This window comes from Cryptomeria japonica, chromosome 6, assembly GCF_030272615.1.
Source record: "Cryptomeria japonica chromosome 6, Sugi_1.0, whole genome shotgun sequence".
In the NCBI taxonomy this organism is placed as follows: Eukaryota; Viridiplantae; Streptophyta; class Pinopsida; order Cupressales; family Cupressaceae; genus Cryptomeria; species Cryptomeria japonica.
The window spans coordinates 125779377-125923555 of NC_081410.1; the positions used below are offsets into that span (position 1 = coordinate 125779377).

The 144179-nt window shown below is 35.2% G+C and overlaps 1 protein-coding gene across 6 annotated transcripts; it reads left to right on the forward strand.

Annotated features, from left to right (window-relative positions):
* Positions 1-35412: 35412 nt before the first annotated feature.
* On the forward strand, positions 35413-105767 carry LOC131040449 (uncharacterized). 6 transcript variants are annotated; one of them, XM_057973378.2, is made up of 48 exons: positions 35413-37308; positions 37942-38047; positions 38148-38249; positions 38336-38431; positions 38536-38621; positions 40641-40761; positions 40904-41014; positions 41285-41347; positions 41485-41628; positions 41715-41926; positions 42020-42557; positions 42863-42955; positions 43052-43135; positions 67430-67507; positions 67626-67673; positions 67878-67955; positions 68054-68107; positions 68229-68288; positions 68463-68549; positions 68863-68954; positions 69658-69760; positions 80361-80422; positions 80513-80612; positions 80857-81006; positions 81117-81191; positions 84675-84749; positions 84895-84962; positions 86534-86645; positions 86954-87085; positions 87343-87447; positions 87532-88212; positions 88441-89021; positions 91830-91953; positions 92055-92126; positions 92290-92326; positions 92437-92491; positions 92623-92682; positions 92774-92863; positions 98457-98628; positions 98857-98982; positions 99156-99323; positions 103893-103976; positions 104064-104172; positions 104289-104407; positions 104543-104620; positions 104714-104824; positions 104936-105007; positions 105092-105767. In XM_057973378.2, exons 1-48 carry the CDS (start codon positions 35945-35947, stop codon positions 105371-105373), a joined length of 7620 nt encoding a protein of 2539 aa, XP_057829361.2. In that variant the 5' UTR covers positions 35413-35944; the 3' UTR covers positions 105374-105767. The 6 variants fall into 6 exon arrangements, with proteins under 6 accessions (XP_057829361.2, XP_057829366.2, XP_057829367.2 ...); XM_057973383.2 differs by having other exon boundaries at positions 88441-89000; XM_057973384.2 differs by having other exon boundaries at positions 88441-89000; positions 92055-92111.
* Positions 105768-144179: the final 38412 nt, after the last annotated feature.

A 144179-nucleotide genomic window follows, 5' to 3' on the forward strand; every position in this document is an offset into this window, starting at 1 on the left:
TGTGTGGAAAGCAATCCACAATCCTCATCCAAGGAGCAAATCAAGTAGAGCAACAAGGGTGACTCTACTTCATCAATCTCAATCAGAGGAAGAAGTGAAGAACTAAGGTATAATGGTTTATTTGTGTATTTGAAAGTATTTACTTATGTTTTATCTTGGTTTATGCACTAACCATTAGGCTTTAGATTTTCCCCTCTTCAGGTTCATTATAAAAGATACCACTCAATAAAGAGAAGAATTTGATGAATGGTTATAGACTTTAGACATTAAGGAAGAGCTCTAAATAAGGATATGCACTTATAAGGAAAGGATAAGATATTCATCAGTGATACTTGTTTCGATAAGAGGAAGGAGATCCTCGATAAGGATATACACCTCCACAATCGATAAGTGATCCTTAATAAAGGCCCTACTTCACAAAGGGAAAGTAAGAAAGGATGATTAAAAGGCTACTCTTGCCAACCAAGCATGGAGACAATAATAAATAAATAAAAATAGCATTATGTTTCTACCAAAGTATGATTGCACAATTAAAATTGTACCACTATGAATGACAATGAGCCCCCAATAAACAAGATACCAATGTCACATAATGAGGACCAACATAATAGGAACTTAAATGTTATGTGGAAGGAAAAATATGAGATTCCAACTTATTGTCATCCAGTATTTGAATGGTACCAGTGACAATAAGTTTTTGAATTTTATCTGCCAAATCATGACATTCATTAGTGGCATGGCCAGTGATTTGATGATACTTGGAAAAAGAAGAATCGAGTTGATTTTTCTTACGATTTTTTCTTTGATTTTTTAAAGGGGCAGTAATCAAGTTGGCTTTAAAAAGCTCATACAAAATACACACTTGTTGTGATGAGAAATTGTAAGAAGACATAGATGTATTAGACACTGGAGGAAGGGATGTGAACAAAGGCGGACTTTGGAAACCTAGATCTTCTCTTGAAAAGTGTGGTGTAGATTTCTCATGACCATCAAAACTTTTTTGCACACATCCTAAACCATATTCATTGTGTCCATGCATAGATATTGAAATGTCTAGAGGAGAGGGTTCATTCCTAATATCATCATCAATACATGTTTGGAAGGAGAGGTGTGGATTGCTTTAGAAGACGTTTGGATAAATGACACACAAGGCTTCTTCAAGGATTTCTTCTTAGATTGAGATATTTTGTACCCATTGATGGATGTCATAAATTATAATGTACTCCAATTCTTTGCTAAAGAAGCATCATTGATAGGAGATTGTGTTGTTGAAGGAATCTTATTATTATTAAAGGCAGAAATGCATCCAACTTCATCATGAACCAAAGCATAAGGATGAGGATCAACTTTGATTGTGTGAAGTTCATTGTGATATATGACTTTGATTGTGTGACGAAGAGTAGAAGGGATACCTTCATAGCATGAATCCACGGTCTACCTAGAAGAAGGTTATAATTAAGATGATTGGGCATGGCATGAATAGGAGTAGGTAAAGTCATAGGTCCTACTTTCATAGGTAATATGACTATACCAAGTGTCTCTCTAGGAACATTATCAAAGAAATGAACACAAAGAGATCAAGTTAAATAGAAGAATGATCCCAATCTGTCTTGTCTAATACTTGTCAACACAACAAATTTTAAGTGTTGACCTATTATCAATTAAGGTACCTCTTATGTTTTTATCATAAATGCAAGGAGTAATCATAAGGGGATCATATCTATTTTTAACCTCAATAGAAGGCAATTCATCTTGTGAGAATGTGATATTATTTGGTTTAGAAGAAGGATGTGGAACCACTTTATGAAAGGCTTCTTTGATCAACCTATGGTGTGAAGGGGAAGTTTGATCAAGTCCCAAAGGGAGATCTTTGCTAAGATAGCATGGAGCTTCTCAACAAGATCCTTATCAATGTGTTTCTTAGAGTGAGAGGGGGAAGAAAGAGAAGTGAGAAGAACATTGGGATCTTTTTTTTTTTTACACAAGCATTAAATGTTCAATGTATTTCAGAACCATATTTTTATTCTAGTTGTCTTTCCATAGCATCTCTTTCACATATGTATTTTGCAACTTTTAGGATATTGGGAGGTTCCTTGGGTTTAGGCTTCTCATAATTAGAAACATGAATGGTACTGACTTGATTAGGCTCTTTGTTCTCCAAGGATACATCTCTAGAAGGGAGAGTGTTAAGGAAATCGCTAATGATTTTGTCCTCTTGTGCCAAAGTATCTTTGTGGGGGAGGTACATTTTAGGATAAACATAATTCTTCAAAGATTCATCTTTAGGAGGGGGATATTTGAAAGAATTGATCATAACCTCTTTTTGCATCAATGTGCCCTCATTGGTAGAACCAAATTTAGGAGAGGGTAAATCAGTGTCCATCAACACTTCTTCTCTAGGAGAGATACCACGTATGCAAGATAAAGTGACATCAAGGAAGGTGTTTATGATATCATCCTCTTACTCTAAGGTATTATTATAGGAGAGACGTTTAGGAGAAAGATCAACATCAATCTTCAAAACTTCATCCTTGAGAGGAAGAGTTGTAAAAGGAGTGTTAATAGTATTTTCTTGCACCAAAATATCCTCACAAACAAGAGAATATTTAGGAGAGGAATTATCATGGTTCATTAGGGTGTCATCTCTAAAAGGCAAAGCTCGATAAAGAGGATTGTCCACCACATCAACTTCTTTTATCATAAAAGCTTCTTCATAAACAGGATTGATAGAAGGTAAGGGTTCGTAAAGTGGGTTGTCATGCATGATATTATCCTTGTGAGTTTTTAGAGATTTAGAGGGAAGAATGAAGTCATCAAGAGTTTCATCCATCATCTCAAGGTCATCACTACTAAATGGATTATGCATTATGTTGATTATCCTTTGACAAAAGGATGGTTTAGAAGGCTTATGATAAAGGAAACCATCAAGAGCCTCCTCAAGTTATTTTCTACTATATACTTCTTTGAAATGATAGTCATCACAAACAAATGGATTGTCAAAGGCATGATAGTCTTGCAAATAGTAATTTGACATTTTGAAAATAAATGCTAACTATTGCAATGAAATAAGCTAAAGCATGCAAACACACAAAGTGCATAAAACAAGAATTTTTTTATTTTTTTTTCTTTTTTTTTTGTAATTTTCTTTTAAATAAAACTATGAAATGAATGCATCTAAATCTAAAAACACACTTGGAAAACTATGCAACCCAAAAACTCAATTTTAAATTTAAAAATTAGGGCTTTTTCAAAAAAAATTAACCTCTAATTTTTTAAAATTTAGTTGGAAATTGATCTTGTAAATGAAAATTTGAATTTTAAAATTTGAAAGCACTCGAAACTAAAATAATTATTTCAATTTTAGCAACCTACAAGCTCAATTTTAAATTAAAAAATAAGGGTTTTCTGTGAAATTAACCTCTAAATTTTCTAAATTTAATTGGAAATTGAACTTGTAAATGATAATTTGAATTTGAAATTTGAAAACACTCAGATCTAAAATAATTAATCCAAATTTTAGCAACTCGCAAGCTCAATTTTAAATTTTAAATTTTAAATTTTAAAATTAGGGTTTTTTTTTGGTGAAATTGACCTTTTAATTTTTAAAATTTAATTGGAAAATTGAACTTGTAGATGAAAAATTTAATTTGAAAATTGAAAACACTAGGATCTAAAATAATTAATCCAAATTTTAGCAACCCAAAAGCTCAATTTTAAATTTAAAAATTAGGTTTTTTTTTGTGAAATTAACCTCTAAATTTTTTATATTTAATTGGAAATTGAACTTGTAAATGGAAATTTGAATTTGAAAATTGAAAATACTCAAATCCAAATTTTAGCAACCCACAAGCTCAATTTTAAATTTTAAAATTAGGTTTTTTTGTGAAATTAACCTCCAAATTTTTAAAATTTAATTGGAAATTGAACTTGTAAATGATATTTTGAATGTTAAATGCCTAAAGAATTCAGATCTAAGAACATAAGTCAAAAAATACGGTGTAAGAATGTCGGGTTCACCAAAATGTAATGATGAAAAATTAGGGTTTCCACCCCAATAAAGATGAAACCACTATTTTTTTCTTAAGGACCAATTACATTCAAAATAGGGTTAGAATCATTAGATTCATTCACAAATCAGCAAGGATTGAGACTAAATACTAATTGGATTAAAGGGAGGAATTTATTTAACCTCTTTTGTGAGTTGAATTGCTGAAATTAGGGTAAAGTGCTAAAGATGAAGATAAAAATGCAGAAATAATGAGCTACAATTGTCAAATAGAGCCACGCGCCTCGATATGAGCAATATAAGAAAATTCATATCTAATCCTTGAAAAAGCTCCAAAAATGTTGGGATCGGAATGCCCATCATTCTGGTCCTCCGAACTTTTCATACACCAAAGGGGGATTGATTCATCATGTAAATAATGCCTATTTTGAAGATCACAACTCTGTACTCGTTTCCTGCATACAAAAAGAAAGGGAAATAGGTTGGGAATAGGGTTTTCCTAAGTCAAGCCCCGATTTATGAATTAACCTTGATTGAAATATTGCAAATACTAAAATAAATAATGGAAAGATATACCTCAGATCTGCAATGACTAATAATGATGTTTTGCTTCTTGAATGTAATTACATATGTTGTATGAAATGGCATGAACATGACAAAACCCTAATCACACACACATGCTTGCATATGAATGATGTAATGTTGCTCCACGATTGATGAATGAAGAATATGCAACCTTAAAGACCTTTAGAGATGCTTGATGATGAATAATTCAATGCTCGAATGCTTGATGATTATAATTTTGCCCTTGTATCCTTATCTCCTTATTGTTGTATATCAAAATGAGAGGGGGAGACCTCCTTATATACTTGCTTATCAAAAAATATGTTAATTTTTTGACATAGGCCGACACAGGGCTAGATTTCCCACCCAATTTTGAGACTGTAAGAGGGGTTCAAGATGGGGCCCAATTAAGGAGGACCGGAGCATGTCCCCTTGGTCCTGATGAGGACCAGAGCATCATGCCCTAGTCGCACCGTATTTTAGGGTCGGGACAAGGGGCCATGTGATGCATGAAATGAAAATGAAGCCATATTTGCATGATGCAAGCATAATCAAGTCTTAATTAAGCATTGAGAGACAAACACTAAGGTGAGGGCCCAAAATATGGACTAAATTGTAAGGGAGTACAATTTAGGATACTACACATACATTTTTCCCTTATGCCAAAGTAAACCATTTGGTTCAAAACAAAACCTATCATACCTTGGATCAAGAGGGTTGACTGAGAGCAATGACTTGACTTTCTCATAATACTCATCCCCTAATAATTTACGCAATACTTGATTCCTTAAATCTAAATGTATGAAGACCATAGATGTTATATGTCATCTATGACTTAAGGCATCTGCCACTCAATTCTCCTTACCTGATATATAGTTGATCTCAAAATTGTAATAAGAAATCAACTCCATCCATCTTCTTTGACATGCATTAAGGTAAGGTTGGGTAAATAAATACCTAATACCATGGTGGTCTATCTTTAACTCGAATTTATTTCCTAGCAGACAATGTCGTCACATTTGCAAAGCATGTACGATTGGTGTTAACACAAGATCATGCAAAGCATAACTTTTCTCATGTATTTAATTTACAAAACTCAAGCAATGACTCGCCCTTCTTGCATAAGCACTCCTCCTAATCCCTCTCATGAATCATCAATAACAAAAACAAAGTAACCTTAATAATCAAGAACTTCAAAAATTAGAGTAGAAGTCAACATCTTTTTAAGAAGATCAAATGTTCTTTGGTATTTCTTTGTCCATTCAAAACATTTTCATTTCCTTTGAAAAGAAGTAATAGGGTATGCAATCTTGGAAAAGTTTGACACAAACTTCCTATGATAACCTACGAAACCCATGAAACTCTTGACCTCATGAACATTCTTTGAAGCATATCATTCTTTAATTACAATGATTTTTGTCAAGTCCACTACAATTACCTTAGCTTAAATTATATGGCCCAAATACTTAACTTATTTCTAGAATAAGGTACATTTCAAGAGCTTGGCATATAATTTGTCCTCTCTGAGACATTGAAGAATGAACTAGAGATATCAAATGTTTTCTTCCTCATTCTTGGAATAAATGAGTTTGTCATCCAAAAATACTAGGATGAACTTGTCAAGATAATCTCTAAACACACTATTCATCAAGTTCATAAAGGTTGCCAGCACATTAGTCATTCCAAATGGTAAGTTTGTGAATTCACAGTGTCCATGCTTGGTTTTAAAGGTTGTTTTATGAATGTCCTCATCCTTGATCCTCAACTGATGGGACCTAATATCAATCTTGGTTAATGTAGTTGTCCCATGCATTTGGTCAAAAAGATCATCTATATGTGGCAGTGGGTACTTATTCTTTATTGTTGCCTTATTTAACACATCATAATCAATGAACAATCACAAAGTTCCATCTTTCTTCTTAACAAAGATAATTGGGGCTCCCCAAGGTGAAACACTGGGCCTAACCAAACCTATACTCAGTAGTTATTGCAACAGAGCCTTCAATTTCATCAACTCTATGGTGTTCATTCAATAAGGAGCCTTGGAAATTGGTTTTGTTTTCGCTACAAGGTCAATATCAAAATCAAAGATCCTCTTTGGGGTCAATCTAGGAGGTCCTTATGGAAAAACATCCTATTAGTCTCGAAGGAAAGGGTAATCCTCCAATCTTGGTTTCCTTTTCTCTTCAAGTTGTTCCTCACCCATTCCTTGGAGTAGGGAAGAGTTACTAAAAACTAAATCATCCAAGGTATAATTCTCATACAATTCCTCTACCTTCTCCAATTTGACTGCAAAGAGTTGACACCCTCTTCACTTGTCCCTTTTAAGTTGCATGATTGAAATTTGTCTTAACTTTACTTTCCTTTGAACTCCCTAAATAAAAATTGTGTTTTCTACGTCATCTAGACATTCAAATGTTTTAGATTAGCAATCCACCTTAGCCCCATGTCTCCATAAATAGTCAATTCCTAGGACTACATAATACGAACCTAAGGGTGCTACATAAAGATTCACCTTGGTAGAGAAACTCAAAAGTTTAACCAAGGCTTCAAACAAACTGTTGGAACTCATAAAAATTTGAGTTAGTTATTGAGGCCCATTTCAAAGAAGGGTAAAATGAAGTCGACATTCTCCCCTACGTGCAGTGAAGAGGGTTTTAAAAGGCCAAAGAAACCTCCAAGTAAATGTCGGTAGGCATAAACTTTTATCCCACATTGGCTGCGTGGAGGAAATTTGTTGTATTTAGATACTTGGATGCGCACACCCTCAGTGTCAAAGCTTAAAGGCTTTTGGCAAGTGGTCGATCAAGCAGGTGGTGCGCCCCCTGTGTGCGCTTGCATCTCAAAGCGACCTAATTTTGTAGCAAAAGGGGTGAGCGACAAAGACCAATTTGAGACCTCGTGACTTAAATTTAGTCTCCAGCTCGCTAGCATAAAATGCTCATCCCCAAAAGACTCGAGACCTCGCGAGCAAGCAGATCATTAGATGATCCAACAGTGGTCGCTAGGTCACGATGAGAAACTGCTAGTTGGCATATCCCTCACGACCCCATGACAAAGAAGAGCTCCATTCCAACGATGAACCATGGTCGGCCAGTTAATGCAAGCGGTTGAGGTAGGCGGTTCATTCTGGCTATTAGTGGGGGTCGTGCTAAGGTGTCAGAGTGGAGAGCCCAGAATGAATGCCCTTGCGACAAGTGGCACCCAGTTGTGAACTTCGGAGCCAATCAAAGGGTGCCACGTGGTGACACCATGGCATATGATAGAGCCACTCAAAAAGAGATAAGGTTCGAGCAAGTTGAGAAAGATCCAACGGTCGACCGAGTTGATCGGACGATCATGGTTTCATTTTGGTCGTGAGTCCAGGTCGTGTTGAGGCGGCAAGACTAGGACCCTGAAGCCAATTAGGGGATGCCACATGTCGAGCCCGCTAGAAGAGAAGGTGATAGAGAAAGTGGCCCAAGCGAGGTAAAAGTCGGACAAGTCAGGTTAGATCGATGGTGATTCGAGGAAGATCAACAGTTGTCACCAAGTCGCAACTGTTGATCAACTCTGACACCTTAGCAGAGCCCCCACTAAAGGTCGTGACTTGGTGACCAAGCGGTGGGGCTCAGTAGAGAATAAAATAGTCCAGAGGAAATAAAGAAAAGAAGAGCCAAGGAAGGAACAAAGGGCTTCATTTCGGCGGTAAACCCAGGCGGTGCTGAGGTGGAAGGATATGGGCACCAGAATGAACCAGAAGATGCCACGTGGCAGCGATGCATGATGGATACCTGCGTGGCAAAATCCAAAGATTTAAATACGATTTCTGACTGTGGTGGGCAGGTAGAAACTTAAACGGTTGACCTGCAAAAAGATTGATGACTAAGGGATTTTTTTTGCCTAATATATAAGTGTTATATATCGTTGGAAAGTTCTCAATCTGAGAAATTTGATTATGCAGTCAAGTGTAGCCCATGACAAATAGTTTTGGGGCAGTTACCTTAGGATATCAGATTGGATTTTCAGTCAAAAAGATTAGATTTTCTAGAGGCCATGTTGTGTGGGCAGTTATTGCTGAAGGATAAGGTGGTTGCTGTGGTCAGAGAATGGGATCTAATTTTGTCCTCCCCTGCCTTCTTATTTGGGAGTCTTCTCATTTTGTAGGGGTTCCAGATTTTTGTGAGCAAGGCTCCATAATCTTGGTTTTCAATTCTAAGCTTTTTGCCAAATTTGTAATACAATGTCCCTTTTCAAGAAATAGAGTATCTTCTTGTTGCAAGTGTTTTCTGTTGCAAGTCACATATATGTAAGGCATATATACAGTTTATTGGATTGTCTCTAGGACTTCTCTTATTTTCAATGAATCCATTCTTCAAGGGAGTTTGGGTTTGTCCTCTCAAAGTGGGAGTGTAATGGGTGTTCTTAGGTACTCTTCAAGGAAGGGTTTAAATTCTATGAGCAATCATTTTGAATTCAGGATAATGTTTGGATATGTATGATCCTCCATTTGAGTTTATAATGTATTAATGTCAGGCATTGATACAGGGATATCTTTTTTAATAAATTGGATTTGCAATTGAGGTTTTCATTTTCAGTTTGATGTATGACTCCATGCCCTTGGATGAGGCACTGGTCTTACAGATTCTAGGGATTCTCAGAGATTTTGAAATATCAAATATCCTTTTGGTTTTATGTCTATAGTTTTATTTTGTTCCATATATCTCATGCTCCGATCTTGTTGAGATGTCAATGTAGATCTAGCCCATCTGCAATAACCTCCTTGTTGTTGAGCTCTGTGAGATTAATCTGCTTTTATTGATGCCATATGTTTGTAATTGGTTGTACTTTGTGCATCAAAGGGTGTCCCCCCCTAGGTCTTGCAGAACCTGAAGTGTAGGAGGATCATTAAGATCCTATGTTATGTTGTCTAAGCCCTGAAGCTTTTCATTGATTGAGATTGGCTATTTCATAGATAGATTGCAGGTGAACTTGGGTGTCTTTTTTGAGACCAACACAAACATTGCTCTACCTTGGCTTTGCATTGGTTTTCATATTCAATAGTCTAAGGATTCACCATATAATCAAATTTTCTAGGTATTTTACTGAGTACTCTAGGTGTAATAAAATTTCAATTGCGTTGATATCAATTAGAATTAGAGATAGGAACTTCGAAAAGTGTACCTAAAGTTTGATGGGAGTGATCTGAAATTTTGCTTAACAATTGTCAAGAGCAGCATGAATTCTTTGTTGGAAGGTCGCTTGTTGACTTAGTAGTGAGTTCTCTTAGGGTTGAGAACCCTGGTTCCTATTTGGGCATTAATTAGCATAATTATCACCACCACAATAGAAACACCCACTTCAAGGCCCACATTTTTCAACAGTCTTTCCCCCATCGTCTTCATTCTTCTTGGCATTAAAGTTCCCTTTCTTCCCATTCTTACCCTTATCATCATTTTTCTTAGATTCTATCTTATATGCCTTTTTCTTGAAGGACTGATTTGATTGAGACCAACTATACTTCTTTTGACTCTTCTCCCGTTGAGTAGCTAAGGACTCGAGATGTTGTTTTTGTTTTATGGATTTCTCATAGACTTGGTCCATAGTTATTGGGGTAAGGACGTTCACTTGTCCTCAATTTGGGTATTCAAACCCATGAGGAATTTCCTTATTTCGAGTCTTTCATCTATTTGATATTGAGGTACATACTTTAGAAGATAGGTGAACTTTTCCCAATACTCAATCACATACATACTTCCCTAGATCAAATTTTGAAAATCGACTAGCTTCTAATCAAAAAGCAATTGAGGTAGCTATATTTGGCTAACAATATGAGAGGGGGGGTGAATCATACTAACTTAATAATCCATAAAATCAATAGATTCAACCTCGGTAACTTATAATTTAGCAATATAACCAAAAACTGCTAAACATGCAAACTCATAAACATATAATCATCATAACACATATAACACCAGATTTAACGTGGAAACCCAAATAGGGAAAAACCACTGTGGGATTTCGGACCCACTAAGAAATATACTCTTCTAGAGTATGCTCTGTTAAAAGCAAATCCTATTAAAGATTACAAACACATTGCTAGATGTGACCCGATTAAGGGATTTCCCTCAGATTTGTTAGGATCTTCACTTTGTTAGAAGTGACCTTGTCAAAGGATTTCAAACACTCATTTAGAATGTTACCTTGCTAGAGGGTTTACAAATAAGACTGTTAAGTCCACTCGGTTAAGAGATTTTTTGTCACTTATAAAATAACAGTAATAAAATATATCTGCAACTTCACATCTAAAATGCTAAAGCGGATTCTTATTTGCTCAAAACAATCTTGTCATAGGACTTATCTTGTCCCTCTGTTGGGCTCTCTACTCTATTATTCAAATAGGTCTTCAAGCTTCTGTGCTCGGTAATCACTATGTAGCATCCCTGTGCTTACATTTGCCCGCATACATTGTTTACCAACAATTTTTTATTTATAAACAATTTGCTAACCGCTTAATCTCCTTAATCACATTTCTCATGATCAATCTTAGCCATCAGGTCTTCAATCTTGACTAGGTTCAATGCATCCTTTGATCTGAAAATGTTTTACCTTGCCTAGGGACTTGCATTCCTTTCTTGGAACTTGCACAAGGTTATTGCGGTTCAATCTGCGTTGTAGATCTTCATGCCAATCTTCTATTGCCATAGATTCTTAACAAACTTCGTGCACGACATACCAATCATTTATACATCTCCAGCTAATCATTGTCCTTCGTTAAATAATGCTTGTATTCATCCAATGCGCTCTGTCATAACTCGGTTGCAACTCGATAAATACTAAACTTTACTCGGTAGACATTCCGCCTTAATTAACCGATATCGATAACCTTGGGGTTTACCGACTAGGTTCCTTAGGGTTTACCGACTGGGTTCTTTGCTCAGTGACATAGTATAGTTTTAACCTTACAATCAACAACAAATGTAGGATATCAAAACAATCTAAACATCATGATCTCATCATTGTCTAACTCGGTAATAGTTGCCCGTTGAATAACTTATTCCTTCTCTTTCTTATCATATTCTTTCTGTGTCTTTTACCGACCACTTAATTTTCTTCAAATCAATCTTCTCAAGATATGGCAACATCATGTTGAATCAGAAAGTCAATTTCTTGACATCAATGACAAAATAATGTTACAAAGATAGTTATCATCCTTTTTCAGTTATATCAATAATCTTCAACAACCTTCTCAATATCCTTAATGAATATCAACAATCTTTCTTTCTACTAAAATGCCAACAATCTCCCCCTTTGGCATTGATGGAAAAACCAATAATTAAATGGTAACACCAACAAGATATTCAAATCGATTCTGATTCAAATTGCTATTAGACTTCTCTTGTTATCTTTGAGCTGTTACAATCTTCTGAAGTCTTCTCCTTTTTGTAGCCTTCTCCCCTTGTCATTAGTCTTTTGTTATCTTCTGTAATCTTCTTCATTTAAGGCTTTACCATTCAGTCAACCATTTAGTCTTCTCCTCCTTTGACAACAATGCCAAAAAGTAAAAGAACTAAATCATGATTTCTTCCTATGTGAAGTGATTTGCCTTGTTGTGTATCATCTCAGTCTGGGTTAGAGCAACTTGTCTCTATTCACTATTTCCTGCACACTTTCAGAAAACCTTCCAAAGTGCGTAAATCAGTATCAATCCACGTATAATATTATGTAGATTCATCAAATTGATGCTTTCACCGAACACTGTCAATGAGTAGAAGATAGGGGTAGGACCCCTAACTTGCTTCGGAGATATTCAAAAGTGTCCCTTGGCAGTGGCTTTGTGAAAATGTCTGCTAATTGCTCCTTGGAATTGATATATTCCAGCACAACCTTCTTCTCTTTAACTTCTTCTTTGAGATAATGATACTTTATAGAGATATGCTTTGTCTTAGAGTGCATTACATGATTCTTTGAAATGTTAATGACACTCGTATTATCACAGAATATAGTTACTGGCTCGGTAACTTTCTCATTTATACCTTCCAATAGTTGTTTGATCCATGCTATATTGGTACAATTCAATGTTGTAGCAACATATTTAGCTTCGGTTGTTGACTGTGAAATACATCCTTGTTTCTTGCTAAGCCAACTTAGTAGTCTTTCTCCCAAAAAGAAAGCTCCACCACTTGTGCTTTTCCTGTAATCAATGTTGCCTGCCCAATCAGCATCAGTATAAACTTTTAAATCAAAATCATTTCTCTTTTCATATACTAAGCCATAATCTTCAGTGCCTCTTAGGTATCTGAAAATTCTCTTGATTGTTGTCATGTGGGTTTCCTTGGGATCTGCAAAGAATCTTGCAACAATACCTACTGCATGTGCTATATCTGGTCTACTATGCACAACATATTGCAACTTTCCAATCATAGATCGGTAAAGTGTCTCATCAACAGATGCAGATTCATCATTCTTTGATAGTTTACAATTAGTAGTCATAGGAGTACTTACTGGTTTAGAATCCTCCATTCCAAATTTCTTCAAGATTTCCTTTATGTACTTGGATTGAGTAATGAAAATCTCATCTTTCATTTGCAATATCTGTAAACCTATAAAATACTTTATCTCATCGATTAATGACATCTCAAATTCTTTGCACATTTCATTTCCAAAGTTCTTGCATGAGGAGTCATTACCACAAAAAATAATATCATCAACAAATATGGTTGAGATCAGTATTCCATTGTCCTCATTATTCTTCATGTACATATTGTTGTTTTCACTTGTTCTTACAAAACCAATCTTGATCAAATAAGAGTGCAGTCTCTCATACCATGCTCTAGGTGCTTGTTTCAGACCATATAAAGCTTTGTTCAATTTGCATACCTGATCTTTACTCTTGTCTTCAACAAATCCTTCTGGTTGTTCAATGTAAACTTCTTCTTCTAGTATACCATTCAAAAATGCAGATTTAACATCCATTTGATATACCTTGAAATTTTTGAAAGCAACATATGCCAACAATGTTCTTACTCCCTCAAGTCTAGCCGCAGGTGCAAAAGTATCTATTCCTTCTTCTTGAGCATAACCTTTGCAAACTAGTCTTGCTTTGTTTCGAATGACCTCACCTTTTTCATTTAGCTTGTTTCAGAAAATCCACTTAGTACCGATTACAATTTTGTCCTTCGGTCTTGGGATCGATGTCCATGTGTCATTCTTCTTGATTTGATTAATCTCTTCTGTCATAGCATTTACCCAATCTTCACTGTTAAATGCCTCTTTTACTATTCTCGGTTCAAATTCAGATATCAAACATGTGTTTTGTCTTAGTCTGTTCCTTGTCATTACTGGATCATCCTTGTCTCCTATAATCTGACTTGATGCATGATGTATTCTAACATATTTAGCTAATATAGGCTTGGTAGACTCTGCATGATCTTCTTCATCACTCGGTAACTAGACATTATCTTCATTTTCTTCAGCAGCTTTCTCGAAAGGAATTCTCGGTTGAACATAAACAAATTCTTCATAATCTTCTGGTTCTTTGGAATTTCTTTCATCATTTCTTTCTGCAAATTCATCAATTTTCACATTTACACTTTCTACTATTTTGTTAGATGATTTGATCAGACATTTAAATGCTTCACTTCTAGAAGAATAACCAAGAAATGTTCCTTCTTCACTTTTCTGATCAAACTTTCCATTTCTATCATCTTTGTGAACATAGCATCTACTTCCAGAGATTTTAAAATAACTTACATTAGGTTTCTTGTCATACCAGATCTCATATGGTGTCTTCATAGTTCCTTCTTCAATTGAACTCGGTTCAGGGTGTAAACTGCAGTGTTGATTGCTTCTCTCCAAAATGTTTGAGGTACCCTCTTTTCTATCATCAGGGTTCTGGCACAATCCACAATTGATCTGTTTCTTCTCTTGACTATCCCATTTTGCTGAGGTGTTCTCGGTGCAGACACTTGCCTTTTTATACCATGATCATTGCAGAATAAGTTAAATTCATCAGAACTGAATTCTCCTCCTCTATCAGTTCTAAGACATTTCAGTTGTCTTCCTGTTTCATTTTCAACTCTTGCCTTGTACCATTTAAACATTTGAAAAGCTTATGATTTTTCTTTTAAAAACATGACTGACATCATCCTTGAGTAATCATCCACAAATAATATGAAATATTTATCACCATAATAACTTTGAACTTTCATAGGACCACAGAGATCAGTATGTACTAGATCTAAAATTCCTTTAGAAGTGTAGGACTTACTTGTAAATCTTGATCTTGTCATCTTACCCATTTGGCATCCTCGACATATACCATTCTTAGGTTTTTCAAGACTCGGTAAACCTCTTACTTGGTGCTTTTTGCTTATTTTGATCAGATTATCAAAATTTACATGACAAAACCTTTTATGTCATAACTAGGTATCTTTTATCTTTGCATAAAGACACTTGTTCCGAGTTGAGTCAAGATGAAATGTATTACCTTTTGTTTATGTCCTGGCAGCAGCTAACTTTCCATGCTTGTCATGAACTTTGACAATTCCTTTATGAAATTCTATTCGGTATCTTGTATTGTTTAGTTGTGCTACACTTAACAAATTGTATTTCAATCCTTCAACCCAGCATACATCATCACATTTATCTTTTTCAAGAAGTGTTATAGATCCTTTACCTTTCACCGGACATGGTGCATCATTACCAAATCTTACATAGCCTCCATCATAGTCTTCTAGTTTAACAAACTTGTGTTTATTACCTATCATGTGATGTGAGCATCCACTGTCTATGATCCAAGAATCATTATTATTTATGTGAGATGTTAGAGCTTTTTCTTCATACCTTTCTTCATCATATCCATCTTTAATAGCCACATAAACAACTTCCTCAGTATCAGTTTCATCAGATTTATCATCGTTGGATTCCTCATCAGCTACTAGGCATGTCTTTCTATCTCTTCTTCTGAAGTCTCAGTGTCCTCTGTATTGGTTGTCTGTCTGCCTATTATCTCGGTATTCTCTCTTTTCACTAGATTCTTTATCAGGGCAGTTAAAAGCCATATGTCCTATTTTATCACAATTGAAACATTTTAAAGGTATATTTCCTTTATACTTACCTTTTCCTCTCGGTAACCTTCTGGCCAATAGTGCTTCAAACTCTTCTTGCTTCTTGATTTCCTCATACAGTCTGTCTTCCATGTTCTTATGAAATCTTTCACTTGCTCCACTATGATTCCCTTCAGAGTACTTACTCATTCTATCATTGTAATCATCAGACTCACCAATATGAAAAGAACTAAATGCAGATTCAACTTTATTTACTGAAGACCCACTGTTATCAAAATTACTTAACTCAAATGCATGTTGCTTACCAACAGTAGCATCCAAAGAAACTGGCATGTTTGGTACAGACCTTAGTTCATTGATTGCAGAGACTCGAATGGCATAAGCAGGTAGAAGGGTTCTTAACAACTTACTTGTTACATCCTTTTCTTCAATAGTTCCTCCTGCTCCTTTAATTTGATTGACAGTCTCCTTTAGCCTTGTACTGTATTGGGTTATGTTCTCACCTTCATTCATTCTCATGGATTCAAGTTGTCCTCTTAGACTATCTACTTTTGCTCTTTAAACATGTTCATCACCACCATACATAGATATGAGTGTAGTCCACATTGCCTTTGCAGCATTATAGCCTTCTACGTCATTAAATTATGAGTCGGTCAATGTTGATGTTATTTCAATCATAGCTTGGATATGTTCTTGTTTTGCCTTTATCTCTTCCAAGGTCATTGGATTGGTGCTCAGTGGAATGTAATCATTCTCCAAATAATATGTTGCATATTCTCCAATTCCTGATAAGTGCAGCTTCATCCTTTTCTGCCATGTGGAGAAACTTGACTTGTTCAGCTTTGGTGCATCCCTTTTATACATCTTCGGATCTTTTCCTCAAGTACCTTTAAACTTTTTCTTTCGAAGTCCAAAGCTCTGATACCAATTGATAGTTCTGATACTAATTGTAAAGTACTGATGCCAATAGCTAACAAGATTGGGGGGGGGGGGGGGGTGAATCATACTAACTTAATAATCCATAAAATCAACAGATTCAACCTCGATAACTTATACTTTAGCAATATAACCAAAAACTGTTAAACATGCAAACTCATAAACATATAATCATCACAACACATATAACACCAGATTTAATGTGGAAACCCAAATAGGGAAAAACCACTATGGAATTTAGGACCCACTAAGAAATATACTCTTCTAGAGTATGTTCAGTTAAAAGCAAATCCTATTAAAGATTACAAACACATTGCTAGATGTGACCCGGTTAAGGGATTTCCCTTATATCTATTAGGATCTTCACTTTGTTAGAAGTGACCTTGTCAAAGGATTTCAAACACTCATTTAGAATGTTACCTTGCTAGAGGGTTTACAAATAAGACTGTTAAGTCCACTCGGTTAAGAGATTTTCTGTCACTTACAAAATAACAGTAATAAAATATATCTACAACTTCACATCTAAAATGCTAAAGTAGATTCTTATTTACTCAAAATAATCTTGTCATAGGACTTATCTTTTCCCTCTGTTGGGCTCTCTACTATGTTATTCAAACAGGTCTTCAAGCTTCTGTGCTTGGTAATCACTATGTAGCATCCCTATGCTTACATTTGTTCGCATACATTATTTACCAACAATTTTTTATTTATAAACAATTTGCTAACCGCTTAATCTCCTTGATCACATTTCTCATGATCAATCTTAGCCATCAGATCTTCAATCTTGACTAGGTTCAATGCATCCTTCGATCTGAAAATGTTTTACCTTGCCTAGGGATTTGCATTCCTTTCTTGGAACTTGCACAAGGTTATTGCGGTTCAATCTATGCTGTATATCTTCATGCCGATCTTCTATTGCCATAGATTCTTAACAAACTTCATGCACGACATACCAATCATTTATACATCTCCAGCTAATCATTGTCCTTCATTAAATAATGCTTGTATTCATCCAATGCGCTCTATCATAACTCGGTTGCAACTCGGTAAATACTAAACTTTACTCGGTAGACATTCCGCCTTCATTAACTGATATCGATAACCTTGGGGTTTACCGACTAGGTTCCTCGGGGTTTACCGATTGGGTTCTTTGCTCGGTGACATAGTATAGTTTTAACCTTACAATCAACAACAAATGTAGGATATCAAAACAATTTAAACATCATGATCTCATCATTGTCTAACTCGGTAATAGTTGCCCATTGAATAACTTATTCCTTCTCTTTCTTACCACATTCTTTCTGTGTCTTTTACCGACCACTTAATTTTCTTCAAATCAATCTTCTCAAGATATGGCAACATCATACTGAATCAGAAAATCAATTTCTTGACATCAATGACAAAATAATGTTATAAAGATAGTTATCATCCTTTTTCAATTATATCTGTATGTGGGAAAAGCGGGTCGATAGAACTCAATATGTGGAAAAATGGAGTCTAAGGAGCCTTGCTCACACACCCACAGGACTTCTTGGTGCAAGCTATGGAGTCATGAAGCATGGCTTAGCTTCCCAAGGTTGGTCCCATGGTTCTCTATCTCACAAGGTCCCTCAAACCAATGTCTCTGCTCTCAAATCACTGAGCAAAGTGGTTTAGCGATGACAAATGCAAGAACGAGGGATGCTTTTGTTGATTTTAAGATGAGATGCATCCTAACTTATACATGATCCTATAAATACAACAAACTAGTTATAAGATGACAAGATTAGTAACAAGACTGTCCTAACATGCTATATTAGTCTATCATTAAGCTAAATGATAAGGAAAATACTCTAAACATGCCTATTTAGATTAATTCCTATTGAAAAGAGAGGCTAAATGATGAGCACAAATGAAATATTAAATCTTGGATGGATTTTAGTATAAGTGTGATGCTAAAGACTTGGATCTATGAAAATGGAGGAATGAGAGCTCTATTTATAGAAAAAATAGGGCAATGGATGGTCAGGATTGAAAGAGTTAATCAAGGGTTGAGTTTGAAAGTTGGGAATCCATGTTTGCAATTTGCACCAATGAAATGGTGACAAATGTCAACATAAGACTGGGTTGAGAAGAGGGGTAGGAAGCATTAAATGCTTGAGAAGACCTCGTGGTTATCTTGGGGGGTAAGGGTTATGGTTAAGTTAGGATTACCCATTGGATAAAGGTTTTACCCAAAGGATAAACTCTTGTGCAAAAGATTAAGAATTACCACGGTCAAAGCAATAAATGCTCGATGAGACCCTCGGGTTACATGGAGGCTGAGTCTAGGGAAATTCTTTAACCATGCTAGAGGGTTGAGTTAACCATTAATGGTTTGGGAGACTTTCAAAGTTAAGTGGTTGAAGCCTTTAAGGGTTTTCAAAGACTTTGAGGGTTTGAGAAGTGACTTCCCTTTGTTTAGGGTTGTGACAAAGTTTAGGAAATGAGTTAGGTTAATTTAGAAGTGATTAGAAGAGCCTAGAAGGGGTTAGGAATCGGGTTTAGGAAGCAAGTGGGAGATGTAGGATTTTGCAAGTGGATGAAGGGATAATAGGATTTAATTGAATAAAATGAATTTAATTCAATTTGGTTGCAATTTGGGGAAATCAAATAAATTAGATTTATTCAATTTAGGGTAAACTATTTAATTAAATTTGAATTTAATTAAAAGTGGATAGAAGGGATTTAATTGAATAAAATGATTTATTCATTAAATGGCTAAAGAGGCCTAGTGAATTTAATTTAAATAAATTGAGTAATTTACTTAATTTAAATAGAGGAATGTGGGTGATTTAATTAAATTGGATTTAATTAAATAGAGAAATGAACATAAAATATTCATTTAGGAATATGGTCATTTTTATACGTCTACAATATCAATAATCTTCAACAACCTTCTCAATATCCTTAATGAATATCAACAATCTTTCTTTCCACTGAAATGCCAACAAAATGCTCCCCAAGTTGCCTTAGAAACTTCTGAGTAATTCCTAATGTCAAAGCACTTCTCCATCTCAGGGAGCCAAGATTCTATTGCATCATCGCTTACTGACCCATCAAATTTAGGTAGAGTCACCTTTTTGATATCTCTTAACAATTCTCAGACTAATTGAGCCCTCTTGTTACTTTCATCCTTAAAATTGTTATCATTTTGTCCACTATGGTGAGTCCAATGATGCCTAGACTCCTCTTCCTCTCAATCAGTTTCCCCTTCTAATTGTCCTCAACCTTCTATTATTTGCTCCAGGGTACCAATTCTCTTGATTGTTTGGTCAAGCCTTGCTAAGATCTGGTCAAGCTTATCATTGAGATTTTTAGTGTGTTGTGATACATCCTTACTTCCCCTAGAGTTAGTTTGAGTACGCACCATAATGAGCTTTCTTTAAACCTTGATTGTCATTAATAAAGCTAATTAGGATATCAAGTGAGTTTCCTAAGTATAGAGGTTTAAAAATTTCATCATTCACATAAAATCAAATAACATTAGAATGAAACTTGCAAAAGTTCCACATCTATATTATATTTCATCTTGGAAAATTACATCCTTATTTATAGTAAGATTGAGATAAATGACTACTCATTCTAATCAAGAGGGGTATATCCATTGGATTCATTTGAGATAATCACTATCACCTCAAGGGGTGTGTTATGCCTTTCATACTCCTCCCCTCCATTTTGGCCTTTGAAATGGGGGTCCCCCCTTTTTTTTACTTTTCTTCTCCTTTGTTTTCCTCTGTTTTCTCTTTTCTTTGTTTTCCTTCTCCGGGATTTTGGGTTCCCAAAGTTCCAGAGTGCTTTGTTTTCCTCTCACCCTTTGAAACCCTGGGATCCCGAGATCCTGGAGTGCAGTCTTTGTTATTTTCTTTTGTCCGCTTCGAGATTCTAGGTTTCCGAAACCCCAAAGTCTTTCTTTTGTTTTGTCTTGTTTTCTGTTTAGTACTTCAGAACTTTGGAGTCCTTGAGTTTTACCTTGTGTTGGTATTTTGACCTCGAAACTCCAGAACCCCTGAGTCCTGAGGTCCTCTCTTTGTGGTGTGTTTTGGTTTTGGAACTCTAGAGTTCTGGATTCCCGAAGCTTTTTCCCCATGTTTTGTTTCCGCTCTGAAACTCTGGAATCCCGGAGCTAGGTTTTTGTTTCCCATGTCGAGGGGCTATAAATTTCCTTCATGGGCTGATTTAGGCTCATTTGCGCGCCTCTCTTCCTTGAAGCCCTCTCTACTCTTCGATGATCTTGATTCTCTTCGACACATTTTCATCCTTCCTGTCCTCCCTCTTTCAAGTTGGGCTCTTTCTTGGGCTTTATTTTTCTTTCTTCATTTTCTGTGCGTGTTAGTTTTAGGTTTAGTTTAAGTTTTCTTTTTCAAATAAGTTGATTTTTCAATATTAAGGCTCTTTCAATTTCGAAACTTCAGGTTCCCAAAGTTCCGAAGTCCTTCATTTGGCCTCCCGTTTGAACTTTGGAATCCTGAAATCCCGGAGTTCGCTTGAGTTTTCTCCCTGCTTTTGGGATTATGGGACTATGGAGTCCCAAAGTTGGTCTCCTCACCTTTTCAAGCACTTTGGGACTCTAGAACCCCAGAGCTTCCGCCTTTTATTTTACCCAACCTTACGGGATTCCAAAACCCCAGAATCCCAAAAAATATTGTTTTGTGTGTTGCTCTTGTTGTGGGATTCTGGAGTCCCAGAATCTCGAGGTAATCCCAGAATCTCGAGGTCCTTGCCTTACACGTCTATTTCATTTCAGGATTCCAGAACCCCAGAACCCTGGAATGAAAGCCTTTTGTGAGATTTGAACTCTAAGACTTCGAAACCCCTGAATCCTGGAGTAGTCCTCCTATTGAGCCTTTTGAGCTCCAAGACTCTAGAACCCCAGAATCCCAAAATGCTTTCCTATTCGAGCCCCACGACTCCAGAGCTCCAAAATCTTGAAATATTGTGTTTTGAGAGTTATATGGATTCTGGAACCCCGTAATTCTAAAATGTCTCATTTAAATTGGTTTTAAAGTGTTGATTATGAATTTTCTTTGGTGTAGATTAGCAAAACCTTATGGAATCATTGACCACTCGCAAGAAGACTAGGAATGAGATCAAGCTCAAAAATAACTCTCCAACCATGAAGTACCAATATAATGTCCCATGGATTACAAATACTGAAGTTCATCATATTGAGATAGATGACATCAGGAAATAAATAGCTCAACCAAACCTTGAAGCCCTGTATAGAAGAATAAAAAGATCAGGGCTAGTTGAAGCTACCATTTTTCCTTAGGCATTGCAATCACTTGAGCTGACCCTTGCTATAGCTCAACATTATGACAAGGTCACTAGGCAATGCAGGGATGCAAACAAAAATGTGATAGTAGACCTGTCACCAGATATGATCAACGTGACTTTTGGGATCCCTTAGTTTGAAAAGGTCCTTCAAACTACAAATACTAAGGTTGTGTAAACATTTAATCACCATGCCACCACTCACAGAATACACATCAAAGAAGCATGGCTAGAAGAGCCTAGGGTATTAGGATTAAAATCTTTTGACAATATTCTCTGGGAAGATTTCAAGGTTGCCCCTATGGACATAATAATAATGTTGAGTCGAGCTTTTGGAAAAACTGACTGCAGGCAGTATCATCTATGGATGTATCACTACATTCATACTATTCTAATTGGAAAAGAATATTTTGATTGGGCTCAAATAGTTTCCAATAACATTCATGATCTATTATGTATAGTTCTCCAAACAAAGAAGTTCTTTATGACTTCTTATATCATATGGGTGGTGGCTAAAGGCAGAAAATACCCCGGGTTAAATACATCAGGAAGGTTAGGAGAGGATCCAAGCCAGAAGAGAGCATGAGAATACTACACTTAGCTCCCAATCCAACGGGCTAAATTTCATTTTAAGAGGATAAATGATGCGTTCATTTTTGCAGTAATTTGCAGATTAACAGGTGATGTAGGGTACCGTCTCTCTCCAAAGGCAATGAAAGTAATACATGAATGGGGCACATGGTTCTTGCAAAATCAATGCTCCACCTACTTCCGAGTAAGCAGATTTACAGGAAAACCTTTTCTCCTTCCAAGGTATTGCAATGATCGTATTGTCATTCTTGAGTATTCAAGACAAATTGTGGGACTTCAATCTCTTCCGACTCTTAAGCATAAAACTAGAGTCACATTTCCAATTGTCATAGGACACTTCACTTGCCGAAATATACAACCTACCAAGTCAGCCATTCATGAGTTGCAAGATCTCACTTCGAAGGAATTTGATTATGCTAGGGAGAGATAAGATCCATTTGACAAGTTAAAGAAAATGATGCCTGTAGCATTTTTGGGGCATATACTAGCTTTAGAGGATTTTTGGGAAAACAAGCAAGATAGTTTTGAGGCTAGAGAAAGAGGATACCACAAACTTACAGTTCCTCAAATCAAAATTTTAAAATTTGAGACAAATCTCTCCAATGACCTCAAAGATGATGGGGAAACACTTGATCCAATTTACAAAGAAACCGAGGTTGATCGGAAACCACTCTCTCCAATCAGGTGGTCAAAAAAAGAAAAGGTAGATATCAACATTGTAACCAAGAAGGTGGTTGAAAGGACGATGCAGTGGCTGAACTTAAGGATTCAACCTAGTGCATCTAAAGATAAGAAGAAAGGGAAAACTTCTAGTAATCCTCAATCAAAAAACACTAAAGGATATGTCAGGAGGACCAAATGATAGTCGCGGAAGAACACTCTTGTGGATCCATGAGCTGATACTCAAAATATTAGTAAAGAATAATTGGTGCAACAACTCAATGTTAAAATGTGAGAGTCCCAACTCCTAAAAACTACAATGAAACACAGAATTACTACCAGATTGCAAGCAGTACCGCAGGCTTTCATCACCCCTATTGTGCCCACCATTGGGATTGTACCGAGAGAGGGTACATCACAACCAAGAGAAACTAAGCAACATGCTCCTCCTTCTTCTCGAGCACCTACATCAACTATAGCAACACACTAATAACAGGTTATCATCCATGATATTGAAACATATTCAGATGAGGATGATGAACCTATTGCAATGTTAGCCCATTGTAAGAAGGGTGAATCAGTACAGAAACGGCAAGCCCTAAAGAATGATCAAGAAGCACCATTACTGCAACAGGTGGAACCTCCCAAGAACCAGGAAGATAATATTAATCAGATACAGGGATAAGATGGGCAATACCAAGATACAGACATAGATGAGCAAGATGAACGTTTGGTGTTGACTCCTTGGGATTAGGAGATGCTCTTGCAACAATTGGAAGGAGACGAGCAACAATGACAAGAAGAGACTGATAAAGAAGTATTTGAAAATGAAGTTGGTGAAAAGCTTGAGGAGTTTGCTTAGCAATAGAAGGTTGAAGAAGTATTCTTAGCAAACCTTGCTCAACAAGTCTCTTCACTACATCAGCCACAAGAGGCTCTCACATATCAACAAATTCATGAGCAACTTCGTGAGGAGGAACAACGGGAGATGATAAACAAGAACAACACATGCAGTTGCATATGCTTATGGTCGAGGTGACAGCTCAAGGAGGAGATCACGATGATAGCATGCCTCGATGGTTAACTTTCAACTTCCAAAAGAAGAAGAAAGTAGTTCTTCCTAGCATCACCTTATAGGATGCAGTTTCAAAGTCACCAAGGCAAGCCAAGAAAGCCAAGGTTCTTCATCATATGTCAAGTAGTGAATCAGGAGATGTCATTGCTAGTGTGGCAACCCCAACATATCAAGAACGTGAGGGTGTTCAAGGATCCCCAAAGTATCATATCTCATAGGTTAAACTTGGTAAGCAAACTAAATGGGGGGAGGTAGCCTCTTTGGATGCAGCCACCTCCTCAATCAAGTCAAGGATGGAGAAGGAGTACAAGTCTAAGAGTGAGGTGAAAGCACAGTTGCAACAATATAGACAATTTCTCATTGAAATGTCCAAACCTGTAGACTCAAGGTTTGAGAATGCTCTACCTTCCACTTCTTCGCTTTTGTAGAAAAAATTTAAAGCAGTTTACGAAATGAGAACGGTCGTGCCATCTCTCAAAACTTGGACTATTGACCAACTTAGCAAAGTAAGAGGATTCCTCTAGGACGCCATGGAAATACATGAAGACGCTCACCTCTTGGAGATGCTCTCATCTTTCGCAGTGAACAATAGAGAACCCAATCATATGGATTAGTAAAAGTAATCAAACTATTAAAGGGGATTAGTGAATTGGGTGAGGTTGTCATAAATGGAGAGGACATACTTAGAGGAGAAGACATCAACAATTTGCAAATGTGTGTTGACATTTTGGAAATGAAAGTAGACACAATAGATTAGTGACAGACAAAGGTATTAAAGGAACACACTCCCCTCTTGGATCTACTGAAATGTTATGAACAATATGTAGTTGAGTTACTAGGTAAGTATGGGACAAACTTGATGCAGACCAAAACACCCAAGATGGAAGAAGTTATCAAGCAATGGGAAGCATACGTTGCTAAGTACTTTTCTTCAACAGTTGATTTCAACACAACACTTTATAGATAGGTATATGTACATGATCTTACAATCATACCAAGCAACTCAACTGATTGAGAACTTGGTTATAAAAGTAGGAGAAGTGAAAGAAGCACTAAGGGTGGCAAAGTTTTGCATTGAATACATATCAAACCCACCATTCACTTCTATTGAGTGTTACATCAGTAATTATCATAGTTATAGGAGAAGCAAGAGACAAACATGTAGTTAACTTGTAGATGCAGAATCAAGGAGGCGTCATCCTAAAGAGGTCACTGCAGTTCACCGCCACACTTGTCGTGCATTAACACTGCCAGCTAGAGGTACTGCACACGTGGAGATTATAGAGCAACAACACTGGGGAAGGCTACTTTTGATGACTCTAGTTTAGTAGTAGTAAAGTGGAGTTCCAAAGGCAGCGACTTGCATGTCAACTGTGACTCCCATCGTTTTGTAACTAGGTCATAGGCATATTTGCTCCTAAAAAGTAGGAGCCATAATACTAAAAGTATGGTGAATTAGGCCATTTGAAGGGTTTGGAAATTAAAGATTTGAGGCCCTAGCCAAGGATTTCATTTCATCTTCAATACTTAGTTTTAAGTTTTGTTGAACTTCTTGAATACCACTGCTAACTATTACATTTATTTTCTCAAATGATCAATATAAGCTACTCTTTTGGATCACGTGTTCCATGAACAACGCTGAATTGAGTCGGTATCTCATGATTACGACATCTTCTCTCAATTTGGATGGCATGAATGTTCTATGTGTTATGCATTTTATTGTTATGTATTTGAGATAATTTAACTAGCTCTGTGTGCAAATGAGATCGTAGGTCTCTTATCCAAATAGAAATCCCACATGATGCTATTCGAATTATTATTGATAATATAAAAAATTTGGAACTCGCTTTCTTTAATTCAACAAGCTTGTATGGTCATCTTCCTTCCTCTCACCCTTATATCTTTTGAATTTTGTTTCTAAGTAATTCGTGCAAGTACCTTCAGCAACCACCAATATCGCCTTGTGAACAAGTGACATTACCCAAGCATTGTTGTGACCCAACTAACGAGACCTTGGGGAGCAAAGACTTCGTAATCCTTTCTCTTTTCAGGAGAGGTTCCGCATCTACAAAATCTGCATGTAGGTGAGTATAAAAGGCCCATCAATAGGGTGGTTGCACATGTCAGTGCTCCCTTAAACCTACAAGATTGACTTGCATTTTGGTGGTACTACACTCACTAAGTACATATCTGGAAAAGGATGGTTCCTCATTTACCATTGGAGGGGTATTAATTGTTTTTTTAGCAAATGATGCCACCTCTTTCAACTCTTTCCTTTGTTCTCTAACTTAAGAAAGGGCTTTGCTAAAAGTTTCCTCATCTCCCAACCATTCCTATCCTTAGGTGTTGGTTCCTTAGATATGGTTTTTATAAGAGTTGCCTGCTCTTTCTTGATCTCGAGTAATCTCTCATTGCTAGCAGCTAACTTTCTAGCGGTTTGCTTGAACCTTACCATTTTGGTATAAGAACATTCAAATATTAGCTTTTAGTGATGAGCTCAGAGGTCCATAAGTTCAACCTAGCACTCTGAGACCACATGTAACGACCACAAAATTATCACTAAATAAATAAAACATTTACTTTTCACAAGTTAAAAACCAAAAAGGTAGTAAGACATGAAAATTTTTGCTTTTATTTCTAACCATCATTAAATTGGATGCATAAATATATCCACTTAACACTTTATGGAGAGGTAATCATTCATTTTCATTGCATTGAAAATTTAATACATTACATACCATAAATGAAGATTACCAAAGTTACTTGCTTAGGAAATCTATATTTGTCTTGCAAGCCTCGTCTAGTCAACTGTAGGAGACAAAGAATTATCCAAGCACTTCTCCTCCAACCACAAACCAACAGTCTCTCACACAACTTCCTACTAGAAGTAGCCATACCCTCCACGAGGAGTATAGATAAGGGGACCTATGTCAAGACATTTGAGCACCAATGTTGTGTGCCACGTATCTCATTCTGACCATACTACTTTAGACTATCTTCTAAGTAAGTATGACCAATCTGTAAGGTCTATGTTTTGACAATACTTGTGAACTAACTAGTCACATCCAGTGATAAATACGATAGTTTGGCTAAAGTTTTATTTTAAAATAGTCATAAGATCACTCACCTCTTACTCGACTTGGAGACTGCACTCATCCTAGGGTTTAGAAAGTTTTGACTACCTAGTCAAATCACAAACTGTCACAAACTAAACATAGAGTTTTAAGTACTTATCTAAATTGCACACCCTCCTTTCTATTGCAACTAGGTTTGGGGTTACCACCCTTAGTCCATGCAAAAGTATATTTAAGACTTCTTAATAACATAAAATACAAACATAATTCTTTATCCAGAACCCATTTGATCAAATATTCTTAACTAGAATAATGAGTAACATCTTACAATGATTTGTAACTAGTAATTATACCATAATTTCCTCTCTAAAGAGGAGAACATCTCTTATGCTCTATAATCCCCACAAAATAACAAACATTGATATATAGACATGATTAAGAAGGAACTTAGACATGATTCCACATACATATCAAGCTACTTTTCATACTAATAACATAATAATATCTAAACCCAAACATGTTTTTCCATATTGTCATACAAGTATTTCAATAAAAGACATATTTACTATGCATAAAATGTGAATTTATAATATAAATTAAAATGAAGAAAAATGACTTCCAAGTGAATGGAGAACAAGCCTAGATAATGCTTCGAAAAACTTGAGATGAGAGAAGATGCGAGCCCTTGAATTCTTCACAAAGCAAGCTCCTCCAATATCCCTCCAAAACTTCTCAAGTAGACAAGGCAAAAGCAAAAATCTATCTTCTCTATTATAACTACGAAAGAGATAACACCAAACTAACTATTTTCCCTTGAAAAGCAAAGCTAATTCTCATTTCTTACAACTTCCCACCGAGCACAGAGCAAGTGTTTGCCTCTTCTCAAAAAAAATCTTTTATATAGGTGAGGGGGATGAGATAATTAAGCTATGTAAGTGTATCCATTCCCAATTAAAAGTTCAAAGGTTTTTTTTACCATAATATGTAGGTAGGTTTAAACTGAAATAAGCCCCACACTGTATTATTAAATTGGCTTAACAAAATAATTTTAAATGCCCTCATGCACTTTAATCTAACTCGTGGTGTTATTAATAAGGGTGGGAAATTTATAAGTTTTATTACCTTTACTCCATGAAAGTAGGGTGCACATGATATAGCCCCCACTCCCTTGTGAGAAGGGAGGGCCACCTATGGTGGTCACCCTCCTCACCAGTACCTTCTACATGGAACTTGCCACCCTCTCATTTACTCACCACTACGTGGTGTTTGCCTCACACCTCCTCATCCCTACTTGGTGATTAATGACCTTCTCACCACTACGTGGTGGTTGTTGACATCTCCAAAGAACCCCCACCATGTGGTGTTTGACCAAGTCACCCACCACGTGGTGATGGAGACTCTTTAATATGCCCCCCATAAAACCTGATTCATTAATATTTATTTTTCATTTTATTGATAATCTTTTATTAGATGTAAACAAATTATTAATGTAAGAGCAATAATATATATTTTAGATGAATGAATAGTTCAAATTGCATGTTTGGAATTAACCCTATAATTAAATTGAAATTGAACTGAAAAGCACACCCTAAAAAGGTCAGATACTAGATCTGAAATTGAAATGTTGAATTTAGAATGTTATACCTCGATGAGTCTTGCTTCGAAGTCTTCATACAAAGGTCAATGTTGTCATCTAGGAATGTAGAAATGGCTTCACAACATCTTGATCATGGAGGCCATCTTGAATGCTTGAAATTTGAAAACTTGACCTCCCCTTCACTTCCTTAATAATGCTTGATTACTTGATAACTTAAATTTTCTTGGTAGGAATTAAATTTGAAATTGTGAGGTGATGGACTTGTCTCAAAAGAGGGGCAAGGCTCACTTTTATACCTCACCTCATGAAACATGTTTGAATGTTTGGAGTAGGTAGACATGAGAAGGGAATTTATGCCTACATTTTGTGACTGTTGGAGGCTTCAAAATTGGGCCAAAGGTTGGGCACCCTTCTCTAGCCTATCAGGGTTGAACAAAGAACCACATGGTAAGGTGAAAACGAGGGTTGCAAATTTGATACGCGTGTGAGCGGAATTAGAGATAAACAGAGCACAAAAGGCCATAACACTAAAGTGAGGCCTAAGTAATTATGAAATTGTATGGGGATACAATTTATAACGCCACACTTTGTAATACTTTTCTTAAATTTAGTTGGAGTAGAGTTGAGAACTCTAAAATCCTACAAGTATTGTATCAGGTGGATATATTCAGATGGAAAGAACCACATGAGTGGCCTTGAGGAGTTTTGAAGGAGGCTTGGTTGAAGATTTTTAGGATTTTGGTTGAAAGAGTGTGTAATTTGTTGAGGGGAAGGGATGTTCTTGCTTGGGGTCTTGATCTAAAAGGCAAGTTCTCAATTGCTTTAGGGTATCAGGAGTTAGATAGACAAATTCTTTTGGACTATAGTTGTTCCTTGGTGGGAATAGGTACATGGAACAATTTACTTAGCCAAAATGCAATTTATTCATATGGTTGACTATGTAAAATAGGTGCCTCACCTAGGAGAGCTTATGGAAGAATGATTTTTAAGGTCCTTCTATCTATGCTATGTGCAACAATAATGAAGAATGTGCCTCACATATCTTCTTTTAGTATACCTTTGTTGGGGATATTTGACACTTTTGGTGGGGGGTGTATACACCTAAAATTGGCTATGAGTAATTAAATAAATATTTTATATTTATTTAATAATCATTCGTCTATTAAATAGTTAATTCAAAAAGATTAATTTATTTAATTCACTTTCATATCTTTCTATTAATTAATATTTTATTAATTAATTCATTTATCTTATTCCTCTAACCAAGTTAATTAAATATCTAATATTTAATTATTCCTCTAACCAAGTTAATTAAATATCTAATATTTAATTATTTCTTCTAACCAAGTTAATTAAATATCTAATATTTAATTATTCCTTCTAATCAAGTTAATTAAATATCTAATATTTAATTATCTCCTCCAAGCAATTAAATATCCAATATTTAATAGTTATTCTCCTATCCTATAGTCTCAAATATCAAATAATTCTTAAATTATTTAATCCCTTTATCCAACTCACCCTCCATCTCCACTTCATCTCCCCTTTGCCAACTCATCCAACATGTGGCTAAGGAAATTAATATTTCTAAATATTAATTCATGATTTATTCTCAACCTCCAAAATTAATGAAATTGTGTACGTACACATATTTCATAACCATTTCCTATATTCTCTCCAACACCCCCTACATCTTGGGAAGGACTTGAGTCCACTTGTCCTACCATGCCTAAATTTCCTCCAACCATCCCTAGATTCCCTCAGTCAGCAACCCAGTCAAGGTGAGATGAGTGACACTTGTCTTCTCCTTCCCCCTTTCTCTCAACCTTCACCTTTGCTCACAGCCATTCAAATCTGCAGATCTGATCATGACCCTTGATCTGAGCCACATTATCTTATCCTCTCAAGGTCTATAAAACCGAGAGCTTCAGTCGAGAGGAAGTTAGTCTTCAAAAATAGTTTTCAAGCCAATCTTATGCATCTGTGAGTTTTTGAAGCAAATAGCAAATATCATTTTTAGCAATATTATCATATAGTATCATTTAGCATAATCATGTAGCTTTGCATATCATACTATCAGTTAACTACAAGTTATCAGTCCATTCTTCATATGCCATCTTGGAAGCCAACAGTGCATTGTCTAAGAGCACACCATCTGCAACCAAGAACGGTGGAGTTAGGACACAATGAGGCATAAGCCATGAAGGTAAAATAATGATTTATTTTAGTATGTATTTCATGTAGTTTCATTGGTGGATTTTGGATTTCCTGTATGCATTTCCATTGTATTTTGTGAAACTAACTTATTACAGGTAACATTATGAGGATGGAATTCAAACTCACACAGGGGGCTTACAAGCAGACATGTGTTCATGCCACTTTCATGGTGGAGTTTAGGAGTACTTTGGGGAGGCCCCCAACTAAGACTCCTTTTTCCTCATGTGGCTTGGGATGTTGGTCCCCCACTTTCATCATATGACAACTTTGGCTGGAAAAAAATCCTAGAATTTTTTAGGATAGGAAAATGGCCGTTCATCAATTATGGTGGAGAGTTGTCAGTATGATTTAGGAGACCTTATTTGCAAAATGCAATGTTTTGGCTTATTTGGACTGTAGTGATTCAAATATTATTAATTATTTGGAAATAAATAAGCATGGAACATGTGAGCGTGCTAAAAATAATATCCAAAGAGATGGTCAATGGTCTCCCCCTCCTCAAGGAGTCTTAAAGAATAATACTAATGGCTCTTATATGGGTAATCTTGAGAATGTTGGGATTGGAGGTATCGGTAGAAATAGTTTTGGGGCTATCGAATTTTCCTTTTCTATATATAAAGGACAACAAACTAATAATTTCATGAAAAGAGGTTATTCCCTTGGCTAGTAATGGGTTAATTAGCATTTAGCTTCATTGCTTAGGCAAATTCTTAGTCTAAGTGGCTCTATGGATTCTATCTCTTTTTATCACATTCTTTGAGAATAAAACAAAGTGACTAACTATCTAGCTAAATGGATCTCTAATCACATGGGGGTTTCAAATATTGGTTAATGGGGTCAGTTACCTCTCGAGTATTAGCAAAATCTAGAGATGATAGTCTTGGAAGACATGTCAAGTTAATTTTTGGGCTGCTGTAGAATCTCCTTTGGGTGGTAGCTTTATTGCTTGTGGGTTCTTTCTTGGTCTTGTTGTTCTTCATGCTTTGTTTTTATTCCTTTTTATTTTATTTTTTAAAACCCTGTTTAAAAAAAGAACAAAAAATTATATCATTATTAATATCTCAATTCGAATGAATGAAAAAAAATACCTTTATTTTTTATTTAATTATTTATTATCCTAATGAGTTTTTTTAATATTCTCGTCGAAGTGTTGATCTTAAGGATGTCAAACATATTGAGTATGCAGTGTGTAGAATTTCAATTAGCATTAGTTAGGGTTATTTTTAACCATGTTTATTTAATCCAAAAAGTCTTGAGATAAATGATAACATTATCTTCTATAATGTTAAATCTCAAGATAACTTCAAGGTGCGTGTATATTAAAGATGGAGTAGTGGTATTATTGCAAATTTGAATCATGATTAAAATTTTTTATTTCTTATTTTGCCATGAAAGATGGAAGAGGACTCGATAGCCATACATCCTAACTTTGCACCCCTCAAACTCTTAAATGGCAAGTCATTTTCTGTAAAAAATTAGTATGTCGATAAAGGTAAATCAAGACCTTACAACTATTGTTTGAGGTTCTAGGCATCATGGTACATCATTTAAGCCTTTGTTGATTTGTTCAAAAATGCCCAAAAAAAGTTACATAAAAATATGTACATCAAGGCATGTATTATTGATCATTTGAAATGCATGTTATCACATGATTAGTAATTTCATGTCAACAATCTAAGGATAACATGTCCCACTCCCTATCTCTCACACACACACTCCCAATTTATCCCTCTCTATATCACCTTTTGTCTATATATCTCCCTCTTCTTCTCTCTTTTCCTCCTTCCCTATATCTCTCCCTTTCCACCTCTACTTTTCTTTTCCTCTCTACTTATGTCTTTCCCTCTTCTTTTCCATTTTCCTCCCTACCTATATCTCTCCCTCTCCCCCTCTACTTTTATTTTCATCTTTACCCATATCTCTCCCTCTCCCCCCCCACTTCTCTCTCTCCACCCCCTTTTCTCTCTTTCCCTCCTCTACCTATTTGTTAGGAAATTAGTGTCTCAACCTTGCATTTACATAAGTTTATTATTTGTAGTAAGTTTACATTTGAGCATAGATTGGTTTGAAATCTTACCCAAAGCTGCAAATTGGCTAAATAAGCATCTTGATAATTTTTTGTTGCAAGATCATGTCTAGACTTGAAGATATCAAAGTTTTTGTTTGAAAGTTTCAAAAACAAGTTTGAAGACCTTAGAGGCTCCAAATGGGTCTGAAAGTGGTTATAACCAATGTAGCAATTTAGAGCTCAATAGACACTTCACAAGCTTTGCAACGCTTCAAACTGTTCATTAATTGAACACCCATATCAAAAGTTATGGCCTCTAGAATTTGGCTCTTCTAAGATGGAAAACATACAAAATGTGTTGGAAACATAAATGAGTTGTAAAAGGGAGTTGCACATGTTGGTCTATGTTTTGACACGTCATAGGGCATCTTGGATTGGAGATAAGTTGGGTACCACTTTTTGGGTGCTTTTAGCTCTCATGGTTTTGTAACATTGTTTGATGATCTCATGTATCATGTCTCTTATATATTAGGTGTGTGAGGTGGAGGTTGCACATAACAATCTTATAACTGTCGACTTACCTCCAGATCTCTGGTTGGTCATACTTCTGTGAGAATCATGCTCTGCAAGTATATTGTATTATATTGTTGATTTCCAAATAATATATTGGGTGGATTTTTGGAGTGTGGATTTTTTTTCTCTAGAAAGGGTTTTCTCCACACAAATCACTAAGTTGTGGTATGCATGCTATTTATGTTTATTTTTATTAACTTTCTATAACCATGGTAAATATCTAATATTTTTTTTGCATAACCACCCTCTGAAGGGCAGTGTAGGAAACTATTTTGCTATCTTAAATTCCTTACACTAACTCCCTCCCTTTCTCTCTCTCCCTCTCCCCATCTGTCCCCATTTGCCCCTCTCTTGATTCCTTTCTCTCCCCATATATCTCTATCTCCTCCTTTCTCTTTCCATATATCCGTATCTATCTCTATTTCTCTTTGCATATATCCCCCCTCTCTCTCTCCTCTTATTTATTTCTCACTCTCTCAATCTCTATTTCTCCATCTTTACTTCTCTTTGTTTGATTGTCTCTCTATCTCTCTTCCTCTTCCCTTCTCTATACATATCCTTATATCTCTGCCTCTCTACAACTCCATGTCAACATTTATCTCTCATTATCTCCCCCTCTCCCTCTTCCTCTATATCTCTCCATCTCTTCTGCTCCATCACATCCTCTATCTCTCCTTGTCTCTCTCCATCTTTATCTCTCCTTTTACCTCTCTCTATCTCTCCATTTGTCTCACTCTTCCTGTCTCACTTTTATTCATCTCCACCTCCCTCTTCTCCCCCCTCTCTCCCCCACTTCATATGCTTGGAAATAATGCTTTAAATCCACATACATTTAATCCATTTCCTACATAACCCATGAGAGAAAAAGCATGCACACAAGCTTATTGAATCACCACAATGCAAATATCAAATAGACAATCAACACGATATCACAAGATATATATTGGGAAAACCCTCACGAGGGAAAAACCCAACCTCCAAAAGCATCCATGCTCCATCATATTATTTAGCCATAAAGCAACTTAGAGTTACGATGAATACCTTTGAATCATCAAGCCCTCCAATGCATTTCCATGTGTCCAAGCACGAATCCACACATCCCATGCCATGCTTCACAAATGCAATCCTCCAAAGGATTCAATACAATGACAACCCCAAACCACTAGCCAACCTTAACCTATATATCTACATCTTTTCCTTTCTATCTCCATTTCTACATATTTTTTCTTACATCTCTCCCTCTATCTACCTCTCAATAGACAACATTTGCTAAATGACTTCATCTAACGTCATGTATTACACAAATGCATGCAACAAATAAATCAAAATTTCTCCTACTTGACCTCTCACACCTCTTCGACATACCTATTACACACCAAAATGCAATTGCTAATTTATTATATTTTAATTTAAATTAAAAATTAAACTAAAAAAACAAAAACTATTTTTATTTTTAAGAATATAAAACATAAAAACTTAAATACACAAATCTTTTTTCTTCCATCTAACAAACTTGAAGAAAAAAATTAAGGAAAACTCAACATTCCCCATGAAGAACAAAATATTTAGGAAAAAAAAACAAAAAAAACACACACAATAAAAAAACATTCTAAACTTCCTTTTAGTCCATACCATTTGAAAATCTTATCTATTAATTAAAAAAATCAGCTGTTTTGGCCTTCTAAGATTGGTTGCTAACGAACCTTTAAGTCCTAAAATATGGAAACTAAAAGACCAAGGGTTCAAACCGGCTATTTCCAGTAAAAGAATAATCTACCGGGGAAGACAATCGCATACCGCGAAAGTATCAATTTGCCTGCTATTTTAACAAAAATCAACCCAGCCATTCTTTTTAAAAGGAGCATTCAAAGGTGAAGCGAAAAAAGAAAGTAAATACAGAAGGAGTGAGTCCGATGGATTGATTTCAGAGGGCACAAAACTTTTTTTGGCATTGTATTTTGTGGTGTATGGAAAGCCCAGGTTTGGCTCTGGTTTTATTTCTTTTTCTAAATTTTAACAGTCCAGGTGGCGTTTTATAGTTTCTTTCATCTGTACCCTAAACGATCCCAGATAGTTCCGATTGAGGGTTTCAAGCTTGCGCTCATTGTAGAAATATCTGAAAGATCTGCCTGAGTTGGAATAATTGTATTTTCGGGTAAATTTAGGGTGAATTGCAGGGGAATTGCGATTTTTTTAACCCTAATTGAGCGGGTAACTTATTGGGAGGTGAATGGATATTAGGGTTTAATTAGGGTTTCACCGGGCTTGGGGTTTGATTCTCTGGAGGTTGTTTGGTCTTTTCCATGGAGAAGGGACGGGACAGACACGCCGACAACGATAAGGGGCAGGACAGACATAATGTCAATAACAGGAGTGATAAGAATAGTGAGAGTGACAGGAATAATGAAAATGTGAATAATAAGGGACGGGAGAGGCACGATGAGAATGAGGATGATAAGGTGCGGGAGAGGCACAACGAGAAGGAAGAGGTAGAACCCTGGGAGAGTGTTTCTGCCAGTGAAGACGAGGAAGAAGAGTCATCTGCTGGGGAATTTGACGGCCAAGACATGGTGATGATGCCTCAGGCCGAGGTGGAAGCTGATGAAGGATACATTGTATTGGAGTTTCCTCGCCGTGAGTTCAATTCTGTGCTGGAAGGGATCCAGAGGATACCGTGGACTGTCTTTCCTCGACATCTGATCGAACTTATCAATTATGCTTGTAAGGTTCTGAGTATGGGTGTCGAGGTGCATTCTGATCTGCACAAGTTGCAGATATTGTACAGAGAGTTGATCCCGGCCTCTTTTGAGAGATGTCTTGATGATAAGGCACTTTGGAGATGGAATAATGATCTGCAGTTGCAGATATTTCAGGCGGCAGAGTGTTTGGTCGAATTGGTGGTGGCTAAGCTCGGGCAATTGCAGTTGCTGAGGTTTACCGATAGTTATGTAATGGATGATCTGCTACCCCTTTTGCAGACTTTGTCATTGGCATTTGATAAACATTGCCAGTTTCATATCAAGCACAAAGAAAGCTCAACTCCTGCTATGGCAATTGAGAGGTGGAAGTATGCAAAACCTCTTGCAGGAGCCCTTGTTAAGCAGAAGAATGGGGAATGGTTCTGTATGCGAAGGAAATGCCAGGTTACTGAAGCAGAGGATTGTGACTGTGAGCGGTGTAAACCACCTAATGTGTTCTGTGTGATTGCACATCTGATGAATCATTTTGGTCAATCTACGCATGGAAACGGATATAAGCTGGCAGCTGCAGTTCTCTGTTCCCCACTCAAATTATTTCCTGCCATTATTGAAGCTCTTTTGCTTCCTCTTGCAAGGGCTGTTGAATTTATGACAGATGAGGTAGCAGATATTCTTTTGGAACCTTGCGATATTGTGCTCAAACATGTAGCCAATTGTCTTGATCGGGATGTGGATGCACTGAGTGACAGAACAAGGAGTGATGCTTTTGGTACACTATCTATGATCTTGAAACATTTGCAGGTAATAATTTCTCGCTGCTTGTCTGGTGAAAAGGCTGAGAATGTTGTCAGCATGGTTCAAAGAAGAATGGTTGAAAAGATGCTAGGCTTTCAGTCCTTCAACAAACAACTCTGTGCAGTGCGAGAAATCAATAAGTTGTTAGAAAATGCTCGTGCCATTGCTTCCAGGTATGATGTAGTGAGTGTGTGGGTCGATAAACTATTAACCAATGTTTGTGCAGTGGATGATTATTACATGCTTATAGCTAGAGTGCTATTACTTCTGTACATTATAGATATCTTTAGAGTACCTCTCCTCTCAGATAGTACTTAATACCATTAATTAAAGATTATGAATGTGGAAGGAGTATATTAAATCGTAATTTCTGGTCATAAAATTATTCATTTTTTTTCTTTGTTATGTCAAATCAAGCACTTAGCTCTAACCCATTTCTTTGATGTCTGGGAAGACCTTTGCCACCCGTTTAATTAATGAGTTGTCAAGGGTTACTCTATGGAGAGTAACTTTAATTACACTGTATAACTGTTGGTTTGAGTATGTTGGGTTACCATTGCATTTGGGAATTTAAAGATACAATTTGCGAATGATTACTTGCCATGTATGAATGTTGGTTTGAATATTTTGGGTTACCATTGCTTTGGGAATTTAAAGATGCTTTTTTTGTGCCAATCTGTTATAGTTTTGTGATGCTCAGATAGTCACTATGCTTTGTTTGGTGAGTTAGTTAATGTGGCCAACCATGCTTGTAAATGTTTATTTAACCCTTTTGGTACAACTCATATTTTTACTACATTGTTTAGGGACAATGGAAAGTCAATTTCTACAGCTATAGAGTGGTTAGAAAGAAAGAATATTCTTCGCCTCATCTTAAGATCCAATCTACACCACAAGCAATATGTAGACCAGGTAGTAGACATTATTATATTGCAATCTATATCTATTTGTGTGTGGATTCTTTCATTCTTTTCTCTTGGAAGGATTGATTTCTTATTTTGGTGGATATCAGATCCAAAATATCATGAGGCTTCTCTTGTTGGAACATCGTCTGTCGGAAGAGCACTTAGATGCCATTTGGGCTGCTACTGAGAAGCCAGATCAAATTGAAGCGGTATTAAGAATATTCTCTTTTCTTTTTGTTCTTTAATTTCTTTGGATTTTCTCACTGGTATGTAACTGATTATTTTTGTGACGCAGGTTAAAACCAATGTCTTTGACCTCATTGCTGATTTAGCTTGGTCATTTTCAGATGAACAATTGGACAGTCTTTTTCGCAGGTTGAAGAATGTACAGGTATTCTAGATGGCCAGCTGTTTATATAGTGTTTATTTGGGGCCTGCTTGTTTTCCATAATGTTGAGCTAATGATCCTCAATACATTTTTGCTTATTCTTGTAGGGTCGGTCTGTAGGCGATGTTGTTAAAATTCTTGGTTTCTTGAAGAAGCTTGCACGAAGTGACAACAGAGGTATCATGGCAGAAAGGTACATATCAATTTGGCCTTTACGTTGTTGTTTTTGCCATGTTTGTCATAAGAAATGATAAACCAAGGCACAATTTAGCTAGAAGGAAATGTGCATTATTCAATCTATGTAATTCTTTCGAGTTCGTGAGATGTCATGAGTGATATTAACTTTGCAAGTTCACTTTTAAAAGACAGTCTTTGTAATCAGTCGACATTTTGGCAAATCATTATAAAGAAAGGAAGAGCTATTTTGCTTTAAAAATTGGTTTTAGGTACATAGAATCCAACTATGAATGTAGCTAGTCTTCTTTTCTTGCATGAGTAAAGTTTTCTTTCTCATCTTTGCATGAGCAAGGGCATGATGCAAGAACTCCTATATTTTGTATTAAATGCATGATACATCACAAAACCAACATGATTCCCAATCAGTTTATTTGGATTTCACATTCTATATAATCCATTTGAATGAGAGCAGTGGGTCAAAGAAGAATTATTAGGGAGATGCTAAGTGATGATAAATTTTTTCTCTTTTTTTAAAAATTGTTCGATGAGGACATTTTTTAAATATACATCACTCAAGTGGAGTTGGATTGTTAATGTGAATGATCAGATAGATTCTAGAATCCAAAGATAAAGAAGTTTTAGGTTAAAGGCAGTTTTAGATGCCTATAATGGATGAGGTTGATAAACTATTTGCAAAACCATTAGTATAATTAAATAATATCCATGCTTTTATTTGCATTTGTATGCTATTAATTATTCAAGTCTTAAATATGGGCTGCTTGTGAATTTGTGCTTCATTGAAACTACATTCTCATCTGCACCCACACTTCCAATAAATTAGCTTTGTGGTAATGATACAAGTATTTCCTTTACAACTTGAGATACGCACCCGGGTGAGCCAAAACTAGCAAACATTATTGTATATGAGGACACCCATAAACAGTTCCCTTTGTTATTTGACAATCTGGCTATGTGTACATAGATACATATTTGATTGTATTTTGGCCCATTAAGAGGAGAACCTGCACATTATTTTACAAATATGTGGGTGAATGGAGAGAAAGAGAGAGAGAGAGAGAGAGAGAGAGAGAGAGAGAGAGAGAGAGAGAGAGAGAGAGAGAGAGAGAGATGGCTCATAATTTTGTTGTATTTTGCCAATTATATAAGTGACATTACAGTTAACACTTTTTTTTTATGCCATGAAAGTGCTTTAAAACAGTTAAGTGTTATATAAGTTCTCCAGATTACTGAAGGAATATGTTTGTGATATAAATTATATAACAGTTAATGGTTATATAAGTTATCCAGATTCACAAAGGAAATTCTTTTGTATACATTATAGAAAGCTACTTTGCCATCAGGGACATCACCCATCTGTGGGACAGTGCCATTAGGGACAAGGATGTGGGTTTGAGGGCCAGGAATGTGTCGCCGTGAAACACATAAGCCATTTAGTGTGTCTGAGAATCAACGAAGTTGCCATAATATCAATGATTTATAGGCTAAACATGCAAACATTTCTGGCTTCCTCGACTTTTATATTTGTTACATTATCTTGTGATGTTTTAGTTTGGATGTATTAGCTTTCAGAAAATTGATTTTCCTACCTGGCATGTTACATATAAATTTTGTTATCAGGGTCCAGTATTTAACACATTCTTCTATATTGTACCATTTCCGTGTGATTGTATATGTATCCATGTTTGTAGAAATTTATACTAGAGACATTGTTTCATGTCTTTATTTTTTCCCTCTCATTATTGTTGTCTGTGCTCAAGTAAAACAAGTGTGGGAAGATAATTTGCAATCTTCAGTTTTTTAACCGTAATTTATTGTCACATTTAAAGTTGGATTGTGCCTACTATTTGATAGTTTTTGCTTTCACGCAAGTCATTCCCGCAAATGCATATGTTTATTGTGTAGTCAATGTTGTGGAGTACTTGAATGTTGTGTAGTAGTTCTGTATTTAGTTGTGGTTAAAGACAATGCTATTTTCTTTTTTTTAATGTTGTTTTAGTTCTCATGTTACATGCAGATTGCTTGAGTTACTTTGGAATATGATGTACACAGAAGAGGCACTAGATGAAGTGCTGGAGTCTGGAGCCTTTATTGAAATCCTTGGTCACTATATCTCAGTAGACCGTGCAAGTCAAGATGTGGGTTCAGAAGAGAAAACTATATATTTTGCATGCTCATGTCATGTGAATTAGCTTTTAGTAATTCCAACGACAGCAGTGATTATTTTGGCAGATAGCTCTTTTACAAACCTATCAATTGTTTATAATTTTCTTGTACCAGGTTTACATCTTGCAGTGTCTTTCAAAGGTCAAGGTTGGAGAATTTGTGATTCCTTCACTCAGACTTTTACGGGAAATCATTTGTTTGGACAATGAGAAACCTTTTTATAGGGTGAGCAAATGTTCATTTATTAAATTTTTAAAGAGTTGAATACTGTTTTAATGTTCATTTTGAAATTTGTGATGGGGTTGAAGACTGTCTTAGATGTAGTTCATTCAAACTTTTATGTGGAAATAATTTTAAGCATTTTCTATCAGCTTATCCAATTATTTTTTGTTGCTATTAGTACATAATATGATTTTCATTCTCACACTATTTGTTTGGTGTATTATTGTAACTTTTTGTGTATTGGTCTTGCTTTTGATATTTGTGATATTAAAGGGTCAGGTTTCACGCCAGATGCGTTTACAGCAGCTAATTACAGACCACAACTTGATTCATCTGGTAAGACATCTAAATTCAATAGCATTCTTTTTTCATTTTTGTTGTTGTAACATTTCTTGTGTTTTTGTTCTATTAACTGGTAGTCTGAATTCTTATAACTATAAATGTGTTTGTTGAAATTTTGGTCTATTGGTCAGGTTGTCAACAGCCTTGTGGAATATATTTCTGTGGCACGTGTGGTTTGTAGTAAAAAAACTCTCGATTCTGAAGTGTCTAATGATCATTTCACTCATGATGAAGATATTAAGGAGAGGCTCAGTTTTCTTCAGTTTGCATTGCAGGTATGACCCATTGCTTCACCTTTTTTCTTTTATGTTTGAGAGGTAAAAGAAATATCAGCCTTTTTAATCTTTGTTCTACACTGCAGTCTGGAAATGCTCTATTGCCATGGGAATCTTCTGAAATGCTATGGAAATGCCTAGTTGAAACACCAACATATTCTGCTGACAAAGAGAGTGGTTTACAATGGTTTTCTGAAGTTTTGGAGAAACATGCTTTATCTGTTGATTCATTAGAGAATTTGCTCACTAAAAAGATCACTAAAGTCTGTCCAGTATCTATGTCACAAACAGCCTGGAGGTGAGGTTGAGTTTCATTGAACTTAGATTCACTTAAAGATTTCTGCTTAGGTGTGGTTCTCATGACTTAATGTTTTGTGCACCTCATATGCAGGTCTTTCCAACTATTGTTTGTTCAAGTAAATTTAAGCAAGAAGAAACTGAAACAAGTTCGACATGAAGATGTCGTTATAAATGATCTGGATCTTGTAGGGTTGCCATATTTGTGGCAGATTGCTCTTCAGGCAAGAAATGAAAATATTGTAGAAGAAAGTATAAATATGTTGAGAGATATACATACATCCTTGGCAGAAAGTCTACAGCAGGAGTTGACTACCATTCGTCAAAACTTTATTGATGAGTGTATGGAGCATCTTATGCATGCTATGGCTACTGGGTCAACCTGGACACATATCAAGGATGTGAAAGATAATTGTATATTGGGTGGCCAAAAACCCACTTCAGATATTTCTCCAACATTAGATATGGCTAAAGAGGACAAGGCATCAGAAAGATATGTAGATCTTCAGGCTTCAGCGAGTATAAATAAAGAGGAAATGCTTTCAACTGTACTGACAACTGGTTCTACAGAAGATGCAATGAAATGCACACCAAAAATGGATCAAGTTGAACGTTGTCTGCGGCTTTTGAAGGTTTTTAGCACCATTCATAAAGATCCAAACTATCTTTGATTTATTTAACTAATATGATGTGGGAAAGAGGATTTTTCTACATTTATACATTTTTTCTATATGCAATTTTGCTATGTGTCCTCGAATATTTTAGCTCTGTTTTGAGAGTTGGAAATAAAGTCTATTCTTCCTTATGTCATGGGAATCGACTAATGTTCTGCTTGAATTATTCTTGTTTCATTATAACTAATGGAAGTGACCTTTTGGATTTACTTTTTACAATAACAATGTTTGGTGGAATTGAGATTGCAATATTCTTGCTGCAGATTTTTATAGTTAAATGTGAAGACAGTTTTGCAAGGACAGTTCCAGCCCATGGTGCTTCTTTTAAAGGAAGGCCCTATGTTGTGGTGGTATATGTAAATGTCGTTTTCCCTGTTTTCTTTTTGGTGTTGTACAATTTTAAGAATTATTAATAATATCTATGTCATTGATCTATGGATATGTTATTTCAGGTTAGCACTGCATCTGGCAAACAGTCAACGCGTTTTGAGATCATGGTTCATTCTAATGAATGTCTGGGTTCACTTAGAGCAAAGGTTATATCTTTTCAAATTTCCTTTTTACTATATTTTCTTTTGTGTCAAATTTTAAGATATATTAATTATTTTGCTACTGTTCATGATTCAAGCTAAGGAGATGCGTATTGTTAATGTTTATATCAGATTTGAATATAGGATCTTTTAAATCTTATTAATGCAATTTCCACTTCTTATATCAATATAAGGATTCCTTTGTATATCAATTAATTTAACATGAACTGTTGTACAATGATCAATTAAAACTGATATTAATCTTATTGCAATTTTACATGAAAATAGAATCAATTAATATATTAAATTTCCAACAGCAAATGGCCTGCAATATTCTGGGAGGCAGTCAATATTGTTTCTGCACTGTAATTATTCTGTACTTACACAATACGATTGTCTCCCTCCTTATATAAGGAGAGAGACATGCCTTCGTAGAGGCATGCCTCTACGTGGATCATGTCCACGTAGAGACATGTCTCTTGGCCGTGTAAGAACACGCCGATACGTAATGTAATGCAGTCGATAATTATTGGGACCCAATTTGCATTTGTTACATTGTTAATATGATTTGCTAAACGCACATAATCTGATCGATAGTAAATATCGATAAGCATATGATTAAATGTTATTTGATAGAATCAAATTAATTATATGTGTATATTTAATAGTGTATAGTTATACATTATTAAATATATACATATGATCGATTCATAATCATATTTCAAGATTAATATTTAAGCAAGAATCTTATTAAATACATAAAGCAAATAATGGATTAATACTTGTAGAGGATAGATATCAAATGCTTAAGGCCGATAGGCCAATTAAGCATTTGATTTCATCGATTAGAATTATCTGACCGAAGCTACAAAACATTAACACATATTTGGACAGGAAAAACCATTAATACATATATGCATCAATTACATACAGGAAGAGCTTTACATTGAGCTCATAGGTATCAACTATCAACTCTATAGATGAAGAGCTTTACAGAGACCCTCATCTAATTATGCCCAGAGGCATCACCTACAGTGATAATAAGGAGCATGTAATGGTGCGAGTGGATGACAAAAGCCTAAACATTTAGATAGCTGACATTCCAAAAGATTAAAATACCAAAAAAAGTAGCTGACAGCCAAAAAGTTTTAAAATTTTAAAATAATATATGGCCAACAAAATGGAGGGATGTAAAAATTGATTTCTATGACTGACAAAATAGAAGATGTAAAAAATGATTTCTGAAAAGTTCTTCTCAATGGCATTCATTTATAGTAGTTACATTGAATTAACTTTGAAATGAAAAAATAATGCATTACAGAACATAGCCTGACCTATGGAAGAGGCATAAAAAGTAAAATCTCTCTTCAAAAGTGATAGGAAGAACGAGACAATCAATGTCTTCTGGTGCTAAATTCTTACAAATGTCAAACTAAGGTGGAACTTAGTCTCTGGGAAAGTTACTGCTGAAGCATTGATGAAATGCTGAAGTGCTACTGAACTGTCACTTTTGCTTTGGAAGTATTGTAGAAGTGATAGAATGGCACAGACAACTACTGGATTGCTTCTAAAATGGAAACCCAGACAAGTCTCTACCCCGTCTATCTCTCCTTAACTTTGGATCCGAGGGTACTATTATGTGATCCACTTCCTCTTTTTGAATGGCATTTTTTTTATGCACAACCAACCAAACTTCATCTCCCATTGTTGCCTGCTCAAATCTCAGGACAGTTAAATGAGAACCTCTTTGAGAGTGAAATTGTTCTCTCAAAGACATTTGAAGACTGAAATGGGTTGTCACTAATCTGGAAAGATAAGTATTTAGCTTTACAAAGAAGTGTGGTGAATAGACCCTTGTCCCTAGAGACTAGGAAAGAAGAGGAATTCAGAGGAGACAAAAGGGAGGGTGCAATGGAAGCAAAATCCTTAGTCTCTACCATTTCATTTCTTGGGTCATTCCAATAATAATCTTGAACCCTATGCAAACAGGCAGCATTTGGAAGTGAATTTTATTGAGGTAGATTGAAGCACTGTTGTCCCTCATTGGTAGTGAGCAGTGAAATGAGTGTATCCAAAACAACAGTGACATCTTAAAGGCATGTTAATGTAGTCAAGAGCCTGACACCAGCATCCTTCTTTGGAGTGAGTGTCTCTTGTAAGCCATTGCTTAAGTCCATTTTGACACAATTTTGCGTGAAAGTGGTACAAGAGTAATATATAGTGTTGGAAGAAGCCTTAATTATTTTGCCTAAGGAGCTGCTGATATAATATACCCAAAGGAATATTTTATGATATTCACCAATTTTTAATCCACTTAAATAATTTCCAGGTTAGCTTCACTACTAAAATTAAATATTATTGATTGCTATTGAGTCGTTATGGATAATAAATCATCCAGTTGGAAGCAGCAGTTCAAGGAAGAGCACTATATGCTATCAATCCACAGCCAGAAATAAGAGTTAATTCCACAATTTAAAATGTATGCAGTCGATTCCAGCAATTTTATAATAAACAAATAAACTAGAATATATGATCAGCTTTAATTCAGCTTATGAAAATGGCAGATTTTATTCATACAAATCATCACCCTTTACTCAGTATCGTTGTGCCATTTCTGCAATGATTTGTTGCTGCTGCTGATTGAGGTCCCTGCAAATTGATACAATTGGCCCATTTAGATAACAGTTCTGTTTACTCAAATGGTCACGGCCTCAAATGAGAATCATACTATAGTAATCCTTGTTACCTTGAAGAATATGGATCACTGCAAACCAGTTATGAATTGTAGATTCGAAAGGATATTTCTTTAATTACAAAATGAAAATTGATCCAATCTGCACAACAGTGATTTTTGTGTGAAATCACTCCAAAATATTGTGGGTTTCCATCCTCCAATTCTAGACCTAGACGATTTCTGCCCTCAGTTAAATTTTGAACAGAATTCCAATGCTCAAACAAGGAATAGAAACCAGAAAATAGAATGCATAATTAATATGTCTCTTCCTCCTTGCTTGAAGGCCTGTCTTAAATAGACTTCTCCTCCAAAAGATATATGTCTTCAAATTTCCTTCATGACCATTGATTGATAGTTGAGAGGAATTATTTAAAATAAAATTTAATCATGATAAATTGTCATATTTTTCATTTTAATTCTACTTGAGGCTGTCTTTATTATAATCGTAAGATTTGGCTATAGATATTGCCACCCAAGATTTAAAGGTCTATGGGAAGCACAAGATACTTAAAAGGATCAATATGACAAGAATAAATTGTATTTCTATCAAAAAATGCCAATAGAATGAATGCACAATAGGACAACAATAGGGCAAGGTGAGACATAGGATAACATAAGATTATGACAAATGTCTAATTTTATGGTATAAGAAATAAAGTAATAGATATCCTATGTGTATCCTATGTAAACTTAAGTGATAAGATGTGAAAGGGAATAATAGTGGAACTAGATAGATAAACCCCTATACACACCAACACCCTCCCCCTTCCCCACCTTAAGTGCAACTTAGGAGGAAGAAAAAATATGCAAATATGAGTTCCAATTACTAGGCCCAATGAGGTAACCATGTACAAATTGTTAGTTTAGGAACAGACTGATAACAGAAAGCAGACAATAACAAATGCAACACACATAACACAGCAGTACCCTGGGAAAACCTCCCTCTTGGAGGTGAAAAACTCAACAACAAAAGATCTCAGATTTTATTAATTAAACTCAGTAGCAGATTTACAATCTTGCTTCACACATGAAGCATGCTTCAAATTAGGGCACACATTAGAGTAGACTTATCTGTAGTTGCTACAATAATCTGATTGTGAAGAATTCACTTGACCTTGAATGACTTGCAGCTTTAGATGAAGTTCACTGACACTGTGAACAAGTTTGCCAGCCCTAAATGAAGGTTCACCAACCTTAGAGGATATTCACCAATCCTAGATAATAGTTCGCTGATCCTGGATGATTATCAGAATGAATTCGCTGCACTGAATATCTGATTGCTAGAAGTAATTTGCTGAATAGACAGGTAGATCGCTGATGATGCAATTGATAATCTTGCTGAATGAATGAACTTGTATATATATGCAATTTGCCACCCAAATTGCTGTAGGTCAGCCTTGTGCAATTTGAATTTACCATAACAATTTGGCACTCAATAACTAATAAATAGGGTTTGCCCAATACGGTTTACACGTTCCATAAATTGGGGCCAGACGAATATATATTTCAAATTACAATTACAAGTTACATGCTGCCGCTCACATAGGGCCAGACCTAAGTATGATTTACATATCAAATTGTTGTCGTCATTATGGCTAAGGCCGACAGGCCACTTAGCCATCAAACATGCTAGGTCAGCTCTAGAAGGATCCGACCTAGCTACACATCAACACAAATCAATATTTCACAAATGGAGAAAAAGAGAAATCATAGTGGGACAAAACTACTTCCGAAAAGAGAAAAAAAAAAAGAAAAATGGTCTCAAAAAGATAAGGAGGAGAAAGCAGTATGTGAGGGAGAAATCTTTCCATCAAAGGGAATGAAGAGAGAAGGTCAACTGATCTTTCACCCGCAAGAGAGCTCGCAAATGATGACAATAACCCTTACTGAAGGGTTTGGTGAAGATATGTGCAACCTGCTTTGCTATAGGGCAATATTGCAAATCAATGTCGTGCTCTTTTATTAGCTCCTTAATGTAGTGCATATAGATCTCGGTTTGTTGATGTTGAACTGGGTTCTTCAAGATCTGGAATGGTGAAGCCAAACTCAGTCGGAATATTTTGAAGCTAAATAGCCTCAGTGGTTGCATTAACAGCTCTTTGATACTTATCTCAGTTAAAGAAAGAGTGATAGCAAGCTGCATCTTACTCCGCTATCAAATGGGGTTTGAACCAAGATGAAAGTAGTAAGATGTGGACTTATGATCATCAAGATCACCAACCCATTCAATATCTGTATATCCAACTAAGTCTACCTTTGTACCTGTTGCATAGGGAATCCCATAGTGATGAGTATCTTGTATATAATGCAAGATGCGTTTGGCAGATTTCTAATGAAGCTTATTTGGTTCTGCATAAAGTGTGAAACCATGCCAACTGCAAAAGAAATTTAAGAGTGAGTCTGAGTCAAATAAATGAGGCTCCCAACAAGTTGATGATACAAAGTGGCATGAACTAGTGGAGTAGAACACTTGGCCTCAAGTTTGACTTTTGATAGAAAGGGAGTTGGAGCCGGCTTACAATCAGCAATGTGGAATTGAGCAAGTAGATCATGAGTGTACTTGGGTCGAGCAAGAGTGATCCTAGAAGAAGATTGAGTGATCACTTTCTTGAGAAAGTAGTGCAAAGGGCTCAAGTCAATCAAAGCAAATCTTTCTTGTAAAGAAGATTTGACTCTGCCAATGATGGATGATCTCCTTGTAATGATTAAGTCATCAACATAAAGAACAAGATGCAAATGAGAGTCATCCTGTCACAAATGTAGACATTTGGATCCAAGTGACATGTAAAGAATCTTGATTGAGAGAAGAAAGGAGTCCATCTTGGCATACAAATCACTAGGGGCTTGCTTGAGGCCATCGATAGACTTAATCTACAAACCAAATGAGAATCTTGAGTAAATCCATATGGTTGCTTCATGTATATCTCCTCCTAAAGATCCCTATGAAAAAATGTAGTCTTTACATGCATTTGATGTGTAGCCCATCCATGTGTAATAATGGCAAGAGTCAAGCGAGTGGAATTCATCTTAGTGATGGGGGCAAAGGTCTTTCTGTAATCAACAACAAAAATCTATGAGAAACCTTTGGCCTCAAGCTGTGCTTTGAACTTGTCCACAATTCCATCTACTACTTATTTGGTCTTATAGATCCACTTACATCGAACCATTTTGTTTCCCTTAGGAAGAGGAACCAAGTCCCATGTGTTGGTTCCACATCAAGGAACTACTCTTCCTCTATTGTGGAATCCCACTCAATAATTCGAATCCCACTCAATAATTCTTGATGCTTCCTCAAATGATTGTAGATTAGAAGTAGAGGCAATGTAGACATGTGGAAGATGTTGATGTCAGCCCCGAGTCTAATGAGTGTTTGAAGGATCCTTGATAAAAGTGCTTGTTGCTTGTAGTTTGCCGAGCCCATTGAGGCAATGAAGATGAGTATGAAAGATGAGAATCCTCAACCTTTGAATGTGAACCCTGCAAAAGTGTAATCCTTTGAGATTGAGGCGAGGTAGAATCATTTGAGTTAAATGATGAAGAGACTTAGAGGGCAGGCTAGGAGAGATTTTTTCAAATTGAACACCATCTGACTATCCAACAAAGATGCAAGGGCTGGTTTGAGGTTCCAAATCTTTTCATATTTTTTGGGGAACGCATGCCCAATTTGGAGAGTCAAAAACTCAAAAATGCCTCAATTGGTTTCCTACCATAGCAAGCTTTAAAAGTACCTTTCAACGCCTTGTGGGGAGATTGATTTCGAATGTGTTTAGCCCATTAATGGCTTCAACCCAATATTTTGGACCAAGAGAACAAGCACGAATCATTTCTTTCAGCAACATCATTCTATTGTGGTGTGTATGCATTGAATGCTGAAGATCTATCCCTTTGATAGTACATAATTGCACAAGATGGTTTACACATTCTCGACCATTGTTAATGCATAAAATATTGACATACTTTCTAGATTGCTTTTTCAACATAACTATGACTTCTTGAAACTTGTCAAAGACATCATTCTTCTGGTGAAGAAAGTATATCCAAGTGTATTTGGAGTATTCATTAATGAAGGTGAGCACATAGCAATCCTTATTGAAATATAAAGTTGGACATGGACTTGGTAGATCACCGTGAACCAACTGAAGGACTTCTAAAGCCTTCCATGACTTCCTCTTTTCAAACTTTCTTTTCAAAGTTTGCTCATAGCACAACTTGGACACACAACATTTAAAAAACTAATTTGAGGGAGACTTGTGACCATAATTTGTGAGTTGAGCTGCAGAAGATAGTAGTAGTAAAGTTGGCCAAACCACTCATGCCATATCTTACTCATTGAATTTGAATGAGTGAGTAATGTTGTGGAAGGAGATTTTGGCTCAAAGTGGGAGAATGTATTTAGTCAAGAATCATTATCAGCCTGTCCTATTTCAACCAAGGCATCATCCTCAAGATTATTGACCGCAATTGTATTAGGAGAAAAATTTCTTACCATTCCCAAATTGAGTTACTTGATTGAAGGAAGGTTGGCACACAAGTCAGGAACACAAAGATCATTTTCAAATGATCCATCATCTATGTCAACCAAACATTTTCCTACAAATTCCACTTGAGCATCATCGCTTGCAAGAATGTATGTCACCATACAACGCTCCAATGAAGAGAAATGTTCTTTATTAGAACCCATGTGATGTGCAATACTTGAGTCAAGGATCCACTACTAAGAAGATTTTGTGGTTGCATTAGGTGCAGGTCCTCTAACTTTCCTTAATTTTGAAGTGGAAGAAGATGGAAAATTGATGTGATTTTTCTTGATAATGCGTGTCAACTCATCAATTTGCTTATTATGGCAACACTGATCTTCATGACCTAATTTCTTACAATATGAACTAGTCAGTCTCTTCTTTGATTGTGCTTTATCTTTGTGTGTCTTGTTTTTTGATTGCTTTTGTTTCTTACTGGATGTCGTCCCATGCCCTATCACCAAATCTCGTGACTTGGATGACTTGAGAATATCCATGGAGATCAACTTTGTTTGTTCAAGCATCAACATCTCTAAAATCAATCGAACAATAGTGTAGTATAGGCATTTTCCATAGTCAAATCACGAGTTTGGAAACTAGGAAGGAAAACTACATATTCTAAAGGAAGTTTTTTTGACAAATTGAAGATCAATTGTGCATCCTTCTTAACATTACCATAGTCTTTGAGTTGTGCTTTTAATTCATGAGCTTTAGATACATAATCTTGGATATTGTCAATTTTTTTTGGATCTAGATTAGTGAGATCATTATAAATTTTGTATCTCCCTATTCTTATTAGTGTGATTAAATAATTGAGCAAGTTTATTCCAAGCCTCCTTAATTGTTTCACGCTTATCAATCTGAAAGATGAAGAAAGACAAAGTCAAGAGAAACAAATTTACGTAGAGTTCAAAGAGCCATAGTCTTTTAATGAGCCAGTTCACTTTTTATTTAGAATTGGTTGGTTTTGGAATGGATCCATCAAGGCAGTGAATTAGACGTCTTTCCATTAGTCTACTCCAAGCTTCTATTTTCCATGATGAATAGTTATGTGAAGTTAAAAGAGGAAACTTAGAATGACCCATGGCTAATATATTGAGAGCACAAGGGAGAACTCGAATCACAATCACACAATTCAACCTCCCCAATTGCAAATATGATTTGGCACTTAGTGAGGTTACAATTGCCATTGCAAAAAAAAGCTAGTAGTCTTTTATCTCACTGCATTACGAAGCTACAATTTTTTATCACAATGACTATAAATCGATAACACCACTGTGAAGTACACAAAAAATCTGCATTTTTTTAAGTTGCACCTAAAAGGAGTTTGTATGAGCTTGAACGGAGCCCCAAAATTTCCCAAAAGGATAACGATTCAACACCACCTAGGACAACTTGCAATTTTTGGAAAATCTGTGTTATTTGCACCATTGTGTAGAGCACGATAGACTAGCCCAAACAAAAAAATTTTGCTCATAAATTGAAGTTTGTGAGTCAAAATATTTCGTTCAGAAGTTGAACTCCAAATTTGAAAGCTTCAATCAACAAAGGAGCCAAAATTCAAAAACAACTTGGTAACATCATGATGATGCCATTGCTAAATTTGGTAGAACTGTTTCTAGTTTTGTTATCAAATGTAAAATGTTGCTAGCTAAATTTAGAACACTGCTAAAAATTGGAACTTTTGCAAGATCTGGTTGTATTAGATCTTGTTGCATTGCTAAATCTGAAAATCTGTCAAAATAACTGCTAACTTTGGTGGATTTGCTTTATGGGGATTTTTTTTGAATTTACTATTTTTATTCTTTTTGTAGAGATTTTTGTTTAAATTTTGGAATTTTTTTAAATTAAAAAATATGGGTGGTGTGGGGGCAATGTGGGGGCCACATCACATGCCCAAATGAAGAGGGGCGAGGCCCTTTGAATGTGATTGTGACTTAGGGGTCGACAAACCCTGTAAGTGTTGCAACCTCTTGGTGTGGGGTTTGTGCCTATTGAAGGTGCTCCCTTGTATACTATTGTAGGGTACATAGGTACCTTGTGAAGCATTTTTTTTGATTTTTAATAATTTAAAAGACTTCTACAAGCTTTAAAAATTACAGTTCTATTAGTAATTTTTTTTTGTCATTAAAAAAAATTCATAGAGAAAAATATAATTTTTTTATTTTGAAAATTGTATTGCACAATAGAGGTTGGGCTGTATGACTTAGCTTGCTAAAAAAGTTTTGCCACAAAATCAATTTGTCCAAAATTGACGATTTGTTAGTCAATCTTACTTGCTTAGGTAGTCTGGATGCATTGGTAGGCTTTGGTTGGCTCCACCAACCTCCCAAAATGTACCTGCAATACAACGCTACAATAGGAACCCCCCAAACTTCTATCATACTTATTTGATTCTATAGATCAACCAAGGATGCAAGATAAGAGCATACTCAATGCTTGAAGAAAATACAAGAACTACAAGATCTGCATTTAAGATCTCTTAGAAGACTATTTGAAGGCAACTTGCTCTTATACCATGTAAGATTTGGCTATGGAGATAGCCACCCAAGATCTAAAGACCTAGGGAAAGCACAAGATCACTACGATAAGAATAAACTGTATTCTTAGCAAATAATGCTAGTTAAATGAATGTACAATGTATGTGAGACCTTTGGTTGTGTAGGCTAAGGTGAGACATAGGACAACATAAGATTATGACCTATGTTACCTTGAGCTTCTGGGATGGGAATGGTAGGGGACAGTGGGATGAGTTTCCGGGACGACAACTATTTTTTGCCAATTTTGGGAACGACGGGGGACAGCAAAGGGGACGGATATATAAAATATAGGGAAAATTTAAAATATATAGGGAAATTTTAAATGTTCATATGAAAAATAGATAAAGCATGTATATATACATTATATTTATATGAAAACATGGATAAAGCATGCACATGTACATTATAGAAACTTAACTGTAATGTCCCCTACTAAGAGGTTGTCTGTTTCCCAATAAATTAACCCATGTTACAATACGTTATTGTGGTTTCAATTCACATTTCTAAACCTAATGCATGAATTATTATTAGCAATATATTTGATATTTATTATATTCATTCCTATCTTAATTGTCTTTACTAATCCTAATTAGGGATGGGGATTTACTGTCTTAGAGCACTGACACCAACTACAAAGAGGCTCCCTCAAGGCCAAGACTATGATCCTACCCATCTTGGGCTCAGCATCACTTGTGATGGGTTTACTCGCCTTTCCCTACACACACCAACGTATTCTCTCATAGTCATTAGCAAATGAATTAAAGTCTAGGCCACTAATATTATAGTCTTCCATGTACTATGAATGTATATGAAATAAGTTTGACTGTCATACATATTGCAGTCTATATTAATAGTACTATTAAATTCTGCATAAGAACATTATCAGACTTCATATATTAAGCACATCCCTATGCGTACCACCAAGAACAAGGATGCTACTGCCTGTAACTTAATAACAGCTATTATTTAAACAGTTTGTATTAACAGTATTAGTTTTAGACTGCTATATTATGTTGACCATTATATTACGATATGTCAATAGTATCATTGTGTACCAACAGAATTGTATTAATATTGATTGTATTAGTATTCCTTGTATCCACAATATTAAGTTATATTAGAAATGTTAGAAATGTCAGTATTGAATTATATTAACAAGAGTTAATTTACTAGAAGTGTTAATTATTTTATCTATGCTATGCTAAACTGGCCTAATAAATCAGTATCCTAGAACTACTAATCTACTCATACAGTGGAGTTTTTCCCAGTTACTGTTCTGCAGTATTTCCATCCGCATTCCCTCCTCTTTCTCTTCCCGTATCCTCTTCTTATCCTAAATTTTCGTGTCCTCTCGGCTGGGGGAAAGACTGTCTATTTGAATTAAAGTTGAACTACATTTTTTTAATTAAAAATGCATTTTTTTTGCAAAATTTAATGAGAAGATGCATCCAATGAGTCAATAAATGAGAACAGAAAAGAAATAAGCTGATTCTAGATATATTTAAATGCAAAGTATCTACAAAATTGCATCCTCATGAGGAATGCTGATGGCTGGAAGCCTGGAAGCAAAATAGTAAATAGTTTTTGTAAAACCAAAAGTAAATACATCATTACAATTACAACTTCCTCTTCCTAGCTCTAGCAAAAACTGGGGGAGAGGTAGAACTAGAGGGTCTAGTCCTAGAAGTCTGCAGTGGGCATGAGGCACGTGACTATGCCTCCTCGCTCGGTATGGCTGGCTCATCCTCCATCCTAGCTGAAGCTATGTCTCCACCTTCTTTTGGCACTGACAATGACTTCTCATCCTCATCCTCTTCCTTCTCAATGTCGTCCAGCATGAAACCAAATCCACCCCCCTCCTCCTCCATAGCCTGCCTCTCGAAATCAGTGATGTCATCCTCGGAAAACAATGGAGGCTGCTCCTGTGATGTTTGATCATCACTATAAGGATCTATATCATCCAAGTCAATTAGACTGCCTTCTACTTCCTCTACCTTCCTTACGTGCAATCGAAGATTATATTGCACGAAGACAAGGTCATCGAGGCGTTTCTGTGCTAACTTGCTCCTCTTCTTCGTGTGGATTGCTTCAAACAAGCTCCAATTGCGCTCACAACTGGATGAACTACAAGGCTGACATAAGACTCTGAGGGCAAATTTTTTGAGATGTGGGGATTTTTTGAGATGTGGGGTTTTTCCACCTCAATTTTGCCACCAAGCATCTGCACAATATTTTTTTGTGAAAAGTTAAAAAGCAAAAGAGAAAAGAGAAACATAATTTATCAATTTATCAATCACTTTAGATCCCAAAATCCAAATGGCAAATGTTATACCTAGTGTTTGAGTGGTTTTTCCTCTCCTAGCCAGCTCTGAAGAGAATAGCTTACCCCTTGCTTCCTCATAATTTTGGAGTTTGCTCACAATGAGGTCTCTCTCCTCAACATCGGGTACCATCCTCTCAATGTATGTAGTGAGGCCCTCCATAACCTCTCCATTAAGATTTGAGTTTAGCCATGCTCCACTCACAAACATGCTCCACTGAGGCTTCTTTGATTATGGTGAGTTTAGCCATGCTCCACTCACAAACATTTGTTTCAAAGAAGTCAATGCAGCAAGAAGGCTTTGCAATGTGAAGAAAATCGTTGTAAATCTTGTGACACCAACTCTCACTGAATCTTTCCCTTTGTGTGCTCTCTCATCAAATTTAGAACCCAAGGGTGATTGTAAATATATTTGGTGATCCTCCTTGCACCTTCCATAACTAGAGTCACCCACTCAAGTTTTCCTGTGTCTTCCAAAAGAAGGTCAAGGACATGTGCTGCACAAGGTGTCCAAAAAAGAGTGCGGTGCCTCTCTTGGAAGATTCTACTTGCATCCAAGAAAAACAAAGCTACAACAAATGAAAATATTGCTAAAGGTGATAATTAAAAAGGATTCTACCTGTTGCATTATCTGTGATGTTTTGCACCACATTCTCTACTCCCATCTCCATGACAACGTGCTCCAACATTCTAGCCAATGTTTCTGCATTTTTCACCTTGCTGGAGGCATCAACCGATTTCAAGAACACTACATTTTCCTTGCAAGCAGCCAAAAAATTAATGATGGTGCAGTTCTTGCCATCTGTCCACCCATCAGAAAGAATGGTGTAGTCATATTTTGCCCATTCAATTTTTTGGTTCTCCACCACTTCTTTTGCCCTAGCAATTGCATTTGTGAGCAACCTACAAGAACAAAGTGAAATTAGTTCTTAACTTCTTATTACACAATTTTGATTTAATAAACAAGAAATTTAAAAACAATTAAAAATGAAATCAAGTGGACTATTTAGTAATTTACTAACCTCCCACTCAAATCCTTGCGAGAAGGGGTCTTGTACCCTTTTTCTGCAACTGTCATTGCGGTCACCAAATTCAGCCAAAAAGGATTTTCTGCCACATTGAATGAAATGTTGTTGAAGTCCCAAAAATCAGCACATGCAATGTCGACTTTCTCATGTGCTTGTGCCTCCCTATTCCATTTAGTTGCCTCTAATGATGGCTGTGCTCTAGGTGTGTTCCTGGGCACAACATAATCACCTATGGACCTTGATCGTGATGCAACAGTGCCACTGCTAGTGCTAGGTACTCTACTAGAGGAAGCAGAAGTGATGGGCGAGGTGGTGGTGGGTTTGCAGATACGTGGGCCACACAGAGAGCCCACTATGCCCTCAAGTGCTTGTTCTTCTTTAATGTCAATAGAAGCACCTTGAGATTCAACTATGGCTGATCTCATGGCTTGCTTTGCCCTCTCCCTTTGCAATTTCTTCTCTTCCTTAGCTGCAAGTAGGGCATTCATTTCTCATTTTATTCCAGGAGTGGTCCCTATGCATTCTCTAGCATCATGCCTATCTATATCTGCAAGGTGGTATTTGATGCGGTTGATGCCTCCATGAAGTGTTTTTTCACACTCAATGCAAATAACTGCCCCAGGTTCCGGTCCCTCATAGGTATACCTCCAAGCCCTATCTCACGCACCTTTAGGACGGGTGCCTATATATCCAGATGGGCATGGTTCTAGTGGCCAATCAAAACTTGCCATAATTAATGCTTAGTTAACCTACACATACAAAGTGAAAAAAAGTTTCATTTTAGTTAAACAATCTAGCAAACTATCTAAATTAGTTGAAAAAAATTTAGACATCATTCAAAGTTTAAAAAGAAAAAAAAACTATTAGGGTTTGATTTTTTTTGGAAAACTAGATATTCTTCAAAAAAATAGTGAAAAAATCAACAAAACTTGTCAAAACTAGTGTTAAATCTTGTTCAAATAACTTAAAAAGATTTGAGACTACTTAGGAATGATTTCTAACTCATCTAGATTCAATAACCTGGGAATCTGATTTTTCTTGAAAAATCACCTCAAATCCCCTTCAAAATCCCCTTCAAATCCACTTGGAATTCGCAAGAATCGCTCAAAATCACCTTGCAAGAGTGTTGTAGTCACCCTTCCCCCTTCCCAGCCAAAAACCCAAGCTAAAAATATGAAATGAAATGTATTTTTGACCTTTTTTTCTGTTATGATGGAGCGGCCGATTTTTTGTCTTGGACTCGCCGAGTTTGAGTTTTTGTCAAAAACTCAGTGAGTTAAAGTCAAAAAGACTCACAGGGTTAAAAAACTCAGTGAGTTTTTACAGCTCTCCGAGTACCCTGCGAGTAGTCCAACTATGATTTGAAGTATTGCAACGGACGTGTCTCTTCCTTAGAAGCGGTAAAACAAAAGTGTCCCTACAGCCTTACACTAAACTAGTTCGATAATTCCAAGCATGATATTTATCAATACTATGTGAATATTACTTAACAATATTTATTATTGATTGTATTTAAAAATAAACTAATATTTAATGTGTTTATTTAATAATTACTGTGAATATTACTTAACATAATTATTATTGATGGTAATTATAAATGCAAAATAATAATTATTGTGAATGTTATTTAACAGTGACAAATAAATAATTAATTTAGATCCTCTACAAATAAAGCGTAAACACCCAAAATTTTAAATGTTCATATGAAAAATAGATAAAGCACGTATATATATATATTATATTTAAAGTGACTAATCGGCCCACTCACCCCTTAACCCATTCAGAGAGCCTAGCCCTCATGGGCCAGAAGTTCAATAAAAATATTTTTCATCGGGTTTGGTTGAGTCTCCCAACTAGAGTGCCGGAGGGGGCCCCATCCCGCCTTCGCCCTACCATTCCCCCATATGAAAACATGGATAAAGCATGTATATGTACATTATAGAAACTTAACATATCACATTTGTGTTCAGAATTCAATGTCAATGCTCAACATGCACATTCATAATTCAGAATTCATTATCAATACTCAATATGCATTCATAATTGAAAATTCATTGTCAATATGCCAGCACTTGTTTGCATGTAGTTCATTGTTTCTTTCTAGTTGGAAGATATTTTGATAGTATTCCATTACTATTATGACCTATAACCGCTTTTTTATGCACTACCAAGTTTTGGGTGTTTGTGAAACTCATTACCAAGCTGTTATTAATATTTCTGAGTGCTTTTGGCTATGATTCAGACCTGTTTACCTTTCATATGAGTGAAAATTACCTAATCAAAATTACCTCCCAAAAATTTATTAAATGTCTGATCTGTAAATATAATGCAATATGCCTTCCAAAATGTGGGCAACCAATAGATTCGAATATGTAATAACCTATTTACTGAAACAAACTGAACAAAAATGGCAACCATCAATATTTTACTTTCAAAATATAGTACTATTGCTGAGGTTTGGGGAGCACAATAAGAAATAAAAAATGTTTTTTAAGCATTTTAGCTTTTTTTTTTCTTAAATGTGCTGGGAAAAGGGGGTGGCTCGCTGCCCCTGAGACGGTTAGGGGACGTCGCAAGCGTCCCCAATTGTGTAGGGGATGGGGGGGCCCCTTTGAGAATTGCTGCCATCCCCAAGTTTTCGGGATGTTTCCCACTTATTTTGCAATTTTGGGGATGGCAGGGGGACGTCCCGTAGCTATCCTCAAGTCCCCAAAACTTAATAGTGGAACTAGATAGGTAATACTCCTATATTCAGACCAACAATAATTTTATGTGAAGGGGACTTAATAGTGGAACTAGATAGGTAACACTCGTATTCAGATCAACAACAATTTTAATTCCATTTCCATTGTTCATAATTTCCAAAACCTACAAAAAATGTATGATGGCATTTTGGGTTTCAACTTCGCTTAATTTTGAAAAAAGTGACATTATAGATAATTACATTGAAAAATAAATTGAATGAATGATTCAATAATTGGATAATTACATTGAATGATATACACACGTATATATAGAGGTTACAAGACGATGTTCTATAAATAGAACTAGTCGTTAAAGTGAAATCAAGTAAGCTAAAAAACTTAAAAAACTAAATATAGCTTAAAAGGCTAAATAATAAAAAGCTAAATAAGTCGACTAAAAAGCTAAATAGCTAAATAAGTTGACAACTAAGATGACTGCTAAAAATAGAAAATGACCATTATAGAAGATATTAATATTATTTTAACACCCTCCCTAATGGTCATCGTACTCAATACCCTACAAAAGACACTGCAGGTGTTATGATCACAAATGCAAAGACCATCTGTTGCTACGAAGTCCCTTTCAAGATCTGTAGAATGTAAATGACCAAGAGTACCAAAAGCCATCCAAATTAGAGATTTGGCACACACGAATTATTGAAGCTTGAAACCATGATTTTGATGATAAAATCAGCAAACCTTTTTGCAGAAGAGTACCAACTCCAAAATTGACTGTAAGATACCACGGTTGTAGATGTTCGCCCTAGCAGGTGCGACCAAAACCGATTGCAAAAAAGCTTGATTTTTGAGGAGAAAAATCGATCAAAACCAAAGAACTTCACGAATCGCATAGCCCACGCGAACTTCGCGTATTACAGATGATTTTTGAGGAAAAAATCGTAAAAATCAGCAAACAATTTTTGAACAAAAAAATTATGAAAACCTAGAAATCCCACGCAAGCTTTGCGGATGTCAGACAATAATTTTTAAGGACAAAATTCTAAACCTTGTGAACAATTTTTGAGGAAAAAAAATGTGAAAACCAACCCATGAATTTTTGTGGAATAAATGATAAAATTCTAAACCCATGAATGTCAGACAATAATTTTTGAGGATAAAATTCTAAACCTTGTGAACAATTTTTGAGGAAAAAAAATGTGAAAACCAACCCATGAATTTTTGTGGAATAAATGATAAAACCGATAGACAATTTTTTTAGGAAAAAATCGTGAAAACCTTGGGACCTGTAAGACAAGGTTTGGCCTAAATCAATCTGATAAAGGTAAGGATATTCAGATATCGTGAACATGCACTGTTTCCAGGGGTTGTGGCAGTTGTTGAACTTTTGATTGTGTTCCAACATGATGTTGGTCAAAGATGACATCACGAAAATGGAGGTTGATCGAGGTCAACAAAGTGAAAGCAAGAGACAAAAGAATCTGATTTAAAAAAAATCAGAATAGAAGCATCTGTTGAAAAAACTGAAACCCTTTAGGAGAATTCTGGCACGAATTCCAAGGTGCGAATTTTGAGGTTTGGAAGAAACCCAGAAATTAAAATTTTCTGCAAACTCAAAACCTGAAATTAAAGTGACGGCACCAATACCCAAATTGAATACGTACCTAGAAGTGGAGTTTTTGTCATCCACTGATCTTGCCCAATCTGAGTTAGTATTACCAATCAGCTTTGGATCATTGCACCTGCTATACAGAATGCCATAGTCGAAGTGCCTTTCACATATCACGATACTCGCTTCGCTGCAATCCAATGATCAGCTTTTGGGGTGGTCATGAAGCGAGAGATGTAGCTGACAACAAAACTGATGTCAGGTCTAGTGGCAGTGAGATAGATGAGGCTGCCTACTAGTTGCCTGAATTCTATTTCATCTACTGTAGGTGAATTAGACTTGGCTGATAACTTTAGCCCTTTCTCCATAGATGTGGAAGCAGGTTTACAATCCTGCATTTGAAACATGTCAAGCAAATTGCGGGCATACTTGGATTGTTAGATAAAGATACTGCCATCAGTCTTCCATACTTCGACACCTAAGCAATAATGGAGAAGCCCCAAATCTGTCATGTCAAAAGCTTGGCACAAGTCTTGTTTAATGGGTGTAATCAAATGTGTGGAATTGCCAGTAATGATCAAGTCATCCACGTAGAGAACAAGAAAAAGGATATCATCACTAGAGAGTTTGACATACAGATTAGTGTTGGAGGGACTGCGTTGAAAACCATGTTCAACCAAATATTGATCAATCTTGAAGTACCAAGCCCGAGGGGCTTGCTTCAGGCCATAGAGAGCTTTTACCAATTTGCAAACCTGATGTTCCTTACCAAGAACTGTGAAGCCAGGAGGTTGAGTCATATAAACTTATTCCTGCAAGTCACCATTGAGGAATGTACTCTTAACATCCATCTGATGAAGTTTCCATTCAAACTGAGTTGCAATGGCGAGAAGAAGACGCATTGTACTCATCTTGGCAATGGGAGCAAAAGTCTCCTTGTAGTCAATGCCCTCCTGCTGTGTAAAACCCCGAGCAACTAATTTGGCCTTGTACTTGTCCAAAGTACCATTTGCATGAAACTTGACTTTGTAAACCCATTTACAACTGATAGGTTTCTTCGCAGGAGGCAAATCAGAAAGAGCCCAAGTGTTATTCTTCAGAAGACTATGGTATTCTTGTTAAAATAATATTAATATCTTCTATAATGATCATCTTCTATTTTTAGCAGTCATCTTAGTTGTCGACTTATTTAGCTATTTAGCTTTTTAGTCGACTTATTTAGCTTGTTAAGTTAGCTTTTTATTATTTAGCCTTTTAAGCTATATTTAGCTTTTTAATCTTTTTAGCTTATAGTTCTATTTATAGAACATTGTCTATTTATAGCCTTTTAAGCTATATTTAGCTTATTAATCAGAGCATGGAATCTAAAATTTCGATTTTTTTTTGAAATTTTTATAGAAGAGATTTTTTTAAAACTGTTTTTTTTTCAAAAAAAAAAAGAGTAAGTTCTTTTTCTCTTCCTAGGCAGATTTTTTTTTGCATGTTGAAATTTTTTCTAGGGTTTCTACAATTTTTGAGTAGGGTTTTGACCCTTCAATTCAAGTCGAAATTCTATTTTGGTTTTAGATTGTTGGTGGGTTTTTTGAGAGCTTTTCTGGGTTGGTCTCAAATTTTTCTAGGTGCCTCATTTTTGGTGCCTCGAATTTGCCTTGGAATTTACAAATAGTCTTGCGATTTTTGCTAATTTTGTGAATGTCGGGAATTTTGGTGTCTTTGGGCACTGTTTATGCTATACATCTGACCTAGGGTTTTGCTATTTTTTTTATATAAAAAAATCAGTTATAAAAATTTGACATTTCAGTCTTCCAGGAAATTTGGTTTTCTGGGTTTGTCAAAAAATCTTTTGGGTTTTCCAAAATTTATGCCTTGGATTTCATGCCAGCAGACATTCCTTGAGATCTGTGCCCATTTTTTTCTGATTATTTTTTTGTTCCCTAGGGTTTGCAGGAAATTTTGATTTTTTGGGTTTTTCAACAAACCTAAAAATTTGTGCATTGGGATTCGTGCCTCAAATTCCATTCCAAGATTTCAGTTTTCTTGTGTAGTTCATTCTATTATGTTTTTATAATCAAAATTCTTTCGTCTCTTGCCTTCACAAGGTTGACCTTGCTCAACCTCGGTTTTCGTGATGGCGTCTTTGACCAACATCATGTTGGAACAGATTGTTCTTGGCAAGGTTCCTCGTCCTATAGCAGCAGGTGAAGATCAAGACAAACATGATACGAAGAATCGAGAGGTTGTCATGCTTATCAAACTCTCAGTTACAAATGATCAACTCCCTCTGGTGCCTTTAGGTAAAACAACTACGAAGATCGGGGATCTTTTGAAGGATCTTTATGAAATGTTTGAAGGATCTTTTTGAAGAATATGCTGTTTTCTATCATGATGGATGAGAAGTCTTCTATCCAAGCACATCTCACGAAGATCAAGGAGATCCGTAACCAGTTGGAAGCTATAGGCCGAACCATTGTGGAAGAGGATATGGTAGTGATCACACTGAAAAGCCTTCCGAGATCGTATGAGCATTTCATTGATACTCTCAATATCTCATCTACTAGTGTTGATTTGAAGTTTCGTGATCTCTGCAACAAGCTTCTATAGTAGGATCGATGGAAGCAGCAGTTTGGAAGCAACGCTAGTTCGTCCACTGAACAAGCCTTCACAACTACACTTTTGGATAAGAACAAGGGTAAAGGTCAGTCCTTCCAGCAGAAGGGGCAAGGTTAATACTCACAGTCGTTAATACTTACAATCTTCAAAGAAGAAAAGTGTACAATGTAACTATTGTCACCAGTTTGGCCATATGAAGAAAGATTGCAGGAAATTGTTGGCATCTGTTGAAGAGCATTCTGGAGAGAAGGAGTCAGCCTTCTATGCTTTGTGATAAGCAAATTTCCTGTTTGGTTGGTTTTCACTTTATTTTTTCCTCAAAAATTGTTCGCAGGGTTTCAAATTTTTTCCTTAAAAATTATTATCTGTCATCCGCAAAGCTTGTGTGGGATTTCTAGGTTTTCATAATTTTTTCTTCAAAAATTGTTTGCTGGTTTTTATGATTTTTTCCTCAAAAATCATCTGTAATATGTGAAGTTCGCGTGGGATTTGTGATACGCGGAGTTCTTTGGTTTTGATTGATTTTTCTCCTAAAAAATTGAGCTTTGTTGCAGTTAGTTTGGGTCGCACCTGCTAGGGCGAACATCTGCAACCGGGGTATCTTGCAGTCAGTTTTGGAGTTGGTACTCTTTTGCAAAAGGGTTTGCTGATGTTTTTCCTCAAAATCATGGTTTCAGGCTTCAATAATTCGTGTGTGCTAGATCTCTAATTCGCGTGTGAAGGCTACATTAGCTTGGATGGCTTTTGGTACTCTTGGTCATTTACATTCTGCAAATCTTGGGAGGGTCTCCGTAGCAAGAGATGGTCTTTGCATTTGTGATCATAACACCTGCAGTGTCTTCTGTAGGGTATTGAGTACGATGACCATTAGGGAGGGTGTTAAAATAATATTAATATCTTCTATAATGGTCATCTTCTATTTTTAGTAGTCATCTTAGTTGTCGACTTATTTAGCTATTTAGCTTTTTAGTCAACTTATTTAGCTTGTTAAGTTAGCTTTTTATTATTTAGCCTTTTAGGCTATATTTAGCTTGTTAATATTTTTAGCTTATTTGATTTCACTTTAATGACTAGTTCTATTTATAGATCATCGTCTTGTAACCTCTATATATATGTGTGTATATCGTTCAATGTAATTATCCGATTATTGAATCATTCATTCAATTTATTTTTCAATTCTGTCTCCATAGCCTTTTCCCACTCAAGAATGCCTTTAGCCTCTGAATACGTCTGGGGCTCACAGATGCTGTGGATGTTGGCCATAAGTGCAAGGTTTACTTTATTCTGTTGCTTTCTCTTGCAGCGAACTGATCTATCCTCCAGAAGCTCATCATTACGAAGATCTCCTATTGTCTTGGCCCACCATTTAGGCTTGAGGGTAGAAGTACCAACATCTATCTTGAGGAAAATCAGGTGGTGCTATATCATGATTGATAGAATCCTCATCTTTAGAGTCAATGCTTTGAAGCCCTCCCATAATGGGAACCAAGAGGAAGATGAACACCAACATCAGAAGTCTTCACATACTGAGTTGCAAGACTAGGAGTAGTAGAAGGCATGAATGGACTGATAGTCTCATCAACCACAACATCACGACTGAAGATGAGACGATCTGTCTCCACATCAATCAACTTGTAGGCCTTGTGGTTGTCGTTGTAACCAGTAAACATAAGTGTTTGGCTCTTTGAATCCAGCTTCCTGGTTGCGTTCATCCCATTTGTCTTGATCTTTTCCGACAGTGTCTGGATGTTGAGACGTGCCTAGAACAACGACATCAAGCAAAAAACGAGGCATGGAAAACGATGCACCCAGAAAAATCCGATGACAACCTAGTTGAGCTCTCGAAAAAGCCACCCAAAATCTGTAATCAGAATTTTTTTTCGAGTTGAAACAGAGGGTTAAAACCCTAGACAAATTCTCAGAAATCCTAGGCGGCCATTAAAGCTCAAAAAAATTGCAGAAAGCCGTCACGCGGTTTAAAAGATAGATAGGGCACGGAAATCGCGAGATCAATCTCGATTTTTCTGAAAAAATTGCGCGTGATGAGGGCAGAAAAACACGAAAAATGAAAAACGCGACCCTGTCGAAAAAAACACCCCAACAAACTCTCGAATTCAAAAAAACTTTTGACGAAAACAGATGTGGGTAGGAAAAAGCAGACCCACGATGTAGGAAAAATATTCAGAAATTTTTTGGATGCAATCTTCACTAAAAATTTTAGAATTTTAAAATTGCTCCAAATTTTTTTAATCCTGCTTTGATACCATGTGAAAATCAGAGATGATTCATTGGTAAAAACTTAGTTTACTAACTGAGGGAAGAGATGCATTTATATGAATTACAAAATATCTTAGCTATTAAAGAAATTAACTACTTCTTACTACTTGTTACTGTAGACATTTAAGATGTCTAACCAAAGAAACGAGACTCGGACTCGGCTCGAACTTGGCAAGGCCGACCCAGACTTGAACTCGGGACTCGAAGTCAAACTCGGCTAGACTTGGGAAAGTGAAAAACTCAAGAAATTTAGAGATTTTTAAAGATTTAAAACTTGTTTCATGCACCCTTTATTGAATACACCTTAAAGACACAATATCATCATCAAACTCGGCTCATTTGATTACATACACAAGTATACATCAATCACATAAGCATAAACACAAATTGTAGCTGAAGGAAATAACAAACATAGATATATAAATATTGTCAAATGTATACAATATTACAAAACTCATGGAATAAAAAATCCATGTCATCATATGATCTTTATCAAATTTTCCATACAAATACCAAAGGTAAATACAACTACAAGCCTATGGCTCAGAGGAGCCTACACCCTCCGGCCCCAGCCCTCCGTGAAGGCGTCTAAGGTAGGTCCTAGATGATTCGATAGCCATAGGCGCTCCCCGTGACACCATGCCATGCTCACCAACATCAAGAACATCTGTGTCACTATCTGCCTCTGAATCTCTTGTCTCTACTCGTGCTCTCCGCTCCTCCTTTGCCATGGCTACAATGTCAGCCTCTATATCTACCTGTTCGATCCAATCAGTGTCAGACTCGGAGGTTAAATTTTCCCTACTTCTATCGACGCAGTTTCCCCCCATATTTTTCGACGGGGGTTTGGGGGCAGCGCCCCCAAGGTCCCTGTCAAGGGATCAGGTTGCGAGGCCAAAAAGACTTGTTATTTAATAAAGGTGTTGGATGTTATTTTTCTATTGGCTGACATGTTGTAACCCAAATTTTTCTCATTCTCAGGCGGAGGTTGTAGTGAACAAAGACAGGATCATTCATTTAAAAAAAACTTTTTAAATGTTTTTTTTTGTCATTTAATTTAACCCAGTCGGCGGTCGAGTTTCAGGCATTGGACTCGCCGAGTTTGGCGATTTTGCCTCTTGGACTCGGTCGTGTCCGAGTTCGAGCTCTGTAGACTCGGGAGGCATGACTCTAACCCAGACTCGCCGAGTTTGGGCGAGTCTGGGCGATTCTTGTTTCTCTGTCTAACAGTCGGTTACATTATTGACCATTAACATTAATAATATAAAATACTATTCTAACGCACGCAATGTCTGGTATGCAACATACTTATATGTGGTGAGAGGTGTATAATTTATTAATTAGGGATAAAATGTTGAATAATTGAATGGATTGTGGATTCATCATATGAAGTAAATAGCTTATGGAATGAAATCTGTTGTGTATTGTCTAATTGATATTTTTGTATTTCAGTTTCATGTATTTCTTCTAATTTATTATTGATTCAGATCCTAAAGAAAGTGCCTACATCAATTCTACACATCATATTTTTCATGTTAGGATGATCAGCTACCTGCTTGTTTTAGTAAACTAATCAAAATATATTTCCATTTAACATCCCTTCTTAATTTATTCCTAGTCTCCAGTAGCTTTAGTTCCAAGCTTGGATGTACTGAATGTTCAACATACACAGGGTCACTTAAGAACCTTAACATTTAGTTTTTATTTAGTTTTTAATAGGACTAATAATTTTCCAGGTTTGTCTTCTGAGTTATGCTGATCCTCTGGATTTCTAAATACATTTTAGTAGATTATCCTTTGACAGGGATGCTTCTGATCGAGAACTAGGAACTTTTGCTGAGTTTCTTATATATTTTAGTAGATTGCCCTCTGACAGATTATTAGGATTAATCTCTCATGTCAATATACTAGCTAATGATTATATTCCAGATGTGAGAACATACCTGATTTTATCTTTCTACAGGTTGCAAAGTTACTTGAATGCAAACCTTCACGCATTCGCCTCATTTATCATGATAGGGAGCTTACACAGGATTCATTGGTATCTAACTATAATAGGCTTTTTCTGGTGGCTTGTATTTGAGCAGGTTTTTCTTTTATTTTTTTCTACCAATGTAATTATCAATTATCTGTATAAGTCTTTCATTCATGTGCTACAGGTCCTTTGGCATTGTGATGTAACTGGTGAAAGTCCCATATGTGCTTCAGTAAGTTCTGTCCTTTCATATATAGTCCTGGTAACTGCATTTCTGATGGTCAAAAAACAATAGCCTTGGTAGCCCTTGGTACTTTCTTAATAGACTTTTGCAATGCATACTGCATATCGATTGTACTGGATTCTTGCAATGTTTACTGCATATACTGCATATTGATTGAACTGGATTATAAATGCTTAAATTTTGAATGTTTAGGTTAATGCAGTAGACCACAATATAAAAGTGATGGATGAACAGCAGCTACCGGGTATTTTGATTTCAAAGAACACACAGGTTCGTATGTGTTGTGTGTAAAATCCTCCTAGGTTTCTGTAAATGTTGCTTTGTAACTCAAATTTTACTCTACTGCAATTGTCTTGTTTTTGGAACAGATTTATGACATTCTCTTTGAGTTGGCAAACACTACTAATATTGGTGTTCGAGAAGTGAGTTTTTTATTTGAGCCATCTTTCTCTCAATGCACACCAAACACAACTACTCGGTTATTTATTTTAGTTGCATTTAGATCCAGATTTTGATTTAGGGTATTTGAATTCATTTTTGCAGGGTGCAAATGGCCTGCTAGCATTGCTACCAACACATCCTGTTCTGCTGGCAGATTTTAAGGTGTGCCATTTATCTAGCTGTGCATCTAGTTAATTATCTGAAAGGCATTTGAACTTTTTAGTTGTTTTTCAATGTTCGGGGGAAAAAATAGAGAGATTATATTGCATTGTGTAACCCATTCAATGCTTCCGTTTCTCCATTTCTAGTTCTGTTTTAACAATACATTTATGTTAGGGCTTGCATCAAAGAAATAAAACTGAAGCTCAGGAGCTATTACAAACACAATTTGCTGCTAACTCACACCTTCTTTACACTTTACAGGTCACTTCTATCTCTCTTTTGTATGGTTACTTTTATTTATATTTATACTATTCATATTTGGTTCCATTTGCTTTGCTTGTTTCAAGAGACTATAGTTATCCTTTATTGTAATATAATTTTGTTTTTCATTAAATTTTTTCTTCACCTGGAGATGATCTTCGTTTAACTCCACAGTTGTATTTTATGTATTTGAATTAAGTGATGGGTTTTCTTGTGCTTTATAGATGGCGTTGGCATTTTGTATGGGGCTGTGTTGTAGTTAAGATTGATAATAATTGTAAGCATCCCTGAAGTGGCTGTATGACTTGTGCAGATTCTAGATGGTATTGTCATGCCTGTAACCCATTCCTCCGATGAACATACACTTGATTTCCGTAAATGCTTTCTGAAATATGGAGGATTACAGTGAGTTTCTCTCTTATGTTCTGTCTAATATGATAGAAATACATTACTTGTTTAGAGTGAATATTTTTCTCTTATTAGTAATGAATTGCAGAGTTATGGGTAATATGAATCTTCTGAATTTATATTGGTGATAGGCTTTAGTGTTAGCTTGAAAGTAGATCGAAGACTTTAAACAAAGCAAATTTGTTTGCTCTTTCATTTTGATTTTTCTTTTTTTCTTGAGTGTTTATGAATAATTTCTGTTACCCCTTTTACTATAATTTTTCATATGATTCTTTGTTGTTTACACGAACTTCCCACCACATGAAATAAAATGAACTAGTCTGAAGTATCCATCAGATGCTATGTTTTTGTACAGTGGCCAAAAGCTGTACAGATATTGTTACAACATTTTCCTCTTCACATTTAAGCTACATTATACACTCAAATGAGAAAGCTTTCCTTTCCACTTTTATTCAGTGAATTGCCTATGTTTGCTTCCATGAAATGAAATATTTTAGGTAGTGTTCTATTTCATATCTATAAAAGCTAGATGATTTGACAAGCTTAATTTATCATTTAATGTAACAAAATTATGCATTTTGCATAATTTTACCATCTTTGGCTTCTGTCATACTGTGGATTTGTATTCCTTCAATTTGCTTCTCAGATCCAGGATGATTTTCTAGATGTCAAGCATTTTAATTTTTGATATTTTATGCAGATACGTTTTGACTGTGTTTGAGCCTGGAAAGTTAGCTCCAGGAGTAGATGATCACACAAGGCGTGGTTGTTACTCTAGTGGTTTGAGGCTTTTGAAGATTCTTGTAAGTTTTCAGTTTTTGCATTCTTTTTGAATTGTAAAATTATTAAGACTGTAGCGAGGTTTCTGTTTCAGCATCTTCAGTGATTTTGCTGTTCTGGAGACCAGGAAAATAAAAGGAAGATCATAAATTTTTTTATAATGTATTGGAGAACATTCTAGATGGAAATCTAGGTGGAATGTTGTAATGATAAATCATTTTGATTTTGTGGATGAGGTGGCAGCAAATTTCTTAAAGAGCTCATGTTATCAACCAAGTTAACCAAATCTAACTTGATTTTTCTTTCAGGGAGACCTTGGATATATTAAGTACTAGTCTCTAGTGATGACTACAAAGTAGCTGTACACATGTGCTTGGCCTTAAAAATATTCGTTCCATGAAATCCAACCAAAGATCTATTGATTGATTTGATATGCACACCAGCTGAACACTTTAGGGGAAATTAGAATTAATATAACTAAAACAATTCTTTTGTCAGATCCCTACAATGGTCACAGCGGAATCCATTCTTTGAGAATTTCTTATGAAGTTGTTAGCTGTTGTCCAGGAACATGTTTGAAATCATGCTATCTTGTTGAACAAAGTTACACATCCTAATCTTTATTGCTTGTGGTATTCCCTTCTACCCAAAATTGCATGGACACGGATATGGATACAAATGGCCATTTTCAAGACCCTCATATGGATACGATAGGATTCAACATTCATAAAAACCACATATACATACATATTCAGAATTTTGTAAGTTATTTGAGAAGATTTTCATTACTTTAGGAGCAATATAGACACGTAACTGCTACATATTCCAAAATGTTTTTATTTAAATATACTTTTATCATTAAAACAAAATTCAAATACATTGATACTGTTGTCTCAAAAGTTGCACCCTGTGATGATCAAAATTGATCATTAACCTTGTGAAACATTGAATCAACCTCCAAGTGTGGGACTTTGTGATGTTGTGAGGTTGAATTTCCGGAGAAGGCTGCCTTCCTTTCAATTTGATGCAAAGTGTTGGACCAACCCAACACATGAAAGTCTAATCTACTGATCTCACAAGGAAAAGGGAGAAAGAGGAAAGGGATACTGAAAGAGGGGAAAAGGGGTTTGCACCTAGATTGAAACTGTGATCTTCTTGCCTATGATTGCACAAAACACGAGTAAAATCACCCAATTTATACACAAAATCCTATCCTAACTAGCTACCAAGACGCGAAGCGAAGGTTGAAAATCAACACAATCATCTACAACTAAGGAAAGCAAACAAGAATGTATTGAGGCAACAGGGTAAACAAGATACACAAATTGTAAGAACTGGATAAAGGTAAAAAGAGTAGACTTTATTCATATGAAGGGAAGGCAATTTTTTACACATGTAGAGGAACATAAGTTTTCTATAGAGAAAAAGAAAGAAGATCCCCTGGAAATATATAAAAATTGCCTTTATAGTTGAGGCATAACTCAAAATTGAAAACCACAGCTAGAAACCCTAACCCTAACAAGGGTTAGGTTACAAAAAATCTGCAAAAGGGAGGAAGACTAGGTCGATTGATCTGATTGACAGAAGGGATCAGATTGTGTGTTGAATGTCGTCCTTGAAGATGTCCTTCATCTTTGGAAGGAGGCAAAAAGGGGTGCAAGAGGAGAGTCTTCGTGCACAAGTGCATCATGACAACATGACAGCCAAAAAGTCTTCAAAGTGCATTAAAGAGGCATGGGGTGGCGTCTGAGATCGGCCTCAAGGTCACTTTCTGGAGTAATGGCAAGCAAATCCGGTAGCTGCATGAAAATCTGATCCGATTTGGGGCACCGACCGAGCAAAATAAGAACCTCGATCATTGGGTCAACAACCACCTCTTGTAGAAGAATTGAATTCCAACAACCATTGAGAAAATTGAATTTCAGCTGTCAATTGAGAGATTTCGTGCATAGATGGACACACGAGATCTCACCACATAAGCATCCAAAAGAGCCCAGCGGGGATCAAAACGCAGCCGTTCGATCAGAGATTAAGTTATCATCAACGGTGGAGAAAGGTTGGGCCCACACTTGGAGGTTGTTTCCACGTTGCACAAGGTTGATGATCAAGGTTGTTCATCAAGCAGGTGCAACTTTTGTGACAACAGATATTTCGATAGAATCATATGCTATCAAATATATAATCACTACTCCCTTGAAATTATAGTTCTAGATCATCAAGATTATTTGAAGAGTTAGATTGAGTGCAATTGCCAATTGAGCTCTTTAAACCAAATGAAGATTCACTAAATGATCGTTTTTCTTTGTTAGAATTCTCAACAATGGGAGTGAGATGTGTCAATGCATTTATGGATACATCAATGTCTCTCATCTTAGATTGTACATCCCAAAGTCTACTAGGGCCTTTCATGTAGTTTGTGGAGCAATGTGACGAGATGTGAAGATTGGAATGAACCCATACGAGGTCCTTGGCTTTACTAATTGCCAACCTATTTTATTTAATAGAATGGATGAAGACATGTGCTCCGATTCCTTTCAGATGTAGAAGAACTCAATACTTGTTAAAAAAAATTGAAATTATAAGTAACAATGACAAGCAATCAAATAAAAAAAAAAATAACAATTAATTTAAATTAGAATATAATTTATATAATGTTAAACATGTGATAGAAGTTTGATGGCCAATGTTTAGTCATGGCACTATGAAAGTTACACCAATTCATAGGGTCCATTTCTTTTTTGTTTGCTATTGCATCAACAGTTGCATAAGTTCCATTAGAAAATGCAAAAGTTCCAAACTCATCTTGAATCTTTGCAGCAACTCTAGGATTCGTGAACTTTTTTTTAAAGGCTTCTTATATTTATCAACTACCTCAACATCCATATTTGGTGCTAGTTTGGGTTCAAAGCATATGCCAAGTGTTGCAAAGGAATTGTCATTTTATTCCATCTCTTCTTGATTACCTCATGTATGCTTATTAAAAATTCAGAAGGGTCTTTGCTCTTTTGGTATAATTATATCTCTAACCTGTTTAAACATTGTATCTATGCAATCATAGATGTCACCCAATATTGGCTTATCACTGTCACATCGACGAATGAGAGTATATATTGGATTAGTGAATGTGAGCAATTAGTTCACTTGAGCCCACCAATCATCATCAAGCATATGAAAAATCGATTTCTCAAAATAATCAGATGAATTAATAATGGATATACAAGCGTATATAAAAGAATTACAAGATGGTGTTCTAAATAGAACAAACCGTTAATCTAAAGCTTGAAAAAGCTTAAAACGCTAAATAAAGCTAAAAAGCTTAAAACTAAAAAGCAAACTATGCATTCTTATAAAAGAAGCAATAGTTACACTTAAAAGACTAAACAAACTAAATAAGTCGACTAATAAGGGAAAAAGCTAAATAAGTCGACTAATAAGGGAAAAAGCTAAATAAGTCGACAACTAAGATGACCACTAAGAATAGAAGATGACCATTATAGAATAGATATTGATATTATTTTAATACCCTGCCAAATGGTCATCATACCCAATACCCTATAGAAGACACTGAAGGTGATTTGATCACAAATGCAAAGAACACTCTGTTGCTACGGAGACCCTCCTAGGATTTGCAAAAAGTAAATGACCAAGAGTACTAGAAGCTATCCAAGCTGATGTAGTCCTCACACGCGAATTAGGGATCCGACACGCGAAGTACTGAAGACTAAAACCATAATTTTGAGGAAAAACCGACAAACCCTTTTGTAGAAGAATATTGAGCATTGTTTGCTCCAACAACTCCAAAACAGACTGCAAGATACCATGGTTGCAGATGTTCGCCTCAACAACTCTAGGCGGGACCCAAACTTGATTGCAACAAAGCACGATTTTTGTGGAAAAAACCGTTTAACTCTGAGAACTTTGTGAATCACAAAATCCCACGTGAACTTCACATATTACAGATCATTTTTAAATCGAAAAAAACCAACAAACATTTTTTGAGGAAAAAATTGTGAAAATCTAGAAATCTAAGGTGACAAATCATCGTTTTTGTGGAAAAAACAATAAATCCCAGATAACAAAATCCTACGCAAACATCGCGGATTACAAATGACTTAAAAATTATAAACCTTGCGAATAATTTTTGAGGAAAAAATTGTGAAAACCCTAAAAATGTTGTGTGGCAAAACACCAGACATCACTCGGCAAAAGCTTGATTTTTGAAGAAAAAATCGAGCAAAACCTTCCCATGATTTTTTGTGGAAAAAATCAGACAATTTTTTAGGAAAAATCGTGAAAGCCCTGTGACGTGTAGGACGAGAGGCCTTGCCGAGATATGATCATCATCCGCTGTTTCTAGGTGTTGTAGTTGCAGCCATTGAACTTTTGACTATGTTCTAACATGATGTTGGTCAAAGATGCCACCACAGAAACCAAGGTTGAATGAGGTCAACCTAGTGAAAGCAGAAGACAAAAAGAATCAGATTAAAAATCAGAATAGAAGCAGCTGCGCAGAATGAATTAATGCGCAAATTGCTGAGAAACCCAAACTTTTTCTGACAAACCCTAGGTCACGGAAAAATAGTCAGCAACAAAAAATGACAACTCCCAAGGCACAAATCTGGGCACGGAACCCAAGACAAAAATCTGGCATGGAATCCAAGGTTCAAAATTATGGAAAAAATCAGAAATTTTTTCTGCAATGTTGAAATATGTATATATATATTTTTTTGAAAAAAATTAGAAATTTTTTTTATTTGCAAAAATAATCTGATTTTAAAAAAAAAAATCAGAAAATAAAAAAAACAGCAGAAATGAACATGATTTTTTGTTTAAGAAAACTTGCTGAAGCCCTAGCTGCACACAGAAATTTTCGTGCCCTAGCCGGTGTGGGTGGCCCCCCCAAAAACACAGAAAATGGCCTCTGCTGCCAAAAAACGAAGCCTAAGTGGTAAATCGCAAAAAAAAAATCACGTTGCATTTCAAAATTTCGCCCAAAAAATCGCATCACGCGCGCCTAAAGCCAAAAATTGCTGAGAAAAAAAAGGAATATCACTGTTGCAGCTCTCGCTTAAAAAAAAATTGCGATTGGAAAAAAGTTGCAGATTGAAAATCTGAAGAATAAAGGTGCCGACCTCAGGAAAGAAAACACGAACAAAAGAACATGACCCAGTGAAAGTCGCACTAAAAATCCCGCTGTGAAAAAACCGCAGAAAGTTGTGTGCCCTAGGCAAAAAACACTTTCATTATGCAAACCAGAAACCCTCGAACTAAGAACCCCGCCCTGCAAAAAAAACTTCCTTTACCACAAACCCTATCATGCAATTTTCTCTCCAATTCAGATTTTTTTCATAAATTTTATTTTCTGGAAATAAATTCCAGGTATAGGCTTACAAATTTTTATTAAAAAATTTGCCAAATCCTAAAAAAGCCAATCGACCCGCTTTGATACCATGAAAAATTGATTGTTCAAAATAATCAAATAAATTAATAATGAATATACAATTGTATATTAACAAGATGGTGTTCTAAAAAGAACAAATCGTTAATCTAAAGCTTAAAATGCTAAATAAAGCTAAAGAGCTTAAAACTAAAAAGTAAACTATGCGTTCTTATAAAAGAAGCAATAGTTACATTTAAAAGACTAAAACTAAGTATCAATATCAAGAGATTTCCACAATCCATTAGCATTTCTATAATAGCTATGGGATTTGATTGTGTGAGCTTTTTTGCATCGACATTTCAGATCACACTCTGTGATCCATCATCAGGATGAAAACAAAGAGCACAAGGAGAAAATATGTCGACAACTAAGAATAAGCTAAAAAATTAAATATGTCGACAACTAAGATGACCACTAAGAATAGAAGATGACCATGATAGAATAGATATTAATATTATTTTAATAGTATTAATGTCCTAATTTTATTTGCTTTATTTGATTTTTGATTGTCTTCAAACCAACCCAAATATAAAAGCCTTCTAAGAACAATGTGGTTTGTGGCAAGCGTGTTTCAACCATCTTCAATTAAAACATAATAAATATTACATCATAATAATAATAAATATTTTTAAAAACATAGTGATGCAAAAATCTCTTACACAATCTATAATCTAGAAACAATTTAGCACAAATCTCCATGGATTGTGGAAATCTGATATCATTAAGTATTACATATATTTAAAAAAATAACATTTCATAAAAATGATATATTTGAATATTTATAAATTTCTGTTACAAAAGAAAATTTACTTTTGGTAACTCCATTTAACGAATTGTTTATAAATGACCTTATGATATGTGATGATTACAAATAAACATTTGAATTTTATTTGGCTTCTTTTGTATTTATTGAATTTTGCCAATTTTTGTGTAGCATTAAGTTCAAATAATGAACTACATAAGAGGTCCACCAAATATTTAAAAATCTTGTTTCCACGACCGATCTTGCTCCTCTGCATACTTTTGCATTATTTGTGATCACCTAAACAACATTTTCTAGCCTCAACAACACAATTGTTTTGATTAAAATATTGGCAATAAATTGGGTATCTTTTTCATTAGTCTTGCATTCCATTGCTTTCAAAAACATTACCCCGTCTCGGCTCATTGCAATCACATTGATTAGTGGCCTATTTCTAACATCTTTTCAATGAATCTTCAATCACCTACAATTGTCTATCAATATCTTTTTCTTTAACCAAAAGTGTAGTACAAACCTTCTCATAGCATAGGCTTTTTTATCCTTTTGGGGTCTCTTTAATTGGCTTGACCATCTCTTGCTAATATGGAGAATAGACCACATTAAATGAAATCCCATTTGCATACAAGCAGCGAACACTTTTTGATCTGTATCCTTTTGATTCTACAAATTAAATGCTTTTTCAAGAGGTCCTAGATTACTTTCAAATTCAAATCTAAGATTTTAAACTAATTTTAAAAAATAGTAAAACAAATATTTATTAATGTTATTAATTAAAAATTATTAAAATCTTAACATTTAAATATTAAAAATCTAATAAAAAATTATAAATGATAATATAAGTTTAGTTTTTTTTTTTTGATTGATAAAAGGCCGAGGCCAAAGAATTTTATTAATTTAAAAAATAGTTAGATTTACATTTACACCTCCATTCAGTGTGGGCACCGGTAGGAAAGAATGGAGGGAAGAAAACCTCCGGTCTAGCCTAGATCCCTCAAGGATCGGAAAAAATTAAGAATGAATTACAAAATGGAAATACAAGATCACAAAGGGATCTTGTCCAAAATAATGAAGATTGTATGTAGAAATCCTCTCTGTAAAGTTGAGCAGCAGATTGCCCATCTCTTGGGGTGATCCTGCTACTTGTGGGCGACAATTCTTGCTATTCTTGAAACACAAGGTTAAGCATGCTCTGCTCCCTATGCTGCACAAAATCTTGAAAAAATCTCTCACCAGAATGTTAGGAAAAGGAAAACCGAACAGGTCAGCTTATACAAAATATCATACCTGCCTGGATGGTACCCTGTTAGGATACACAGCTCAAAATAATAGTCTCAAAAAATCTCCAGAAACATAATGCGAGGAGTGATTACCCATCGAAGATCATAACTCAATAAACATAAATGAGGCAAATTCCATAAATAATCTTGCAAAGAGATCGTGGGGAGCTACCATCTTAAAGAATTTGATTCGAGAGCCTTCTAGGCCCTAATTGAGTGTAATGGGAAAGCTTAAAGTGAGATAAAATTTTCTCAGGTCGTCCCTCAATCTAATAATATAATGCTGGAGATTATTGGGAAGAAAGAGGAATATTGACATATGCATCTGAGTCTGATTTAACTCAAAACTGAGAGAATAATTTTAGTTCTTAATTTTCACCTCTAATTTTAATTTATAAATCTTAATTAAAATTAAAAATTGTAATAAAAAATAGATTTTTTATTAAACATATTATATAATTATTATTGAATTTCATCAAAATAAAAAAATAATGATACATAATAACTTATTATATAGAACTTGTTGATTGTAACTAGGGTTATATGGGTTCGGATTGCCTTAAGGCAACATTCGAACCCCCTTTAGGACCGGGTCCTATCCTAGGGTAACGTGACCCTATCCTATGCTCAATCCAATACCACGCAATGCAAAATACACACCATTTAATTATTGGCGCCAAAAACCCAAGGAGGCCGACTTGCATTTCAAGGAGTAAAAGATGGATATAAATAAGTGACAATTTGCAAGTCAACAGACGTTCATTCATTATTCACATATGCGAATGAGAAAACAGCTCTGCTCATCAAGTGCGAATTAATAAGGAAGAAGGCGAATTTATCCAGACTTATGCGAATTTGTGCAAGATGACCTAGGTGGTGTTGTGCAACTTGAAGGACATAGAAAGAGCAGATCTGCTACACATAGATCAGATCTGATGGAAGAGCTAAGTATTGTAATTGTGCATTTTAAGAGGAGAATATATAATCTGACCTGTGGGTCTTTCATGCTGGGTTTTTCCTCATTAGAGGTTTTCCCAGGGTATGCTTGTTGTCTACTGTTTTATTTTAATTTATGTTGGTCTAATAAAATACTGCAAATCTGATTACAATCTAGGGCATATTTAATTTATGTTGGTCTAATAAAATACTGCAAATCTGATTACAAACTAGGGCATAATTAATTATCTAAATCTGATTAACATACCTAAGGTTTAAAATCTACAGAACTATGTTATCATATAAATTATTTTCCTATGCCAAGATCTTTTAAGTTTTAGCATGATAATTAGAGCTATATCCACATAATTTATTATAATTTATAATCATTATGTATTAGATACAGTTTAATAGTCTAGTAAATTTTAGTTTATCACATAGTTTAAAAGTTGAAGGCAAGTGGTAAAAAAACTGTGAAGGGTATGACAAAAATTACAAACCTATGACTATTTTCTTACACACTAGCATTAAGTTATGAATAAAAATTTAAATCCTTAATAATATGTTACTGCCGATCAAAATACATGTAAACCCACCACATATTAATTATTTAATTATTGATTAAAAAACTTAAAACAAATGGACTATTTTCTTCATCCTCAACATCTGACGAAAATAATGTAACTTTGGGACAAAAATAATATACCTACGGTTATTTCCCTGCATGCACTACGCAAATTTTTTAAAATTATTGTTACGCCTATTCACAGGTTTAAGCCCTGAAATTCCTTACCTGATGGTGTAATGAGCTTTCTCCTCTGCTGTCGTTCTGGTGGCCAAAGTAACGTACAAAAATAAGGGGTTTTTAAGATGTGCAGATATGTTAGCTTAGCATATCTATGCCATACCGTACCCGTTTTTCGTATCAGGTACAGCAGTATGCGTACCAGGGGAGGGAGGGTGATGTATCCTGCAACTCTGCTTCTACCTGTTGAGCAAATAATTCAGTATGGTTTCTATTGCACATGTCTGCTTCATTCTCTGGGTTGTCCCCTGTTGCCTTTGAGTGGATTTTCATTTTCACTCAATTGGCTGTTTACCTGTCCAAAGTTTTGCACCATGAGATGGGGCCATTCCACTTGCTTTAACTTCTTCCAGGATCCTTAATTTATCATTATTTTGACAAGGTAGTGTGAGAAGGTGCTGAGAAGATGAAACATGGCATGGTGAATAAAATGCTATTCCAAAAGCAATGCACATAGGAAACTAACTTTTTAATATCTACAAGGTAAAGAAGTAATTTATTGTATGATATCTTATTTTATGGACTCTAACAATAAGGTGTTATAGCTTTTTTGTGATTATCTTGGACTCTTACAAAAAGTGTTATTGGTGGGGAAATTCAAGAAGGGTCTCAAAAAAATATTAATCATGAAAAACTGGTATTGCTGACAAAATCTTGAAAATCACATATTCAAAAAAACTTGTCATGTACACTATAATTGCTTTGTTTGGCTTGCATTCTTTTCTCCTTGCATTCCAGTACCTTTTCTGGTCTTCCTAAGTTCCTTATAGTAATAAGGAATTTTTCTTTTTAAAATCTTTTTGACATATTCAATTAGGGTAGTTCTAAGAGCAAGGGTAAACCATTAGGATTATGTTTCTGAGAAATCCTTTAACATGTTGATAATGTCCTGGCAATACTTTTTTTCTGTTGGATCTCTCCACCTGTGGGGAATTCCTAGATAGTTGTTAAACAGTAATGCTCAGTGTAAGTTTCTGTCTTTTACTCTTGAATTCTTGATGAGTGCTTGCAAAGGAAACTTTAATTTAACCTCACATCCCAAGAACCTAATGACTAGATGTTAAACAGCTTATCACTCTTTCTAATTTCTCTTACAGTTGTTTTTATGCAGATGACATTATGATCAAATTGTTGAGGAGCAATGACTTTGCTTTACTTGAGGCATAGTTCCACTGGATTCATTTTTTTAATTGGATATAATAATAGAAGTGACAAGATCTATACATGTCATTTTAAATATCTTTATCTGATTTTGTTGTGGAACATATGAAACATGATTGGCATTATGTTGAATAAAATACACATGTTATTCTTGATTTTTATGAATTTCCTATTAGTTTTCTTCTTTAATGTATAGTTTGTTTGAACTAGACTTACTAAATATGTGTTTTTCTGTATTCAGCTTCTAGAAAATAAGATTGAAACTAGAGCTGGTGCGGATGGCCATCTTACTGGATTTGTCAGGTTACTGTTAATGATTTTGTAAATTCGTCTTTTTGCCTCATCTGTGTTGTTCAGAAATTCTAATTTTCATCACTGTTCTTAAATTTTCAGGGCTGAAGCAAGTCATGTCGTGAAAGATAATGTGTTTGATTCACAAGGCGAGGTCATGATTACGGAAAATGACAATGTCAATGTTTGTAGCGATGCAGAGGTAAATGCAGTTTAAACTATCTTAAGTGATTGGATGGAGATTTTGAATTTTTGTTAGGCAACTTTTTTTAATGGCAACTAGCTTAGCATGTTTTTTTTAAAATTTCAAATGACAGTCTTGTGGGGTTTCACAAACCTTATCAGGCTATCTAATCTTTTCTGTAACTATCAGCAATTTTTTTCCTGTGATTGAATCTTAGTTGTGACATTATTTTCATTTTTCTTATGATGTTTGATGTGTCCAGAATTCAGAGGTTGAGATCATTGACATGGCACAAGTTATTCGAATTTTAAAATGGTTGGCATGGGCTTCTGCACTCGGCAAACTTTCAGAGATGGAAGCCAATCCTGTCAATAATTTGCATTTCAAAAACAGGCCTCAAAGTACCAACAATGTAATATCCCTTGTTCTAGTCTCATGGAGGCACCTAATTGCATCTCTAAATCAATTTGATTCTTCATATAGCACGGTGTCTTACTCTTCATTGTTTATTTTGTGAAACAGAAGATAGGTGGTGTGTGTAAAGATGGGTTGGACCTAGATGACCAATATGTGGCTGTTGAGGCCTTGGAACTTTTGGTGAGTAGTTATGGTTTATAACTTTTCTTTTTTCTTTTTTTGTTCTCATCCAATGATAGTGTGGTACTTATTGAAATATATCGTAAGTAAAAATCTATGGTACACGGTGATGCATCCTCATCCTTCTGACATTTGAAGGATTTAGGGATATGTTGGACCTGCCACTCTCCCCCAACCATTGTGTGGTACTTATTGAAAGATATCATAAGTAAAAATCTATGGTACACGGTGATGCATCCTCATCCTTGTGACATTTGAAGGATGCAGGGATGTGTCAGAAATTGCACCTCCCGCCCTCCCCTGCTCTACTCCCACACAAAAAATACTGCCTGGAAATATTGGGAGATGGCTATCTGCCGTTTGTTGATGTAGCCCTAAGACCGGGGAATGGACAATTGTAAAAAAAACAAAACTCGTTCAAATGTTCGGCAATGTTTTTGGATCAATTTGGGTATACTATACAGTTTAGTGTGCCCTAATTTGATGTTTTTATTAAAGAATCAAAGAATGAATTGTTAAGAGATGGCTGTCTGCTGTTCACTGATGCAATCACCTGTCCTGGGGATGGACAACTACTGTTGAATGTTCTGTAATTTTACCTGTTTATTTAAGAATCAAGCAATGAATTGTTGATTGCGTTGGGTAAAGCTATGTGTAGGCACCATTACCTACCTGGCTTAAGCTGTTATTTGTATAATTGGCATAATACTACTAATCATGGCTGAAATTTGAAACCAACAAGTCTACAATGTGGCAGAAAAAGGTCCATAAAGCCAGTTTTAACATATCCTCTGTATCGTACACCAGATTTTTCAGTTCATTCATATACAGCTACAATTTGTGTGTGATTGAAGTGGCTTTGTATACAACAATACCATGGTTGCCAGTTGTCAAAGCATTAAAAATGTGCTAGAGAGAGAGAGAGAAAGAGGTGATTTCAACAATTTAATAAAATGTCCAATCAAGAAATGTGCTCTGAAATCTCTAATGTGGTGTTTTTGCCGATCGGCCTTTTGTTGTATCCATTAGAAATGAAAACTCAAATGCTAAAAGTGAATCTTGTTTTTGTTTTTTTTAACGTGATCAAATAAGGCAGGTCCCCATGCAGCTGCTTAGGTTATTTTGGCTAGCAGGTGCTGCTCACTTTTTGAGCAGCAATTTGTGGAGCTGGTGGCATCTATTGTTTCCTTTTTTGGTTTGGGCTAGTTGGAATCCATTATTTTTAGGCTGACTCTTATTTTGAGAATCAGGCAGTATTTGGAGAAAAGGCCGCATTCATGGCAAGAAAGGTATAATAAGTGAGTTTGCATCCAATCCATAAATTTAATCTCTATGGCATCAGGGAGCCCTTCTCTCAGATTTATTTAAACTCAAATGTGGTTGTATGTGGCATTTAAATTTGTTGTAGGAATCCAATAAAGAATGTTTACCATCTCATTACCAATGATTTTAGGAGAATATTTATCCCTACGGTGGAGAGGGAGAATTGGAAGCCTTATCCAAACTGGAATTTCCGCATGCACCTCCACCTATTGCTTGAATTGAACTGTTGAAAAGATAAAAAAAAAGGTGCTTTTGCCTTGATCTTATGAACTAAGGGCTGCCGTTGGAAATCGATTCTCTTTCATCTTTGGTGTTGAATGTGATGGTAATATACCCGTCTTGCACAGATCAGAAGTTTGGAGGAGGAAATTTTTGTGAGACCTATGCCTTAGAAATAACTTTTAGTAATGTCCATAGATGAAATAAATTATATTAATGCCTACGGATTACCAAAATTAGGTTGATCGGACTCGAGAGAACATCAGTTTACAATAGAAAGTTTTAAGAGGAAAAACTTAGAGGGGCATCACAAAGGGGACAAAAGAAAAGAAATACCAAACAACCAGGTACTACCTACATAATTGGTCAAGAAAGTTGAAACTAGTACTTATAGCCAAAAGGGTAAATAAGAACCCCAAGCCTATGGATCCATTTTTATAATGCAGTGGTGCTGAGCCATTAACTTGTGAATCTTTCCACAAGAGCACGCTCAGACAATATAGACACATAATGGAACATATCTTTTGGAGGCACTTCAACTGTAGGTGTAGCATATAACAAGGAATGAAGGCCTTTGATTCTGTAACAGAAGGATGATGAAAGCGCACACCGACTGAAGAAGGATTGATTTTGTGGCAGCAGAATTTTTAAGCAGGATTAGACTGGATTGGTTGACTTAAGATGGTGCATAAATGAAGAGAGGTTGCACAAAAGGATGCTGAAGGGAACTAACGGACTTTCTTGCCACTATTTCCCCCAAATGAAAAGAGCACAAGCTTAGCCACCCTTCACAGGGAAAAAAGGGGCTGCTGGAAACATTGGCACAGCAGAAATAAAATTGAAATTCCTAAATCTCAGCAATTTCAATTTGAAACAGTGCAACAAGTCCAACAACAAAAAAAAAAGCATGATATCAATTTGTAATGCACGCTGCATGCAAGCTTTAGAAAGTTGGTCAAGGGAGATCACCAGCACAAAGGAGAGGCTGAGGACAGAGAAGCCCTAGGAAAGAACAGCCATGAGGTGAGGAAGAGTCCATGGTGCGAGCAGGCAGTGACAACAAACAGTGGCTCAAATGTTAGCAATGAAAGTTTGTTAATTTGTATGTTGACTTTTTAAATTTCAATTCAAATGTAGTGTTATGTAATACAGCTATATAATGAATATGGTGAATGCCTTTTTTCTAATTACCATTCCCGAAGCACATCCCCACACTTTCATCATGTCCCCAAAACATGTCCCTGTATTTTCTTCCATATCTGTCCTGGATACACCATGAAAAAAAGGTAAAGTTAAACAGATGTTGTCATCTCTGTCCTGGAAACACCCGGAAAATGATACACTTGGCATTGCAGCAACGCCTAATTCAAAATTGGAACTCTATGTGACAATAATAGTGGACTGTTTTGAATTTTGGAATTTCCCATTGCTGTAAATATTGAATCATTCACAATATATTGGTTTTAAAAGGTGGCATTTAATTTTGTGTCATGATTTTTTATATATTATAATAACAGGGATGGATTGGTGCAAGTGACCTTTCGGTTTCAATCTAGATTTCTATATTGAAACCTTGTCAGCACTACCTGTAGACGTATAAAAATCTTTTGGAATATTTTCATATATTGAGTTTCATCAACCCGCTTTCCCCGCATACACTACCTATTGTGGAACTTTCAATTTGCCTCATTGCCCTTGGTGTTATATTTTGAAATTTTTTTAACTACACCTTTGTTCATTTCTTGTAACTGGTTATGGTAGATCACTGCTCAACCTCATGCAAGTCTTTTTGGTAATATTGGCATTAACATTTAAAAAAAATCCATTGCTGATATAAGTTGCTTATGGAAAATTAGTGGTATAGATGTTTAGCTCTTCCCAAAGGGATTATAAAACTGGTTGTTTAAATTGATTGCCTGTTTTTGCTTATCTCTTATGCAGGTGGCATTGTTGTTGAGGGATGAGAATCCAAGAAATTCATTTTTCGTAACTCCAGATACAAAGACTTTCATTGTGGTATCTATTCTGTTCTCAATTACTTTATCAAATGATTCTTTCTTTCTGTTGTCTTGCTAGTCATTTAAATCATTATGGTTTCTATACCGTACTGAATAATTCCTGTTGCATTGCTAGTCATTTAAAATCATTTTCTGTTTCACAGGGCATGCTGTTATATCCTTTAGATGAATATCTTCGATATCGAGCAGCTATGCTTTTCTTGAAGCTGGGGTGATCATTCTCTCCCTTGACTGATACCATAGACATGCTTGTGTGTTTTTTATGGTTTCTCTCTATGGTTCTTTCTTGTTGAGCTATGATTTATTGAGTAATCCTGTACACATCACTTGTGCTTGTAAATGAGATGCAAGGAATATACATCTAGCACATGTTGAATCTTATCAAATTCTTGGCAAAGCAGTGGCCTGTTAAATCAGTCTAATTTACCTTCTATCTCCATTGGTATTAAATCTTATATGATGAAGCTAAATTTAAATATGTTACATTTTTTCTTAATCAAGCAGGAATGGGTTCAGATATATGCTATGACAACCTAGGGCAAATGCCAATTCTGGTTTAGATTAGGAAAGATTCTCTTGCTTATTATCTTCTATCAAATTCTTACTGTGTAGTATTAGACTTGCTTCAAGTTTTTAATTTTGGCAAAACTTTAGAGCCCCTCTACAGTCAAAGGATGTAACTGATCCTTTTTGCAGGGCTGGGGACCCAATATATCCCCCTATTTTACTAATAAAAATATAAAACCAAGGTGTCTTTAAAAATACTTTTTTAAGAGCGGTCCATGGAAGTCCTGGAGTCCAAAAACACAGACATTTGCAAAGAAGTGTTTTAGGTTCAGGTTTCAGAGTATAATAAAGAAAGCTGGCCCTTGTACCTCAAGTCAATTTGAAGAAAATAAGTCTGCAAGAACAAACATATTCGAAGGCCTTCCAACTTTCGGATGTCAAAATGAATGACGAGCCTTTGGAAACTGTAGAGCACATTCACTGAATGTTTCATTAAGTTTCACACTGAAAGTATGGCTAAAGCATAGTATTCTAGGGCTTTCCAGCTTCAACCAATGCAAAAACTGATGAACCTTTTGGACTTCAAGTATTGCAAGGACCATTGAAACTTTTTAGTCTTTGGAGCATATATGAATTGATTTAGTTTATGTGGAAGTGGCCATTAGGCGTTCAATGACTTGATGACCCTATTTGCAAGTGACAAACTATACAAATTACCCATTCAATCAAAGGTGTAGAAACAACTTTAAATGTATAGGTGAGAATGAGGTAATGTTGAATTTGTGTGTCATATTTATTTGGCATCCTTGTTAGGTATACAAGCAACAAATACAGTATACGTGCAAATACAACCTTGGTTATCATAAAGAGAGCTGTTGCCTTCTGGGAAGTGATTGCAGAATATAAGGTTTACAGCGCTGAGATGCAGAAAATGAGCCACTAGGCAGAATGCTGCTGATGTTCAGATTTTTCCAACCATGGCAGGACATTGTACATGAACTCTGTTTTTCAGCAGCTTTTCATGCAACCTCTAATTTTGTGCATGGGACTAAACTCATCCTGTATGATGAGTGTATTAATTTGTGTCATGAATGGGATTGCATGCCATCTTGAATTTAGTAGGCAATATTTACATATTTTCCTTGCATGTTTGTTACCTTCTTTCTTCTTAGTTTCTCCAAATCTCAATAGAAAAATTCATTTTATTCATGGCTTCTCATCTGGTTTTAATGTTTGTAACACATAGCTTTATGTTTCTTGTTTGCAATCCTGCAGTGCTTTTCAAAGTCATTCAGGTGATAAGAAAAGACCTTTGCGGCGAAATATATTGGATGCTTTAATAGAAGCAAAGGAGGAAGCAAGTAATCATAAAAGAAGTTGCTTGCATGTAAGTATTGTAGACATTTCCCATTTGGTTTCTAATATTTACATTATTTCAAATCCATATTATTTCTTAGAAAATTCAATCTTCCACAATCCATACTGTTGAAGAGGAGGAGCTTGAATAAACTGTAGCACAAGTAGATTAGGGAATTTATTTTTCGAACTTCACTCTGCAGTCTGTAATGTCACTGTTTCTTTCTCTTAACACTCTTTCTTTTAGCAGATATCCCAGAAATTGCTATTATATGTGCCCCTTGTCATCAATCTTTAACCATCCTTATTTTACTATTGTACTACTTGTGATACATACAGTTTTGGGAGCTTCTTGGGCAGCTTTTTTATGGTATCGAGGATCCAGAAGAGCATAATCTTGCTCAAAATCAACTTAAAGAGGAACTGCTTTGGCTTGAGACAGCACCTGCAGCTGTTGATGAAGAGGACAAAGTATTTCTCTTATTCATTATAATTAAGATCTTAGTAAATTTCTTCGAGAGGAAATTTTTTGTTCTTTTATTGCATTAACCATCAAAATTGTGGCTTTTAATATTCCATTTCGAATAACAGCTATAGTTTCGTGTGCCTTGTACTATTACCTTTTTTAATTTTTATATTAATCGCTTTAAGGAAGGAATTCATGATTTACGGTTTTTGAAAACTTTAGCCTTTGGGACATTGCATTCTGACATAAATTTTCTTTTCAGTTGATGGAGGGGCACTTGATTCTGACCAGGGTACTTGTAGAAATATTGGATTGCCGCATTATTGGCTCTTCAAAGGGTCCTTATGGTCAAAGTTTAGTGCATAAGGTAATTTAATTGTTCATTTCTATCAGTTTGGTTCACCAGCATCCTTTTTTTTGATATTAATATTTTATTGGAAATTGATGCCAGCTTGTCAGCACTTTCCTATTTCCAGAGTCTACATTCCTATGGCATGATGAGGCAACAAATGGTAATAACAGACCAACTGGAGTCCAATTTGGAATTCTAGGAACATCTGGGGATAACGAAAGAGTATTGCAATCAAAGTGTGGAACAAGAGGAAGCCGTGATAAGGCATTTGATTTATTAATTTGTTTGGCAACTCATTGTACAGAGAGCCTCCATGAGCTTGTTGAGCTGCTGATCAAAATACATTTTACAGATGAATTAGTTGATTGGGAGCAACCGTCATCGTATGGTCAGAAGACGGTGGGAGGTTATGTTGGGCTTAAAAATGGTGGCGCAACATGCTACATGAACTCTGTTTTTCAGCAGCTTTTCATGCAACCTGAAGTCCGTAAGACTGTTTTAGGTTGTATTGAATGTGCTGATGCAGAGAAAAAGAATTCTGTTCTTTTTCAAATACAAGCCATGTTTGGTGCTCTACTTGGCAGTAGTCTGGACCATTACACTCCACAAGGTTTTTGGGGTGCTTTTCGCAACCCTGATGGCATGCCTATAAATATACGGGAACATCAAGATGCATTTGAGTTCTTCAATCGCCTTTATGATGCCATTGATGAGACACTTAAAACATATCATCCAGAGGCAACATTGGCAAAAATCTTTGGTGGCATATTTGCACAGCAGGTGGTTTATGTGTTTAAATTGATGTTTTTATGAGGTTTTTGTTGTTCTTTAGACATCTGTTTCACTAATTTTATATTGCAAAAGTGTTATTTTCATGTTCATGTTCTTCACAGATTTGTAAAAGAACCTGTTACAATGTTTTGCCTTAATATTCTTCTTAATTCACTCAAGATTATTTTCTGAAATATTTGACAAATTTAATGAATTCATGATTTTATCTTGGGACAGATCATCTGTCGGGGATGTCCTCATAAAAGTGAGAAAGAAGAAGCATTTGCAGCTATTAGTGTGGATGTAAAGAATAAGAAGAACTTGCTTGAATCACTTGAATCATTTGTCCAAGGCGATTTACTTGAGGGTGAGGATGCATATCTCTGTGAGAAATGTAACAAGAAGTTTGATGCGTTAAAGCGGACATGTGTAAAGTCCTTGCCAAATACATTAGTAATCCACTTAAAGCGTTTTGACTTTGATTATGAGACCATGCAACAATTGAAGTTAAAGGACCGATTTGAGTTTCCCATTCACTTGGATATGAAACCATACACTGTTGAAGGTCTTGCATTACGAGAGTCTCAGAGTCAGGGAATTGGCAATTCTGAACGCTCAGCAGTTAATGAAGGCAGTCAAGGAGACCTTAGTGATTTAAGATCAGATTCATATTATCAGTATGATCTTGTCGGTGTTGTTGTTCATAGTGGAACTGCATTTGCTGGACATTACTACTCGTATATAAAGGAACGTCCTGGAGATGGTCTTCTAAATGGTCGGAAAGCAGGAACTGGAGGGTATGTGGCTGATGCAAAGTGGTAATTGACATATTGCCTCGTTTTTTCAGTTTTACCTGTTTGAAATTAGTTGTCTATGGTCTGTGCAAGGTATGTTCTAAGTGGCTGTCTGTTTTGTAGCTAATATCTTGTATATAGCAAGTCTTTGAATTTTCACTTATTCATTTCAGATATCATAAAGTGGTAAACACTGCATAATGCAGGAAATGCATGTCTTAAAAAATTCAGATGATATAACCTTTAATAATAGAATTTGAGTAACATACATGTCAGTTAACATTTTTTTATGACAGGCTTTCTATGCATTAGCTTTTTATCAGCTTATTTTGTCATGAGGTGTACCAATGCTGTTCTTAGACATACAGAATCAAGAAAGAAAATATATCACATTGATGAAACTTAATATATACTAAACATTATATTTTCTTAAATCTCATGGCAAATAATCACAGTTATAACTTTCTGAGATTGGTTGGCTGCTTTCTAGGCGTGTTTAAGACCCAACCATTAAGCACTACTATTTGTTTGCATGTTCTTACAAATCTCCACTCTCTTAAGCATCTATTAAATAGTAAATACAGATTCTTAAATGCTACCACTTAGGAATCTTCAATGCAAATCTGGTGCTTGGTAGTGAACGAATGCTCAGCTGATGCTGATTTGATCCCTTTCTTTAGTCTGATATCTGTCTTGGCTTAATTGGACTTCTTGTTTCACCAAAGTATGGTATCCTTGGAAGATTTTACAGCATTCCAAGGAAGAAATGCCTTCTTGTGAATGAATGCTCAGCTGATGCTGATTTGATCCCTTTCTTTAGTCTGATATCTGTCTTGGCTTTATTGGACTTCTTGTTTCACCAAAGTATGGTATCCTTGGAAGATTTTAGAGCATTCCAAGGAAGAAATGCCTTCTTGATGTTGTGGTGCCTTAGAATTTTCAAGCTTGTTGGACATGCCCTGAATACAAAGAAGAAATACCATGTCAATGCTAATTGAATAATCTTCCTTAAGTCGTTGCTGACATTTCATCATGCTTGTTTTAGTATAATTGAAAGTTGCTTCCTTTTCAAGTCACCTCACTTGAAATGTTTTTACAGAGGACCAATCTCATGGTCCAGACATTCATCTTCACAGATCCTGAAAGATGTAGTGGGAAGGATTTTAAGTATCTGGGGTTATTATGTTGAATGATGATATGAGTTGGCATGAAGATAAAGCCCGGTGTGTTCCTCTAAACCTGACTTGCAAAGGAACTATTATCTTTTCTAGATGAACTTTGTGCTCTCAACATTGTTGCTTGAATGAGCATGTGAGATCTCCATTTAATTTTTCACTTGTTGCCAACAAACATGTGTTTCATCAATATCTCTCTTCCACTACATTGATCTCAATGGAATGGAATTGAGGGCCACATCGTCAATAGGCTCCATAAAAGCGTTGACTATCACTGGAAAGAGAGGAGAGGCAGTTGCTACACCTTCAGATTTATATAAAATATCATGCCTTTCAGAGAAGAAAATAAATCATAGACAAAAATTTATCCATGAGGCTGTCTCTGGATCTTTGTATGATCTGACCATGCCTACTTCCTTGATTGGCTCCTTTATGAATTGTGACCTCACATGAAAATTCCTGAGAATGTCCTTTTCCCTTATCTTCCTAACCCTAACAAAATGAACGGATTCAGCTAAGCCCTTGATTGATTATGAGGTTCTACCCACTTACCAGATAAATTTTATTGGAATATAACAATATACTCCACCGACAAAACTCATAGGATAGCTTCTTGTATTTTACAAGGTTGCATGGGTACTCGTACCCAGCCCTTGGGTACTCGTACCGGAAACTCTGACGCATCTCCCGCACTGGAAACTTCATTGGAAACGTCTCCATAGAGAGGAGACTTCTCGCTAACATATCTGCCCGTCTCCCACCGTCTCCAAGCCAAACAAAAAAAAAGGAAACCTTAAAATGTTAAAAAAAAAAAAACACAGGCAACAAAATAATCAAAATGTAGTACAAATGGCAAAAAAACAATGCTCAAAACAAATGCAAGTCACAAGGATTTCATAAAACGTTGCAACAGCCATTACTAAATTATTATATTATATTTAGTGTCATTATATTTAATGTTCAATGTCATTATATTTTCAGAATTTCTATAAATTATTAAATTATATTTAAAAGAAATTGGCATCTCCAAGTACCCACGTCTCCTATTTTGAAAAAATAGCCGTACCAGTACCAGCACCAGTCTCCAAAGTCTCCAAGTACCCCCGTACCCATGCAACCTTGGTATTTTATGTATTTTTTTGTAACAAGTGATTCTCAAAGTATTCTCTTCATCAATTTGTTTTTGGATGGAGAATCCAGACTTGTGACAAATGTTTGGAATTCTTTCTTAAGTAAATTTGTTAGGCTCTGAAGTAGTTGTATATCATCCTCAATTGCATACTTCTGAATAACTCTCTTCTTTGTGTACTTAAAGAGTGGCAATAGCCCACACCTATACATTAAGATCTCTCAAATTGTGTCTCCTTATAGGTTTCTTGGATATCCTTGTTTCATTCCTTTTGATAGCCGAGTTATCTGGTTCACAAATAGTTCGATTGTTTGATGCAATCAAGTACTCTGAACTGTTAGAGCTCTTGGGAATTCTTTTCTCAGACATCTCAAGTCATACTGTTGACGAATTGCATTTGGTGGTTTTGAAAAATCTCAACTTGCTCTTAATATGTTCATCCAATTTTACTGATATTTTGAACTGAACTAAATGGTTACACTACGTAGAATATTTGTGGTTAATTCTGACAATTTTATTTTTCCATAGGTGGATGTCATTTGATGATAAGCAAGTACAACCATATGATCTAAAAAATTTAGAAAGGGATTGTTTTGGAGGAAAGTATACTATGGATGTGTATGATAACTTCCTCAAAACAAATGCTCCACAAGTAAGATGATACTGGAGATTTTAAGCTTTTTTTCTTAATTGTTTATGCTTTTTTATTCATCTTCTTCACTCTAACTTTCGTATTGTTTATATTATGTGCAGGAATATGATAAACCTAATAGTGCATATATGCTTCTGTATGAAAGAAGTAGATCTGAGGTAAAGTGTATGTGTGTATGTGTGTTCTCTTTCTCTCTCTTTATATGTGTGTGTGTGTATTTTTCTTTTGCTTTTTTTAAACGATAAAACAGGTGAAGGTCGAGGTAGTTTTTGAGGTCACCACAAATCTACATCATATATTGGTCACATTTTTAATAGGAGGTTATGTGTTTTGCAGGCCCCCTTAGATTCTCCTGCAGGGAGCATTACTTCTGGTATAAAATTTTTAAGCCATGGGTGTTGATAATGTCATCACTTTACTTGGATTATTTTAGATTAGATAATGATTATACTGATAAATTTTAATTTCTTTTTCCTGTACAAGATGGCGATGGAGATGCATTAATGAAAGAGATGCAACAAATGGGACCCTTAGAAAAGTACAAGCTTCTTGTGGATATATTATTTTTTATGCTTTTGTTTGGCGGAAAAGTTGTTGCCTTGAATGTTTGATCACTCATATTTCTTTCTTCCAATGTGAAACACTTATTGAGGATTTGTTTTTTGATAGGAGTACCTATATAGAGATGCCACCATCAATTCATTATTGTGTATGGAGGGAGAATTTGAAGTAAGCCTATTTTTGCCATGCTTGCGTTTTTATTGTTTAGAGGATGTAAAGTTTTCAACTTTTGCTTAGAGCTAATTTTCATCTTATGCAGATTTGTACATGAGATGCATCTATTGGATAAGGACTATTTTCAGTTTCTTTTGAGACTAGTGGAAACCAATATTGACTTGATAGATAAAAGGTAAGTTCAGCTTTATCTTCATAGCAATATTCCCTAAAATTAGGTCTAGAATTTTTTATTTTTTTATGGTTGAGTACTATACTCTAACTCACTAATAATGTCCCATGAGCTGATTTTAAGATGAAGGTTACATAGCGAATAAACTTGGTATGCTACACTTGTTATGTAGAGAGGCATTCTACAATGGTAACAAGGGGTGGAGTGTAATGACATTAATGTGTTAAACAAAAAATCTTACTTTCTTAAAAATTTGATAACAAGGGGTGGAGTGTAATGGCATTAATGTTTTAATCTTCAATAATGAATATAATATTAATATCTACTGTCAAAGTTTAAATATAATATCAGGCCTCATTTTCTTTATCCAGTTAGCCAATGCAGCAATCATGAGATCCTTTCCAACAAATTTATCTACCAAAGATACAATTCCTTGAAGAGCAGAGAAGGCCTCCACATTTTATGATGAGAGGTGCATTCCCAGCAAAAAAGAGGGAATCAGAAACCAACAACTCATCTGGTGCCATTGGAGATTTTTCTTCCCATAGGTCAAACTCAAATGGCACTCGTTCATCTGCATCCAAACCATGGATTCCCAAATTTTTTTGAATTGATGCTTTACAAAAATTTGTGCAAGAACGCTAGGGGCTTGAGGCATTTTTGTAGCCATTGAGGTTTACAGTTTTGTGAGGAGGCAACTCTTGATTCTTAGAGAAGAGGGGTAAGTCTAGAGGTGAGCCAACCCTATTGAGGCCCAAGGACTTGGACGTTGGTTCTGGGTGAGTCTTGCAAGTCTCACCAAACTTGGTGAGTCTTGTAGTCCAGACTCGACTAGGATTGGGGGAAAAAGTTTAAAAAAGATTTAAAAAACAAAATTGTAAAGCGTTTATTTCACATTTTAGTTACTTTTTTTGTATAAAAAATGTACAACCTTTCAACGCTTGTTTGGTTTATGACATGCCCATTTGGAATTCTCACTATGTTTGTCTTCAAGTCAGTCTCTTTCTCCTCGTCAAAATGCCATATAACATTCAAGTATAGGTCACATTTCAATATGTGTTTTTCACACATATTGAAATGTGACTCATACTTTAAGTTATATTTCATTTATATATTGGCTGGATGTTTGAGAGTTGTTTCAGATCTCTAGAAGTTATAATGCTGATTCTAGGTTTTAGAAGATCTTATAAATTTTTGGACTTGTCGAATTTCAATGATTAGTAGACTCCTATCAGCATTGTCTTGCTCTCTCTATCTCACTCTATTTATCTCCCTTAAGCTCTAGGCTATTTTTCTCCCTATCACTCTTCCTTTATCCCCTCTATAATTCTCTCTATCTCACTCTCTCCTCTCCCTCCCAAGATCTAGACATATCTCTCTACCTCTTTCTCTCACCCCCAGATCCCCGTGAGGGGTGCTGCACTCAACCTCGTTTTGGTATTACCCTAAACCACCGTCATACTATAAGTCTAAGCAAGTAATAGGCAAATGATGAATCATCTCATAAAATCTACAAAGTATATATCCCTTGTTCCAAATCTCTGCATCTTAGTAGTCAAAGCCACAATCAAGGATCATCTTGTTTCATACATTGGAGAACTTGTTTAGAATACAGTGACTGCCACAAGCAAAGTTGGCATGTATTTTTTAGTACAAGTCATAGTTGGCGAGAAATGTCATTTTCATAATGCAAAATGTACTGTCATGCCCTGCACAAACAACTCATAGAAGAATTCCGTCTATTAGTATCCTACCTCAGGTTAAACTAGAACATAACCATTTATCAATTTTCATAGCTGCCCCTCTTTGTTAATGAGCTTAACAACAAAACATGCAATCTTGAAGACTTAAAAGAAAAAATTCAATAATTTCTCACTTATCATACACAGTGCACACTAGTCATTGAGACACAAGAAAATATCATGGCTACATCATCGTCCAAGACCTATGTTGGACACAAGCATATAACTTGACTGATGTTGGGATGAGTAATGTAGGCTCCTCTGAGCCATAGACTTAGTTTTGATATTTGTTTTGATGCCATGGATTTCATATTCCAAGAGTCCTGTATACATTTGACAATATTTATGTCTAAATGTGTAATTTCCTTAAGGTAAAAATTGCATTTATACTTATGTCATTGATATATACTTGTGTATGTGATCAAAGTAGCTTCTATTTGATGAGCTTATTGTGTCTTTAAAGTTTATTTACTAAGTTAACGTTTTGGGTATGAGTACGGATATGGAATTGTGGGTGCGACATTTTTTTTCCTTGGGTATGGGTATGGGTACGAGTATGTCCTTATACATATATATTATCAAAAGTATAAAATATAAATTGTCACTCCCATTATTACAATGATACAATCCATATAATGGAACTTTCCCATATATAAATCCATAATTTCCAATAAATATTCATAATATAGTAAATGTGATATCATATTCATAATTTGTAAAAATGATAATAAACTTTCAAGTCTCAAAATGTCATGACAATGAAAATTCAAATTACAAGCCATATGGGATTTAATTGCCATATTCATCTTCATCTTCATCTGAAGCATCAAACCCAAGCCCAAGTCCAAGCCCAAGGTCATCATTCGGTTCAAATTCAGCATCATTTAAACTACAATCCATTGGAATGCCACTCTCACTAGCTACGTCTCTGTCAAGTCCCGTTGCTGCCTCATCTATAGAGACTTGGGCAAGCTGTACAACTGTAGCATCTAAATCAGCACACTTAGGGGCTAGATCCCAATTCCTTGTCACACCCGCATTATTATTCACGTTTCTTATGTGACAATAGATGAAGGTTGGAGTGTATGTAGACCAAATCCTCTAGTTTTTTGCACCCAAACGATTATGCTTGATTGAGTGGTTGAAGGAGTATGTACTCCAATTCTGTTATGTTGATGAAGAACTTGCAACCTACTAAAACACAATTATAAATTATAAAATAAAAATATTTTAATATGATAGCTTCAAATGGAATTGGAAAACGATAAAAATAAAAAATAAAAATATACATACTTGGGAGAGAAGTTTAATTGCAAGAAGCTGCAAGAAAATGGAGCCTTGATCATGTACATACCACCATTCATCAACATCCATCCCATATCTGGTTTGAAGAGCTACAACATCATGATATTTTATAGATTCAATTTGGCCAAAATCCCTCAAAACAATTTCTAGTCTCCTTATCTTGATATATCTTTTTAAATGCAGTCTTATAGCCAGTAGCAACCTTCTCATCATTATATGGTATCACCCCATGCAAGCATCTCTGCACTATAAAACTTTGGTGTCAAAGCAAATGCAATCCACCATGCAATCCATGCCATCATAAATTCACCCAAAACATGGGCGATCAATATCAACATAGCTAATCATGTGCATGATGGGTTCAGTGAAACTCAAAACATATTCCACATGATCTCCTCACCCTTAGTTACACTTGTTTCACCCAATCAATTTGTTTGCCAATCTTTTGCTTGATTAAATTGAGTGAGTGGATTGCACATGGTGTCTAAAAAATGTGACCATATGTAGCCTCCACTATAGTCACAACTGCCCTACAATTTTTAACATTGTCCGTTATGACTTGGACAACATTTTCAGGCCCCACCATGTGTAATGCCCCTAATTTGAAATAGGATTTAATGATAAATAATAATAAAATTAAAATACAAAGAATAAAAAATAATATTTAAATTAAAATATAAAATTAAATAGAATTGAAATTTAACTAAGTTAATGAATGGTCAAAAGGCATGAAATGAAAAGTTGTTACTCCCTCGAACATGAGATATAAAAGGGAGAAGAGAACTTCATTTGAGAGGGGAGGAGGAGAAAAGAGAGAGGAAGCATGTGAATCAAGGAATAGTCATGGAAGAAGAAGGAATGGGAAGTAAATAAGGAAGTGACTTTTCCAAAGGAAGGCAAAAATAATGAAAGGTTGTGACTCTTTTGAAGGGCAGCCATTTTGAAGGGGTGTGACTTCTCCCTCACAATGGAAGATATAAAGGGAAGAGGGTCTCATTTGAGGAGGGAAGGAAAAGAGAACAATTGGGAAAGAAAATATTATTTTAAAAGGTAGCAATGAAGGGTGGTGACCCAAGTCTGATGAAAGGTGGTGACCCTTTTACCAATGAAGTATAAAAGAGATCATTCCAATTATTCAATGATCACTTATCAATCATCATTCCAATCATTCAAATCAAGCAACAATCAATGATCAAATCATTCTATCAAATCTGCATGCATTCAATCATCATTCACCAATATATCAAACCAGCCTTCATTACATTATTACTCACTAATACTTCAATTAAATCATACAATCAAAGGAATTCATTCAATCAATCATTCAACCATTCCTTTCAACAGTCTGACTTAGCACTTCAGTTGGTATGAATTTCTGTGCATAGTATAAAGTGTTGTAACTCCATATGTTATTATAGAAATCTGGTGAATTATATATTGTACTTGGCCTTACGAATTATGTATATAAATCAGCAAATAGAAATCTGGTGAATTATATATTGTACTTGACTTATTGTATGTCAAATATATTTCCGTGTATGTTCTAAATGTCCCAACAGTAGATCTGCATACATTCGGAGTATCTCCAGCCATGATAAGAGAGAGGATTACAAGTAGGGGAATGGTGTTGGGGTTACCTTCTAGGCACACCACCTCATGGTATAAGTTCGGGGAGTCCCATGAGACCAAAGAGGTACAAAGGCTGCTGCCTTTGGGCCTACGAAAGATAGACCTCTTGGGCACCCTATTGTGATGAACCTCATGCTCTATCATGGTGAATGAATGTGTTAATATGAGACATAGGATAGGGTTGACAATGTTAAGGAAAATGGTGATAGGATACCTCACCAGGGACTCGACATTATATGGTATGGGCCACATGAGGCCAAGGGGGAATGAGATCTGCCTTTGGGCCTAGGGTAGAGGGTCTCTAGGGCACCCTATCTAGTCATCCTCTTCTATGCCCTCTATGATTGAACTCTTGAGCATAATTTAATCTTGTAATTAGGACTATGTCTTACATATGTATGATTGGTGTTCCTAATCAATAGATTTATATCATGAAATATGATTATTGCATATTTTCTAACTTGCTGAGTTTCAATCAAAGTAACATGTATCTCTAAACCTTACTCTACCTTAATTAGGGCAAAATTTGGGTACTTATAGTTTGGGGACATGACACTAAGTCAATGGATTCTATAAGGATTTTGGCAATGAGACATGCATCTTTGTGACAGGCTTTGATTTTTTTTCTATAAAAGTGGTACTGTGTTTCCTGATAGAGATGCAGAGAAGTTTGTCGGGGTTTATATATCAATGATGTTTTAACTCATAATATCCATCTTATTCTTTGACTTGATTTTTGATTGGGCTAACATGTTTGTTAATGAGTAATGACAGTGTTTTTAAATGGCAGCCTTTCCTTGTTCATGGCCAATCACTGTATAAATAGCTTTGGGAAATAGATATTACTGAGGATTGAAATAAATTTATTTATGGCACATTTTTCTTTAAATTTGTACTGATCCTTTCTTTCAAATAAGTAGGAATTGTACAAAGCAGCTAGTGAATGGACAGCATGGCACAAGAGCAGTTCTTATGACAGATGCTATTCGAGATGAATTTACAAAATTAAATACAATTTTGGCCACAAAATTTTTATTCACTGTATATATGCACACCCATCAGAATCTGCGGGATGATCTAAACCATTGGAAGGTAAAGACATAGGATTTTCATAGTCCATAATATCGTGTAATGGTGTTTTTGGATTTGACCATGTAGGTAAATTAGTTTTTGGAATGCCATTCCAATAGAATTAGAATTTTTTCACTATGTTTAGATTTCAATGGTAAGCTAATGGGCTTACCTTCTTACATAATTGCTGGGTAGTTTATCCCCATGGCATGCTTTGATATTAATTGACATTTATTCATGCATCCGCAGGCTCTCTTGTTTAAGATGTTTGAATGCAGTCCTGTTGCCTCTAACAGTTATATTTCTACAATGGTAAAACAACCAAATTGGCTATTTGAGTACCTTATGAAGTGCCCAATTGAGGAGATTAAACAGGTTATTCCACATTTTTATATAGTACTCTGTCTAGTGCACCATTCAATTTGTTTTTGCCCATAACTTTTATCTATTATTGGCCTTATGGTTTGGAACTACTTTCCTTTAAAAAATGATACTAATCCGGGTCTTATTCTGTTGAAAATTTCAATGATATGTTTTGTTTGCTGCAGGTGTTTGTCACTCTTCTAGTACAAGCATTACGATGTGCTGTCAAATTTCTCCATGATCCACTTTATCCAGATTTTTGTGTGTCTTCGGGTTTTCATATAGATGACTTGATTGATGTTCTGCTTGCGTTTCTTAAAGATGGAGCAATGCTAGAGTGTAATCTTCACAAGGTATGTGGTTTTCCATTTCTTCTGTACAATTGAAAAAAATGGTATTGAAATTTTCTAGTTGCATGTTCTGCATACAAGCTTTATGATGTAGGCAGCTTCTTGATCTGCATTGATTGTGTTGTTTATGTTTTTTTTTTCTTTCTTTCAAATTTTGACCACTCTCTAGTGTAGTAGGAGCTAATTTATTATTGAATATGCATAAGGATAGTAAATACTGTGATCCAAGACTTCTAGCTTCTCTTTTCCCTGCCATTTTCAGAAAATATCTTGTACTGATACCCTAGCTCTAGTTCATTGGCCTCTAGGATCTCAAAATCCTCAGGCTCAAGAAAGTCATTAAAATGACAGTTTTCCTTGGCAGAGTTGACATCATAAATTACAAAACAGGAATCAACTGGTTCATATTTGTGATTTAATAGCACTTTCAATTTCTAGAACAATGTGAAAGAGAACTATTAAGAGTGTGAAAGGGAAATTATATGACAAAGGAAGTAATTACAATTTATTAGGTTTTGAATCAAATAGCTCAAGATATAGTAATAGAAAATGCTTTTGAAACAAAATCTTACATCTCAAAAGACCATAAATGATATTGAAATGTTCACATTGATAACTATTTTAGCAGATTTGTAAAACAGTAAAGGAAGTGTTATATGTTTTTCCATTAGATAATAAAGATCTGCTAGTAGAAAAGAAGAGATCAACTTTTTGAGCCACAATTTTAGCTATTATTATTCAGCAAATTTTCCTTGATTTTGCATATAATTGGATGATGGAGTTGAGAATATTGATGGACTTTTTGTTGAGAATGTGAGAGTTTAGGGATAAGTTTCAATGAAAAACCAAAGCACAAGGAACATCCCCCTTCAATGGGACAGTTGTTGCTGAAATCTATCTAGATCATTAAAGAGAAATGTATGAAGCCTGCTTTGAGAGGCATGACTTCTCTCAAGGCATGTATTAATTTGTCTGATACTTATTTAACATGCATGGAAAGCTTGATTATATCTCTGAAGAATTCATGTACTGCTATTGTACTCCTTGTAGGCCTTTTGAACCTCGATGTATATGAAAAAGTCTTACAATGTTCTACCATGCTACTCAAATTATTTTAAGAACGATAGACCAAATCATAAAAGAGTGAGAACCCCCAGAAAATTATACAATTATATGCAAACAAGTACTCACCAATCCTTTTCCCTATTGATCATGCTATTGCACAATGATATTTGAAATATGAATGCCTCTTTTCTCTTCACACAGACTACTGTTCCCAAGAAACAGGATTTGGACTTCTATTCCATTTTGAGCAGAGAAGTTTTGCAAAAGCAACATGCATTCAAGACAATTTACTTAGTGCTTGGCCAAGCATTGAGGAATGTAAGAGAGTGATTTTAACTAGCACATGGATATACTTGAGTTCGATTATATTCTGAATGTGATTAACTGTTCAGGATTTAGCTCACTTTACATTAAACCAGTGCATAGGCTCTTTTCTTATTCCTAGTTAAAGTAGGAGTATCTTAGAGAGTGATGCCTACCTTCATTTTATCTTTTGCTTGTTGATTCTGATGAGGTGCAATAGTTTCTGTAAGCTGCATATATTTTGTGAACTAGAGAGATTTGGCTGCAAAAAGTGTTTTCAATGTGCATCTTGCAGATGATCAAGCAATTGCCCTTGAGCTTCTTCAAGAATCTAGGGAGAAACTATCCATTGTAAAGAGATCAAAATCAATATAGCTCAAGGTACCAGCAAACTTGGGGAGAGTGGAGGTTGCAATGCACCGTGGAGAAAAAGCCTAATAGCTGGGATCATTGTATTCTCAATGTACTTTTCTGAATGTTCTACCATGCTACTCACAGAACAATAGATTGTAAAAGCATAAATGAGTGCAGCCAACCTTTACTATCCCTTTAATTAATTGCAGCTGATGTGTTGGGGATAGTTTCTGTAAGTTGCATGTATTGTTTGAATAAGAGATATTTGGCTGCAAAAACTATATTTGATATTTATCTTGCAAATGATTCTGCAACAGTTTCTGAGATTAATCAAGAACCTATAGAGTGAACTATTCGTTGCATTCTTATTGGCCTAGAGGCAATAACTTTTCATCAGCAAGCAATTAGGAATTTTAGAAGTATAATAAAGAAATGGGTCCATAAGAACCAGAGTTGACTTATATTTTCGTAAATCTGATCCTGGATAAAAACTTGTAATATGATGATGCCCTGAATTGACACCTACTCTGTGTCAATCGGTGAAATTTTGAGAAACATTAAAGGTTAAAGGGTAATTTCGAAGTTTGAACATCTTCAAATGTTAATATTCAGAGATCCTTCAATGAATTATGTAGTTATCTGTTGTCTAAAATGAAACTGGTATAGGTTTTCTTGAAAGTTTCTGTGAGTGTCAAATTCACCTGTAGGATAACCTTAGTTCCAGCTAGATGCTATTTCAGTTCTGTTGCCCAATTTTGAGTTTGACGTCAAAGGAAATGTCTTGGTTGTTAGATAAAGCCATTGATTGCCTGAACTGTAATAGATGGTCTTTGTAATTGGTAATTTCATTTTACTTGGTGACCCTCCTCTCCACAATCTCATAGCAGTAAAATTTATATTCTTGATTGTCAATGACATGGTTACCTATCTGTTGATTTCTCTTAAGGCATATTTTGCTTTGATAATACCATTTTACTCATTAATCTATTTTATAATTTAACTGTTTTTCAATGCTGAGTCTCTATACTATTGTTTAATGTGTACATTGGAAGGTTTATTGGATCATACTAAGAGTAGTTTGTATCAAAGACGCAAACATCTGCAAAAAATCGCGGATCGGCCAACTAGCCGATTTTTACCCCAAAAAATCGCGATTTATTGGTCAACGATTTTCAATGCTTTTAATATGATTAAATCGGGTTTAAATCGGCCAAAAATCGGCAAATAATCGAGCAAGAAAGAAACAAACTCGTCAAAACCCCAAGAGACCCCACGAAGCCAAAAAAAACACGGAAACACTGAAAATCAATAAAAATAAAGCGCGACAAAGAACAGTATCCCGTGATGCATGGGAGTTAAGGGAAAGTCGCTGCGACACCACCATTCGATCCGTTTTTGTTTGCACTCTGCTTTTCAATACCATTCGATCCATTTTCGTTTCAATTTCATTCATTACAGTTGATAAAATAGGCGTTTTAATGGATAAAATACAAATGTCTTTTAAATATTTGATATTAAAATTTAACTTCAAGTTGGAGAAAGAATTAGTTCGATTTATTTTCAATGAGGATTATAATTTTTCTTTTTAATTTTTGGGTTAATATTTATAATTTTATCAAATATGTAATATACTTAGTAGATCTAATATTAAAATAAATGTAAGTTTCAATATTTTTAAAATAGTTAAATAAAATCACCCAAATTAAAAAATCAAATAAATAAAATATAATATAATTAACTATTAACAGTAAATAATAGTTAATTATTTATATACATACACACATATATATATATATATATATATATATGTATATATATACAATTGGGCTCTGGTCCGAGATACACGAAAAGAAATTCAACTATAAAGAAGAAGGGCGGATGCATACTATGGCCGGTTGAATGAACTAGTTCGCTAGTGCCGCAAAGGCCCCATATACAGATAGGGGCCCTCCCCAAATATCAGTTATAGGGGTGGGGGTTTGCCTCGAGGGAGGGCAACAACCATTCCCCATGAACTCCCGAGCGTGTTTAGCAGGCCGCGAACGAATCCAGATAAAATCTATCTATACATATTGAAATCTAAATATAAAATTAATAAAATATATTATAATTTAACGTGATTTTAATATTAAATTGAATATAAATTTCAATATTTTTAACATAGTTAAATAAAATCACCATTATATTTAAATTAAAAATTAAAATATATAAAATATGATATAATTAATTAACTATAAATAATAGTTAATATTTGGATAATTAAATTTCAATATAAATTAAAATAAAATATATTAAATATAATATAATTAATTAACTATATATTAATTTAACTTTTAACTATTAATCATTGTCAATATATTTTTAATTATATTTGATATATTAACAACAACTAATAGTTAAGAATATATATTAAATATAATTAAAAAATAACAATCAGTAATTGTTAAATATTTCAATATTTAGATCTAAATATAAAATAAAATTAAAAAATATCAAATATAACTAAACAATATACATGTACTTAACTATTAATCATTGCTAGTATATATATTATTTTTCAAGACTTTAATATGTATAGGGCTGATATATATATATATATATACACACACCCCCTATCCTTGTCCATTTTTTAATTGCTTGCAATACATCTCTATGCTATGGAAATGTCCTTAAATATTTTAAAAAAGTAGTTTTTGATTGTTTTTTCTTCAATTTTTTATGGTTTTTTGTAAATCTGATTTTTTTCCCATTTTTTCAAAAAATCTTATACTTCTGATTTGCCAATTAATTCCCCAAACGATTAATGCTACCATGGACTCTGTATGACACTTGGGTTTTTTTTTGTTACAGTATTTTGAAGTCATAATGGAGTATGCTAGACTTGGGCCAGATCAGCGCAAGCACTTGCTGCAAAAAATGATCTTTAGTCGTCTGGTAATTTTGTTTTATTGTGTTATTTTTGTTAGGGGTGTATTGGGTTAAATTGTTTGTATAGCTTATCCAAGAAAATTGTGTTTTCAGATTGGTTTCACAACAAAAGTGAATCTTCAGGTTGCAAAGTCAGACATCACATATTTGCATTCAATTGTATCTCTATTGTTGCGAAGTTGTGATACATCGGGTTTGAACAGTAAGTGTTTATATTTAGTGTACTATATAATGCTTTTGTTGCTTGTTTATACTAAACAACCTGTTGTGTCTACCATTTTTTTTTATAGAAATAAATGAAAGAATTAACTTTTGCAGATGATGCCGAGCAGAGGATGGTTCTTCCGAATCCACTGCAGCTCCCAGGACAAACCATTCCCTTACCTAAGGATGCGGAAGAAGCAATATTTAAGCATCGTGTGTATACTAATATTCTGGTACGGTCAATAATTTTATACCATAAATGATTAAAAAAATATTATTGTTAGTCACACTTCATATTGTTAATGGATTACTGATGACTATAGTATGCACGACAAGAATCATTCTGATGTAATATTGGCAAATTTCAGATCGACACTTGTGCAGACCAAGAGGAAGCCATCAAACTACTGAAATTTTGTAGCTGGCAGAACCAGGCTTTCAGTGTGGTGAGGATATGACATTTTTATTATTTCCAAGATTTTAATCTCATTTTATACTCTCCGTAGTTCTTGGTGTGACTTGAATATCTGTGATTGCAGTGTTTGCTGCAGGATATAATGGAGCTTGTCCACAGGTCTTTAGATAATGAAATAAATGATCTCTTACATCTGCTGATGGAATTACTCCTCCTGAATGATTCGTTGCAATTGGTACCATTAATGTTCATTCTTAGCTATATTGCACTTTGTCTCTTGTATTTTTAGTCCAACTGTTTCGTTTTCCTTACATGTGAGTGGTTTTGTACCTTTGGTATTGTGCAGTCAAGGCAAGAGATAACTCTTCTTGGCTTTGAGAACTTCCCTCTTGGAATCATGGACTTACTTACAACCCAAGTATGTTGAGCTTCATTTAGTGTTTTTTCAAATAATCAGCACTTGCACTACAAATATTGATTGTATTTTTCTGGGATCTTACAGGACAGAATGAGCTCACAAAAGCGTTATACACTGATCAAGTTTGTCGTAAAGCTAGTTGCTCAATCTCCAGATACACGTTTACTATTACTTGGTAAGCAGGTGGAGTGGATGCGAGTTGTTGAATGGCTCCAAGATCAGCTGCAAACCACTGGAGTCTCCCTTCCTATAAGTGGTTCTAGGGTATCCAGCGAAAATCCATCCCGGAGCCGTTTGCAGAGAACTAATACAGCAGATCATACTCTTCTCCTTGCACGCAAGTTGTTCAACACATCAGAGTCATAAATAGATGCTCTTTGCTGTTCATAGTGAGCGGTTCACAAAATTTTTGAATGAGATCACTAATATTTTTTTGCTTAATATCTGTCCTCGTATTACGAGGTGCACAATTTTGAAGTTTCTGATTTTTGATGTTAAAAATGGAAATGATTCCACCAGAGTTTGTTCTCAACTCATCTCTGAGTGTATCATATGGAAAACTTTGTATATTGGTAATGTAGCCTTTGTATATAATCAAATGTAAAGTGTTTGACAGGCAAGAAATTTATAATAGCTTTTGGGATGATGGTGAAAGTGTTTCACAGCCCATCTAGCAAGTTCATATGTATTGAGACCTGGGCATTGAACCCAGATTTTTCATGAAAAGTGTTATATGTATATTTAAGCTTTTTTCCACTTATCTTTATTTTGAAAACAGTCTCTGTGCATGGATATACAATGCTTGCATTTGAAATGCCAAATTGTTCATGTCCAATTCTTGAGCGGCACTATTTGACCTGCAAATCTCCCCCATTCAAGAAACAGATTCAAGTAGTAAATTCTCATTCTTAAAGCTCTGGTACAGTTTGATGACTGCTCTTTGAGCAAAATAATATATCTCAAGCAAGGAAACAATTGTTTTTGAACCAGCAGTAGAGTTCAATAAATTCAGACGTGAACGATTCTGTTCTAGAGCTTTTTGGCACGAGATTAAAGGCTGTTTCAGATGCTCAGTCAAAACAATGTGTAGCAGTCCTAAAACTGTTCTAATCCGACTATTCTATATGAAGTTATGATACAAGAGTCGAGACTTAGAAAAAGATCATGGAATTTATTTGGCCTTATCCTATGTTACAAAATTTATAATGTTACTTTTCTAGGTTGTAGATTTTGGGGCTGTCTTATGTTTGAAAACTATTTTAAACCATATAAAACATGGATGAATTTCAAATGTGGATCGAAATTTTTATCAACATTCAATGAATTTCTTTTGGCTTCTCATGGCTACCTCGGCTTTCCTTAGCTCATTTCTGTTTCAGAACTGATAGTTAAACTACTCAGACTAAGCACACCACCAATTTAGTTGTGGCCATACCCATTATTATAAATAATTAAGAACACAAATGGTCATTCTCAGCTTGATTCTGCTCATAACTGGTATTAACGTATTTGAGTACCAACTACAGTTGAACTGCTTATATTAAGCACACCAACAATTTGGTTGTGTGCAAGCCCTTTATTGGCAATATTTAAGGATACACAAGGTCTTCATCTGCAATGAATAAAATTTAATATCTACTAAGGTCTGCAATTCGGAGGCCTCACAGCTATTGCGATAGGTGTATGATTTAGTGAGGCTCAACAGCTGTTTCAATGCAATCTTCATCAACCCATATATCCCCTCTTATAAAAGTTCCATGTTCTCCCACATGCACTGTGTACCCTTACTAGGGTTCAATTGCATAGTTTCAAGTCAATCTTCATCAACCCATAGTGAAGAAAGTTTTGAAGGTACCTTGTCCATGTGGGTGAGCGTGGAACTTTGATAAGAGGGGGATATGGAATGGATAGTTTAAAGTCAATCTTCATCAACTTGAAAGTACTCAGTTGGACCCTGATAAATCGCACGGTGAAGGATGTTTTCGAGTTACCTCGGCCATGTGGTGGGCGATAGAACTTTGATTAGAGGAAGCTGGTTGAAGGGTTGGATTTTTTTTTTGTCGAGGTTTATATTTGTGAAATGTAGCATTGTTGTAATCAGTGGTAGTGGGACAATGAAGTTAGACTTAAAAGTATAGAGTTAAGCTCCTCTGCATTATAATATATTGATGAAAGTTTTCAAGGTACCGATGCCATGTGGGTGAGCATTGGATTTTGATGAGAAGAGGATACAGTTAGTAAGGACCCAGTACTAAGCAACTTTCATTGTGGAGCTCTAGTTTTACTCACCTCAAATAATAGGTTTTCGTATTTGCATGAAACACATGGATGCTTCCTTTGTTAATGAACTGACGATCAACATTTGAGTGGTAGATGAGACCGGTGATAATTGCATGGACTTTGTTGTCTCTAGGATTGGTATTGTTGTTTCCCGTAATTATAGTGAGTGCTCTAATGCAGTATCCTTAGGTTGTTAGCAAGGTCGAACTATTCAACATGTGATATTTATGGTGGATGGGAACATAGAATGCTTGTGAGAATAGGAGAGTGATGCGCACATAGCTAATCCATCTGTTAGAGAGCATCCATGGTATAGCCGGATCATTGATTTTGGGGAGTGCCAATTATGACTATGCTCTTATTCCGAATCTGGTGGGTTCTACTGTAAATGGCGTGAAACAAAGACCAATTGTTAATATTTGCGGTCTTGATATCTTGGCTCAAGATTGTGTGGAGTGCTGGACCTGCAGAGTCATCGTGTGTCGTCGAGTTAGGTATTTGCATATAAACTGTCTTTTCAGTAAATGCTGAAATCTGCATAGATGCCCTTGTAATTAGGATCCAATTTTATGTGAAGTGCATGGACATATATTCTGATTTGTTGCATAACTTTACTGGACAAACAATGTGTTCATATTTGTCATATAATGGACATTGGGTTATTCATATTTGGCATATAATGGACATTGGGTGATATATGTTTTCACTGTGCAACAGGCTGGGAATACTTTTTGGTTCCCGTTGACTGAAAGACTTCTGCGACTACAATTCACCATTTTCTAGGAATTCCTACCCTTGCTGTTGATAGTCAGTCTCTTTTAGGAGAGTTCTAGCAGTCCCATCGCTAAATTTTGACATATCTATGGTACTTTGTGTTGTTTCACTAGTTATTTTTTCAAAAAATGCGGTGACACCATTTGGACTCCTTTAGGTTAGGATTCTCGTTAATAGCTAGTTAATAGCTAGTTTCAGTCTGCTTGTCCCACCTATTTTTAAGGGTCATGGCACTCTAGTGCATCCCATTTGTGACAATATGGTAAGATCCATATGATGAAAAATCAAAACTCTGTTTAACATTCTTATACCAATCAATTGTATTTAAGGATTGCATTCTCACATTGCCTGGTGTACAAGCTCTCTTAGCATACTGCAACTATCATTTTAGGGTTTTGGTTTGCTTTGACTATCTACCATGGGACTTTTACCATGCTTTTGAATCCTCTCTTTGCTAGTACTACACATTTTTGTTCTTTTAGCCTGCATAGGAGGTTTTGGTCGAGTTTGCCAATCAATTGTATTTAAGGATTGCATTCTCACATTGCCTGATGTACAAGCTCTCTTAGCATACTGCAACTATTATTTTAGGGTTTTGGATTGCTTTGACTATCTACCATGGGACTTTTACTTTGTTTTTGAATTCTCTCTTTGCTAGTACTACACATTTTTGTTCTTTTAGCTTGCATAGGAGGTTTTGGTGTAGAATGGAAGAACTTGGGATTCCAAAGGAACTTAGGGCTGCTGTTCACAAACTATATGAGAAGGTTAGAGCTAAAATCAGAATTAAAGATGGAATGTCTGAATGTTTCGGTAGCGACATCAGGGTTAAACAAGGGTGTCCTTTCTCTCCCACTTTGTTTGGCTTATATATTGATAAACTTGAAACAAATAGGGAAGGTATCCAGTTGGCAAGAAACGTGGTGAAATTGCTTTTATATGCTGATGATCTTATTCTTATAGCAAAATCTGCACAAGGTTTGAGAGAGCACTTGAAGGCTCTTAAGTTATTTTGTCAAGAAGTTGGGATGCAAGTGAATACCAGCAAGACCAATGTCATGATCTTTTCTTTGAAGAAGAGACAACAGGAGGTAGATTTTATATTTGAGGGCAGCCCCTTGGAGGTAGTGGTTGAATATAAATACTTAGGAATTGACTTCCACAATAAGCTTAGCTGAAAAACATGTAGATCAAGAAGGATACAAGGGGTTGGAGAGCTTTATGCCTTCTTCAAAACAGATGTAGGAAAGTAGAGTTGTGGGATTGGAAGACTAAGAAAACACTTTTCGGTTTGCTAGTGGTTCCGATTATCCTTTATGGGTATGAAGTTTGGGGGGATAGCATGTCGAACCTCAAATGGAGACAAATATAGAGAATACAAAAGCATCTTATCACCCAATTAAGGCTTCAGTGGTCATTTGGTTGTTATGCTACTTTAAAAAGGTGGAAAATATGGATAAGCACCATTGGCCCATCTTGATTGTTGATGAAAACTTAAGTCGTAGGAAAAAGACTAGAAGAAACAAAATAACAAATGGATGAACAAGTGGGACATAAATTTGCACGACTGCCCCAACAACAAAGAGGAGATAAAAAAGTGGGTCTTAGAGAAATTTAGGAATGCCATGTGGTTAAACTAGCTAGTCAAGAAAAAACCGTACTATATTAAAGAATTCAACCCTACTCGGGCGCATGAGGAAAAATAATATTTGAGATCTGCAATCAACGGTAAGGCCAAAATTCTAATTGCACAATTAAGGATTGGATCTCACCATTTGAGATGTGAATCTGGTAGATGGAAGGTGCCTAAAGAAGAGTGGGAGGAAAGAGCATGCCTGTTTTGCAGCAAGAGAACAGTAGAAACAAAATGACATTTCATTATGGAGTGTACAACGTATGAAGACATTCACAATCAGTTGGGGAATGAATTAAAAGTAGATAGTCTGAATGAGCTTTTTGAAGAGTCAAGACTTCACAAAACAACAAACCTCTTAATCAAGATTCACAAGAGAAGATCCAGCATGGAAAAGAATCTGAAACTGGGATAAGTTGAACCTGTGGGTCCCTTAGGCCATTGGGTCTCGTGGACGTCATTAAAACCCATTCATTCATTCTATGTCGCTTCAATTGTACAACCCTTCCTCCTAACATAATGCCCCTACTTTGATTTTATTGAATAGGGTTCTTGAAATATGTTATTTTGCAGTGGAAATGAGAGCCTCTACAATATTAGGTTTGAAGTTTTAGATTATTGTGCATTGAGGTTTTGATTTAAACATATTTTCTTAGCAATACGCATATGGATATTACTTAAATAAATAAAATAGTCTTTTAAATTTATTTTAGGTCAGTTAAATAAATGTATTTAATCAAGTAACTAATTTAGATAATAAAGTTGTGATTGGTCATATAAAATAGTTATAGTTAAATTTAAAACTTTACTAGAATTAAAAGCAACACTTGATTCCTTAGTTGATGATGAAAAAGTGATGTGCTCCATGTTTTTTTCGATGCTTTAGAATTTAATAATCTATGCATTGATTTATAAATCTAAATGGTCTTGTTTAGTTTTAGAGTATCATGTCCCTTTTTCGTAATTATCTATGTTATGGACCAAATTGTCCATTTCTATTTTTTTTTCATCTCTTAGTCCCTTTTTGCATGTAAGTTCTTTATCTTCTTTTCCCTAGTGTTTATGTAAGGTCCTGAAGTTCTTCAAGTTTGAAGGCATCTCTCTTGGTCCCTTTTTGTGCGCATGTTCTTCATCTTCTTTTCCCTAGTGTTTATGTAAGGTTTTGAAGTTCTTCAAGTTTGAAGGTATGCTCATTTTTCTAAGTGCTTGGTAGTCATCAGAGTATTAGAGTTTCTCATCCAAGCATGATTTTTTTTTGTCTAAGAATAACCTTACTTTGATCCTTATCATACTTTTAAACATTTTTTATGTTGTAATGCCTTCCATCCCTCCCTTGCTCTTACTTTGCATTTAATGACCTTATGGTATCCTCAAACCCTTAAAATTCTATTATTCTAGCTTTTGTTTTGTTTGACCTCAACACACATTATGTTTTTGATGGTCTATTTTTGACACTATAAGTTAATTTCAATGGAACATATGGAAGTAATAGAATCAATGCTAGAAAAGGAATTTTTTATTTTCGATGGTGGATATTATCACACTACCAATACAAAGAATGTAGTATAAAGTTGGAAAGATGGAATGGTTTATCTATTTATTCCCCAACAACTAGAAAAAGTTTTCTTGAAATCAGCAAAGATGAAAAAAGCAGAGTTTCAATCACTTCCATGAGTACAATTTAATATTTAAAGGAAAGAGTGATACCTCATATGCACTTGACATTATATTTGTCAAACAATCTTGTCATTAGATAAATTTATCTAAGAACAAAAAAAAAACAAGGCTATACACCAAGGAATGAGACCCTAGTAGTTAGGGCATTACCCAACTCATTTAGTAGAGGATATACCATGATACTATCATATTGGTTATAAACATCAACAATCAAGAGTATGTGTTCATTGTCTAAGATTTGTGGTATGTAATTGGAAAATATAAGATTGTCATAGTGAATTATCTTATTGAATTTTACCAATAATTTCTTTTTGTCCTCCATCCAGATCTATATCAATTAAAGAGGATGAATACACATTTTTGAACATAGGTGTGCCCAATGATTGTTAAGAGACACACATAATGGGAGAAAAGGTTTTAAAGTTTGTGATAAAATTGATATCATTATTTCTAACAAATTTGACATAACTTGCACTTGGATAAAATGACCACTCTATCTCTATGGGTAAACATAAGATTCACCTAGATAAAGTTTACATTTGAAGGAAATGTAACATGGATAACATTGGTAATTCCATAAGATTCCCTCCATTTTTGGGAGTCTTCTTGTTTCGAGGCCATTAATAATTTCATTTGGCAACTTCTTGAAGGTTGATGATGCCACATACTCCATCGGTCATTCTACCTTTGCCCATCTATTAATTGATGTCGACATATCTCTTTCCCTTCCCAGGGATGTGGTTCTTATGGTTGGGGATAGGCCTTGGACTCAACCGCTGGATTATGAGGGTCTCCCCTTTCGTTGGTGAAGGTGCTTCTCAATGGTTCACTTAGCTTCAGACTGTTCTCTCTCTCGCCGTAGAGGTGTTGCTACTTGGTGGAAGGACGCTACTGAAGATCATCTGACAATCAATGCTTTTGACTCTATTTCAATTGATTCCTCTCAGGAGGACAATGTTGCTGATGTCCGTGAAGTCCCAATTCCTGTGGCTCCAACTTTGGATTCAACTCCTGTCGCCTTCGACTTGCAGCTCCACTCCGCATCGTCCGCTTCTGCTCCTAAAGCCACTCCTTTGCAACAACCTCCTATTGTTTTGCAACAGTCCTCTACTGCTGCCTCGTTGCTGCACTCCCTCAAACCTTTTGATGGTATCCAAGTAGGGACCTTACCACTTGATCACTCTCTTGATGGTCCCAAGGATACTATTGCTTGGATTGTTTGTTTGGTGCGGGTTTCCCTACCCCTTCTTGAGTTGGGTCTAGGTCGTTGTTGAATTGTAAGGTTTTGTTGTTGCTATTGTATTATTGATAGTCTCTGGCTATGTAAAGGGTCGATGCCCTAGTTAGTGCTGCCTTTTTAATAAAAAACATGGATAACAAGAAGCACAATGATGGAGAATATGCACTCTAATCATTTTAATGGATCATCATTAAATAGAAGACTCTACTAGGAAATGGAATTGGTAGCCAAATCTTTGATGTTAGAGGATTAGTAGTGCAGTTTCCCATGGGAGGGAGTTAAGGGTTGATGATTCCAAATTGTATTCATGTGGATTACCCAAGTGGAGCACATGAGGGATCAACATTACATTAGATCAAATAAGAGAAAAAAAAGGATTTCCTTTTTGTTAATATTGTTTAGAGGCCTATAAAGCTACATGAATGGAAAGACCAATTTTTGGTAATAACTATGAAAGAAGTACAAGTTCTTATTGAGTTGGATAGAATGAAAATGCTCATTGAGGAGATAAATTTACGCTGTCAAAAGTTTTTGATGATGAAGTAAATGACGTTGAGAATAAACATATGATTTCTCTTACATATCTATAGGTGGTGCTATATACCCTGAATTGAATAAAATTAGAATATTTGCAATTTATTAAAGATCATGATATAGACATTAGAATAATGAAGATGCCCTAAACACATCAATAAAAAAGGAGGTAGGGGTTGATGGACTTAGCTATGAGTTTGATGTAACTAAGAACACTTTGTAAGAAACTCGAAGAACACTCCTAGAGGTAGACATACAACTCAAGACAATAAAAAAAAATCTATGAAGCAAGAAAATGAAACAAGGAAAGTAAATTGAACAATCGGTTAAAAAAATTTGTAGTTTCCAAGATGAATTTGATTTAGAACTTCTTGTAATTTTATAAGCTAAACATATAGTTGCGTAGAGAATTAAACTTAAACAAATTAAATAGATAGAGAACAACACAATTGACTGGGAATAAAAAAAATGATTCTAGAGAACAATGTGTGGGCCAACATGAAGAATGTTTTAAACATGATGATAAAAGCAAATTTTAATCCTTTTCTAGTTTCTATTTGGTTGTTGATAACCCACTCTTTGGGATGAATGTGAGGATATACTCTGATTCATTTTTTCTAGCTTGTGTTAATATCAAGTAGCATAGTAGAAGCCAATGACATCTCAAGGAGGATTAAGGATTGGGGATTACAAAATGCCAAAACTGCTTTGAGTAAGAAAAGACTCAAAAGATAACATTAATAATTAGAGAAAAATGAATTTAGTTGCTAATATCTATCCCAAAATTCACATTCCTTATATTGTCTATATCATGTGCTGTGAATGGACATATTTCAACAAGAGATAAAATGTCAATAGTAGATTTATAGTTAATGCCCAAGTTGGAAGAGAGAAGGATGATAAGTAGATGAAAGTAGATTTTCTCACAAGATATAAATACAAAATCTCTTGTAATTGATTTTTAAATGAAATCAAAGAATTTGAAGGCGATGCATGATATGCTCATGGTAGGTCACTCTAGAGATAATAAAATTTGCAAGAAAAGGAAGAGAGATTCATAAAAAAATATTTCAAGGAGGTGTTGAGAAATATGCAGGTTCAATATCAAAGGTTGTGAAATTCATACCCTATACCCAATTAACCAATCAAAGGATGAGATACAAGGCTTGGACAACTACAACATGAAAATTTGAAACATATATGAAAATTTAAAAATAAAATTGCATTGATGTGGAAATACCATTATTAGATCATTCTTCTTAATGATGCTAAAAATCAACCTATATATCATGCTTATTAACGCTACATTATGTGAACTTATGACATTAATAAATAAAAAATATTGTCACCATAGGATAGTAGCAAAGAGGCACAAATTAGAAACATTAAAACATCACATAACACATGATTTACATGGAGAAATCCTTGCAGGAAAAAAACCCACCAAGAAGATAGGTCAAGCATGCATTATCAAAATAAATGTGATTATAATATATTTTTTCCATTCTCCTCTTTCCCTCCAACATGGCAATGCCAGTGTATTTGTGAACAATCTCCTTATGCCTCTCACCTATCCTAGTTCTTGAAGATTAAATTTACATTCAACTCTTCCTCTTTACATCTAAAGATGTTTATATAGAATGACAAGAGCTCCAAAACCACCAAACAAGGTATTAGAAGAAGGACCTTCATTCCAAATGATCCCAACTCTTGGATTTCCTCCATATAAGTTGAATCCCTCCAACATGAGTACCCAAATATGAAAGATAAACATTACATTAAATGCAATAAATGACAAAATAACAAGAGACAACTATTGCCTGTTTCAAGCATCCAATTGGAGAATCCCTAAGGTCACATATTTTCTCACTTTCCATGTCATTAATTATCCCATTCTAGGCATCCACATGTGGGGAAAAATATTAAATAAATGTGTCCACGACTCACCTTAACCACTGCTAATGAAATCCATCATCCCTTATGAATGTATTACAAGCAATAGTGAGAAAAAATATAATTTTTTTTTTCCAATTGATATTTGATCATATGACAACAATTTTATAGTACAAAGACTAGGAATATGATTGGATAAGAACTAGGAGAAAACACAATAAGGAAAGGGCACAAAAAGGAGCCTAACTTTGTAAAGGGTTACAATTTATGACACTACACTACCAATGAAACCAATCACTTTTTCCTTAATTACTTATTTACAATGTATCAAGTCAATTAAAGTAATTTGAGGACCAATATTGAAATGAATATGTTGCACAAATGCATTAGACAATTTATGAAAATAATCAATTGAATGAGGAGGAAAGGAGCAAAACCGTTGCAAAGATTCTTCTCTCAAAGTATAGGTGAATAGATTTTCCTTGAGTCTATGATTTGTGAGAAGCCACTACACAAAGTCTCAGTCTAGGAGTTTTTGGTTCTTCAAAATCTAGCTCAATTAAACTCAATCTATACTTTCTAGATCTATATTTATTGTCTTCATAACCTGTTAATTGCACACATGTGAGGGAAAAATATTGTTGGGTTGATAGGGGTTTGCCAAGGTCAAACCCTAGGTTTTGAATGAACCCTTATGATGAATGAAATAGAAAAGTGTTGGATCTGGAAATATAATGCTGATTTAAAATGTTATACCTTCTTTATGTATCTTCTTTTCCTTGAAGCTTTCATTAAAAGGTTGAAGTTGTCATGTAGGAATTCGTGGATGTCCTTATAATAACTTGATCATGGATACCATATTGAATGCTTAAAATTTGAATACTTGACCTCTTCTTGAATTCTCTAATTATGCTTGATTGCTTGCTCACTTGAATTCAAATTGCTCTTGAGGAATTGTAATTGGACACTTGAAGAGAGATGATTGAGGGATATTTTAAATGAGGGTATAAGACTTTATTTTATACCTAACCTCATGAAATGTCTTGAAAATTATCAAGATGACCAACATCAAAAATCATTTCCCACTAAACAATTTTTGAATGTTAGAGGGTTAAAAAATGGGCCTTTTGGTTTGGACTATGGAACGTAGTGCCCTAGTCCAGGAGGACTATGGTGCCCATTGCCATGTTCTAGTCTATTTGGGTTGAAGAAAGGTCTAGGAAACCAAGTAGAGAATGCAGATCACATACTTGACACCACTATGAGTAGAATCAATCATAATTAGCACGTAGAAGGTAAAAATGCTGAAGTGAGGCCTAAATGAATATGAAATTCTATAAGTATGCAATTTATGACACTGCAATATCAATGATAGTTTGTCCAAGTATAGTCTTCATTATAATAATGAGCATAATATTCAACTAATTATTAAGTATCTTTAACTTTGCATGATGTATCTAAATCCTAAGAAGTGTATCTTTTGTGTCAACAACAAGATTCTTATATTTATTATCTCTTGTTGTAGTATTGAGGTCAATATTAAAAAAGTAGTGCTATTGTAAATATGCCACCCTCTTAGAACATTTTTTTTAATTATGTAGTTTATAAGGACAAATCCAGGCTATTTGTCATTTCATTTCACATCTAATTAATCACACTCTTCCTTTTACATGTTTAAGAAAGGTGTACATTTTTTTAGATATGGATTGCTAGAAAGCATTTGATGACATAACCTAGTTACATAATCCTCCTTTTCTTATGCATGTTATTCCTATGTATCCTCTTCTTGAAACCTCTACTTAATCTCATGATTTGATGCCCTTAATCCTCAAATTGATGATTATGGTGAAGAGTGTGTGAACTTTGACCAAGTATAAAATTCATTACGCCTTGTTGGAGAAATAATGTCTGGCTTTAGTCATCACTACACAAAAGCTTTGACATTATCTCTTGCACATGTAAACTCAACGTATCATAAAATTTGATTATAATAAACACTTTCTCTCTAAAGTAGACTAGTAGATCACCTCACAAAGTGGGTTATACTTATTACCATGTTTGACTTGAGTTTTGTCTCTAAAAAAGAAAATAAGGGACAAGTTATAGTCAATTACTTGGAGGACACTCCCTCTCCATTCTCTCTTCCTAAACTGATTATTTTTCATAATGATCACATTTTACCCTAGACCACACTTGGTAAATATTATTCAATGATTCAAGATGTCACAGTGGATTGAGGGCATGCATCATCATGGTTCCCCATTCTAGAAAATTGACTCCCCTTTATTTTTGTTTAAAATTTTCGTGCACTAATAATATTTCATAGTATGAGACTCTTGATCTAAGTTATGCATGAAATTATCTCCTAGTGTAAATTCTATTTGATTTTATGGTTATTCTTAGTTAATCATATGCCAAGTCACAAGTACTTGCCAAGAAAAACTAGGTGGAACAAAATAAAATATTACATTATTTTGATGCTATTATAATTCTTCTTCACCATTTATCTTCTTACACTATCCAATACATTATGTAAGAAGATAATTGTCATGTAGATGCAATGGACAACATTTCTTTCTTGGTATATCTTGATGATTTGACGAATTTTTTTTTATTTCTCTAGCTATACGTTGTACTGTTGCTACCATGAGTGGTTATTTTTATTTTGAGAATTTCTTGTTATACCATCAAATTGTGTGAATGATATGCTCATATATATGATTATATAAAAGATGATAGTTTTCCATTCAACTCTTCAAAAAATGTACACAATTGCATTTGCATTTATTCTTTCCAATGTATTATATCGTTAATGTAACCATGAAATTATCCTCTATTATCGAATTAAGAAATAACTGTCAATTTCCCTCCAAAAGGCCAACTTGAGTTCCTATTAATTTCATTTTGGAGGTATAATATTTGTTCAAAAATTTATTCATACATGCTACTATGGAAAAAACTAGATCAAGACTCTCATTATTTTATCAAGAAGTGTTTGCATTTCTAACATCATGGTCACTTCGTTCATGGTCTTGTATAGGAGCTAAAATAGTACAATTCACCTTGACCATTTTATATTTGGGGCTCATATTTGCTTGAAAATATTTCACCCTTCTTAAAGACACACCTTTGTAATTAGTACTACCGATTACTTTACAAAGTGGATTGATATTATTCCTCTCCACTCTACTACTCCTAGGTAATTATATATTTTTACTTGATCATATCATTTCTCACTTTGTAATTTCTTCAACCTTTATTTCTAACAATGGTTCATCACATAAGAATGAATATATGAAGTAACTTGAAATAAATGTATTCAAAATAATTTGTAAATACTACTACCCCTAATTCAATTTCTAGGCAAAAGATTCTAATAAGTCAATTGAGAAAATATTACAGAAATCAATAAATCAGAATTGAAAGGATTGGAAATTCCAACTTGTTTATGCTTGATGGGAATGTTGTACACGCATTTGTGCTCCCATAAGAACTTATCTAATATTTTATATGGTGTTGATGCAATTGTGCTTCATATCTCAAGATCCTTCCATCCATTTCTTGCTCTAAAGGTTTATCAATGACAAGAGTTATCATGAGCATTTCTTGCAAGAACTTGAAATGCTTAGTGAGTGTCAAATCAATGCTTCAAGCATCTACAATCTCATCAAAAGAAACTCAATCAATCTTATAATCTATAGAATATTCACAATTCCTTTCAAGTTGGTGATCTATTTTTCTACAGAACTAACATAATATGAATTCCCTAATTGATAACAACGAATATTTTATCCTAAATAATTTGGACCATACACTATTTATTATATTTATAGTTTTGGTACATATGGCATCTCTATATTGGATGGCCCACCCCTTAAAGAGTCGATCAATATCATTCATCTTTGCCATTCTGTAGTTAATTCATCATATTCTTTTATTGATCACATTTCTTCTCTATTGTATATGACAACCATGTTCTATCATTTTCTTTCTCATAGTCACAACATGTTTTTTATTATTTGCACTATTTGCATGATTTTAATTGCCATGATTTTCTACGTATCTTGCACCTTCTATGAGAATAACATATCTTTTTCTAAATACAATGTGCATGTATTATATATATGCAATTATTTTGTATGCTTGACATGATTTCTAGTCTCTTGGGTTGTCTTCTTCCATACTTTATTCTTTTTCTAACCTAATTTTTTTGTATATGATTTATTCTTGCTCTTTCTTAGTGTAGCATTGTAAATTGTACACCCTAATTAGGTTGTCCAATTCCACACTTAGATTAGCACCCACTTTAGTGTGTCTCATTGCATTTTGCATTATAGGAATTATTTATGCATTTAATTATTAATTTAATTAAACCTAAGTTCTCTCCCATAAATTTACATATCATGAAATTGGGCCCTTGATTCTAGGTGCACCCATTTCAATCTTCAAGACACATTTTGCACATCTACACATCTTGGTTTGTGCCACCAAGCTAGATTTAGCATTAGGATCACACTAGGCTGCATCCCTAGAAAATCAAATAAAAGTTGGTCAAACCAAGTAGTATACTACTTGGTCCCAAAATTTTTCCCCCAAATTTCGGGAGCTTAATTTGGTAGTCTTTTCCTATTCAAATCCCACTTGGTGTCAAATTTCATCAATTCTAAGTCGATCTTTTATCAATTTTAAAATTAGGGTTTCATATACACGACACTTCTTTCTCTCATTTGATAATTCCAATCTTGCAATTTGAAAGGAGATCCTTGTGAAGTGGAGGTGCTTCTATTTTGTGAAGTCTCAGATCCACAATTCATCCATCAATCAATTATTCATCAACATTTTCATCAATTATGGAAGCTTTAGGAGACATTGAAGAATGATAAGGAAATCACTGTCTGTTGACTAGCTTGTACATCTTCCTTAGGATTTGGTATTATTTCATGTTGTTTTCATGTCTCTATGTTGAGATTCAGATCTACATCACATTAGTTTCGAGATTTGTATTATTAATTTAGATTTAGATTACAATTGTGATTTAAAGCATTCTCATTGTAAGAATTTAGGATTTGCTAAAAAATGCAGGGTAGAACTCTAGTTTGCATTTAACTCGTAGCAATATTACAAACAAATAAGATTCAAGGGCACACACACATTTCAAGTTACGTTTTCAACTATTTGTGAGGGTGGAAATCACCAAAGCAAGGGGGTTGACTAAGGAAAAACCCTATATAACCACAAACACACCATTTTTTAGATTGCAGGTGCAATTACAAGTTTTTGTTGGAGCAAACAATTTTTAGGAAGTCTTAGTAGATAAGCATAGGTCCTTTGTCATAAATTGGTCATGGATTTTAAGTGCAGACTAGAATTTCATTCTCAAATCCATACTCGTTGCTTCAATTATGTCATCACTCAATTGTATGTTATTTCTGTTTAGTCACATTTGTTTACATCCTCATTCTAGTTTTGCATCATCTTTACATTTTACACATTTCCTTTCATATCAACAAAGGAATACAAACCCTAGAGGCATAGCTTGACTCTCTTTCGCAAGAGTTAATCAAGGAGGATCACTCCTCTAGGTGCTTTTGTATTCCAATGTTTGATGAAAGTGGGATTAGGTCTTAATACCACTCGATTCCATTTTCACCCTAAACATTTTGGTGAACCCAACTTTCTTGCATTTCATTTTTGTTGTATGCATTGTATGTCTTTAAGTTTTATATGCACTTTTTATTTCAAAAGTTAGTTTTTGAGTCAGGTTAGATCTTTATTTGCAATATTTTCATTCATATGATTATTTGCTTATGATGATTATACTTTTAGTAAGGAAGAACTTGATGAGGCTCTTGATGAGTTTCTTTATGCTAAGCCTCTTAAACAAACATTTCACCAAAAACTCATCAACCTAGTTACTATGCCATTTTGCAATGATGATGTAGATAAGTTGGATGAATCTCCTCATGAAGTCATCCCTATCAATTCATCCTCCAAATCTAGTAACATGGTGGTGTATAACAATCCTCTTTATGATGATTTACCTCCCAAAAATCCCATAATCAACCATTTAGTAGTCATGACTATGGTATGCTAGATGATTCTCTTGATAATTTCATTTCTAGTAAAACTTATTCAAACAATCTTAAAACATCCAAGAGATTGATTGACATGATAAATGTGTCTGGCTAATTTTCAAACACCCAATGAACCTCTTTTTGTGGTTCAAGGTGATAGATCTGCTCAAACTTCTCAACCTCCTAGCAAGCCTCTCTTAATGGTTCAAGGTGGTTATAGTAACAATGCATTTTTCATTCCTAACAAACTAATTATTACTGTGTAAGGAGGTTATCCCACCAAGAGTTTTAATGAGTATGCTAAACAAATTACCAGAGAGTTATAATTTAGTTGCCCATACATATAATACAAGGAACAATAGGCAATCTAATCCTCCTCCAGTGATTCCTTCTTCTCAACCTATTCTTCCACCACCACCTCGTATATCACGACATCTTGGTAAAGAGTACGATTTTATTGAACAACTTAAAGATACTCCTGCAAAGATATCCCTTTGTGATTTAATTCAAATTTAATCCACACATCATAGAAAGTTACAAGATTCTTTAAAGAGCTTAGATGTCTCACCTGCAATGACACCTAATAACATGGCTTCTTTGAGTGACTCTATGAAAACACCTAAAGCTCAAATTGTGTACTCATAGGATGAGTTAACTTCTCAAGAGATTCAAAATTTATATGATCCTCTTATGATTGTTGTCCTTATTAATGGTAATGCTATAAGATGAACCCTTGTGGACAATAGATTTGGCCTTAATGTTTGTAGCATTGATCTATTGCATAAGATCAATATGGATACTTCTCTTATAAAACTTGAATCTCTTTCTAAACGTGGTTTTGAAAATGTTACTAGAACTTATTTGGGTATTTTAACCTTTCTTATTAAGGTAGGACCTGCTATTTTACCTACACCTATTCAAGTCATACCTGATAGCCTTACTTACAATCTTTTGTTAGGACAACCTTGGATTCATAGTATGCAAGTATTCTTTCTACTCTTCATTGTCAAGTTAAATTTATTTATAACAAGATGTATACTGATACCAATTTACAAGCTTGTTTGCAAACCTTATCTGATTCCAAATCTTCTCTAAGTACTCCTACTTCATCTTTTATTCAAAATGAATTACCATCTCCTCCTGAAGATACTTTTTCATCCGAAGAGGCACTTTTATGTGATGATTGGGGGTATTTATATTTTAGACCTTCTTCATAGGAGAATACAAAATCCCCCCAATAGAATCTGAGACTAAAAAGGAGGATGATATGGTTGACCCTAAAAAGCAACCCACTTTGTCTAAACAAATTAGTAACAACTTTGTGGCTGCTTCAAAATCAAAAACTTCTTCTACTTCATTTACTTATGACATTGAGATGTATGAGGTCCCACCTTCCCTTACAAAAATGGCTACCCTTTATGGTCTTGGTTTTCACATCTTAGCTAAGAGTGGATATAATGCCAATGGTTGTGGTGAACATGAAAAAGAGATTAAGTTCCTTTAAAGAATCACACTCGTGAGACATCTTTTGGACTTGGATATAACCCCTTTAAGCCCACCAAAGCATCTAAGAGACCATCCATTAATGTGAATGTCATATTTTCTTCAAATTCTCTTTCTACAATATGCCCTCAATTAATTGATTCTAACTTATCGCATTCCCTTGATGTATTTTCTATAGATGATTCTTTGGATGTGTTCTTAAGATTCTATGATAATTGAATTTTCACCATAATCATGGATTTACTTATTGTTGAAATGCAGAGGCATACTTCTAGAAAGACACTGCATTAGGGGGTTATAGTGAAGAGAGGCTTCATGACTTTCCACAACCAATGGATGTACCTCAACAAAGTAACCTTCTTGCGAGTGATACAATTAATGTCAAAATGGATCCTTACAATGAGGAGAAACTCATAAAGATTGAGAAATGTTCGAGCAATGATGAACACAATCAATACTCTTCTCTCTTACGTGACTTCCCTGAGATTTTTACTTGGATTTATTCATATATGCTTAGTATTGATCCTAACATTGTCACTCATAACATTGTGCTAATTCCTGATGCCAAACCCGTGAATCAGAAGATTAGGAAAATGAACCCTAAAATAGCCTTGCTTGTTAAGGTTGAAATAGAAAAACTTCTAGAAGCTGGCTCTATTTGCTCTACTGATTATTCCCCTTGTATTTTGATTGTTGTCCTTGCCAAACTTGATAATAAGATTAGGATGTGCACCAACTTTAATGATCTCAATATGGTTTCTTTAGAGGTTGATTTTCCACTTCCAAACATCGATATGATAGTTTATTCTAAGGCTAGTCATGCTTTGTTATCTTTCATGGATGGTTTTTCTGGATTAATCAAATATTTATTAATCGTCAAGATCAATATAAAATTGCTTTTACAACTCCCTAGGGTACGTTTTGTTGGGTTGCGATGCCTTTTGGGTTAAAAAACATTGGCACCACCTATCAATGCGCTATGACCCTATCTTTCATGATTTCATACATAAAATCTTGGAAGATTATTTTGATGATATCCTCACTGTCTATCTCTTGTCAAGACCATGTTAGGATCATTTGCCAAATTTTTGAACGGATCGCAAGTATAACATGCTCTTGAATCTACAAAAATGTGTTTTTGGTGTAGATAGTGGAAAACTATTAGTATTTATAGCATCACATCGTGGTATTGAGCTGAATACAAAGAAAATAGATGCCATTGTGAGCATGCCACCTCCTTGAAATATCTCTCAATTACGAAGTTTACAAAGAAAAAATAAAAATATTCATAGGTTTGTTTCACAACTTGTAGATCGAACTTTCCCTTTTACTCAATTGCTTAAGAAAGATACTACTTTTTGATGGAATGTGGATTGTCAATTTTTTTTGAAGATTTGAAACTTTATTTGGCTAATCCTCCTATTTTACAACCTACCATTCCTAGTCAACCTTTCCTTCTTTGTACTACCACTTCTTATGCACTCACAACTTTATTGGCACAACATAATAATGATGGTAAAGAATGTCTAGTTTATTACATAAGCCACACTTTACTCGATTATGAGGTACGATATACTGCAATAGAAAGACAATGACTTCCTCTTGTTTTCACAACTTAGAAGTTAAGAAATTATCTTTTGAGCACTGAGACACATGTTATCATCAAATTTGATCAATCAAAATATCTCTTTTCTAAAATTGATCTTTTAGGACGCTTGGAAAAATGGGTTATGTTGTTACCTAAATTTGACCTTAAATTTGTTTCCCAAAAAAGAAATTAAAGGGCATGGTTTAACCAACCATTTGTTCAACACTCCTCCCCTCACTTTACCTAATTGAGACTCATTCCCTGATGATTGCGTTCTTCCTTTGGATATAGATGGAACTTGGGAATTGTATTTCGATGGATCTAAGTGTTGAACTGGTTTAGGTGCTAGTGTTATTTTTACACCACCTTCTGAAAAACCTATCCCTTTATTATATCATCTCAATTTACTATGTACTAACAATATCGTTGAGTATGAATCTCTTATTGCTAGTTTAAAAGTAGCTTTATGTTGGGAAAATGGTGTTTCATTCTTGCATTTACATGAGGTTATTATTTATAGTAAGTTTTTGTTTGAGCACAAAATGGTGCAAAATTCTCCCCAAAGCTTTGGATTGGCTAGATAAGTATGCTGATAAATTTTCGTCGCAAGATCATAGCTAGTTTGAAGATATCAAAGTTTTTTCATTTTTGGAAGGTGCGATAAAAGATTTATTTTGATTTTAAGGGCTTTAGACCCTCCAAAATTCCTTGAAAAGTGGGCGTAACCAGCCTAGTAGGTTACAAGGTGATGGAGCACTTTGTGAGCTTTTCGACTCTTCAAACGATTTGTTAATCGAACACCTAGTTCACAAGTTATGGCCTACGAAAGTTTGGGCTCCTGAAATAGGAAATATAAAATTGCATCGAACAAATAAATGAGCTGTAAAAGGGAGCAACACATGTTGATGTGTGTTTTGACACATCATAGGGCATCTAGATTGGAGATAAGGTTAGCTCCACTTTATTGGGTGGTTTTAGCCCATGGTTTTGTAATACCGTTTGACAGTTTCATGTATTGTATCTCCTATATATGAGGTGCATGAGATAGAGGTTGTGTGTAAGAGTTATGGCTATTGAGTTACCTTTGAATCTGTGATTGGTGGTACTCCTGTGAAGAGATTGCTCTGCAAGTATATTGTAATCTGTTATTGATTGTTGAATAATATATTGAGTTGCTTTTGTAGAGTGGGGTTTTTCTCTCGAAAGGGTTTTCCCCATGTAAATCATTGTTGCAATGCCCACCAAAATACCCTAGAGAAATGAACTAATATGCAAATAGTTTTTTTTAAAAGTACTCTAATGCAACACATAACAACAACTTATAAAGTACTTTAATGCCGCTCACAACTACTGATCCTCCTGTTGCTTCGTTTGTGGCCTCATCTCTTGAAGTCCCCACTTCTGTTTCTCTTGTTCTGCAACCACGTTCTTCTACTGCTGGATCTACTTTGTTTCATCACAACCTGCTGTTGCTCTTCAACAACCTTCTGCTGCTCTATTGCATGACCCTATTGACACCATTGATTGTAACCCTACGGGTCCCCTCCCGATTGATCTCTCTTTTGATGGACCTAATGACAACATCACCTGGACTATGGTTGCTCGTAGGCAGAAGGGAAAGTCTTCTCTCGTGCCCAAAAACCTCCTTTGTTTGGGTTTGGGTGTCTCACCCCCTCCTTGAGGGGGGTCTTTTTTGTTCTCCAGTTGGATAGCATTCCTTGCCTGTCTAACTGTGTTCGTTACTAATTGCCTATGGGCATTTGTTATTTTGCCCACATCATTTCTCTTGATGTTGTTTGTTTTCTGTTGATAGTTTTTGACCATGTTAAGGGTCAACACCCTAGTTAACGTTGCTTTACTAATAAAAAACAATAACTTAGAACACATAACATTATTCTAACATCATCCAATTATGCATATAAATGATTCTAACATAACCACATGATTACAACATGCAAGCAGAAATAAATAACATCCCAACATCTAACAATCCATAGGGTATCTCAGCACGATTACTTAGCAAAAGTAACAACATCATATACATATACATATCCACATCATAACTATAGTACTATTATCTTATAATTATTTCATCTAAAAGCATAGACAGATAACGTTACATTTCCTTAATACATATAAAACACATCCTCATTTTATTCTAACACCGAGTTCATTCTAAGCACCGATTCCAAAAGTTCCTAATATTTAATCCCAACCAACCAAAAGTATCCAATATACAAGGTAGCATCCCTAAATCATAATCCTTTCTTTCCTTATATCCATAGATCATTAATCCTTAATTCTCATTACAAGTCATATCTTACCCATATTGCTACTTCTATCATTTAATCTTTCATATTCTATACTTCCTACAACATGAATAATAAGTATCTAAGATACATCATTTATCCAACATGGATTACATCACATTCATCAAGAGTAATAACCATAATCTACTAATCTATTTCATTTATAAATCAACACGATATTGTTTCACATCAATATGCATAGTCTTCAACAAGTATACAAATCACATGATACAAGATACATCAATGTATCACATAAATCATGAAGTATAGTAATTTACTCCAAGAAACCAATCACGAATTGAAGCAATAGAGAATCCACATCCACACATGAACATCCAATGAAGAGAACATCCCAATGGAAGAAGGCATCAAACCACCTGACCATATGGAACCAATAAGGAACCACCCCTTGTGCTAGGAGATGATGCAAGGTCTCACACACACTTTAGATCTAGGGTGATACCTTATGACCAAAGGGAACTCAACAACAATCGAGACTACAACCCAAAATAAAGGCAACCACATAAAATAATAATCCAAATCACATCACACGACTGAAAAAAAAAAAAAAAAAACTCCTAGGGGCATAATATCAATCGAGGCACAAGGAACAAGGACACATGTAGGGAAGAGTGTCATCGCATGCTACCCTCACAAAGAAAGGTGATCCATACCCCTGATAGACATGTGGAGCCATCTCCACCAATGTGAGAATCAAAGGAGTTCAGCTTGCCATCTCCATGACCTTGCCTAAACTCATCTCAAGCGATCCCTCAAGGCTATGAGATGGGGTATACAATATCAATTTATTATCTTGATTAGATAAATCTTAAATACCTAGCCCATCTAATTAATTATTAATGTTATCACTTGATTATATAAAGAAACCTTCATGAGCTCCTAGAAGTCTAGACCCACAAGCATCCTTACAAGGAACCTCTTGGTAGCCTATTCTCATGAGACCTTAGCCGATACATGAAAGTTCACTCTCCCTAACCATGTTCCATGAAATTAGGGTAACAAAAAGAAACCACAACAACAAGGAGGCTCAATCAAATCAATCTACAAAACAATATCCATAAGAAACATTCATCCATGAATCAATAACCAAGAGCCAAATATATAATAAACCAAGAGCCTTAAAGTAAATCTGCAAATATGAGCAAAGCATAATCCTTCTTGCTCATCCAATAATAACATAAATATCCTCAACAAGGCAAAATCATCTTGTCAAAAACATAAGAATATCCAAATACTCAAGCAAGGCAAATACATTTTGGTAAGCAAACACAAGATAATATATTCAACTGAAAACCATAATAGATCAATTACGCCAACTAAGAAATCACAAGGGAATAAAAAAGCAACTTTTGGTATAAAAGACATATCAAGAAAACCGACTCAAAAAGACCAAAATGACCAGAAAACATGAGACAGGGCAAAATGCCACATTTGACAGAAGTTTCAGCACATATGCCGAATAAAACAACACTTATAAACGGTTCTGCAATGCATACATAAAATCATGTAGCACATATGGAAGACCCCACAATGCCTCTGTGGCATAAAATAACATATATGCTAAGAACAACGACGCATATACACATGCATACAACGCATACAAAAGGCTGAATAACGCATACCCCAAACTTGGTAGCACATTCGATATACAAGGTGACACATATACTGGATAGTATAGCGCATATTCTAAATACAATAACACATTTACAGTTTTAGCTCTTTCCTTATAAGGTTCGATGCTTATGTCAAGAGAACTCATAAAATATAGAAATAATAATTATGACTTCGCAAAGACAGAAAACAACTTTGCACAAGTCCAAAAAGAGACACAAATCATAATGAAACCAAGGGAATAGCTTCATCAAAGAACTAACAATCAAATGAATGGACAAAAGTCTCACAACTTGACACAGGAAAATGATACAAAAGTCAGTCACAGAAACATAGGTTACCTAGCTTCCCAATATGAATTCCAAACCACATGAAATATATATTTAACCCAAAGTCTATGTAATTGTATTCCTATATTTATTTACAACAAATCTAATATTCCTCTCGGAAGCATTGTTTTCACAGACACAATGCAGACAAGCTTTTCGAAAGGAAAATGTAGAGAACGGACAAATAACTCCAATCTAGTAAAGGAGAATAAATGACAATGAAAATATGAAGAAGAGCAGATCCTAAATCCTCAAATTAACCAAGCTTCCAAATCAAAATCCAAAATCCAGAATCCACACAATACTGAGAATAATCTCTCGTGAGCCAACCCATGGCAATACACAAGAAAACCAACAATTACAATTCATTTCAAAACTATGGAAAACGTCAGCCAAATCAAGATAATACAAAATATAATATAAGATATTATTATTTAATTTACGCAAATCTTTCCACCAATCACAAAATAGGGTAGGTAAGGTAAATGGTAATTAAATAATCGAAAGATAAAATAAGGAAGACCCAATAAATAAATAATCAAATGGGTAATAATATTAATACCCAATAGATATTTAAATCACAAAGCTCAATAATATAAAATACCAACTAAATGATTAATACATAAATAATAATAAATCTAATAAATTAAGGCTCAATAATGAATATTCCCCAATAAACCTTAAATCATGGAATAATTAAAATAACAACAATATAAGAGCACCAATAAAATATAAATCCATAAAATGAACATCTATAAAAAATAATCCCCAAATAGCAATAATCACACGTAAAATACTATTTCCATCCATTAATTTAACTAAATAAACTTTATGATTTAATTGATTATTAATTAATAACTAACCACAAGTCACAAGACAACTAGACATAGGGTTGAACAACATACCATACAACACTAACATGATGCCACACACCAAAGCACTAACTGACAGGGGTATCAACTTAAGCCTAGAGTGTGTAGAAGGAACTCATGTCACCTCCAATCAACTTGCCATTGAAACAAAGACATGCTTAGACCTAGGAGATCAGGTGGAGTCGATGTCTAGTACCTGCAATCCTGCAACCATCAATAACCACAAGACGTACAACATATACAATATCATATATCATAAATAGTCAGACAAGTATAGAGAATTACAATGTCATATCATGCTCATAACGAGTGGTATGACATCGTCTCTATCACGAATATAGTAATAAGACAATCACCATAGTCATAGTTTTATCTCATCTCATACAACATAGTCAATAAGTGAGGCTAGTACCATCATATCATCATAAAGCAATATATAATGAGAGCATGCAAATCACTAAACGTAAGCCCATCATAATAATCTAGAGTATTTCAAGTGTCAATATAGAGATGTCTAGGATCATCAATAAGCATCCGTGATATAAATGAAGCCATAAGTATCCATCAAAATACCATCTAAGAATTGAAGCAAGTCTATCGATGCATAATCAAAAGATGAAATGAGGAGGGACACTACATCCTTCCTCACTTTGCCTAGGCTTACTCCTGGAAGCCTAAGAACAAAAAGGGGTATGACCCTCTCAAATTGTTGAAGAAACATCATTCGGGTCCCATTCGACCCTTTCTTGCTCCATATCGTGACCCTTGAGGGTTAGCTCCTGACACTAAAGAATGTGCATGGGTTCCAAAGAAAGCTTCCTGTTCTCTATGTGTAGTCTCCACAATTGTACCCTGATGCTCAGCTTGACGATTATCAACCGCCACAAACACATGATGAGATCTCATTGCATCAATAGTAGGCTCTGATCATACAAATTTGTAGGTCTCTAAGGACAATGATTCACAATATGACCCTACTGTCCACAAGTGAAACAACCTATTCTATTGAATCCTTTGCTAACTGGAGTTGCAGTAGAATGTTGAACACTACCTCTGCTAGAATTTTGCTGAAGACGTTGTGCTGGCTGTGAAGGAAAAGGTTTTTTGTCACGCTGCCCACCAGGATCTCCATCTAGTTATGGTCCAACACCACGAGCATTGTTCTGAATCTGAGAATACTTCTTCCGATGTCATTAACTACTCCTGGAGGATGAAGGGTGACTCCTAGAAAATTCTGAAGCCTACTCCTATGCACCTCTCACAACTGCTCCTACAACTGGGGCACTAATAGTTTGCACAACTGGAGTACCTCCTAAAGACAAAGTCTGTTTCTCCTCAACCAAGCGTGCCTTCTCCACAACTACCTCCATAGTCTTGGGTTCAAGGACCCAAACTCCACCACTGATACGGTCATTAAGACCTCTAACAAAATGTTGCACCTACGTAGCCTCATAATTTTCTATCCCAACGTACTAGTTAAGTTCAAAGAACTTACGATTACACTACTCAACTACCATATTCTATTGCCTCAAATCATAAAATTTATCTGGCTTCCTCTGCCTCCAAAGACCTGACAAGAAACGAGCACAAAATCGCTCTATGAACAACTCCCATGAGACTATCGCAATATCCAAATGAAACTTCTGCTCCTCCATATGCCACCAAGTAGGAGCAAAATCACAAAGATGCATGATAGCACACCTAGCCTTAGTGTTACTGCCATACAGATACATAGAAAAACACCTACCCATATCCAATAGCCAAGTCTCTGCCTCCATACCACTACCAGATCCATCAAAAGTAGGGGGTCAAGCCCTGAGAAGATCTCTCAAATGTCCTGCCAACACTGCATCTTGATCTGGAACTGCATCCACTCTCCTCCATGGTGAATGCCGATGTTCTCTCTCTTTCTCCTACTGACCAACTCTATCCAAACGTCTAGAATGACGAGTCTCCTTCTATCAATTCTACTCTTCTCTTGTGATGAGGAGGCAACAGACCGAAAGGATAACCTTGAACCAATCAACCTCCAAGGCTCACAAACTCAACCACATCCCTACTACCAAAAGGTCCTTACACAAAACCATGTCAAGCAATGGTTTAATGACACTAAATAATACCTTAGGAGACTCAAAGGCTCCAATATGTTCCCTTACAAACAACTAACACTCTAAAGTCTTTGTGTGACTACACACACCCTTGCATACATGAGTGGGCTACTACTAGGCTTTAGGGGTTTGAATGACCCACTTGACCAATTCAATATAAAAACCCTTGGAGGGGTGTTCTCACAACACCTTAACACAAATGAAACAAGATTTCATAGTTTAGACCCTCTGGAACATCAATTTTGACTCACTTGCCCACAAACAGACCTATTTGCAATTAGGCCTCCATTTGAAGGGATTAGGTGATAACTTTTGGCACCCTGAGCATCTAGGAAAGCAAATTATATTTTCAGACACTCTTTTGGATTTATCAACAATATCTCACTTTCAGGTTCCAAACCAACTTGCAAATATCCCAACCTATAGTGCATCAACAGACCTAATGGGGCTATTAGGCCTACTTGACTAAACACCTTCCACAAACTTGTTTGGTTCCCCTAATTGATGACTACCACTAACCATGAAATTTTATGTCAACCTCCAAAATACTCTTCCACCACATTCAAACCTCTTCCCAGTGGTCTACCACTCAGTCCACATGCACCACACTCATTAAACCGACCTGTCACATAGCGATGCCAGACCTAGGGTTAGTTCTCCATCCTCTTCGTCTTGTTGTGTCCTCTTAATGGCTTTTGAAAATGACATATGATATAGTGGCCTATCATCTCATGTAATGGCAGAGTGTTCAATTAAGGACTGATAGACCAAAACCCATTATTGCAGTCAAACCCTAGGGGTTTGAGGGTTTTAGGCTACCTAGTAGAGATTTGCTTGTAGAATGGGGCATCGATAACTTCAATAATTCAAACCAAATGCAAAACAAAGGTAAAAGAAACTAGTTTTAGGATCTATGTGATGAACATTCTTGCCAATCCACCTTCAGTATGAAATCAATAGAAATTAGACAGTTTTCTTAGTTTCCAACAGTTTTTGATGCTTCAATTTCCTTCTCAATCAACAACCTTACATCCTTCGGTATTTGGGACCCTTAAATGTGTCTCCCAAATGACCACAACCACCTCCAACTTTTTTACAAAATGAACTGACTGTTGGAGAATCACAACTTACAAAAAGTGCAAAATTGTCATGACAGCAAATTGACAATATGACAATTTTTGCATTATTCAACCAACTTAGACTCTTGACTATCATAATCCCTCAAGATGATTACATTTGATTCTAAAACATAGAAAATAAATCAAATAGACCTTTGGGCACTTGATCCCTCAACTTAGACCATTGTGACCCTTATTGACTCAATTTGCCCTACAAGACCCTAGGTGACAATTTGACCCAAACATGGTCAAACTTGTCACACTCCTAGGACATTGAATTACAAAAAGGACCCATAGGGTCTTATTACATTCATATTAGACTAATAGAAAATCAACTTGTCTTTGGTTCATTCCTTCATTGGTGGTGCTCCTGCACCATCTTGGTCCCAAACAACCAAGAAACTCCTGAAGCACATTAATCAACTATGAAAATACATCACCGCCTTGCCAATTCTCACCTTGAACTCCATCATCATGTTGCTGATCCTCATGGAGTGACTCTACAAAACCCTCCAGATGAGGATTCGATTGAGTACCCATACAACCACCACATCCACGACCTCTACATCTAGTAGGCATCTTGTATAACCAAGACACAAGGAACTATAAGATATAATCTGTGGTAACTAATGGAAGAAAATAACTAGTAGGGATAACCTCATGGCTAATCTAAGCTAAAGTGCTACTATGCACACTAGGCTCATGTGAAACCAGAGTACCTAGTGTATGAACATGGTCTCTGATACAAGATGTAATGCCTGCCAAAATACCCTGGAGAAATTAACTAAGTAATATGCAAATAGAGAGTTTTTTTTAAAGTAATCTAATGCAACACAAAAGAATAACTCATAACACATAACATTATTCTAACATCATCCAGTTATGCATATAAATGATTCTAACATAACCATATGATTACAACACACAAGCGAAAAATAAATAACATCCCAACATCTAACAATCCATAGGGTATCTCAACGCCATTACTTAACTAAAGTAACAACATAATAGTACTATATATATATATATATATATATATATATATATATATATATATATATATATATATATATATATATATATATATATATAGTACTATTATCTTATAATCATTTCATCTAAAACCATAGAAAGATAACGTTACATTGCCTTAATAAATATACAACACATCCCCATTTTATCCTAACACCAGGTTCATTTTAAGCACCAATTCCAAATGTTCCTAATATTTAATCCCAACCAACCAAAAGTATCCAATATACAAGGTAGCATTCCTAAAGCATAATCCTTTCTTTACTTATATCCATACATCATTAATCCTTAATTATCATTACAAGTCATATCTTACCCATATTGCTACTTCTATCATTTAATCTTTCATATTCTATACTTCCTACAACATGAATAATAAGCATCTAAGATACATCATTTATCCGACATGGATTACATCACATTCATTATAAGAGTAATAACCATAATCTACTAATCAATTCCAATTATAAATGAACACAATATTGTTTCACATCAATATGCATACTCTTCAACAAGTATACAAATCCAATTATACAAGATACATCAATGTCTCACATAACTGATGAAGTATAGTAACCTGCTCCAAGAAACCAATAATGAATTGAAGCGATAGAGAATCCACATCCACATATGAACATCCAATGAAGAGAACATCCTAATGGAAGAAGGAATCAAACCACCTGACCATGTGGAACCAATAAGCCCTCCCCCCCCACCCCCCTGCTAGGAGATGACACAAGGTCCCACACATACTCTAGACCTAGGCTGACACCTAATGACCAAAGGAATTCAACAAGAATTATGACTACAACTCAACAGAAATGCAACCACATTAAACAATAATCCCAATCACATCACACGACTGAAAACAAAAATATAAAAACTCCCAGAGGCATAATATCAATCTAGGCACAAGGAACAAGGACACATGCATGGAAGAGTGTCATCACATGGTAGCTTCACAAAGAAAGACAATCAACACCCTTGATAGACATGCATAGCCGTCTCCACCTATGTGAGAATCAAAGGAGTTTGGCTTGCCATCTCTACGGCCTTCCCAAACTCATCTTGAGTCACCCCTCAAGGCTATGAGATCAGGCATGCAACATCAATTTATTATCTTGATTAGATAAATCTTAAATACCTAGCCCATCTACCTAATTATTAATGTTATCACTTGATTACATAAAGAGAACCTTCATGAGCTCTTGTAAGTCTAGACCCACAAGCATCCTTACAAGGAACCTCTTGGTGGCCTATTCTCACAAGACCCCAACCGACACATGAAAGCCCACTCTCCCTAACAATGTTCCATGACCATGACAACAAGCAACCACAATAATGAGGAGGCTCAATCAAATCAATCTACACAACAATATCCATAAGAAACATTCATCCATGACTCAATAACTAAGAGCCAAACATATAATAAACCAAGAGCCTCAAAGTAAATATGCAAATATGAGCATAACCCTTCTTGCTCAACCAATAATAACATAAATATCCTTAGCAAGGCAACATCATCTTGTCGAAAACATAAGAATATCCAAATACTCAAGCAAGACAAATACATATTTCTAAGCAACCACAAGCCAATATATTCAAACAAAAACCATAATAGATCAATTACACCAACTCAGAAATCACAAGGGAATCAAAAAGCAGCCTCTGGTATAAAAGACAGATCAAGAAAATCGACTTAGAAAGACCAAAATGACTAGAAAATATGTGACAGGGTAGAAGACACATTTGACAAAAGTTTCAGTGCATGCCGAATAAAACAACGCTTATGAATGGTTTTGCAGCACAAACATAAAATCATGTAGTGCATATGAAAGACCTTACAACGCCGAACTGTGGCATAAAATAGCGCATATGCTAAGAACAACGATGCATATACATTGTTGGATATCATTGGCATATGATGAACCGGTATGTTGATATGATGATAATGTATGTTGTCATTGATGTCAATAAGTGTAAGTGAACTGGTATGCAGATTGAAGATGTTGGTGAACTGATATGAAGAGGCATGAGGAGATTCAATGAACTGGTGTCAGGGTTTCACTAAGTGTGATTACCGGTTGGTAGTCTCAGCTCTATGGTTATCGGTTTGGTGATCCAGCTTGTGCGATGAACCGACGATACTCTGTGATGAGTTAGCTAAGAGATGTGATTGAGGTGCCATGTCAGCTTTGTGCGCGTGAAGGATTGAGGTATAAGAAGATCGACCATATTTGAAGTCTACCTCGGGAATGATCATTCTTCTTAGTGGTATGAGAAGAGAGCATGATGGGTTATTGATTCCCATGTGCGGTGATGAATGAACGATGCAGATTGTCTTGTGATCTATTTGAAATTGTAATACTCTATGCAATATGTTTGGACAGTAAGGATTGGATCGCCTATGTTGTAAAACTAAGCATCTTAGGGTTTAGGGTTTATGTTACCAACCTATCTGTTGTCTATAAGGTTGATGATGTTTATTATTGAAAAGTTGTTGGCAAATGTTGTGTGTATGTATCCGAGTAAAGAGATACTTGATACTTGCCAGACCAGTAAGAGGGAAACTGCAGAGTGTGATTGTAGAGTAGAGGATATGAAAAGGATCTGCCTTGGCATGTAGTGCTGTTATCAGATCGTAGTTTTTCCTGTTGTCTTCTAATCATTTCAACATATGGAAAATCCCTTTACTGGGTAGCTTTAATAGGCTTATTGTAAAACCTGTAACTAGGTGACTCAAGATCATTGAGTTCTTTAAATCCTCTAGTGAGGTAACCTTTAACAGGGTATATAGCCATCCCTTAATCGAGTGATCTCTAACAAGATCGGTTCCTAGTAGAACCTTATTGTAAAGTCTCTAACCGGACTAGGCTCCTAACAAGGTGAGCTTCAAAAGAGTTCAAAACAATCTTGTGGGTATTCATCCCCACCGTGGTTTTTCCCATTTGGGTTTCCACGTGAAAAATCTGTTTATGAAGTACTTGGTTGAAGGATTATGCATGCAGGGTTAATATGTTATGGTATTTTTAGTATACCACATGCATATGTTTATGGGTGAAGTTGATGTTGCATAATTGATCGTATTTGAAGTATTCAAACCTATCAGTTTATGGTGTCTGGTGTCTTACTGTGTTTAACTGGTATCACCATGGTTAAGTTCAGTAATGGTGATAACCAGTTGGTTTTGCTTTAGCTAGATAAGTTGTTAAGAGAGTTTTTACTTGTACTGATTCACCCCCCCCTCTCAGTACCGGTTGGGGTATGTATTGTTCATCATTATTCATCAATACACATGTAGACAATGCATACAAAAGGCTGAATAGTGCATACCCTAGATTTGGTAGTGCATTCAATATATAGGGTGGCACATATACTGGACAATATAGTGCATATTCTAAATACAGTAGTGCATTTACAGTTTTAGCGCTTTCACCATAAGGTTCAACACTTATGTCAAGTGAACTCAAAAAATATGAAAATATAATTACGATTCCACAAAGATAGAAACAACATCGCACAAGTCCAAAAAGAGACACAAATCATAATGAAACCAAGGGAATAGCTTCATCAAAGAATTAACAATTAAATGAATGGACAAAAGTCTCACTGTTCGACACAGGAAAATAATACAAAAGCCAACCACGACAACACAGGTTACCCAACTTCCCAATATGAATTCCAAACCATATGAAATATATATTTAACCCAAAGTCCATGTAATTGTATTCCTATATTTATTTACAACAAATCTAATATTCCTCCCACAAGCATTCTTTTCACAAACAAGATGCAGACAAGCTTTTCAAAAGGAAAATGTAGAGAAGGAACAAATAATTCCACCTGGTAAAGGAGAATAAAGGACAATCAAAATTTGAAGAAGAGGAGATCCCAAATCCTCAAATCAGCCAAACTGCCAAATCAAAATCCAAAATTCGCACAATATTGACAATAATCTCTCGTCAGTCGACCCATGACAATACACATGAAAACTAATAAATACAATTCATTTTAAAACTATGGATAATGTCAGCCAAAAAAAGATAATACAAAATATAATATAAGGTATTATTATTTAATTTACCCAAATCTTTCCACCAATCACAAAATAAGTTAGGTAAGGTAAATGATAATTAAATAATTCAAAGATAAAAAAAAAAAAGAAAGGCCCAATAATTAAATAATCAAATGGGTAATAATATTAATACCCAATAGATATTTAAATCACAAAGCTCAATAAATAAAATAACAACTAAAGAATTAATACATAAATAAAAATAAATCTAATAAATTAACGCTCAATAATGAATATTCCCCAATAAACCTTAAATTATGGAAGAATTAAAATAACAATAATATAAGATCACCAATAAAATATAAATCCATAAAATGAACATCTATAAACAACAATCCCCAAATAATAATAATCACACATAAAATACTATTGCCATCCATGTCAGTAAGTGTTTTGGCATGTGACATCGTGTTAGTGTCATGTGGTATGTTGTTCAACCCTATGTCGGGTTGGAGTGTGTAGAAAGAATTCATGTCACCTCCGATGAATTTGCCATTGGGATGAAGACACGTTGAGACCTGTGAGATCAGGTGGAGTTGATGTCTAGTACTTGCGATCTTGCAACCACCAATAACCACAAGACAACATATACAATAACATATATCATAAATAGTTAGGCAAGTGTAGATAATCCCAACGTCATATCATGCTCATAACGAGTGGTATGACATCGTCTCTATCAGGAATATAGTAACAAGACAATCACCACAATCATATTCTCATCTCATCTCATACAACATAGTCAAGAAGCGAGGTTAGTACCATCATATCATCAAAAGAAATATATAATGAGTGCATGTAAATCACTAAATGTAAGCCCACCATAATAATCTAGAGTATATCAACTATCAATGTCTAGTATCATCAATAAGAATTCGAGATATAAATGAAGCCATAAGTATTAATCAAAATACCATCTAAGAATCTAAGCAAGTCTATTGATGCATAATCAAAAGATGAAATGAGGAGGGACACCACAACCGTGCTATGGTATGTATGTTATTATCTCTATTTTTGTTAAGGTTCTGTAATAGTTGTAATGATCTGTAAAAGTTTTTGTATTACCCTCCTCTCAAGGTTAGTGTAGGAAGTTGTTCCACTACTTAACTTCCTTACAAGTGGTATCAAAGCCTATTCACCTTTGGTTTCAGTTGTCGGTTGTTGGGTTTTTTGAACTAATCCAGATTTGAGTGGGAGCTTTTGTAGAAGATACTTTTTGATCTTGTTGTAGGAATTTCCAGATGACAAGTTCGTCAGGGAGAATAGAGGTGGAGAAATTTTGAAATGTGGAAGCTGAAGATGGAGGATCTACTAATAGATCGAGATCTATGAGACGCTATTGATGCAAATGTCTCAAGACCCTTAGATCCTACTGCGGCTTCTCAGTATGATGTTATGGACTGTAAAGCCAAGGATCTAATAAGATTGTGCTTGACAAACTCTGTTCTAATCAATGTCCATGAAGAGAACTCTGCAAAGAAGTTATGGACTAATCCGTGTGAGATGTATCAAGACATATTTTTATTAAATCAGATTTTCTCAAGGAATAAATTATATTCCTTGAGAATGGAAGAGGGTGGATGGATTACAGACCACTTGGAAGCATTTAATATGTTGGTGGCTCAATTGGTATCTGTTGGTGTTAAGATGGGCGAGGAGAAATGTCAGAATTTGCTTTATTCATGGGATTCTCTTGTTATGACTATCGGTAGTACTTTTGTTGTTTTGAAGTCTAAAGATGTGGTGGGTGACCTACTTGGTGAAGAGATTCTGAGGAAAGCATCCATCAGTTTGAAGGAAGCCTTAACTGTCTGTGGAAGACCTAAGGAAAAATACAAGAATATTGAGAAGCGTAATAAATCCAAGTCCAGAGGGAGACCAAAATCTCTTGGAAAGTGCAAAGTCATCTGCTGGAATCGCAGTAAATTAGGACACATCTGTAAGGATTGCAAAGAAGAAAAGAAGAAGAAAAAGAAGAAGTTCAATTCTAATTATGAGTTTGAGAAGGAAGATGGTGATGCATTCATTATAGTTTTGGCTATTCATGTAGGGTAATGATGCATGGTTAATTGACTCAAGTGCATTTTTTCATATGACTTCCAATAGAAAAATTGGTTTTTTGAATATGAAGAATTTAATGTAGCTAAGGTGTACTTGGGTGATGATTCACATTTAGACATTGTTGGTTGAGGTAAAGTTAGAATTGGGTTTCCTGATTGTAGAATAAAAAGGATTAGCTATGTGCTAGATATCCTTGGATTAAAACAACATTTATTATCCAGTGAGCAAACTAATAGATGTGGGTGTACAAGTAGTCTTTTCTGATGCAAGATGCAAGATGATTAAAGGTACTATGGTGATTGCTAGAGGTGTCAAGTTCTACACTTTGTATAAGCTAGAGGCAATAAAAAGTAAATCCGTGGATACTTCGTCAAAAGATTTGAGGGTTTCACCTTTAGCAGATGGACATGGCTTTTGGGTACCTAAGGGTACTCTTTCTCTGAAGCAAAGTTACCTATAGAGAAGACTATGTTATGGCACCAAAGGTTTGGCAACATTGGAGAAAAAGGTTTAAGGACCTTGAAAAATAAAAACCTTGTTGAAGGTTTGAATGATTGTAATCTTAACTTTGATTTCTGTGGGAATAACATTTATGAAAAATAAAACCGCGTTCATTTTTACTCGAGTTCTCATAAACCTTGTGGTGTTTTGGATCTTATTCATTATGATGTGTTTGGTCCTGTAGATGTTCATTCCCTTGGAAAATCCACATATTATGTTTCATTTATTGAAGATTTTAGTAGGACATAGACATACTTTCTAAAGAGTAAATTTGAAGTTTTCAGTCGTTTTAAAGAATTTAAAGCAATGGTTGAGTTACAGACTGGAAATAAAATTAAATGTTTGAGGACTGATAATGGCGATGAATTTTTCTCTATTGATTTTGATAGATTCTGTAAAGACTATGGCATTAATAGACAAAAGACAACTCTGTATTCTCCACAACATAATGGATTTGTAGAAAGAATGAACAAAACACTAACCACATGTCTCTTAATATATCCCATCAAGGCATATATGTACAAATGCTCAAGGTTTGTAGGTCCTGCCGCCTATGCTCTCACTACTTCTACCCTAATCTCATCTACCTAGCTTTATAGTCTATCATTATCCGATCTCATTGTGCCTAGCTATGTATCTATTCTATTTACTTTATCTATTCCCTAGTATTTATCTATTGCGAGTGATATGACCTCAACAATAAATTGATACTCTCTAACTTCTTTCTCCTTGTATGTGGATTGAAGGTTGGAAATAAGCTAAAAAATCTCTCCATGTCACCCTTGATCAAATGTGTTCTATAGTTAGCATAAGCACCATGTTCCAACTACACTTAGGTAATCATCTTGTCTAGAACTTGATAAATAAAATTAAATAACTCAATTAGTTCAACTATAAAAAGCAACTCATTTCTCAACAATATTCTACAACTAATATAAGTAAAAATAGAAATTCTAATAATCTCGAAGGCATTAATGTAGACAAAAAACTTCTTTAGCCCTAGACTTTCTAGTTAGGGTTTGCAAGTGCTCTGAGTGTTCTTGATGGTGTTGATGTTGTAGTACCTACCTCAACCCATACTATAGTGAAACCAGTAGTCTCACCTCATTTTGTGTGGCATTATAGCCCTCCTACAATCATTGTCATTCTAACCTTGGATTTGATTGATTCTCTCTACCTATCTCCTCTCTCGATTGCATCATCCTCTAATTATTACCATTGTCTAAAATCCTTATGACATATTTTATTCACCAAATTCTATGGGGACATCTACCAATCTCAATTTCTAAAATAAATGATTTCTTTTTGTTCTTCATCATGTCATATTTTTGTAATAATATTTTAATGTGTCAAAATGCTTGTCCAAGAATAATTCCTCCTTTCTTAGCCAATAATTTTGTGGCTGTGTTCCCCCTCTTCCTTTTTTGGTGGTATTCTAGATTGTCCATATTTTTGTACATTTAAGTGAGTTATTGTTCTAAGTGTTTGTTAGTCAGAATGTAAGACTTCACCATCTTGACATACTTAACATCCCTTATCTGCCTTTGTCCACTTCCTTATTGGGCACCATCTTGGCATACTTAACATTCCTTCTCTACCTTTTTCCTCTTCATTTTTGGGCTATTAGAGTTGCTCATGCTATAATCCTATGCTTGACATACTTAACATCCCTTCCCTACTTTTTTCGTCTTCCTTGTTGGTCTATCAATGTTGCTCATGTTATCATGATGTGCCTAGCATTCTTAACATCCATTCTCTACCTTTTTTTTTCTTCATTGTTGGGCTATTTGATTTACCAATTCTACCATCTTGTGCTTAGCATAACTAACATCCCTTCTTTACCTTTGTCCTCTTCATTGTTGGGATATTGGAGTTGCTCGTCCTATCATTTGCTTCCTTCCCTTTTCATTAGGTTTGTAGAGTTTCCCATATGAGTCCCTTTTCTTTTTATACTACCATTAGTGGCTCTTCTCTTGTTGGATTTATATTGTTATTCTCCTACAATATAATTAAGATTCATTCATCGAACTTGTTAGCACTTTGAAATGTTTAGTCTTGACACATGGCTCTAGCTAGGCTTCCATTTTTCTAGCAATATTATTTAATTATAGGACATGCTCCTATGTGTTTTTCCTAATGTTGGAGCTATGTATACTACCCCGGTCACCATCAATATGGCAACTAGGGTTTGTGGCCTGAATTCTTTTTTTTGATACTATAGGTGGTTGTTGCAAGTCCAAATATCTCCTTCCATACTTCCCCAATACCTCTATATGCATGTGAAAGTTTTATTTTGGGTTTAGTTCGAAATAAAATGGCGCTAATAGGTATAGGTGCCCCATTTTTGCACTTATCTAGTCCTTGACAATCTCCATATTGATTTGGATCTCTCTATGAATGGTATTTTGGGTTGGAAGCCTAAGAATGAAAAAAAAAAACTGAACACCACAAAAATCTCTTGACCATACTATTTTGAGCATTTTTGGTCAAACAAGAAAAATTGAGAATGAATCCCATAGATCTATAACAACCAGAGGATGAAAATCCTATTGGTTTGTGACAAACTATTGGAGTAATTTTGACATTATCTAATAATTGAATTAATTAGATCCTTTAATTGCTTTACTCACTTAAGCTAAACTTAGGTGCTTTTTATCTTTTATTAGATTAGGCTAATGATGGATTAAATTCACTTAGTTGAGTTAATATTTAGTTCTTTGAGCTAATTTTAATTTTCTAATTTTTGATTAGATTTATATTGCTTTCTATAAAGCAAGTCATTCATTCATTGTGATGTATCCAATTCATTTTACATGTTAATCTACAAATAATTTTTTTCTTTGGATCAATCTTCTCAAGGTTGCATAACATTAATCATGGCTTCTTCTCTTCAAATGTGATAGGTGTTTTGCTTGCAACTGATTCACGAGCTTGTGGGGTTGAACAAATAACTTTAACAAGGTATCAAAGCTCTAGATATGCTAAGTTCTTTTCCATTTTTTGAGAGATCCAACCTTGAGGAGAAAAATTGGCTCATCTTGTAGAAGAATTATGTTTGGGATCTTTTCATAACAAAAAAAAAACCATCTAGGTCACTCGTAGTTTGCCAAGATTCGTTGTATTTTGTGAGAACCAAAAAAGGAAAAAGGAAGCTAAAAATATCACCCCCAAAAAAAGAAAAAAGATTTGGCACAACTTTTTCTCAATTTAAAAAAAGAAGGTTTTTGGGTCTTGTTCTTCACCCCAAAAAGCTATATGGGTATCTATTGAAATCTCTAGAGAGTGAACATATTTTGTAGATATCAAATCACAAGGGTAGTGTTTACAGGTTGTCAACTAGCTAAATTTAGCCGTTTCTTCTGTTTGCCATAATTGTTGTGTACCGTGTTGAAATTGGGCAAACAAGATATCGTTGGCAAGGTATTTATGATTAGTTTCCATTGATGGCGGTTTCATCATAACACTCAACTCCAAATTTATGCTACACTCAATCAAAGTTAGATATTTAGTTTCAGCTTTCGAGCTCATATCTTTTCACTAATACCTCCAATTTTTGTGATTCTTGCAAAGTTGGAAAGGTGATTCAGAGCTTTTTAGATCTATACGTGCACCTTTTCTAGATTTTGTCCCAAGTACATTTTATTTAGGTTTTTATGTTTTCCCTACGTGGTTAATTATTTGGACATTTTAGCACCTAAAACAAATATGTTTGTTGAAGAGGACTTTCTTTGATCTTCTTTATATGTACTGAGAGTTTTGGGGTTTGATAATTTCATTTGAGGAGGTATTATTGGTTTTTCTATTCATCCTTCTATTATTAGCCTAACAAACAACAATTATGAGCCTTGGCAAAAGGGCATCTTAACATACCTCAAGTGGCTTGACTTTTTACCTTATCTTGTTAGAAAATAATGCTTCATACCCAATTACACGTAATCA

Bases quoted from the DNA above. Each gene is read 5' to 3' on its own strand.
- LOC131040449 (XM_057973378.2), top strand. From the start codon at position 35,945: ATGGAGAAGGGACGGGACAGACACGCCGACAACGATAAGGGGCAGGAC. The intron at 84,750-84,894 runs GTATCTATTCTG...TCTGTTTCACAG, and splicing joins ATACAAAGACTTTCATTGTG to GGCATGCTGTTATATCCTTT. The intron at 86,646-86,953 runs GTAAGTATTGTA...TGATACATACAG, and splicing joins ATAAAAGAAGTTGCTTGCAT to TTTTGGGAGCTTCTTGGGCA.